We start from the raw sequence: 144179 nt of genomic DNA, 5'->3' as shown, positions 1-144179 counted from the left end.
ATCAAAACAAAACAAAACAAAAGACAGGAAGTGTTGGCAAGGACGCAGAGCAATTTGAGTTATGCACATTGCCGGTAGGAACACAAGCTGGTGCAGCTGCCCTGAGAAACAACATGGAGGTTCCTCAAAAGATTAAAGTACAACTACCAAATAATCCAGCAATCCTACTTCTGGGTATTTATCCAAAAGAACTGGAATCAGGATCTTGAAAAGACATTAGAATTCCCATGTTTGTTGCAGCACTATGTACCACAGGCAAAATGTAGAAACAATCTAGGTGACCACTGACCGATGAATGGACAAAGAAAATGTGGCACATACATACAATGGAATACTATTCAGCCTTCAAAATAAAGGGGGAAAGTCTGAAACATGTGACAACATGGGTGACATTTGAAGGCATTATGATAAATGAAATAAGCCTGTCACAGAAAAAGACATACTGTATAATTCTACTTATATGAGGTATCTAACAGTCAATTCACAGAATCAAAGAGGTGATGCTGGTTGCCAGGGGCTGAGAGGAGTGGAAATTGGGAGTGACTGATCAACAGGCATAAAGTTTCAGTTAAGCAACAGGAGTACGCTCTCAGAGATCTGCTATGCAACACTGTACCGACAGTCAACAAAAATTATTGTACACGTAATATTTATTAAGAGGTTAGATCTCATGGAGCGCCTGAGTGACTCAGTCAGTTGAGCATCCGACTTCATTTCAGGCCATGATCTCGTGGTTCGTGAGTTTGAGCGCCGCACTGGGCTCTGTGCTGACAGTTCAAAGCCTGGAGCCTGCTTCGGATTCTGTGGCTCCCTCTCTCTGCCCTTCCCCTGCTAGTGCTCTCTCTCACTCTTTCTCTCAAAAATAAGTAAACATTAAAAAAAAAAAAGAGGTTAGATCTAATGTTAAGTGTTCTTACTCCCATAAAATAATTTTTTTTTTTAATGCAATTCATAGGGTCACCTGGGTGGCTCAGTCAGTTAAGCATCTGACTTCAGCTCAGGTCATGATCTTGCGGTTCATGAGTTTGAGCCCCGCATTGGGCTCTGTGCTGACAGCTTGGAGCCTGGAGCCTGCTTCAGATTCTGTGTCTCCCCCTCTCTCTGTCCCTCCTCTGCTCATGCTCTGTCTCTCAATAATAAATAAACATTAAAAAATTTCTTCTTTAAAAACGCAATTCATAAGTTCCGGACAACACTATCTGCTACCAACATAGCAAATCTATTAGCCTAGTGCAGGGCACGCTCTCAGAAGTCAGACAGCAGGCTGGGACCCTCTCTTACTCAATGTTTTGCTCTTAAGCAATGGAAAGCACTAAAGGGAAATTTTCCTGAAAACTTTTCTTTAATTATTATTAAACATTTAAGTCATTTGAAAAGATCTAAAGAATACCACAACTAATTCCCATGCATCTATTATCCTACAGCTTAAGAAATAAGACCTTCCCAATAGAGTCAATGCCCCTATATACCTTCCCTATTTCTAGTACCTCACCCTCAAAATGCATAATTTATCATTCTATTTCTTTATACTTTTACTGCATATGCATGTACCCCTAAGGCAAAGTATAGGAGTTTTCTGCTTGGTCTGTTTTTTTTTTTTTTTTTTCATCTTTGACCTTCAATGTTACCACATGAATTCTGCAACTTGCCTCTTTCTCTCAACACCGTGGTCACCCATGCTGACCCATGTAGTTCTAATCCCTTCACTTTCCACTACCACCTTATATCCATTCTCCTGTTAATGGACATTTAGGCCCTTTCCAACATGGGGTATTCACAATACAGTTATAAATATGCTATTCTATTTTCACTTAGATAAAACCAAATATGGAACGTGTATGGAGGGACAAATTCTAAAGAAGTGTAAGCCTGCATGACCTGGAATGCAGGTCATCTATCTCAGCCTACAAGTCAAACTATAACACGGGGCACTAATATCCAGGAATATTTGAGTGTACTTGTGACCCTTCTAGAATCTTCTCACCAAAGGACATCTTTGGTAGCATGGTTTTGAAACATTCCTCATAACACTTGAGTATGTACGGGTCTTTCTCCTCTTGCTTTTGTCTCTGTGGTGAGATCGTTGAATGCATGTTCTGTTTGTTGCATTTCTATAGCCTTACCTAGAGGCTGAATGGCACATATTGAATAAAAAGCAAGTGGATGGATATCTTTCAACAGGAGGAAGGAATCACCACCTGCCCCCTCGTTGTTCCCACAAGGCTAAGTCTCAGTGGGAAGAAGTCAACACCACCACCTTCCTCAAAGGAGTTTTGGTACTTACCCCAAGGCATGCAGAAGAGAATCTCTCCCCCAGCTACAAGAACCATGAAGGGAACACCCGGAAAGTCAGTGTTTACACCTAACTCTGCATGCAAAATGAGAGTGCAAGGGCATGGCTCCGTCCCAGCAAACCCTCAAGAACAGAGTCAAGTGTTCAAACCCCACATAGTGCTGAAAACATCTTTCAAACCCCACATAGTACTGAAAGCATCACAAAGTTCTGCAAATGATATAATGGAAGAAACCGACCCCTAACCAAGGGGTCTGAGTAAGTGAGGCAGGGAAACCTGAGCCTGATATGCAGACAACTGGGCAGGAAGGAGAAGCAGGACACTGGCTTTAGGAAGACACTGTGGGCAGTGGTGGGCAGGGGTTTGGGGAAGAGGTGATTGCACTCATGAACAATCCAGGTGGGAGGTGCTGAGGGCCTTAGCAAGGACCTGGGGCTCCCATGTGGACTCCATGCTTCAGAAGGACTTGAGCAGAGCGGACGTAGGAGGATGTCATGCTTGCTCCACACGGCTATATATGACAGGACGAGACCCATGGCCGGACGTCATGGGGAGGCAGAGACAAGCTCAATACAGGGAGGAGCTTTTCAACAATTCAGAGGGATAGGTAGCTTCATCAGAGAGTGAGCTTTCCGTCACTGGACGTATTCAACTGGAGGCTGCAGGAGCAGGGTCAGACGTGGTAGGGAAGGGACCCCTGAACCTCCAAAGTTCCTCTCTGAACTGGGATTTGGAGTCTGGGTGGCTCAGTCAGTGGGTGGGCTGACATGGCCCGGCGGGCTTGTCGAGGGAGCATGATTGCTCAGAGAGCACCACAGTCACTGAGTGTGGCCTCGGGCTCATGAGCACCCCCCAGAACATCAACCCAACACGGGAGAGGAGGAGTGAGCCGGGATAGGAAGGAAGAAGGGGGAGGTTGCCAGCCTGTGCCTTTGCTCAACACATAAATATCCTGGTCAAATCTCCCTGAAAGAACGTGACCACAACTCATCAGCCCGCCTCCTCTATGTCCACGAGAGGAAAGGGGAACATTCTCATTCCCTCAAGATCACGGGACACAAGCTCCCACCCTCATTATAGAGGGATTGACAAGCACTAGACATTCTTTCTAAAGACAAAGTAACCATGTGGGAAAATGGCAAAATGGAGGTTCAGCATTCCCAGGGAGCGTCGTTAAAGACCTCACCTAATTACTTCCAGTTATGGAAAGAAAGAAGTCACTGGGATAAAAGGTACAGCATAGGGAATATAGTTGATGGTACTGTAATAGCTTTTTACAGTGACGGGTGTTAGCTACACTTGTAGTGAGCATAGTAGAACATGTAGACGTAGTGAGTCCCTATGCTGTACACCTGAAACTAACACTGTGTGTCAACTACACTTAAATTTAAAAAGATAGTGATGGGACACCTGGGTGGCTCAGTCAGCTGAGCTTCCGACTTCAGCCCAGGTCATGATCTCGTGGTTCATGAGTTCGAGCCCCGTGTCAGGCTCTGTGCTAACAGCTCAGAGCCTGGAGCCCGCTTCAGATTCTGTCTTCCTGTCTCTGTCCCTCCCCTGCTCATGCTCTGTCTCTCTCTCTCAATAATAAATAAATGTTAAAAAAAAAATTTTTTTAATAGTGATAGAATAAAGAGAGAATTACAACTGGAAAAAAAAACCTCACCTAATTAAAATTATCATACTTCAAAAAAGAAATAGTAAAATAAAATAAAATAAAATAAAATAAAATAAAATAAAATAAAATAATCCTACTTCAAACGCATATGGGAACCTTGCTGGGTGCAGCACAGCTGTGGAAAGCACAGAGGGCCCAAAACTGCCCTCGTGAGCTTGGCCAGTGCACACGTGGAGAGCGGAAGTTAGAGGTGGCCAACGAGAGTTCCCCTACTCCCCCAAAGAGAACTCTCCTTGTTCTATTGAGCCATGTGCCAGCGTGAATTACAGCAGACATAGGTGTAAAAGAGAAATTTTAATTTACACTGAAACTACTTCTTAGGAGATAACATCCTGATGTTCCGTGGAAGCAGGTAGCTCATGGTGTTCTGTGTTTTCTTTCAACACAGGGAGCACCTGAGATCCTACAGACAGGAAAGCTGGGGAAGAAAAATCCAAAGATGTATGCGTCAGGTACACTCCAAAGTTCACCTGTGAACAAGACAGCGGCAACAACAAGCCAGATTATTTTAGCAGTTGAAATAATTTTATAAATAATAATGATCAACTAAAATCAAGTCAGATCTTTAAAGACAGGTACTAGGATGTAGTGGGAAACAAGAATCCCAATTTCAGACAAAGATTGTCATGTATACTGTTCTTTCCCGACAGTCCCCCCCCACACACACCTGTTTTTCTCCTTCCTATATACCCTGAGCTTCTGGTAGGAGGGCTTGTGTCCTGCTCTCTGCTTCTGACCACGACCAGGCCAATTTCTGCTCTGTTCCCTGATGTAAAAACTATTTTGTGAAAGTAATAGCAAAATTCTGCATTTTCTTTGAGGTGATTTTGTTGTTGTTGTTGTGATGTAGGTTAAGTTCTCCAAACTCTCTAGAACAGAAATGGAAGGCCCAAAATAAAGAGCTGTGTGAGTCTACTCAGAGTTTGCCATCAATGCGAGTGAGTCAATAAGAACTCCCTGGAGCATGTGATGCACTCCCAGATCTGTTCATTCCTGTGATAACATCAGCTGGGTGCCCCCATGTTCCACGACCCAGGCTAGGGGCTGAGGCCAAATTAATTCCTTAAGATGTGTGCACATGTGGGAGAAGGGTACACAGGAACTTTCTGTACTCTCTTTGCAATTTATCCGTGAATCTAAAATTATTCCAAAATATTTTTTAAAAAATGAAAGCTGTGTGCACAAGAGAGTTACAGTGGTTCTCAGAAGTACAGTGATTTCCTTCCGTGCATCATAGTATTTGTGCACACCCATCCACTGTCCTCTGGCAACCTGCATGGCACAGATTCAAGGTCCTCACACCCTCAGGTGACACAGCCTGCCTCAGCTGAGCGAACAGACATGTTGACAAAACACTCAAGTGAAGACGATATCTACCCTGCGTCTGTAGGGAGACTGTGGCAATTAAATACTGTGAAACGAAACCCTGGTTTGGAGAAACATGGGAAACGATGTGCAACATTTTACCATGAGTTTACCTTCTAATTTATTGTTGGAGAGATATTGAATATTTATGTTAATTCAGTTAATTTTCAAGAAATGTTCCATGCAACCTTGATTGCTTACCTGACTTCCTAGAACTCCTTGCAAACAAAACCAGAAAGCCCTAGCCTGGACATAAATCTTCCTAAAGAATCAGGCTGTTAGAAATTCAGTTTCTATAACCTGGAATCCACAAAAACCACACCTAGTCATTCTAATCTTCAAGAAGATGATTTACAGCCTTCTCAGAGTGAAATTTACTGAATCTGCCTATGCAATTACTCTATTCACCACAGGGCATTTTACTCTCATGAGACACCCGTGGTGAAGAAAATAATGATCGAGACAATAAAATTACTTGGTTTATTTACTTATTTCTTATTTAAACCCTGTGTCTCTTCAACAAAATTTGAGAGCATCAAAAATACACATAAGACCCCCAAAAAGGAAGAAAATGGATGGAAAAGAAACCTAAGATGGTGCCATGGATGAGATCAGAACCTTAATGGTAGCCGATCAGCCTCAGAATGTCTCCGCGCTTCTCACACTTACACACCGTTATTACTCAGAACTACAGTTTGGGTGTAAATAACAAGCCAGGATCTTAAGATAGGATCTTAGGGGCACCTGGGTGGTTCAGTCAGTTATGCGTCAAGTGATGATCTCACTGTTTCATGAATTTGAGCCCCGCCGAAGGCTCTGCTTGGGATTCTCTTCCTCCCTCCCTCTCTCTCTCTCTCTCTCTCTCTCTCTGCCCCCCCCCAAATAAATAAATAAACTTAAAAAACAAAACGGGATCTTAAAACAGATGTCACAGTTTGCAATCATGCTTACTTTTCTCGCACGACTCTCAGAAAGCTTTTGGAAAACATTTTGGTTTCGCTGCCCAGTTTGCTGGTTGATGCAAATCATCTGGCATCTGTGACAAGGACCTAAAACCTAGAGGGGGCGAGAAGGGAAAAGACAGCGTTGCCGTGAAAGTGGCCAGACGCTCCTTGTAGTGCGGGGAGGAATCTGGGTCCAGGAGGACTGGTTGTCAGAGGTGTTCTCTGGGCCCACTCACACAGCAATGCTCACTACTCTGCTCTGACTGCTAGAAGCCAGAAAGCAGCCGCTCCTCACACAGTCCTGGGGGATCATCCATGTTTGTTCATCAACTGAAAGACTGCTGCTTGCGGGCTTTGTAGACAAAGAAAAGAGTTGTTGTGAATCTCGGAGGGTTATCAGAGAATCTTGGAGATTCTCCCAGGAAGAAAAGAACTAACTGGTTGGAGGGTAAACTAGGAGAAGATAAACACCCACGGGCCCAGCACTGACTCATCAGAAAGAACCTTACTGTGTCCGTGTCCTTTGACCCAGAAACTTCGCTACTAGGAATTTCACTCAAGAAAAGAACCCCAAGTACAAACACAGGTTCGTGTACAATCTTTCTCATGTTGTTTGTGATCAGGGAAACCTGAGAGCATCTTAAACATCAAATAGTAGAGAACAATGGCTTCACTACAGGTATATGAATATATCGTGCAGGTATTAAAATTAATCTATAAAGGGTTTTAAATGGTAAATACTTATTTTTATAAGTAAAATAAGCAGGAAAGAAAATTACATGTGTATTCACACATACACACACACACACACACACACAGCTTCTTAACAAGGGTCATCCTGTTGGTCTGCCACGAGCAAGACTTGCTCTATAGCGAGAAAAATCTCCCACAAATGTTAACACAAAACAAGAAAGCCTGCAGCTTAGCAGTGACGAGACGCTGCTTTTGTTGCACCTACAAAAAGGGCGAAGGGACTTGATTTTCACATTTGCTCCTCTGCTCACTTGGGGGCAAACACCAAGTACGCACTGAAACTAGAAACGGCTAAATCTGGATGTGTCTTGGCCTGTTCCTAGCACTCGCCTTCTGGCTGGTGGACCTTAAACCAGTGGAAATACAACCTCAAGGTAGCACCAAAGTCAAGGCTCCCAGGCCTCCGCAAGCAGCTGGAGTGTGCTGTACAGGGCTCCGCCCAGCACTCGCCTTGACACTGAGCAGACCTATGACCTCTCCAGGCCTCATTGCCTCACTCAGCCCCTTCGCTTGATTTGGTGAGGATTCCAGACACTATTTCTAGGATGCCACGCCCAGGATTCTTGTGCATGAGAATGTCTGAGATGGAAAAAGACTGCCTCGAGATAGAACACTAAGCCCTCCAAGAGCAAGTACAGAACACGCTACCTCCTCTGCCTAGAAAACTATGGTTCCCAGGCCAGGCTCCCTCTGGCCCTGCAGAGCTATGTCCCACAGAATGGACGTCCCACCAGCCCTGGGCCTGGGCCCCAGCTGCCACCTGACAGATAGCATTTCATGTAAAACTCCTGTCGCTTTGGCCAAAAGGCTCTCTTAAAAGTTTCTCAAGCTGGCAGAGGGAAAAATATTTTCCAGATACTTTTTTCAAACACCAAGGCGAAGAAATCAATTTTCTTAAAACATCATCACTTTTTAAGCATTTTTCTCTAGCCCTCTCATCCATTGGCATTTAAAAAAAATTGCTTACTAGTATACATGTTCTTTGAAAAATAACTCAAACTATACAGAGCAGCTTTAAGAGTTAAAAAAAGAAAGCACTCAGGGTGCCTGGGTGACTCAGTCAGTTAAGCGTCTGACCTAGGCTCAGGTCACAGTCTCGCGGTTCGTGAATTCAAACCCTGAGTTAGTCTCTGTGCTGACAGCTCAGAGCCTGGAGCCTGCTTTGGATTCTGTGTCTCCCTTTCTCTGCCCCTCCCCACTTGTGCTCTGCCCCCCCCCTCTCCCCCCAAAATAAATAAACATTTAAAAAAGGTATAAAGAGAAAGCACTCAGCAGCGGCCTCCCTCGCTGTCCTGAGAGGCAAGTGCTGCTGATGTGGCTATAGATCCCTCCAGACTGCAGCTCGGAGCTGGACACAACCACACATGCACCCGTGCAACACACTCCCAGAGCTCTCAGAGGCCGCGGGGTGTCTTCCCTGATTCCATTACTCCACAATACACACTGGGCGCCCTCCATGTCTATACACAGAGACCACCTACCTCATCCTTGGGCTTGAGATTTTCATGATGGCCTGGCATTCCTGTGGGGTGATGTTCTATGAAGCCAAGTTCTACTAGCCAGTTTCTAATTCTTAGCTGTTAATAATTTTGCAGTGAAGGTCTTAATCCACATAACCCTATTTGCTGTTTAAAACTTGGGGGGAGGGGGTTTGATCTCTCTAAATGAGATTATAAAGCCAACGGGTATAAAAGTTTTTATGATTTGATGATACCCAGTGAAAAATGACTTTCTAAAAGAGATGTGCTAAGCCTTTTTGCATTGCAACAGCCTCAGCCTGAGTATTATCATCGGCAAACATCTTTTAAGCATTTAGTTTTTGCAAGGCATAGTACTAACTACAGTTCACGCTTTTTAGTGCCTGCACAGGACTACACTGTCTGAATATAGCATAATCTATTTAAACAATCTCCCTTTTATGGATATTTCTGATGGCCTCCAATTTTTCATATTTCATGTTTTCGTTTGGGGGCTCCTGGTTTGCAAACTTTTTTTTTTAACATTTATTTTTGAGAGACAGAGCAAGACAGAGCACAAGTGGGGGAGGGGCAGAGAGAGAGGGGGGACACAATCTGAATCAGCCCAGGCTCTAAGCTGTCAGCACAGAGCCTGACGCGGGGCTCAAACTCATGGGCTGTGAGATCATGACCTGAGCCAAAGTCGGAAGCCTAACCAACTGAGCCACCCAGGTGCCCCTCAATTTTTCATATTTCTAAAAGCATTACAATAAATAAACTTGTAATAGAACTCTGCATACTTGTACAGGTGTATTTTATGGACTAGATTTCTATAAGTGAGATGATTAGGCCAAAGGGCAGGCATATTTTAACTTTTACTAATGAATGTTTATTAAGAACACTGATCTAAAGAAAACAAAGCATTGGGACGCCTGGGTGGCTCAGTTGGTTAAGCAGCCAACTTCGGCTCAGGTCATGATCTCGCGGTCCATGAGTTCGAGCCCCACATTGGGCTCTGTGCTGTCAGCTCAGAGACTGGAGCCTGTTTCGGATTCTGTGTCTCCCTCTCTCTTTGCCCCTCTCCTCCTCATGCTCTGTCTCTCTCTCTCTCAAAAATAAATATTTTTAAATTTTTTAATAAAAATTAAGGAAAGCAGAACATCTCAGAAAAATTCCTTAAAGAATCTTCCTTGTATTTATGGCCCCAGGTAGCTGACAAACTGCAGATGCTATTGTTGCCAAGTGACAACAGTGTCAGAATTGTCTGACAGTGACAATAAGCTCATTCTAGTTCCTTCTCTCTCCTCCCCCTTTCTTCCTTTTCTTCTTCCTCCTTCTCTCCATTTATCAAACAACAGGTATTAATACCTACTCTGCATCAGGCAGGATACATAAGAGCAAGTGTTTTAAAGACACAGCAGGGACAGAGAAACAGGAAATGAGGAAGAGAAGAGTAAGTCAGATGCAGGGGTGAGGAGGAACAGCAGGAGGGCTGGTGCCAGAGAGAGGCCTGTGGGCGTCACTGTCTGGGAGAGAAGAGATTGTTTTTTCAAGGAAGAAAAGCTGCCAGGATAAGAGGAGGTTTGGGGAGGTAAGTGGATACAAAAAATTCTTTGGGACTTCTTCATGCCGTGAAATTTGAGTGCCGTCCACAACCCTAGACCTCCACCATTCTTCCAGGAAGATTCAAGTGACTGCCTGCTGCTTTTCTGGGTACCACAGTGGTGTTCCTTCCAAGTGCAGAGCCGGGACACAAGATAGCCCCAAGGTAGACGGTGAATACCAAGATTAATAATATTACTATTAAGATAATATCATCCCCCACTAAAGTACCAAGGACATTCTGTGCAGATGACCCATCCTTCTGTCCCTAGCTATTCCTTGTCTTTCCTGTCCATTCATTCTCTCGATGGTTATTGAGCACTGACTCTGGGCCAAGACTGTTCTGGGCCCTAGAGGTACAGCTGAACAAAACATACTAGTCCCCACCCTCGTGTGCTCTGAAGGAATAAGCAGGTGCTATGCCTAAGAGCCTGACCTTCCCAAGGAGGTGCCATCTGAGTGGAGACCCTGAAGTGGCTGCAGGAAGAACACGCCAAGCAGAAGGGACCCGCTGAGACAGGAAGCTTGGCGTGTTTAGGAAATGTAGAGAAGGATGGTGTGGCAGGCAACGGGAGGGCTAGAGAGGTCAGAGGGATCAGGTCTCAGGAGCCCTGTTGTCCCCAAGGAAGAATGTAGGTTTTAGCCTAAGGCTCTCTCACATTTTTTCAAGCCCACAGCACTGTTTGGGGAGCCCGGAGCCTGGGGAGAGAGGGCAGGGGGCAGCTTCACCTCTCTGACTGTAAGCTCCTCCACAAAGGCCAACAAGGCAGGAAGCCATGGCGTGGGAAGAAGGTAGAGTGGTGGCCACGGGCACTGAGGGACCACTAGACATCTGGGTCCTCCTCCACCAGCACCAGACATCAGGAAAGTGCAACAGGTTCCAGGAGGAGAATGTTCCCATAGACACAAGCATTCTAAGAAAACATAGTTTAAGCCCAAACATAATTATGAGATGGAGGCGGCACTGAGCCCTGACCACCTGTAGGAGCACCTTCTCTCTGTCCCACAGGCAACTGACTGCTGCCACCCTCGTAGGGAATAAGAGATGGATCCTTCCAAGGGGAGTCCCAGAATGCAGATGTCACAAACCCCCCAGCTGAGGCTTTGCGGGTCAGAGTCAAAGACAGGGGATTCCCACCTGCCACCGGCCAGGCCACCATCCTGGCCACAGACGGAGGTCAGTCTCCATCGGCAACCCTTGAGGGAGGATAACTGAACATCCCCGACTCACCTGGAAACGCAAGGAACCGACTGAAATCTCATCCCACGTCTCTTCTTCAAAAGCGCTTGTTCCACTGGTAATAATATTGGCACGGAAACGCGAGATGAGTTCTTTCATCGGGAATAATTCCTCCTTTCCATTCGCATCACTGTTTAAGACATGCCAAAAGGGGGGTAGTGGGAAGAGCAGACAATGGAGGCGCAATTATCCAACCTTTCTAGCCCTTGATGCCTGACTTCATCAACTATTCTCAGGCCTGAGCCTAGATGATCAGAACCAGCTTCTACCACAAGTGTTAAGACCAGCAGACACGCATCCGTTAGGCAGACCTTGATGGTGTTCCATGGGAGATGATCCCATCTCCATGGACAGGCCCACAAGAGGCAGTGCAAAGAGTAAGTAGATCTTAGCTGAAGACACAAAGGACTCTGGAAACCAAGGGAACAGGAGTCAAATGAACAAACTTCTACGAAAAGACCAGTTCTACGTCGCGCGTCTGGACAAGGCGCTTAAGGAGTGTCAACAGGCTTAACTACCAAGGACCTAAGATGTTCCAAGAGCGCCTACTTTGTTTTTGGATATGAGCACTCCATAAAGCAACAATGCATACATATGGGAGGTTTTAGTATTGATTTTCTACAGAGAACTGACTGGTGGTTACCAGAGGCAGGGGTGGGAGCGGGCAAAATGGGTGAAGGGGGCCAAAAGGCACAAACTTCCAGTTATAAAATAAATACATCATGGGGATGTAATGTGCAGTGCGATGACCATAGTCGTTAATACCGTACTGCATATTTGAAAGTTGCTAAGAGAGTACATCTTACAAGTTCTCATGACACGAAAAAAAATTTGTAACCATATAGGGTGACAGATGTTAACCAGACTTATTGTAGTGATTGTTTCTCACTATGTACAAATAACGAATCATGCTATTGTACACCTGAAACTAATATAATGTTGTATGTCAACTTTATCTCCATAAAAACAAATTTACTTCCTAACTTCTGTACTATTTGCAGTTTTAATGAGCATTCACTATTTTTGTAATTCTTGTTTAAGATTTTGGTTTATGGCCATGAGGTCCCATAAAAAGGCTCTCTGCACCTCCATGCACCAAAGGGAAAAAGAACGAAAAATAAAGCATCTGAGGGGCACCTGGGTGGCTCAGTCAGCTGAGCGTCTGACTTCGGCTCAGGTCATGATCTCTCAGTTTGTGAGTTCAAGCCCCACGTCAGGCTCTATGCTGACCGCTCGGAGCCTGGAGCCTGCTTTGGATTCTGTGTCTCCTTCTCTCTCTGCCCCTCCCCCACTTGTGCTCTGTCTCTCTCTGTCTCTCAAAAATAAATAAATGTAAAAAAAAAATTTTTTTAATAAAGCATCTGAAAACGTCAACAAAAGAACACATTATGTGATCCCGTTATATTGGGTTCAAGAACAAGCGAAACGATCGATGATAAAAGAAGTCAGAATAGTGGTGATCTTCTGTTGGACTGACTGACAGGGCATACGAAGAAGGTTTCTGGCGTACTAGAAATGTTCTCTAATTGGTCTGGGCAGTGGTACATGGATATATATATATATATATATATATATATATATATATATATATATATGTAAAAATTGAGATATGTACTTATAATTTTTGTGCTTTGTTGTGCTTCAACAAAGAAAAAATTTTTTTAAGTTGGGGGATGGGGTAGTCCCAAAGTACACCTGGAATTTTCCCTGGAAACAGAGCTGAAAAGCCCTGGTGGAGGACAAGGGTGTAATATCCCAATCCCCTTCCAGCAGGGGCTGGTGAGTGCAAAGCCGGGACCAGGATAACCAAGTCTAGTTTCAGCACTACGTGCAACTCCCATAAGCAATGAGAACTACAGTTTCTTCATCTGAAATGAGAGGGCTAGCACTTTCCAGTCCTAAAATCCTTGGATTCTGGATTTAGCCTCCAAGTTACAAACATTCCCTTTGTGTTTTGTAAAAGGGAAAGTTTTATGTTCAAAAGATATTATGGTCATCATCAGGGAAATACACACCAAAACCACAATGAGATACCACCTCACACCTGTCAGAAGGGCTAACATTAACAACTCAGGCAACAACAGATGTTGGTGAGGATGCAGAGAAAGAGGATCTATTTTTCACCGCTGGTGGGAATGTCAGCTAGTGGAGCCACTGGGGAAAACAGTATGGAGATTCCTCAAAAAGTTAAAAATAGAACTACCCTACGACCCAGCAATTGCACTACTAGGTATTTATCCAAGGGACACAGGTGTGTTGTTTCGAAGGGACACATGCACCCCAACGTTTCTAGCAGCTCTTTTGACAAGAATCAAAGTGTGGAAAGAGCCCAAATGTCCATCAACAGATGAATGGACAAAGAAGATGTAATATATATATATATATATATATATATATATATATATATATACATACACACACACACACACACACACACACACACACACACACAATGGAGTATTACTCAGCAATCAAAAAGAATAAAATCTTGCCATTTGCAACAATGTGGATGGACTAGAGGGTATTATGCTAAGCGAAATTAGTCAGAGAAAGACAAATATCATATGATTCCACTCCTGTGGAATTTAAGATACAAAACAGATGAACATAAGGGAAGGGAAGCAAAAATAATATAAAAACAGGGAGGGGGACAAAACGTAAGAGACTCTTAAATATAGAGAACACACTGAGGGTTGCTGGAGGGGTTGTGGGTGGGGGTTGGGCTAAATGGCTGAAGGGGCATTAAGAAGGACACTTGTTGGGATAGCACTGGGTGTTCTATGTAGGGGATGAATCGGGATTCTACTCCCGAAACCATTATTGCACTACATGCTAACTAACTTGGATATAAATTTTTTAAAAAAGATATGATCAGCATATGCATTATAGAGTCCATCAAATTTGAAAGTAGAACAGAGATACAGCAACCACAGCCCCCAGCGGCCCTCCCAGGCACAAGGCACAGGCTGGTCCACTTAACCTGTCACACCCACTGCCTGCTTGTCAGCCCTGCGCTCAGACACCAGTAGGAAACACGGTCCCCTCCTGGTAGGAATCAGGATTGCAGCAAGCCGGTCTCCACCTCCTATTTTTTCCACACAAAGAACCCTAGAAAACCACTGACCTGCTCTCTCCAGGGCTCTGGGTCCCTGAGGAGGAGTGTCACTTGATGCCGGGATAGCTCAGTGAACACCCAGGGACCATGAAGCTGCACCATACTTCTAGACCCAAGGAGAGCGAGCGAGGCCATGGCCAGGGAACTCTGTTGCACGTTTTTGCCAACGACTACAAACAGGAATCACTACAAACAGCCCATCTTTGTTATTTTTATTAAGCTACCTTTGTACGTGTTTCTGAGTGTGCACACATGTGCCCAAGACCACAAGGCACGTAAGAGTCACAGGATCCCTGGCTCACAGTGACGGGCGTGTGCACACCTCTCCTGGCCTGTGGACTAGGAATAAGCAGCCGGACACAGCTGTCACATAATAGTGGGGCCATTTTTTGCCCTAATAGTCTGATTCCCTTGGGACTTCAATTTCCTCTAAATACAATGAAGGGGGTTGAACTAACTCTTTCTGGAGCTGACCCGCTAATACGTCAGGGCCCTTAGCAGCACCTCGGGTGGAAGTGAGCAGCCAGCGCTCTCGGTTCTGTCTGCTGATACAAACATATAATATCTACAGTTACAACTTTAAAAGCTTTCATAACCACCCTTTTCACTCAAAATGATTATGGAAATAGGGCAAGGCTCCTAGGGAACAGGGGGCGGTGGGAGGAGGGGCAATGAAACTGGGTCAAGTTCAATTCCATTAAAGCAAATGCTAAGAAATGGAATGATTAAAAATGAGAGTTGGGGTTCGCTAAACATCATGAAGTCATCAAGAGAGACGTGGGAGCTGGACCCAAAGGGCTTTGTAACTTCTCGGGGCCTCAGTCTCTCGTCTGCACTCCACGACTCTCCAGGCAGGTGCAAGGCTCATCCTCAGAGTCAAGTGGTTACACCTGCCTGCTATTCCCAAGGCAAAGGATCTTACCTGGCATTTAATTGCTGCTGAAGCTCCAAAACGCTGGGTCTATTTATCAGCAAATACTGTGCTTCATTCACCAGAGAAAGGGTGGCTGTTGAACCAGCAGATTGATCTAAAAGTGAGGGGGTATTTTTAAAAGAAGTTGCTAAATACACACACACACAGACACGCACACACACACATAATGTCCATATATATGTATATATATCTATATCTATCTATCTATCTATATAAATTACTCAGCCATAAAAATGAATGAAATCTTGCCATTTGTGACAACATGGATAGACCCTGAGGGCAGTATACTAAATGAAATAAGTCAGACAGAAATGCCATATGATCTCACTTATATGTGGAATCCAAAACAAACAAACAAAACAAGCTCATAGACACAGAGAACAGACTGGTGGTGAACAGAGGCAGGGGGTGGGGGAGGGCAGGATGGATACAGGATAGAGTCAAAAGATACAAGCTTCAGTTATGAAATAAATACATCACGAGGAGGTAATGTACACAGTGGTGACTATACTTAATAACATTGTACTGCATATTTGAAAGTTGCTAAGAGAATAAATCTTAAAAGTTCTCATCACAAGAAAAAAAATTTAACTGTATATGGTGACAGATGTTAACCAGATTTATTGTGGTGGCCATTTCTCAATACATACAAATACCAAATCATTATGCTGTACATCTGAAACTAATATAGTATTATATGTCACGTATACCTCAATAAAAAAAGTTTAAATAAATTAAAAAGAAGAATTGCTTTCTCGGCATGCAAACGAATCCTGCTTCCATTGGCTTGCATTTTTAAAAAGGAGAGACGATTTCTATAAGGGAAAAAAAAATGGTGGCCTGGAAATAATAAAAATGTTCTAAGCATTGCTTAAACCTCTCAGAAATAGAAAATGAGCTGTTAATCTGGAAAAATAATAATAATAAAATGCCCAAGCGAAATTGTCCCCAGCAAAGAAGACCGGGAGGCAACATTTAGAGAAGCAGAAGTGAGAGGGAGGCAGGGATAGGGAGCTTCCCCAAGATGGTGGAAAGCGGGACCTTGATGAGAGCCACAGGCCCAGGAAGGTCTGAGTCCGGTCAGGGAAAGCTGTCTTTTGTCCTTAGGCAAGTGTGTGATATTGACTTCAGAAATAACTAATACGAGTTTTAAAACTACTAGAAGGGGAAAAAGCCAGCGAAAGAAAATATCAAGCGTGCCCAGAACTGCTAGCACTTTCTGTCAGACCATTCGTTGGGAGGCCGTCGCTGTCTTCACGGGAGATGTTGAGAAAAAGTGTCAGCTGGGCCAAAGCCTAGCGAGCTGTCTCCGAACCAAATGTGTGGAACCCAGCACACACAAGAATGGATACTTTTAAGACAATTGCTTTTCAGATCCTCTACTTCCAAATGTTCTTTTTGCTAAAATGGTTCTGTCAGAGGAGGGAGGTGGAATCCCAGCCCCCTCCGCAAAGGCCCTTTTGGCACTTCCCAGAAGAAAGGCTCGCCTCTCCTAAAGCACATTGCCATGGAGGCTAAAACTCCAGGGTGGAAAACAAAAGCCCCATTCAAAGCCCTGGGGTCTGTGCTGAGAAAATACAAGCCTCTAAAGCTTGGGTGAATGAGCCTCCCCTAGGTCAGATGGGTTCCCATTCCTCACTATACACAAAACTGCCCAACCTAATTAAGTGGCCACATGACAGATGATTAAGTCATCATAATGTTAGATCCCTGTGCTTTGGTCATGTGCCTCAGAAGAAAGGTTTGAGTGACAGTGCATTAACCAAATTCCTTCAGTCCCCAGCTCTGTAGTGACTTAAATAGGGTTCTCCAGAAAAGAATCAGTGCTGAGCATGGGCTATTCTGGGCACAGGTGACATTCATTCATGGATACGGGAATGAATGGCAGGGGTGGGGCGGTGGGGGAGGGCTCAGGCATCTCAGTAAGAGATTCCTTCTCAACAATGTTTTCTCTTTCTGTTCATTAACTATTTTTCAAAATGTACAATATCCTTCTGTTGCTTTGATAAACTGCGTACCATTAAAGAGGGACTCAACCCAAAAGATCTCCTAACACTTAGACTCGTGATCACCGTAAACTTGGAAAATGTGTATACATTTCCATTTATATATAATTGTGGCTTCACATAAATATGGTAGAGTGAACAAGAAAAGATTTTCAAGCATACAATATATAACACTAAGATAAAATTCCGTCAAGGGAGTGGAATGGAAGTATAAGTCGAAGAAGGGAAAGGAAAGAAAGAAAATTCCTGACCATCAAAAGACAGTTTGTCCATATATATACTTTAATGAATATTCTTGAAAATCAAACCACTAAATGTTGAAATTCCACTGGCCAATTTAGATGACAGCGTAAATAACGTAGCTTTAGAAAGGTTCCTCTCGGGTGTACCAACCTAAAATTATTCAAAGACCAGTGGCCTAGACCGTCAGGGACCTCTCCACCATAAAAGGCATCCTCAAAATATAATGTTCTCAAGCTGACGCTCCCTGACACTGCATCATGCAGGGGACAGACCTCTCCGCACCTACCTTTGCCTCACCCAGGTCCCCACCTCCCACGAAGACAGTCACTGTCACTTCCTGCCTGGCCCCTGTGCTTCTCTCACCTCCCTCTCTGAAGCAGCCTCCACATCGCGCCAAGAGTATCTTTCTAACACGTGTGGCATCACGGAACTCCTCAGCTTAGAGTTTGCAATGAATGCCCCCAACCACAAGGTAGCACTTACTGACTCCTCAGGCCAAGCATCCATCCTTTCTCCCCAGCTCTCCCCCATGGCTCCCCTCCCACCTTCAACCCTCCTAAACACCTCTCTGGGCCCATGAAATGCCAAGGCCTGCCATATTGACTAGCCTTCCCACCTCTCTCTGCCTAGAAAACTCCTGCTCTCATGTTAAGACGCAGTGCCAAAGTCATCTCCTCCCTGAAGCCCTCCGTGACTCACTCTCTGTGGAGAAGATACCACCCCCCACCAACCCGTGCCCTTTGCATAGACCTTTATTGTCACCTTTATGTTAGTGTCACTGTGTACTGGTAGGTCATTGCCTCTAAGCTTAGATCTTGGAGGACCACAGCCGTTGCTTCATAATCTCAGCCAGCATCCTAAAGACCCAGCTGAGCCCCAAGTAGACAGCAGGCACCAGGAACCACTGGACCTTATTCTACCAACTCATTTAGATGGTGACCCTGGTCCCGTCGAGCCCCACTCCTTGCATGTCCCTCCTCGGAGTGCCCATCTCTCTCTCCCCTTTCATCATGTCTCTAAGCTTACCCACTCCCAAACACCATCAGCTCACCCCCTCAGTAAGAGCAGCATACATTTATTCCCATTCTCCATCACATGGCAACTCAACTTCTTGCACAACTTATGACATGACAAACTGTCAACACTTCTAAAATGTGCAAGTATTTTACATCCGTTGAATTCTCTATCATACGTATTCAGGGACTCATGGGTTTATCTGTGCAGGTCACTAGATCCAGTCACTGGTCCCCATACTGTCACAATGGTACTCAGATTTACAAGCCAGTCTCTCTGGGAGCTAATCACTAAGCCAGGTCATCCTTACACAAATCAGTAATGTGGCAGTGACCCCTTCATTCCTTCATCTAGTATTTACTGAGCAACTACTATGTGCCAGATGCTGTTCTGAGCACAGCGGATGCAGCACTGAACAAGTGCACAAAAATCCCCGTCCTCCCAGGGCTTAAAATGTATCACAGTCTAATAAACAGAATAACTGAGTGAAATGCATGGTCTATCAGATGCGAAAAGCACCCCACAGAAAATAAAACAGGGAACGAGCCACAGAGGTTCAGGTGGGGGCTCTGGTCCTGAGGAGAGCAGTCAAGCAGGCTTCCCTGAGAAGCTGGCACTTGAGCAGACACCTGAAAGCGATCTCTTCTTCCCATGTGGTACTGTTAACTTCCAAGTACAGTAAAACCTTGGATTGCGAGAAATTTGTCTCTGAGTGTTCCGTAAGATGAGCAAACCTCTCTCTCTCTCTCTCACTGTGGGATTGTGGGTGATCATGTCCCATGCTTGGATGGTCAGTCTCAAGCTGCAGTGTTTGGCAGAAATCAGTGATTTTTCAGAATGTGGGAAGGTGCCCACAGCTGGCACTAGTGTATTTTTTTGTCACTTCAAAGCCCCTATGGACAGTCCCTTGCTTTTCCATACAAGAGGAAGCTTAGGAATGTTTTGCCTCATTCTAGGTCAGGCTGCCTGCAGATATAGACCTTTTCCTCTGCTGCCTTATTGCCAGTAACATTAAACATAGTATCTGACAAGAGTTCATTAATACTGTACTGTAGGGGCACCTGGGTGGCTGGGTCGGTTAAGCGTCCAACTTCAGCTCAGGTCAAGATCTCACAGCTCGTGAGTTCAAGCCCCATGTCGGGCTCTGTGCTGACAGCTCAGAGCCTGGAGGCTGCTTTGGATTCTGTGTGTGTCTCTCTCTGCTCCTCCCCCACTCAGGCTCTCTCTCTCTCTCCTTCAAAAATAAATAAACGTTTAAAAAAAATTTTAAATACTGTATGTAGTCAACATCTGTTAGTGATAATGAAAGTTGTCCTATACAATAACCCTCCTCTCTCTTGTCTCCCTCACACCAGTCACAAAGGTTTTTAAAGGTAAGTACAGATTAATTTATTTTTCTTTATATTTTGTATTTACTTTATTATTTTGTATCATATCACTGTACTGTAATCATTTTTATATGAATATTTTTGGGTCGTGGAACAAATCATCTGAGTTTCCATTATTTCATGGGGAAATTCACTTTGCTATAAAAGTGCTTTGGATTACAAGCCTGTTTCCAGAACGAATTATGCTTGCAAACCAAGGTTTTACTGTACTTTCTTCTCTGCTGTCTCCCTTTAGCTCACAACAGCTACGGCAGGAAAAACCACCAGCATTTTTATAAATCGAAGGCATTGAGGTCTACACCTGTCTGGGCACCAAGAGGCTCCGCATTGGCCAAGTTCCCAGGCATGTGGTGACAGAGCCAAGACCAGCAACCAGGTTTTCTCGTTCCCACATACAAACTGAGGACATAGCAAGCTGCCAATGTTTTTTTGTTTGTTTGTTTGTTTGTTTGTTTGTTTGTTTGTTTTCAGGGAGAGACAGAGCATGAGCAGAGGAGGGGCAGAGAGAGAGGGAGACACAGAATCTGAAGCAGGCTCCAGGTTCTGAGCTGTCAGCACAGAGCCCGATGCGGGGCTCGAACTCCCAAACTGTGAGATCATGACCTGAGCCCAAGTCTGATGCTTAACTAACTGAGCCACCCAGGCGCCCCCAAGCTACCAGTGTTTTTATATAACCCAATGAAATTGTGCTTCTAAACACGACAGACCGAGACAGAGCACTTGTCAGAGGCAAAACAGCTGAGTGGAACCCCACCTCTACCTCCTCGGGGTCATCCTAGAGACCACACGTGGGTCCTCTGGACCACCCTGCTTTCTGCACAAGAGCAAGTCACCCTGGGAATTCACTTCAGGGGCTGATTTTTTCTTCAATGTTTATTTTTATTTTTGAGAGAGAGGAAGAGAGAGAGAGAAGGAAGGGAGGGGCAGAGAGAGGGGGACAGAGGATCTGAAGCAGGCTCTGTGCTGACAGCAGCGAGCCCGATGTGGGGCTTGAACTCATAAATCATGGGCTGATTTTGATGTATGCAAGAGCAAACCCAAGTTCCTGTCCCCTAAGAACCAACCAGAAATGTGATACCTTTGACCCGCTTCTTTGCACTTCTTTGAAAGTTCGAACTTTGTTTGAGCAATTGACATGGATGGCCAAAAAATCTTGACAACCAGCTTGAAATTTTTTCTCCACAATTATAAGTATTTACCCTGGGGGAAAAAAGGGGAGGGGTGGTGAATGTTCTATAGTATTCCTTTAAGTAATAATATAAATAGCAAAATTATTTTCAATTGTAAGATACAATACAATATAATACTAAATGTAACGTAAATACAATATCGGGCCCCAGGGAGAAGGGAGCACTCAGGAAGCTGCAGGCGAATACCCAAAGCACAGGAAGACCCAAGGTCCAGCGCTCATGCGAAGCCTTCAGATCAGATAAGAAGCTTTGGAAGTTCCTCTTAAAAGACCTTGTTTATGTCCATTATAGCCACTGAATACCACCAAGCTTAGAATTTGAGAGCTTCCAGAGCAACATTTTGCTTTAAGAAGCCCTTGAACCCAGACATATGTTCTGGGTTTTTACCACACACCAGCGAATCTTTTCCCTCATGGCCAGACCACATGGAATAATAGGTCTGGTCTGTGGAAAGAGCACTATGCCTCTCAGTTACCAGTATAAGTGCATCCATTGATCCAGTTTTTTAAAAACTCTGTAATATTAGAGACTTTTTAAGTATAATTTCAAGAATTTAACTTTTTTATTCAAAAAAATTTTTTGAATTTTTTAAATTTTTAAGTAGGCTCCATGTTGGGCATGGAGAACAACACAGGGCTTGACCCTGAGATCAAGACCTGAGCTGAGATCAAGAGCCAGATGCTCAACCGACTGAGCCACCCAGGAGCCCCAAGAATTTAAATTTTTAAAAATTATTCTAGGGGCGCCTGGGTGGCGCAGTCGGTTAAGCGTCTGACTTCGGCCAAGTCACGATCTCGCGGTCCGTGAGTTTGAGCCCCGCGTCAGGCTCTGGGCTGATGGCTCAGAGCCTGGAGCCTGTTTCCGATTCTGTGTCTCCCTCTCTCTCTGCCCCTCCCCGTTCATGCTCTGTCTCTCTCTGTCCCAAAAATAAATAAAAAACGTTGAAAAAAAATTTTTTTTTAAATTATTCTAAAATCTACCCATCACCAGAATTCACAATGCAAAATTGCTAATAACCTACATTGGGATTACAAGATAGACATGTCCTTAATTTTTCCTGGATCAAATAGCTGCCTGTCTGTATGTAGAAAGGGAAGAGTAGAATGAAACCTCATTTAGTTTCACATTCTCTTCGATGCTTTGAGAGATTGCACTGAAGTCTGTTTTCATTCATCTGAGCACTGATGGATCTGAGAAGAGACCTAACTACCTCTTTATTAGCCAGAAAACAGCATTGCTCTCAAATGTACAACCAGGAATGCACCTTGTAAATAACAGCAGGTATCCCTAAATGGCTAGGGAACATGCTTGGTAGGTTTGAACAACAGCAGGGGGCAGTGTGGTCAGCATGGAGTTCATGAGGGGAAAGAGGCAGCAGATTGGATGGGAGGGGGCGGTGCGCCTGAGGGCAGATCTACAGGGCATTGCTCTCTTCCCCCTCTGTACTACCCTGCAGATGGACCTGAGATTTTTACCTGTGGCAGAGTCTCACCTGTCCGCACAGACCTTGCTTTGGCAAATCTGAGTCCGTTCACCATTTTCCTCAAGAGGCACCGCTATAGGCTCCATCCCTAATGAACATAGGTTAGAGACAGATTTACCATCACACAAAAAGAACAACAATATAAGTGTAAGTCCATTATCACAAAGTATACAAGAATTGTCATGACCCTGGAAATTGATTGCATCAAATAATTGGCCAGGTCTTAGAAATCTCTTTGTAACACAGAGATTCTCTTTAGCATGGTCATCACCAACAATAGCTTGTACACCAAACAGCCTTCTTACGGAAGACCCTGCACTCAGGCAGTCACATCCACTGCAGTCACATCCACCACAGTCACATCCACATATATATATATTTATATAACACTATAAATCCCTTAGAAGATTTCTCTACCTCTGGGTGACTCCACATACTAAAGCCATTGTTTTCCCTTACATCCTTTAGAAATAGGCGGGCATGAAGATTCATTCTGTAAAGATATCAGCATGGAGCGGTATTTCTCAACAGCTCCTGGGAGTCAGCATCCAATTGGATTCCTGCGCCAATCATTGTTATCATGATGGATAGATAGATAGGTAGACAAGACAGACAGACAGACAGAAATAAAACTGTTACTATGTTAGTGGGGTTGGGAAGCTTTTTTAAAAATTAGTTACATGTATCATATGTATGAAGGAGTATAGAGCATATGTATGTAACAGTTTAAAGAATAATAGTTAACACTCATGTACCCATTAGTCAGCTAAAGTGGTATCCATTCTTTAATAAAATCAGAGTGAGATACGTGGATGAAATGAGAGGAAACTAGCCCAATGCCATTAAGGTGTGAAAGACCTTTGGTAAAGGCTGGAACTGCCAGGCCCTCTGTCACTCTGCACTCCTTGTCCTCCATGAGCCATTAAGAGTATAGGGAAAGGCAGGAAGCCAAGGCACCTGAGCAGAATGTGTGGTGCCCTCTATTCTGCAGACACTCAAAGAAGGAGCTCCTCCTGTGTGACTCACCTGTGCCCTCTAGCCCTCTCAGCATGGCTGCCAGTCACACCGCTCACACTGTCCCTCAGGCAAGTTCATGTCATGCGTGCCTGCGTCCCTGCCCCTCTTGGTCCTTCCTCATCACACAGAGCACAACACAGCACAGCAAACTGGTGCATCACAAGCTTCAGATCATGCCTGCTGCTCAGGCCCTGTCCATCACAACAGGGCTTTCACCACGACAAAGAAAGAGATGCAACTATTTGAGTATCTAGAATTCCATAGGGAACTACGTCCCCTGCTTGTCTGCACCTTACACATGCACAGCCAGTTCCACACTCCTGGCCCTGAGTGGGGAAAGCCAGAAGAACTAATCCAGAATGCTCAAAAAGTTCAGAGAAGGAATGTGTTGTGCTGAGTAATTATAGATGCTGTCATGTCAAAGGAGTATGGATGGGAGAAGGATATAGTGGAGGTATGCACACACAGGGGAGAGCAGTACAGCAAGCTTGGAGCATTGGTTATGAGGAAGTAACCACAGCAGTGGAGACAATGTGGACAGTTGCACACCCTGGACAGCCAATGGCAGGCCTGTGCTCAGCCTCTTTGTATCCTTACCCAAGGCTCTAAATAAATCACACAGGGTCTTTGGCCTTCAGCTGCCTTCTAAAGGTCATTGCAGACCTCTGGTTAAGACCACAAAGTCTGGAAGCCATCCATGAATTGAACTCAAGGGCCCCCAACAAAGTTCATGGCAAATGAGTTCATTATGTACTAAGCCCTATGCTCAGATCAGAGATACTGAGAAATAAAAAAGCCTGACCTCTGGATGCCTAAAATCTTTGGGAGTGACAAATCACACACAGGAAACCATTAAAATGTCTTGTTTTACTATTTATTATTTAGTTTGTCCTGTCATGCATTGCCAGAGGATGTCCTTACTCCACCCACAATGCAGGAGTCCCCTGAAAGTGAGCAGAGTATCTGATACATGGTGGGAGGAGGCACAACACCACCTCACAAAGTGCTGCTGATTTGGAGTGGAAGATATTGGGTATTTGTTTTCTTTCTTTCTCCCATTCTTTACATTCTGGGACAAACCCTACTTAGTCATGATATATATTTTTATGCTTCAGAGAATAGAAAGGAAGAGAAGCAATCTACTCAATTATTTTTGTAAGTTAATATCCTGGGTACCTAAACTTAAATAAGAAAAGCACAGTAAGAGAAGATGATGTATCAATCTCACTAATAAATAGGCAGAAAAAAAATACTAAATAAAATATTAGCAAACCAAATCCATCAATGTATCAAAAGACCATTGTCAAGTAGTGTTTTTCCCCCCAAGAGTCCAAGGATAATTTACTACTAGACAATCTACTAGTGTAAGACATCACACTGATAGACTGTAGGGAAAAAAATATGATGACCAACAGATGCAGAAAAAGCATTCAATAAGAATTGACTACTAGTCATCATTTGGCTAAATAAGAAAGGAACTACTTTAGCCTGGTAAAGCAAATCTACCAAAAACCTACAGTAAGCATCATTCTTATTTTTGAAACTTTGAAGGCATTCTATTCAAATCAGTAATAAAGAAGGATATCTTCCATCACTGCTCCACCATTATATAAGAAGGCCTAGCCAAAGCAATAAGGTAAGAAAAAGAAAGAAGATAAATAAAAATTAGAAAGATATGCTACTACCATTATTAGAAGACAATATACCTATTTACACAGAATATGCAAGAAAATCTTCAGACCAACTAATAAAACTAATAAGAATTCAGAAAAAGTACTGGGTAAAACATTAACATACAAAAATCAATAGTGTTTCTATATGCATTGATAGCCATTAAAATATTTAATAGAAAAAAGATAGTATTAAAAATATTCCAATAAACTATTACATAGCAAAAAAAGTGTAAAAGTTTCTGGAAAATATTATTAAATTTTGGAGTAATTAAAAAAGTCTTAAATGGAGAGAAACACTGTAAATAAAAGACTGGATATTATATGATGTAAGTTCTTTTGAAATTAATATATTATACTACAATCAAAATATGATTACAAATATATGACTGCAAAATATGTGATTTTGCAATAAAAATCCAAACAGGACACACCAATAAGTATACAGAGATTGTCAAAGTGGATAAAAAAGCACGAGCCAATTGTATGCTGGATACAGGAAACTCACTTTAAATATAGTGATATAGGCAGATTAAGAGTAAAAGAGCTAAAAGGCATCCAAATCGGCCAGGAGGAGGTCAAACTTCCACTCTTCGCAGATGACATGATACTCTATATGGAAAACCCAAAAGATTCCACCAAAAAAACTGCTAGAATTGATTCATGAATTCAGCAAAGTTGCAGGATATAAAATCAATGCACAGAAATCGGTTGCATTCCTATACACCAACAATGAAGCGACAGAAAGAAATCAAGGAATCAATCCCATTTACAGTTGCACCAAAAAACATAAAATACCTAGGAATAAATCTAACCAAAGAGGTGAAAAATCTATACACTGAACACTATAGAAAGCTTATGAAAGAAATTGAAGAAGACACAAAAAAAGGGAAAAAGATTCCATGCTCCTAGATAGGAAGAACATATATTGTTAAAATGTTGATACTACCCAAAGCAAACTACACATTCAATGCAATCCCTATCAAAATAACACCAGCATTCTTCACAGAGCTAGAACAAATAAGCCTAACATTTGTATGGAACCAGGAAAGACTTCGAATAGCCAAAGCAATCTTGAAAAAGAAAACCAAAGCAGGAGGCATCACAATCCCAGACTTCAAGCTATACTACAAAGCTGTAATCATCAAGACAGTATGGTACTGGCACAAGAACAGACACTCAGATCAATGGAACAGAATAGAGAACCCAGAAATGGACCCACAAACATATGGCCAACTAATCTTTGACAAAGCAGGAAAGAATATCCAGTGGAATAAAGACAGTCTCTTCAGCAAGTGGTGCTGGGAAAACCGGACGGCAACATGCAGAAGAATGAACCTGGACCACTTTCTTACACCATACACAAAAATAAACTCAAAATGGATGAAAGACCTCAATGTAAGACAGGAAGCCATCAAAATCCTCGAGGAGAAAGCAGCCAAAAACCTCTGTGATCTTGGCTGCAGCAACTTCTTACCCAACACGTCTCCAGAGGCAAGGGAAACAAAGCAAAAATGAACTACTGGGACCTCATCAAAATAAAAAGCTTCTGCACAGCAAAGGAAACAATCAGCAAAACTAAAAGGCAACCCACAGAATGGGAAAAGATATTTGCAAACGACATATCAGATAAAGGGTTAGTATCCAAAATCTATAAAGAAATTACCAAACTCAACACCCAAAAAACAAATAATCCAGTGAAGAAATGGGCAAAAGACATGAATAGACACTTCTCCAAAGAAGACATCCAGATGGCCAACCGACACATGAAAAAATGCTCAACATCACTCATCATCAGGGAAATACAAATCAAAACCACACTGAGATATCACCTCACACCTGTCAGAATGGCTAACATTAACAACTCAGGCAACAACAGATGTTGGTGAGGATGCAGAGAAAGAGGATCTGTTTTGCATTGTTGGTGGCAATGCAAGCTGGTGCAGCCACTCTGGAAAACAGTATGGAGGGTCCTCAAAAAACTAAAAATAGAACTACCCTACGACCCAGCAATTGCACCACTAGGCATTTATCCACAGGATACAGGTGTGCTGTTTCGAAGGGACACATGCACCCCCATGTTTATAGCAGCACTATCAACAATAACCAAAGTATGGAAAGAGCCCAAATGGCCATCAATGGATGAATGGATAAAGAAAAACATACAATGGAGGATTACTCAGCAATCAAAAACAATGAATCTTGCCATTTGCAACTACGTGGATGGAACTAGAGGGCATTATGCTAAGTGAAATTAGTCAGTCAGAGAAAGACAAAAATCACATGACTTCACTCATATGAGGACTTTAAGACACAGAACAGATGAACACAAGGGAAGGGAAGCAAAAATAATATAAAAACAGGGAGGGGAACAAAACAGAAGAGACTCATAAATATGGAGAACAGAGGGTTACAGGAGGGGTTGTGGGAGGGGGGATGGGCTAAATGGGTAAGGAATCTACTCCTGAAATCATTGTTTCACTATATGCTAACCAATTTGGATGTAAATTTTAAAAGATTAAAAATAAAATTAAAAAAAAGTAAAAGAGCCATCCAGAAGGTATAAAGACAACCTACAGAATGGGAAAAAATATTTGAAAATCATAGATCTGAAAAGGGACTTCTACACAGAATATATAAAGGACTCTTACAACTCAATAATTCAAAAATAAACAAGCAAAGAATCTTAATAGATATTTTTCTGAAGAAGATATACAAATGACCTATAAACACATGAAAAGATAATCATTAAGGAAATGCAAATCAAAGCCACATACGTACCACTACATACCATTCTGATGGCTATTAAAAAACAAAAACAACAGAAAATAATAAGTGTTGAGGATGTGGAGAAATTAAAACCACCATACATTGCTGGTGGGTATATAAAATCGTGATGCAGCCACTTTGGAAATGCTGAACACAGAGTTCCCACATGACCCAGCAATTCTACCCTTCGGTACAGACCCAGCAAAATTGAAAACATGTCCACACAAAAACTTGTACACAAATGTTCACAGCAGCATGATTTCGAATAGCCAAAAAGTGGAAACAATCTAAATATCCTTCAACTAATAAATGGATTTTTTAATGGTATATCCATGCAATGGAATATTATTCGACAATATAGATGACCCTCAAAAACATGATGCTAAGTGAAAGAAGCCAGTCATGGGGCGCCTGGGTGGCGCAGTCGGTTAAGCGTCCGACTTCAGCCAGGTCACGATCTCGCGGTCCGTGAGTTCGAGCCCCGCGTCGGGCTCTGGGCTGATGGCTCGGAGCCTGGAGCCTGTTTCCGATTCTGTGTCTCCCTCTCTCTCTCTGCCCCTCCCCCGTTCATGCTCTGTCTCTCTCTGTCCCAAAAATAAATAAACGTTGAAAAAAAAAAGTTGGTGGTGATAAAACCACACACAAAAAAAAAAAAAAGAAGCCAGTCACATACAACACAATCCCATTGATATGAGACATTCAGAAGAGGCAATTGTGAATACACCAAAAAACTCCTGAACCATACATTTCCCACTAGCCACATTTCATGTGCTCAATAGCCACAGGTAACTAATGGCTACCAATCTGGACTAAATAGATCCTGAACATTTCCATCATCAAATAAAGTTCCATTGCACAGAGCTGATCTATACTTTTATATATATTAGATAGTTCATAACAAAAAATCAACAAGGAAGAATTAAAGTTTGAGTACATATCATGACAGGTGATGGAAATAAAGAGAATATAAGTAAAAAGACAAATCAAATTTTATATTTCTTTATTTTTCGAGTGATTTCATTAGATCTTTACCTCTCTCCAGAAATTTCTCTAAACACAAGGAGCAGAAACATTTTGTTGTCTTTCAGACATCATTTCACTTCCTTCAGGATTATTTTAATATTTGGCAGAGGAAAACCTATTATTTTTCTCTCATGGGAGAAGAAAAGCTACTCTTGACAGTTAATTCGTAAAGACGAACCCAGTTTTCGCACCTTTGGCTTTGATGACCATGATCTTTTGCGGCAGGTCAATGAAGGGCTGGATCAGGCAGAGCCGGGGTTCCTGCTTCTGACTCAGGCAAACGCCATTGTGATTCACAACCATCCAGCTCCGGTCATACAACAGCCCTTGGCTTCCTATAGGCCACTTGGTCACCTAAAGAAAAAGATAAGTATTTTAGGGCAGGGCTCCTCAAAAATGGTCTTCACATTATTGCACAGTGGCTGCACAAGTACAGACAATCTTCACGAATTCAGGACATACTCTTGGAGGAGGAAATGAAGGAAAAAGAGAAAGTAAAGCAAAGCAGACAATGCAAGAGACCGTGAGAGAGTTAGATACCTTTCATTCATCCTCCAGATCCACTTCTTACCTTTCTCCTCTTCGAGCTGTCTTTTTTTTTTTTTAACTTGTTTTATTTTTTATTTTTTAAAATTTACATTCAAATTAGCATATAGTGAAACAAAGATTTCAGGAGTAGATTCCTTAGTGCCCCTTATCCATTTAGCTCATCCCCCCTCCCACAACCCCTCCAGTAACCCTCAGTTTGTTCTCCGTATTTATGAGTCTCTTCTGTTTTGTCCCCCTCCCTGTTTTTATATTATTTTTGCTTCCCTTCCCTTGTGTTCATCTGTTCTGTGTCTTAAAGTCCTCATATGAGTGAAGTCATATGATTTTTGTCTTTCTCTGACTAATTTCACTTAGCATAATACCCTCTAGTTCCATCCACATAGTTGCAAATGGCAAGATTCATTCCTTTTGATTGCCGAGTAATCCTCCATTGTATATATATACCACATTTTCTTTTTTCATTCATCCATTGATGGCCATCTGGGCTCTTTCCATACTTTGGTTATTGTTGATAGTGCTGCTATAAACATGGGGGTGCATGTGTCCCTTCAAAACAGTACACCTGTATCCTGTGGATAAATGCCTAGTAGTGCAATTGCTGGGTCGTAGGGTAGTTCTATTTTTAGTTTTTTGAGGAACCTCCATACTGTTTTCCAGAGTGGCTGCACCAGCTTGCATTCCCATCAAGCTGTCTTTTACATGGATAATGTGTGTGCATGGAGCAACATTCAGAGAGAACAAAAGTGTGCATGGAAAATACGTCTCCACCCCACCCAGTCCCCAAGCTCCCCTTCCCATAAGCCTCCATCACTCCTGCTTTCTGTATATCCTTCCACCGTGGTGAATTCCTGTACAGGCATACCCTGATACTGCAGACATATTTCTTGCACAAATTATGGCTACACTGGAGTGGTCACTGAGTTGATCCACTTTAAGTGTATAAGTTTTCCCGAATTCTTCATATTTCTACAAAATTAAAATGTAAATTACACCCACTGCCTATATAGATCTTGCAATCTAATACCACTCTCCAATATAAAAGAACTGGGATTCCTTGGAGAAATGGTTGATTCTAGGACTGGATCAGGAGAATCTGGTGGTGGTAGAAAGGTAAGGAAGTATTCAAAAAACAGAATGATGGGAGTATGGCAAAGGGATGCAGGAGTCAACTGAAAGCATGCCTCTGGCCAAGACTGCTCAAAACAATTTGAGCAAAAATAAGAATAATGATGTAGTATTGGATTATAATCCAACATATAAAATAAATATTCATGAGTCAATACCAAAATAAATAAATGCTTGAATAAATAATAAATACACAAATACGTAAATAAGAAAAGTTAAATCTCCTATACAGAAGAACCTCAAAGAATCGATGTAGATGCTCCCTGCTCAAGAAGGTGGAGCCTAACTCCCCACTCCTTACATGTGGGCTATACTTACTGACTTGCTTCCAAAGAGTTCAGTATGGAAAGGGGGTAGAGGAGAAACTTTACAGTGAACAAACTTGGCAAACATCATCTCAACCTGGATGATGAGGGTTCACATCAATAGTGATGTCATGTTGATAGTATGTACTAATGATATGTTTTGTTATGATATGATATGATATGATATATGATAGATATGATATGATGAGAATAACACTTTACTTCTGTGGTCTTCCTCCCCAAAAAAAGCCCATAACCCCTGTCTAATCATGAGAAAGACATCAGACAAACCCAAACTGAGGGACATGCTAAAAAAATACCTGACCAGTACTTCTCAAAACTGTCAAGGTCATCAAGAATAAGGAAAGTCTGAGAAACTGGTACAGCCCATACAAGCCTAAGGAGACATGACCGCTAAATATACTATGACATGCTGGATGAGATCCTGGAACAGAAAAAGGGCATTAGGGGAAAAATCACGACATTTAATTGAAGTATGACCAGGTCTTCATAGTAGCTTTATCCACAGCTTAGTTGCCAACAGCACTCATGTGACAGCACATGCACAGTAGCCCCATAAGTGAGGGCTCTTCTGGAGCCAGCTCTCCACTGAAGAGAAGCACAGGCGAAGGTGGAAAAAACGCTTGTGAAATAGTTAAGAGACAATCATTCTTGAACCAGTTGTGAATCAATTTCATGCCATTGTTTTCCTCTGAGCACTAGATTCAGCTACCCGAAAGAACCCGAAGACGCCATTTGCGGGTAATGAAGAAAGGGAAGCAATTTTTAATGAAGGAGCATTTTGGGGAGTCGGTCTTCCAGTAGAGGACATCAGGGAAGACCAAGGCACCACAGAAAGTAAAGGAGAAGAGCTGCCTGGCACAGGGGGAGGGTGCAGAACTCAAGGAGGAAGAATACAGGAAATAAAAATGTCATGTAATGGGGGGTGGGGGTACTCTGGAGACTGAGACCTGGGTTTAAATCCCACCTCAACCATTATTAACTTTGAACAACTTCCAAACCTTCCTGAGTCTTGGCTTTGTCATAGGCAAGATGGACATTATTCTCATTTCTCATAGTATTGGCTAAAAACTAAAATGAAATATAAAATGTAAAGCAACTAAAATATATCAGATAATCGATAGATGTTAATCCCTTTACCTCTGCCATCAATTTTTCTTGTGTATCAAATACTCTGTCCATAAACTGTAGCTGCTTCTGTTAGTACAACACCTGAGCTCAGCAATATTATGGTCTATTTAAGCCTTTATGGGTGAGCCCAGAAACCATCATTAAATCATTATTTCTATAGGAAAACATGTTTTGAATTACAAATCGCTTTTTAGAAGACAATGTATTACTGGAGACAGTTCTCCATGGTCTCTCGTTTCTGCTGTGTGTCTGCTGTAACAAGCAGAAACACTCATTTCCCTTTTGTTCCAGACTACCTTTTTGAAGATGTTTGTATCACCTCTGGGGAGGAGAACAGGTTTGCTCATAGTCCAGTATTATAATGTCTTCCTCCAGAGCAACAGCCAGGCAGGTTTACTCCCATCCCATTATGAAAACAAGTCAGGTTCCCTGAGCGAGGGGTTCCTCAGCCATGTGCACAGCATCCACCTGGGCCCCTCTGTACCCCCTGTTGGGACTTGGGGGGCACAGAGAAGGAACCCAAACACGAAGCACATGCTACCTGCTGTTCTGTGAGTAATAAAGCCCTTTATCTCTGAACCAGGAGTCTCATGCCTTTTGCCAGCATTGAGGACACTGTGGTAGGCTATCTTGTTAGTTTACAAGGAGGGTAAACTTCAGACTCTTCACAGTTCTTCACAACTATTTGTTCAAATAAGTCTATAATTTTCTATCCTTTAATTTGTCACCTTAAAATTTAATGTGTTGGCTTCCCCCTCCTTCCTTTCTTCTTCCTCTTCATCTGAGCCAAGCTTTCAGCCAGTGTGCACGTGCTAAAGGCGAGGGGAACCCCAGTAAGATGGGGTTTGGTTACATAAGGTGGAGTTGAGCAAATAAACATCTCTTGAAGATATGGAAGCCAGGTTTCTCACAGGGGTTGCAAGTATGGAAAGGGGGATAGATAGAATAAACTCTGTGGTGTTGGAGTGAAAGTGGAGGTGTTAGTGGGAAATCAGGAGCATGGCTAGCTGACATAGGTGATACATAGATAGATAGATAGATAGATAGATAGATAGATAGATAGATAGATAAATAGATAGATAGATAGATAGATAGATAGATAGATAGATAGATACAGATGTGTGTGTACACACAAGTATGCAGAGTATTCCAAAAGTCTTAACACATACATATATGTGGTAGACAGAATAATGGTACCCCCAAACATGTTCACATCCTAATCCCTGGAATTAGGCAAAAGGGACTTGCAGGCATGATTAAAGCTGAGGACCCTGAGATGGGGAGAGCTTCCTGGATTATCCAGGTGGGCCTAATCTCATCAGATAAGTCCTGTTAAAAGTTTACGATAATTTGTCACAGCAGCAAATATTTCTAAGCTCTGTACACTGAGAGGGCTTGGGAGTACTAACATCCCAGAAGCAAGAATCAGACCTAGCAACCAAATATATGTTTCTCAGCATCATTTATTGTCTAATGTAAGAAGTGAAGTGCCTTGATGAAATTGTCAACTCCATTTCTCAGGCAGGGGAAACACAGAGTGAGTCTAGAAGCTATTGTTGCACCAGAAAGTAAGGGAATGCTCGAAGAATGATGGGGACATATCAAAAGGACACAGGAGCTGACTTAAAGGAGCTCCTAGTGGCCAAGTCTGTGGCAATTTAAGCATCACAATAAATATTTATGAGCACCTGGGTGGCTCAGGCATCCAACACTTGATTTCAGCTCAGGTCATGATCTCACGGGACATGATTGAGTCCTGTGTCTGGCTCTGTGCTGAATGTGGTGCCTGATGGGGATTCTCTCTCTCTCTGCCTCTCCCCTGCTCATGTGCACATGCTCTCTCTCTCTCAAAATAAATAAATAAACATTTTTAAAAATAAATTAAAAAATAAGTACTGATAATGATGAGTTGTAACTTTTTGAGCAAAATAAGAATACATGAGTTAATGCAGATACAAAAAGAGAGACAGAAGAATTAATGATGAAATAAGTATGGAAGAAAGAAAGGTCTATCCTATAATAGAATACCTACTGATAAATCTAGAAGGAATGATAGAATTTCTTAAATTACCATTTTGCAGTCATCATACCAATGACTGATTTAGGCACTGATGTAGGTTGCCCACCAATAGATGCTAAATCTAGTGAATAAAAGTTTGACAAGGAACAGGGTATTTACATGCTCTCAAACTATCCCTCCACAAACATTGGTTAATTATTTATTAATGAACTTAATAGTAGAGAAACCTGGCAGACCCCATGTTAAGCAAGTGATAAAAGTTAAGTCACCAGTATTGGAACAAATCAACAGTATGTCTCCTTCTGGGATGCACTGAGAAAGCATAGTATGACTCTTACAGAATTTCTGCCCAAAATACAGAAATCATAAGGAAACCTCAGATAATACCATCACATGGGTGGTTAGGAGGACTTGGGAGGTGACGAGGTCATGAGGGTGGAGCTGTCATGTGATTAAAGGTCTTATAAAAGAGGCCCCAGAGAGCTCTGCCACATGAAGACACAGTGAGAAAACTCTATGAGGGGCGCCTGGATGGCTCAGGCGGTTAAGTGTCTGAATTCAGTGCAGGTCATGATCTCACGGTTTGTGAGTTCGAGCCCTGCATCAGGCTCTGTGCTGACAGCTCAAAGCCTGGAGCCTCCTTCAGATACTGTGTCCCTCTCTCTCTCTCTGCCTCTCCCCGACTTGTACTCTGTCTCTCTCTCTCTCTCTCAAAGGTAAATAAACATTAAAAAAAAGAAAAAGAAAAAGAAAAGAAAACTCTATGAATGAAAGGTGAGCCCCCATTGGACATCAAAACTGCCAGCACCTAGATCTTAGATTTTCAGCCTCCAGAACCATGAGAAATGAATATTTGTTGTTTACAAGCCACACAGTTGATGATACTTTGCTAGAGCAGCCTGAATGGACTAAGATATCCATCCACCAGAACTCTCTCGTACACCCCACTTCTTGCCTTGTTGGCCCTTATCACCAGTGTGATTCTATTCATAGGTGGTGTTTGGTCTTGTGTCTGTTTCCCTTCTGAGATGTTGCACTCTCTGAGGGAAGAACAATTTCCACTTGCTCATCAAAATGGTGCTGGCCCAAGGCCTGGCAGGTAGCAGGTGCTGATATGCAGTTGTTGAATGAGCAGATGGATAGAAGACCTTTAGCAAACCTTGTTGAGTATCAGTGTCCCCATCTGTAAAATGGGACACTAATTCCCGCCCAGAGTATCTCCGCTATGTGGCCGTCCTATGGAACATGACCTGTCCGTGAAAATAAGAGTGCTGACACACAGGGGAAACATGGACTCCACATCCTGCTCCATTAGAGAGTGAAGGTGAACTTGCCTGTTTATGGTCTCCTTAGAGGACAGGCTCCCATGGGGCCACCCTGAAAGGCAGGCCACAAACAGCCATGACCATGATATCTCTGACTAGGAACCAGCAAGCCTGTTATCCCAGAGCCTCAGGAGTCTGAGACCTTTGCCTGGGACTTGGGACACACACAGATTATAGGAAGATAGCCTCAGTTTGGCCATAGAGGGGTATCAGGACTGACTGGTCAGTCTCAAGACATAATGTAGTTCATATCCACAGGGAGGGTTGAACAGAACAAGTCACAAAAAAGCACTGACCCAAGGAATCAGCAGACCTGGGCTAAAATCTTTACTCTATCATTGGTTACTAGGCAAAGTACCTAACCTCAATAGCCCTCAGGCTCCATATCTATGAAATGGAGATGACATTACCACGCACTGCAAATTGTTGTTTTATTTTTTTAACTTTTTAAAAAATATTTTATTTGTTTTCAGAGAGAGACAGAACATGAACAGAGGAGGGACAGACAGACAGACACACACACACACACACACACACAGAATCCGAGGCAGGCTCCAGGCTCTGAGCCATCAGCACAGAGCCTGACGCGGGGCTCGAACCCACGAACCATGAGATCATGACCTGAGCCGAAGTCAGACGCTCCAGCGACTGAGCCACTCAGGCGCCCCACATATTATTGTTTCAAAGATGGAACCAAACAAAGCAGGTAAAATGCTTCCGCAGGGAACCAGCACATACACTCGGTGAAACTTACGTCCATAATTATGCAGAGTAACTAGGTATCCACCATTCAGAAACAGGGCCTCTCAGGAGTCCTAAGCAGAGCTATGTTCAAAAGTCAGCCCAAACCAAGAGAGGCAGGAGAACTACTCTTCATATGTCACAATATGCTGAATATTATTTTGATTTTCTGCATGCTTTGCTTTCTGTACTTTTTTCTTCACTTTATCAAAACAATGTCATAAAGTAAACAAACAAACAAAAAAGCAGTCTCTGTGCTGCCATTAAAACCCTTACCTCAAATGCAGCACAGGATTTAATCGGGTAGAGGTAAAGGTTGGTGATGACACGTGGCCCAAGGCCCCCATCCAGGACTCCTGCTGCTTTCTCTGAAGGGATCTGCTGGGTTCTGGTGGCCATCGGCAGAGGTGGGTGCAAACCCACTGCAGCCACAGTGGTAGGCAAGTCGTTGGAAACCCCAGAGTCTGTGGGAGCATCTTCCCAAGGTGAGGAACTACATCTGTCCACAGTGGCAGGCACGGCATCCTGAGCCTCGCTCTCTGATGGGGCTCCCACCTCCCCAGGGGTGGTCGGAGGAAGAGGCTGGCCATCACACTGGTGCAGTTGCATTGCTATGATGAACCTGAGAAAGGCCTGAGCATCCTCAAGTGTAGACATATATCCAAAAGAAATCCTCACAGATCCTGTAGGATGCCCATCTATGAGGTCCACATCGTCTCCACAGACGTGACCAGCCTAGAATAAAAGGGAAATAAGTCATTCAGAGTGACTCATTCCTCAGGGATAAATCAGAAATGGTTTTGTAGAAGAAAAGTAACCCAGGAAAACAAAATGGGCAACACTAATACATGCTGTGTGCCTGAGGCAGGATTTCCTGAGAACAAGGACTCCCTTTCTAGAGTCTCACTTTGCTCAAGTATAAATTGGGGTCAATACCAATCTCAAGGGATCATTATAAAGTTTAAAAGAAATACATCATGGAAGGCATTTACCCAGAGCCACACAGAATGCCAACTCACAGATCCCTCAAAAGATGGACCGAAGTTTCAGAAGCACTATGGGTCAGCTTCTTGGTCTACCCAGGGCTGTGGCAAGAGAAACACCTTCTGGCTGCTCCCTGGAGCCTCCCTCAGAACCAAAGGGAGGGCCGTGTCCCTGATAGCTGCCCTTGACAACAAGGCCAGACAGACATGTTCCCTCTGGGAGTGACCAGACGAGGCCTATCCAAAGCCAAAGGCAGGCTGGGTGCTCCTACTGGGAGGTGGAGAGAGAAAGGCAGAAAGTCCCCAAGCCTCTCCAAGCTGGGCTGCCCAAGGTCGGTCATTGCTCTGGCCACCCACCTCCCTCAGTACTGAACCCAGGTCAGCCACCCAAGAGCTGGGGCCACAGTACTCTGCAGGATCAAATATTATATCTGGAACTGCATTTGTTTGTATTCCGGGACTTCCTCTCTCTTTTGAAATAAAATCCAGTTCGTGGTTGGTTGGGATCTAGTATATACAATATTTAATGACAACGAAAGAAACTCAAGTTAGAAACTACTCCATACTAAATAAGAGTTATTTGTCACTTGAACAATTCTTATCTTTGCCACTTGAACTATTCTTATGAAATAGTTCAAAATATTAGCTGTACCCTGAAGTGAAAAACCTCAGGCAGGAGGAGAGGCAGGGATGAGAGGATTCTGGGAGATGCAGACTGGCCCCTGGAAGAGTTTGTCCCCTCGCCCAGCGATGAGCTAACTCTAGTGTGGAGATGTTCTGGTAGGACTGAACTAGGTAAGGGCCCTCTGCACATAGAAGCACATTCTTGCGTATGCTTGCCCCCTGTTAAGACCCATATTCTGCCTTTAAATTTTTGCCCTCAAAGCAAAATATGAATGCTACAGTGGTGCTATGTTTTGTTTTTTTGTTGACCCCTTTTCCTTCGCTGATCCACAGTGTGGGCTCGGAGAAATGAGCCCAGCCCACAGAACCAGCCCTCACCTCAGCCATGAGACCAGCCTCCAGGGTGGTCTTGCTGGGTCTTGCTGACCACCATTACCAACCTCAAGATGCTTCCTGACCATCTCGTCGCTTATCCCCAGGTGCTTCTGGCAGGCCCCAGTGTTACAGAAGCAGCCAGTTCGCACATGGATGTTGTAAAGACTGGCCATCTTGTCCACCTGTGGGGTCAATATGACACGAAACCAGTGTTAAGGATGTCGTTTTATTCTGATCACCTGCATCAGTATCTGGACCTCTTCCCTAACAATAAAATGAAAATATGAGCTTGGAATTTTGCTCCCAAGTGCCATGATCTGTCATGGGTTTACTAAAATGTGACTGATAATTACAGTTTATCCAGATGGATTATAATATATGCTTGAGCAAACTGAAAATACAAAATTCAGGCCAAACTCCCAAGTTAGGAGCTTGTGTTTCAACAAATAGTACCATAAAAATGAACAGAAGATTCGAATAAACATTTTTCCAAAGAGGACATACGAATGGCCAAGAGGTATATGAAAAGATGTTTAATATCACTAGTCATCCAGCAAATGCAAGTCAAAGGAACAATGAGATATCACTGCACACCTATTACAAAGAAAACAGAAATAACAAGTGTTAGAAACAATGTAGAGAAAGGGAACCCTCATGCTCTGTTGGTGAGAATGTAAATTGCCACAGTCTCTGTGGAAAACAGTATAAAGGCTCCTCAAAAAATTGAAAGTAGAACTACCCTGTGATCTAGCAATCCCTTGTGAGTATTTATCTGAAGAAAATGAAAATATTATCTTGAAAATATATGTGCACCCCATGTTCTTTGCAGCATTACTTGCAACATCTAAGACATGAAAACAACTTAAGTATCTATCAAAGGATGAATGAAGAAAATTGGTATACAGTTACAATGGAATATTTTTCAGTCATAAAAAAAGAAAACAAGGAAATTTATCATTTGTGACAACATGGATGGACCTTGAGGACATGATGCTAAGAGAAATAAGTCAGACATAGACAGGGACATGAGTGGGGGATGGGCTAAATGGGTGCTAGGCATTAAGGAGGGCACTTGTGATGAGCACCAGGCATTATAGGTAAGTGATGAATCACTAAATTGTACTTCTGAAACCATTATTATAATATATGTTAACTAACTTGGATTTAAATTTTTTAAAAATCAGGTACAACTTTTAAAAAAGGCAAGGACAAATACTGTATGATATCACTTATAGGTGGAACCAAAAAAAAAAAAAATCAAACTCATCGATATGGAGAACAGACTGGTGGCTGTCAGAGGTTTGGGTGGGCAAAATGAGTAAAGGTGGTCAAAAGATACAAACTTCTAAACTTCTAGTTACAAGATAAATAAGTCCTAGGGATGTAATGTACAGCATAGTGACTATAATTGACGATACTGTTATAATGTGTGTTTGAAAGTTGCTAAGAGAGTAAATCTTAAAAGTTGTCATCACAACAAAAACAATGTGTAACTATGTATGGTGATGGATGTTAACTGCTCGTACTGTAGTCATCATTTTACATTGTATACATATATCAAATAATTATGTTGTGCACCTAAAAGCAATACAATATTATACATCAATTTTATCTCAATTTTGTTTCAATTTGACAGAGACAGTGCCAGTGTGCATGCAAGCAGAGGAGGGGCAGAGAGAGAAAGAGAGAGAATCCCAAGCATGCTCCCTGCCCAGCATGGGAGCCTCCGTTGTGAGGCTCGATCCCACGACCCTGGGATCGTGACCTGAGTCAAAATCAAGAGTCAGACATTCAACCGACTGAGCCACGCAGGTGCCCCAATTTTTATCTCAATTTTTTAAAATAATAACTTAATTTTCTTAAACAGGGCCCACATGCTCCTGTGAGATTTGCAGCCTGGACGTGGAGTGGCTCCTTGGCATCCTCTGCACAGGGTTGATCACAGAGCAGTCCCCAGCTGAGCTACCCCTTGGAGCAGCCTTTTCGGGGTGCACAGCCTGGCCTATACATATTACTGTGTTGACACTGTGCATTATCAATTTGCTCTCCATCATGTCCCTCACTCGGGGTTGAATCGCAGAATTGCTGTTCAATCTAGAAGTTCCAAGGCTCTTTCCTGTCTCCTGAAGACTCTGGGAGGTGATCTGCTTTCACTCAAGGCTCAAAGGCAGGGCTAGCATGAGGGATAGTTGCCGGGTTCCTCTGGCTATGAGTCGAGGGATCCATTCTCCCAAGGGTCTAGGAGCCCGATGAGAGTCCTCAGCCTGGGTGACTTAGGCTAAACTCAGGGGAGTCACCTAACTGCATTTGGGAAAACAAACACGTCATGCCCAGCTGGGCAAACCTTTGAAACTTTTCTCCCTGGGAATTCACAGTGTAGGGTGGCCAGAGGCAGCCAGGAGCAGTACGGTGCTCTCCACAGACCACAGGCCACCACATGACCAGCACATGCTCCCAGCCAGGCTGTGCACAGCAATGGTGCCTCCCACCCTGTTGAGACCATGGCTGTCTTCATTTTAGCTGTCTTCCCTGGACTGTCAGAGAAGAAGCCATTGTCTGGGTTGAACTGAGGGGGACTCAGGAAAACAACTCTGCTCCTTTACTCTGGGCAAGTAGCTCAGTGACGTGGAGGCCTGCTAATGAAATCCAGGTGTCCCCTGGCTCTCTGAGCTGAGACCTAGCAGCACCACTGGGTCTGGCCCACTCCATCTCCAGAGTCAGGTGGTCTCCATTCAACGGGCAGCTGCTAGGGAAGTCCCCTCATTGCCCCACCCCAACTCCTGCCAAACAGAATTAGAAGGCTCCAGTGGCCACGCCACCCCCACCCCACATTCACTGTTCCAGTTACCACTGCCGTGACACAAGCCACCAAACGTGGGGGGATAAAGTAGCAGCCATTTTATCGTGCTCACAGCTACAGTAGGTCAAGAATTCAGAAAGAGCACAGAGGAGTCACTTGACTCTGCTCCATGATTTCTCAAGTCCCAGCTGGGAAGTCTCTGAGGCTGGGAGTGACATTGTGTCTGGGGGTTGGGATCATCCTGGAGACTTACTTATGCATGTGTGTGTCTGGTCCCCCAGCCAGGAAGGCTCAAAGCAGGACTGCCACCATCATGTCTGTGCTTGGCCTCTCCACATGGCATGGCTTCCTCACAACATGGCAGCCTCAGGGTAGAACTTCTTACATGGTAACTTGGGGCCCAAAAGTGGATGTCCGGAGGAATAATGCTGATGTGGCATTGCTTTTTCCACCACACAGCGTCACCTTCTGTGGCACTTTACTGGTTATGAGAGAGTCACAAACCCATTGAGATTCAAGAAGAGAGAAGGCCCCCATCAAGAAGAGGATGTGGGTGCAAGAGGCTCTCTGGGCCACACCTACGCTTCCTCCTAATTCCCCATCATGAGGCAGTACCCTCTCACCTTGAGCCCTATGGGATCCCGGCCTGTGCCCAGCCAGGTGAAAGAGTTGGTTTCTGCGGCAGGATGAGCACTGCATCCTGGAAGGCAAGGAACCAGCCTGACCACAGTGCACACTGGAGCCTCCCCACCCAGGAGCCTCTATGCTCACTGTTTATTGAGCACTTGCTTCATACCAGGGCCCCTTGCTCAGGCAGTATATACTATATCTCATTTAATCCTCATCAGCAACACTATCAGCAGGGTACTTAGTTATCCCCATTTCATGGAGACTTGGAGAGCTTACATTAACTTGCCCAAGCTCAGAGAGCCAAGCAAAAGGCAGTCAGAATCGGGACCCACATTCTTAACCACCGTGTAGAGTGACTTCCACAGTGGGGAGAATGAAATTAGGAGCCCTGGCTATCAAAAACAAGACCCTTGGAACACCTGGGTGGCTCAGTCAGTTAAGCGTCTGACTTCGGCTCAGGTCATGATCTCACAGCTTGTGAGTTCGAGCCCTGCATCGGGCTCTGTGCTGACAGCTCGGAGCCTGGAGCCTGCTTCAGATTTTGTGTCTCATTCTCTCTCTGCCCCTCCCCTGCTTGTGCTCTGTCTGTCTGTCTCTCTCTCTCTCTCTCTCAAAAATAAACATTAAAAAATTTAAAAAAAAAAAAGAAAGAAAGCTCAATTATTTTACACATCCCGTGAAAAGAGAGCCAAACCCCACCATGACACGTTTGATCTTTCTAAAGGCCACCAAAGTCCCTGTGGAATTTCCACATGGTGAAGTGGCCCAGGAAAACCATGTTGGACTTTCCTGAGCCGGCACAGTTGGTCACACCTCAGCCACGGAATCCATTCATGATACGAGCCTCCTCTACAAACGCACAGAGGGAGAAACACATCCCGTGTGTGACCTCGGGGAACCAGAATCCTGGTAAAGTCAGCGGCGCACCCAGACAGGAAGCTCTCCCCGCCTAGGCTCTTCCTTCTCTTCAAGAAGTCTCTGGGACAATGAGGAATTCTTTCCCTGCTCTGCCTGCCACCGCACATGTCATGGTCACCCGCCTGCCCTCCTCCACACCTCGAGGGAAGTACAACTTATTTGGGTCCAAGAATGAAACTTACTTTACCCATCACCCAGAATAACACATTTAAGAAGGCAAAACTTTTACTCTTGATGCATTTTCCATTTTCCACCCGCCCCCCGCCCACCACCACCAAAAGCATTCAAAATTGCCTGTTTCTTAGTGGCGTCAGGCTGCCAGCGTATAACTAAGGGGTGTCTGCACGGTAAACCCACCCAAGAGACAACCTGTGGTTGTAGAGGGTCCACTCCCAGATACGAGTAAGAGTTAACACGTCCCCAGAAGAATATTTCTCAACTGTGTTCCTCAGATAGTTTATGGCTATTGAGAAGGGGTGGAGGAATGATTCCTTGAGAAATTCTGCATTTAACAAAGGTGATAGGGAGTATGGCTTTCAGGGGAAGATGAACACCTTCTTCCAAACTTATCTGACCATCGAACCTGCTCCTCACAGAGCTGCTCTAGGAACCCAGGCTCTGGGAAGGGCCTTGGGCTCCCCATCCCCGCCAGTCTGTGACAACAGATCTGGTGACCATCTATCGCCATGGCAGAGTGCTTGGTATGCCTCTGGACATTTTGATGGACCGAGCAGTGATCAGCTTACTCAGTTATGGCAAGGACCCAAGCAGTTCCCAAAACACAAACCACTATTTGCACTGTTTTCATGGGAAAAATAGATACAAAGGGTATTCTGCACAAACTATGTTATAACCGAACTACTAAGTCTTTCCAACTCATAATATGCACGAACTATGGCAGAAACAAGGGCTTTTGTGGTACTAAGGACAGCACTTCTGCTTACCATAAAGAAAGAGTTCTGAATTCCAGGTTTGAATTCAGAGTTCTGAATTCAAAGACCTGGTGGTAGCAGGCCCATATTGTGTAATGCCATGATACCATCTGATGTATCCCTGGGACTACCATGCTGAATATACACGAAATGACCTCGGACGTGGTATTCTGTCTACACTGCTTTTCTGTCTACATTGTTTTAGGGTGTCTTCCCTTGCTGGCAAGCTGTCAGCTGTCACCTTCCACTGCTATCAAGGACTCGGACCTTCTCTCTCCACGCCTGAAAATGACCATTTCTGGCTGAAAACAGGAGAGCTGGTAAACTAAATAGCCACACCTGTTAGAACGGAGTGCCTATGAGAGTATAGAGCCTCTAAGGAAGGGCTGGGCCTCTCCAATCATGCACGGGCTGCCTTTCTCACAACTACTGCAAGGACTCACGGACCTGGACTGCAAATGTCAGGGCTCCAAAAGGTTGCAGAGTTCCAGGGGAGAGAAATTCTGTTGTGAACAGGTGCTCAAGGTGACAAGAAAACCCACCTGGATATACATACAATGGAACACTACTCAGAGATGAAAAGGAACAAAATCTTGCCATTTGCAACAACATGGACAGAACTGGAGGGTATTATGCCAAGTGAAATAAATCAATCAGAAAAAGACAGATATCATGTGTTTTCACTCATAGGTAGAATTTGAGAAACTTAACAGAAGACCATAGGAGAAGGGAAGGAAAAATAAGTTACAGAGAAGGAGGCAAACCATAAGAGACTCTTAAATACAGAGAACTGAGGGTTGATGGGCGTGGGGGGTTGAGGGGTCAGGGGAAATGGGAGATGGACATTGAGGAGGGCACTTGTTGGGATGAGCACTGGGTGTTGTATGTAAGTGATGAAACACAGGAATCTACTCCCGAAGCCAAGATTACACTATATACACTGTAGGTTAGCTAACTTGTCAATAAATTATGAAGGGAGGGGAAGGGAAGGGAAGGGAAGGGAAGGGAAGGGAAGGGAAGGGAAGGGAAGGGAAGGGAAGGGAAGGGAAGGGAAGGGAAGGGAAGGGAAGGGAAGGGAAGGGAAGGGAAGGGAAGGGAAGGGAAGGGAAGGGAAGGGAAGGGAAGGGAAGGGAAGGGAAGGGAAGGGAAGGGAAGGGAAGGGAAGGGAAGGGAAGGGAAGGGAAGGGAAGGGAAGGGAAGGGAAGGGAAGGGAAGGGAAGGGAAGGGAAGGGAAGGGAAGGGAAGGGAAGGGAAGGGAAGGGAAGGGGAAAACCCACCTGGGAATAACCAATAATGTTCCCACTGTGGTCGAGAACATTAAAATTGATGACAGGACCCTGCACCTCTGGACTGCTGAATTCAGAGTCGCTGTAAATCCGCACCACAGGGGCTCCATTGGGGTACCGGAGAGCACACAGGGCAGTGTAGGTGTACTGAGCCAAGGTAAAGGTGTGCTGCTTTATATTCTCCATTCCACCTCAAAAGCGATTGTGAAATGTCAGACAGAATCATGAACTTTCCACATAATTCACTCAGTCATTTTTAAGAACACAACATCATTCTAACCGGCAAAGCTGGACCTCAGATTAACAATTGTAAGTATGGGGAAATATGGTGTGGTAGTGTCCATATGATTAATGTGTAGGTCTGGGGGACTGAACAACACCTTACTGTTGCTGTTTCCATGGAATCTTCCATAGGAATTCCTGTCATCCTCTTTGTTTTCTTTCTTTAATAATGCCACTTAAGCATTCGGAGAATTTAGACCCTTGGGTTACAAATGGCAAAAAAAGCACCACCTTATCTTTAAAAGTATCTCTTTTTTTGCTGTATCTTTAACATTTGAATCATTTTTTGAGAGAGAGAGAGAGAGAGAGAGAGAGAGAGAGAGAGAGCTCAAACGGGAGAGGGGTAGAGGGAGAGAGAGAGAGAATCTCAAGCAGGCTCCACCCTCAGCGCAGAGCCCAGCACGTGTTTCAAACCCACGACCCTGAGATCATGACCTGGGCCAAAATCAAGAGTCAGATGCTCAACCAACTGAACCACCCAGGCACCCTCAATGTGTAAGTCATTTCAATAGGATCCAGATCAATTAAGGATACATGTTACAGCATGGGTGAACCTTGAAAACATTATGTAAAAGAAGCCAGACACAATAGGACAAATATTGTATTATGCCTCTTATCTAACTGCCTAGAAGAGGCAAATTCATAGAGACAGAAAGAATGGAGATCGCTTGGGTCTGGGAGGGAGGGGAAATGGGGAGTTACTGTGTAGTGGGTTTCAGTTTGGGACGATGTAAAAGTCCCAGGGATGGTCCGTGGTAGATGGCTGCATAACAATGTAAACGTGCTTAATGCCACGGACATGCACACTAAATTGGCTACAGTGATGCATTTTATGTTATGTGTACTTCACTGCACATTTTTTCAAAGGAGCAATGAGGTAGGAACAATCAGGGGTTTGCCTTATTACGGACCAGGTATTGTCAGTCCGCTTTCCGAGGCGCCCCTGGAGCTATCAGACCTGTATCTTGCTGTTCGGCCATCTATTAATATCCTTCTGGGGATAGTGCTCATTTCTCAGTGCTTGTCTTTATTATCTCCTCTTTGTCCTGGATGCTGTCTGTTCACTTCCCTGTATTACCATCAGTGCCACCCTCCTCTCCCGTGAAGCCTGTCCGTTCCCTCCTCGCCCGCCCCGTATTGGGCTCAGGCTGAGAACCTGCAAGGTCCCTTTACTGTGACAAAGGAGAGAAAGGAAGGACTGCCTAATCTTTAAGCCACACCCCTGGCTCACCACCACCCCGCCTCCATATGGAGGGTGCAAGCAGCACCACCCAGCTCTAGAAGCTCAGCCTCTGGAGGAGTGCCCAGGAGCATGACGGAGGGCGGGTGCCTGGCTCGTGAGGCAGAGGTTCTTCTAGTCCTATGTGTTTGTGTCAGGCCCCACACGATGGGGAGTGGCATCTGTGTGTGTGTCAGCCCACAGTGAGTGTCCCCCACCTGCCCAACACCCCAAATACTTGCCGGGACAGACAACGTGCATCACTGCAAAGCCCAGCAGCAGAGACAGGGGCTCGGGGTTAGGCATTATTACGGCCTAGGCCAACCCTCCCAGTTACGAGGTCCCTGGCCCTGGAGAAGGCACTTAACTTCTCTGAGCGTTAGCTCTTCATCACACAGTCCCCCCCACCCCCCGAGACAGGAGGGAGGACCCAGCAAGGTAACAGCAGAATAAGGTCTCAGGATCTGTAACCATTCCCAGACCAGGGACCAAGGGTGGGTCTTCTGCTTCTGTGAAGCGACTAATCTCCTGATTTGGAACGTCTCTTACTGGTTAAAATGTTCTTTTAACTGACAAAAATTAAAAAAAAAAAAAATGTGGTGCAGTCTCTTGCTCTTGCCTCGGAAGTCATTCTGAAATTCTTTAGAATTAGCTTCAACTGCATTCGCTGTACAGCTGCCCTGTGCCAGCCCCTCGCACAGCCCCTGGGTCCTTATCTAAATCACACCCGTGCCGGGACACCCTCAAGGACACAGGCACCCTCAAGGACACAGGCAACGGGAGCAACTGGATAAAAGGATCCACTGACCTGTGAGGCGCTCTAGGGCATCAAACCCGTGTTTTAGTGCTATCACGTCAAGGAACGAGATGGTGCCATCTTCAAACCTGTAACAGTGAACAAAGCAAGCCGAAGCTTTCAATGGAAGGAAATATTGTGCTTTGTAGTTTAATATTCTAGGGAGAGGATTTGCTCAGAACCCTGTTACTGCAATCTTAATTTCCTTATAAAACTAATGTATTATGAATTAGCTATATGACTCAACAATTAATGAATTAACTATGAATTAATAATGATAATAAGAGGTGCCTGGGTGACTCAGTCAGTTCAGCGACTAACTCTTGATTTCAGCTCAGATCATGATCTCACAGTCGTGAGTTCAAGCCCCACATCAGGCTCTGTGTTGACAGTGCAGAGGCTGCTTGGGATTCTCTCTCTCTCTCTCTCTCTCTCTCTCTCTCTCTCTCTGTTCTCTCTCTCCCTCCACCCCTCCCCTGCTTGCACTCTTTGTCTCTCAAAATAAATATTAAAAACTTTAAAAAATAATAATGATAATGAATTAGTCAATAATGAATCAATTACTAACTGATTAATCACCAGTGAATTAATAAATAATCTCTAACAAATTAAACATTGTTAGCTAATAATGAATTAAGTTATCGATATATAGTAAATATTTATTCATTAACCAATAATCAATAGACTCTTGGAAAAAAGGAAGGGTTTGTTTGTTTGTTTGTTTCCATCAAAGGTTGTACATCCTTGGGTTATCAAACAAGAACATGGTCGGGGTACATGTTCAAAACATATTTGGTTTGGGTATTAAATCTCTCAAGTTCTAGTCCTAAGTCCACTAGAAAAAAATGAGAATTCCAGTGGTGAATAACCATTCCACTTTCTGGGAATCTTGGTGCAGCACCTGCTGTGAGGCAACCCGCCCAGTCGAAGACCAGAGGTCTGGTCCAGCTCAGGCCGCCCCCAACCTGCCCGGTAGTCATTGCCCCACTTCTGGCCTCCACACATTCCTATTGGCTCCATAAAGTTGGAGTTGTCATTGTGATCTGCCTTTAATTTATGTGATGGTGTGCCTGTCATTCTCTTCCCGCTTGGTTATACTACTCACTACGTTATCACACCCGGATACAAAATGTCTTACAGCAGAGTTCCTATTCCAGAATCCCCCAGCTATGGAGAAGTCCGAAATAAAAGAGACACCAAATAACCCCACTGACGCCAACTCTATCTGGGCACTTCACCTATACGAGCTCTCAATAATCGCAGGCTTTCAGAGACCCACTTTATAGGGAAAACTATGTGCAGAGATCAAGTCATACACCCCTGTCCCCACTGCTGCTGGTGCGTGGTGAAGCCGGGATTCACTCGCCAGCAATCCAGCTCTGGGGCCCACAGATCTGACCCGTGACTCTACCGGCAGGGACACGCCCCCATCCGCAGAACCCTGAGTCTCCACCTGGGTCTATGGGGGATCTGACCCCCTTCCCATCCAGGCTCCGGGTCTTCTCAGGCACCAGCAGGGTCACTAGCCCCCTGGCCCAATCCCATGGTATTCCCCGCTGTTGGACCCAGCAGAACCCTGGGTCAGCTGTCACTTTCATCCTCTCACGCATTCGACCTCATGGGTCCCAGCCATCACCCTGTGGGAGAGCTCCTCGGCCTGCCCCGCACCCCGTGCCCCGCAGCCTGAGGAAGATGCATACACCAGCAAACCCGGGCAGAGGCCTCTGCCACTTGCAGGCAAGTAGCTCCCTGCCCCCAAACTTCCCTTTGTCACTCACAGGGCTCACAGAGCCTGCTCACAGCACCCCACATGTCTGGTGGCTTCTGAATTAACTAATTCTTCTTGCCAACCAGCCACCAAGCTGAGCAGATTCCGGCTGCTGAAAAACAGCTGTGCCGTCAACATGCATGCACACTTGTTCCAGAAGATGCCATCTTTTTAAAAGACCGCTTTGATAAACTGCGGCACCTCTTGCCTGTGCTCTGGGGAAAGGCCCGGTGGCCGACCCTCCTTACCCTCCTGAGAGCCCTTCACGGCCTCCGCTTGCAGCCCTTGTCCTCTCACGGCTCTGGACAAGCCCGTACACGGGGGCCCAGTTCACTGAGCTGCCTGGGGCACCCTCCAGCCGACCTCTGCCTCCGTCCCTGCCTCCAAACCCCCTAATCCTGGTGGCCGAGCCCAGTCCCTTGCATGATCCTATAGGGGACACATGCCGGACCCCTGCCTGGCTGAACTCCAGCCAGCCATCCCCGTGGCGAGTTACCTTTCAGCCACCGACTGTCTTGGGATATAGAAGTCTTCTCCTGCAAGGTACGCAGCGGCCGTGCCTCCTCCAAAGTAGGTTTTCCTCAGCAGAGGAGCCACACGATTATTCACCAGCAGAGCACCCAGGCCAGTGGGGAATCCAAAGATCTTATAGAAGGAGAGGGGGACAAAGTCGGCCTGGTGAACCGACAGGTCCAAAGGCGAGGTGCTCACGTAGGAGGCCGCGTCAAGCAACACGAACCACTTCCCAGGCACGCTCATGGGGCACATCCGCCCGGCCTTGACCTCCCCTATCCAGGACAGGGGGTATCTGGTTCCGGAAAAGTTACTCTGAGCAGGGTAACAAAAGAGGTGCGGGAGCTGGCAGTCAGGGTCACTGGCAGCAGTGCCCCGTGTCTCCGCCGCGCGCACGTCCTCCGGCCTGACTGGGATGGAAGTGACGTTCATGGCCGTGGTGACCTTCCTCATGCCCACCACAGATGTGTGGCTGTCGATGAGGTAACAGAACCGACTCCCGTTGCTCTCCGGGCCCGGGGACACCCACGGGAAGGCCTCTGCCACCAGTTTAAGAGCAGCCGTGCTCCCTGCCGTGAAAATCACGCTGTAGTCCTCTGTGGAGGTGTGGAAGTGCTCCAAAATCCTGGAAGAAGCACAGTATCATGCCAACTCCTTGGTCTCACTAGTGTTAAACGTCCAGTGGTAGCTGCGTTTCTACTGAATGTGACATCTCTCTACCTTCACATCTAGAAGACCCACACCGGCTTGGCCACACTCGCGGAGTTAGGGCAGGGGCCAAGCGGGCCGCAGGAAGAGCTGACGAGCAGGTTCAAACTGGCAAAAGCACCTCCCGCCTCCCAAGTCCGCACCCTCCTAGGACAAGGCAAAAACCCACGATGATCGATGATCGTAATCCCAGGACACACTCTCTCCCGGGTCAGCTCTCTGTCTCCGCCACGGCAAGCGGTAGGTCACCAACTTGTTTCACAGCACTTTTCATACGTGGCAGCCCAGCACCACTTTCCAGTTGGAAATGACTTGAAATTATAGGAATTGAAGGAACGTTAGGCACCCCCGGAAATTACTTACGAAAACTATTCACCTGTGGAAAAACATAAAGAGCTGTCCGAGGCGTGCATACTCGTAAAAAGGTTGGGTGGGCTGGGGATGAGTAAAACAAGGCGCCTAATGAAATGCGAAAGGAAAGCCCAGACTGAATGTTTTTCTTCTCTCTGAAGGTGACTTGGGAAGTGGTCGCTCCTTGTCGCTCTGGCCCCCGGGCACCCTGGCACCGGCCCGAAGCCACCTGAGACGGCCGTGAGCACCTCAGGGCCACCCACCTGCGCTTCGGCTCCGCCTTGCTCCGCACCCACTGTCTCTCACCTTCCCGTCCTCTGCCCCTGATGTTCATCATTGTGCACTTGACCATTTAGCTGACCGTGATCTTCCCGAAACCAGCTCAGAACCTTTGTGGGAGGCGGTAAGTGATAGGAAAGCAGCCCAGCCACCTGGGGGCGCCCGCTCGGGCTGGCACCTTTGCCACTCACCTGTAGCGCACGTGCTCCACGGTGTCATGGGTGAGCTTGCTGCTGATGTTCTGGCTGTGAGGATTACCTGGCAGGTTACAGAGAAAGGCCATCAGGCCACTACTTGTGTCTCTCTTCTTGTGTTCCTCCCAATCCTCTCCCTCAGTTTCTCAAAGAGTTAAGCATACAACCACTGTCTGACCCAGCGATGCCCCTCCCATACACTCAAGGGAGGTGAAAACATACATCCACACGAAGAGTCATGCGCAGAAATGCTCACAGGCAGGTTTGTTGGTAAAGCCAAATCCTGGGGACAACATGAATGTCCATCGTGAGCAGACAGCAGATAGCTGATGAGCAGATAGGCAAAATGTGATCTATCCACACAATGGGAAAGTAGTCACAATAAAAAGGAACCCGCTGGCTAGGTCATGAATGAACCACAAAAACATGTTCACTGAAAGATACCAGACACAAGGCGTCACACAGTATACGATTCCATTTATATGAAATGTCCAGCAAAGGCAACTGTACAGAGAGAGATTCAGAAAGTAATGGATTTAGTGGTTGCCTGGGACTGAGGGGGCAACAGGGATTAACTATAAATAGGCATCAGAGATCTTAGTGGGGGAATGAAAATGTTCTAAGTGATTTATAATGATAGTTGCACCACTCGGTAAAGTTACTAAAAATCGCTAAATTGTACATTTGAAATAGATGAATTTTATGATATGTAAAATATAATTCAATTTTTTTAAACCAACCAACCAACCTCCGCCCCCAACTAGTAAAGCAAGATGGGGTCGGGGAAGAACATTCTGGAGCTGGAAGTCAGCTCTCAGGCAGCCAGACCAATGCAAGAACCTTTTCTACAAGTTCCCTGACAGGTGGTTCTGATAATTAACTCCAGGGAACCAAGTACACAACCTCAGGAGGCTGCCCTTTCTCCCCACCCCCTGCCGCCTGCCCTGCCCCCAACCATGAGACAGGGCCATGAATGCCACTTAATCTAAGTCCCCATCTGTTGCCCTGCATTCACACCCCTGCTACCGGCATCATTCCCACAGAAACACATCTATCTCCTCCAAATATGTGAAAGGGACCATCACATCTCCCCTTAGCCCATTCTCAAGGCTAGAGTCTCTCCTAATTTCTTTTGTTTAAGATTTGCTTAAATGTTTATTTTTTTATTTTGAGAGACAGAGAGAGACAGAGAGAGAGCAAGCAGGAGAGGGAGAGAGAGGGAGGGAGGGAGGGAGGGAGGGAGAGAGAGAGAGGGAGAGAGAGAGAGAGAGAGAGAGAGAGAGAGAGAGAGAGAGAGAGAGAGAAAGAATCCCAAGCAGGTGTCATGCTGACAGTGCAGAGTCCCACACGGGACTTGATCTCATGAACCATGAGATCATGACCTGAGCTGAAATCAAGAGTTGGATGCTTAAACAACTGAGCCACACAGGCGCCCAAAGTCTCCTAATTTCACTTGTCAATTTCTAGTTCTCCTCCCCTCCTTGGATGCCCCATGAGTGTGACCCATAGTATCATTACCTACTCAAAACATGGCCCCCAGATGAGGACACAGACCTCTCAAGTGGCCGGATGTGCAGGGGTGAGGCACAAGCATTTCTCAGGAGCAGGACCACAAGACCACATTAACAGTCTTGACCTTTTTTGTTTTAGGGTTCGTTTGTTTGTTTTCTCATATATACTATCGGGTCACACTGGATTTCTGGTCATTGAAGCCACCAATGCTCCTTTTCCATAGGCACTAGTAACCCAGGGACTTGGTACTTACCCTTGCTTCTTCTCGCCACCCTGGTTTTTAGCTCAGCACCATCAGCACTACCTACAGTCTACAGATCGTCACCTCTCGGCACCTTTCCCACAGCTAGGACAATTGCAAAATTTAAGGAAGACTTGTGGGTCTCTTTGCAAATCATGGGGTAAAATCAAGATAAGGTCCCTCAGTGACATCTCCCCTACAAACGACTCCCCAGATTTAAATATCTGCTGACTGCCCAGGACCTTAGTGTGGCATGATAGGATTGTCATGAACTGAGGCAGTCTGCTAAGGGATAAGGGCTTGTGCTCTGGAGCCCATTGGCCTGAGAGCCACTCCCCCAGCTCCAGCGCTTTCTGACTGCATGGCCTCTGGTTAGCTGCCTCCCTTCCCTGGGGCCCACTTTCCTCACCTGTAAAACAGGAGTGATGACAGAACCTGTACCTTAGCTTGTTTGATAACAGAACCTGTACCCTCGTTTGGCTGGAGAATGGAGGGAGAGAGAAGAGATCAAGCATTTGGAACAGTGCCTGAAGTGTATAGTGAGTGTTCAGGAGAGGGTGCTTGCTGCTATTACCATGAACAGCTAGAGCTGTTTTTAGTTCAAGCTCCCTTTCCACGTTTATCTCATCACACGGTGCTGCTGATTAATGTCTTCCAGGACTGCCAATTGTTTTCAGAATAAACATCAAACTCTGCAGAGCACCTACAATGCCCCTACCTACCTCTCCATTCAGGTCTCCCCCACCCTCCTCCCCTCCTCTGTGCTCCGGGGCTAATTCCTTAAACCACTAAAGGATCGTGGTTCATGCTACTACCTCTGTCTGGAATACCCTTCTCCTCATGCCCAAGTGAATCCCTGCTCATCCTCCAGTCACCCCTCTCCTAAGGCAGCTTTCTCTGACACTCACACTGCCAGCCCTGTCACTCTGCAACCACAGACCCCGTGGTATCATGGGCCTTTTGTTCACAGCCCTTCAGATAGTTGGTCATTTACATTTATTTGGAGCTCACTTGATTAAGGTCCTGTCTTGACCAGATCACAGTCCACGAAGGCAGAGCCTGTGCTTCCTCTGTTTTCATTGTACCACCGTGCCCCCCACAGCAAAGTGGCTCAACACACATTTCTGGAGTGAAAGAATAAATGAATGTCCTTCCCACCACCCTACCCTCTGCACAGGGTCATCCTGTCAAACACAGCAGCTTTGTATTTCTGTGCCCTTCTGACACTGACCCCTTCTTCTGGAAGTAAACCTTGTGTCCCTGAGCTGATCCTTCCTATCCTGGCTGCACATGTATCATAGGGACTGACCTGAGTGCTTGCTTGACACCCTTCTCCCATGGGGTCTATTCAGCACTGTTCTAAATAAATCTGATATTTATTAAGCAGAGATAGATCAGCTGAATGTTGTTGGCTACTATTCATATAAAAGTCGGTTTGGGTGTGTTTTTCTTTACCATAAACATTTTCCATGAGATCATTAGTGAAGCTTGTGAGCTGACTCTGGGGGAACAATGTGGCTCCTGCATGGTCAAGGTAGACGGTTCCTGAAAGAAAACACAGAATCAAGCTGGGGTTATTTTCCAGAGGTATTCAACTCATTTTACCTAGATGTGATTTGTGTGAGCTTGAGCAGTGGGCACCACCAGGCCACTGATTTCTCCAAGCCTCTTGATATGAGCTTCTTAATCCAAGGCATGGGCAATGCAAGATTGCACTTTCAATACTGAATGACCTTTAGAGCCCCAAGCAAGCCTTCCTGATTAACCAGCTCTTTTATGAACCTGGAACAGCATCCCACACAGAGGAGGAGCCCAACAGACATTTGTGATTAATGACAGTAAAGCAATTTCACATTATGACTCACTTCCTATCTGGGATTTCCTTGCCTCTTCCCTGGTGGGCAAGCCCTGATTATGCTTTCCCACAGTGAATTCTATATCCCTCAACCCTAGAACAGCTTGGAGAGCTTTGGAGATGACCAGGAATGTAAATGTGCTTTCTAGCTTCTCTCATAAACAGAGACAGGCAAATTTAGATGAGAGTGAGCTACGAAGGTTTTCCCACCAGATGAGGGAGACCAGATGGCTGGATAACTCACCATGTGTGCAAGGGTACTGGAACATGGGCCAGCTGGTACATGGCTATGGATAGGAGGCTCCAGTGATACAACATCTTAAGGCACAGCAATTTGGCAATATCGTCCACACTTTAAAATGCAAACCCTCTTTGACCTAGCAACTCCTCTTTTAGGAAAATACCTATGATTTGTGAACTGGCCTGCACACGAGGACATTTAGTGCAGCATTGTCTGCAATAGCAAGAGATTGGAAATGACTTAAGTGTCCATGAACATGTGATTAAAATAAAGAATTCTTACACCTCCAACTAGTACTTTATAAGTAGACATGGAGCAAACTCTGAGATGCATTTTTCAAGAATATACAATGTGACTAGATTCATTCCTTCTTTCATTCACTTAAATGGGTTTTGTTGTTGTTTTATGCAAAATAGATTTTTTGGTTTCTTCTTTTTTTAATGTTTATTTACTTTTGAGAGAGAAAGAGAGAGTGCAGGGGGTGGGGGAAGGGCAGGGAGAGAGGAAGACAGAGGATCTGAAGAAGGCTCCACACTGTCAACAAAGAGCCCACAGAGTGGGGCTCAAACTCATGAACTGTGAGATCATGACCTGAGCAGAAGTCAGATACTTAACAGAGTAAGCCAGCCAGGTGCCCCTTTTTGGTTTCTTTTATAACATCTTTTTTGAGATATAATTCTCATACCATAAAATTCACCCTTTTAATGGTACAGTTAGCAGATTCATAAACCGTCACCACTATCTAATTTTAGAACATTTTCATTCATCCCAAAAAGAGAGCACATACTCATTACCAATCACTCCCCAATCCACTCAGCCCTAACCCCTGGCAACCACTAATCGAACTTCTGTCTCTACAGATTTGCCTATTCTAGGCATTTGATATAAATGGAAGCATGCAAAAGTGGCCTTTTGTGTCTGGCTTCTTTCATTTAGCATAATACTTTTAAGATGCATCTGCATTTTCAAGGTGCATAATATGTTCATTTCATTCCCCTTTTTAGGACTGAATAGTATTCCATTGTATGGATGTACCACATTTTGTTTATCCACTCATCCAATGATAAACATGTGGGCTGCTTCCATTTTTTGACTATTATAAACAATGCTACCATGACTATGTGCAAGATGTGTGGGGACATCTGTTTTCTCCCATTTGGTGGGTTGTTCTTTCTTATTGGTATCCATGGAAGCATAAAAGTATTTAATTTTGATGAAGTCCAATTTGTCTATTTTTGTTGTTATTGTTGCTTGTGATTTTAGTGTCGTAAGAAACCATTGCCTAATCCAAGGTCCTGATGAGTTTTGCTTATGCTTTCTTCGAAGAGTTTTATATTTTTAGCTCTTTCATCCATTTTTAGTTCACTTTTTAATACAGTAGGGGTCCGCCTTCATTCTTTTGCATGCCAGCTACCCCAACACTATTTGTTGAAGAGACTACTCTTTCCTCTACTGCATAGTCCTGGCCTTCTGTTAAAAAGCAACTGACCATAGACATATGGGTTTATTTCTGGACTCACAATTCTACTTCATCAGTCCACACATCTATTTTTGTACCAGTTGTACGAAATTGTACCACCAGAGTTGTGCCACATTGTTTTGATTATTGTAACTTTATATACATTTTACTTATTTTACTTTTATGGGAAATGTGAGTCCTTCAACTTTGTTCTCTTTCAAGGTCGGTTTGGCTATTCTGGGTCCCTTGCATTTCTGTAAGAATTTTAGAACCAATTTATCAATTGCTGCAAAAAAGTACCTGGGACTTTGATCAGAGTGTCAATCAGTCTATAGGTCAGTTTGGGGAATATTGTCATCTTAACAATATTTAGTCTTCAAATTCATGAATACAGGATGCCTTTCCATTTATTTAGGTCTTCCTTTATTTCCTTGGATGGCATTTTGTAGTTTTCAGTATATAAATCTTCTACTTCCTTTCATAAGTTATTCCTTATGTATTTTGTTCTTTTTGACGCTTTCCTTTATTTCATTTTCACAGCTTTTCTTGCTAGCATCTGGATATCAAGTTGATGTTTGTGTATTGAACTTGTATCCTATAACCTTGCTGAACTTGTTTTTTAGTTCTAACAGTTTTATATATGGATTCTTTAGGTTTTTCCATATACAAGATTGTGTCATCAGCCAATGGAGATGTTTCACTTCTTCCCTTGCAATCTGGATGCCTTTTATTTCATTTTCTTGCCTAACTGTCATGGTTAGAACCTTGATGACAATGTTGAGTAGAAATGGTGAGTCCAGACATCCTTGTCTTATTCCTGCTCTTAGGGGTAAAGCTGTCAGTGTTTTACTATTAAGTATGATATTAGTTGTGGGTTTTTTGTAGACAGCCTTTATGAGGTCATTTGATTTCCTAGTTTATTGTATTTTGATGTTCAAGATATGTTTATTGAGTACTGACCATGTGCCAGGCACTGTTCTAAGTGGAAGAGACACAAAAGTAGACAAAAGAGAGAAGCTGGTATGATAGTGACAGAGAAAGACAAACAAATGTAAACTATGTCAGATAATGAATGTTACGGCTCAACTGTGCAATTAAAAAAAAAAGTACACACTTACAAAAATAGAGACCACAAGTCAAAAGGCACACCAGACACGAGTAGCAGGAGCTGACCCTGGGGCCGTCACCATGGCCGCAGCTGGAGTGAGCGGGACTCCCTGGGCATTCTTTACCCTCCTTTGGCACCTTCTGAGTGCTGTGTAAATGTACTACCTAGTCCAAAAATTTAGTGTTAGAATAATGGTCTCTTTAACCAAAAATTCAGAAATACAAATGCACCACACCAAAAGAAAGGCCTTGGTCCGCCCAGCCATCAGGGACATGCTCATGTGAAGCCACAGTACACATGTGAAACCTGAGGGGCTCCCAGAGAGCACCACATGCCTTACCCACAGCCTTCTGCAGGGCCAGGAAGCCATTTGGGAGAAGGCTGCTTTGGCCTTTGGTCCAGTAGTTAATTTTGCAAAACAAGGCGGCCATGTTAGATCAGCTAGAGATCAGATCTTAGATGCAATCGGCCAGCACAGTGGTTAACAGTGCAGAATTCAAGTCAACCAACCTGACTGAATCCTCCTCCACCACTAGCCATTCTGGGTCCCTGTTCCTTCATCTGCAAATGGGATGAGGGTTAAATGAGTGGGTATAACAGAGCCCAGTTAAGTGCCTGGCACACAGTGACTCTCTAAGACTTGGCTATTATTAGTAGAAGGAGGCAAATGACCCCAAAACCCATTGGTATTGGGTCTTCAAGAAAGGAAATTCCAGGGTCTCTTCTAGATCATGATCTTTAAGTTCTCAGTTCCACACAGGGCGAGTGGCCATGCAGCAGCACCCTAAGGCTCCAAGAACCACTCGAACCACATCTGAAAACCCAATACTCTCCCTTCACCAAGACAAGGGAATCCCCCTCCAACTGGTTAGGCAAAATATTTCAGCACTTAAAGATTAAGCATGTAATTATCTAGAGCTACCACTTAACCAGATAAACTCTCAAGCCTGCCCAAAAACTCTGAGGGGAAGGAGGAAGGGGAAAAGAACAGGAGGTGAAGGTTACATTATTTTGCTTTGTTTTGTTTGTTTTTCCCTGCCCTAGGAGAGAAAGCAAGTGGATATGTTCTAAGACTTCCAACGGTGGGAGGGATGGGTTTAATCCACAAAAGTCTACTTCAACCCTATAGTGTAGAGGAAATGCTAGGAACTTGCACTAGATAGCCGGTAGAGAAAGAAAGAATACGATAAGATAGATGTTATAGGGGCTCTGAGGCGCAGCCTGGGATCTGGCTACCACATTTAAATTTTACATTTAAGTAAACGTTCTCTGAAGGACACAAGGAAAACAAGTAGGAGCCCAGAACATACCTCTGCTTTCCCAAGGTAGCGTTGAGGGGAGAGGTCAGCCAGTGATGGGTGTGAGGGATCAGAACTGGAGGGATTAGGGGATTAAGCAGGTGTGGTGCTGAAATAATTATGGACTGCGAGAAAACAGCCTCTGAGATTTACTTCAAAAGAATGGGGAGCCTCCTTCTCTCCCTCCACACCTGTGGGTGTTTGTTGTATCAGTCTATTTCTACGGGTAGAAATTTCCACAGTAAAACGTTTCAGAGACAGCAAGTGGAAGCGGAAGGGTGAGATGCTGTCTCCTCCAGGTGAATGTGTCACTGGCAAGAATGGCGAGGTAGTAGAGAGGCCACCAGAAGGTCCCCCGTCTCCCTCCCGGGCTTCCCTACTGAAGTACAGACAGGGGACACACAAGGAGGAGGCCACAGCCCTCAAAGCTCCCAAACAGAAAACAGTGTCACTATCCCAAACATGAGGAAATAACTCAAAAGAGCTGCAATCAGCTATCCTATTACTGAAACGTTAAGTCACAGCGGCCGCTGTTGTGCCGCAAGCAAGGGAGCAGTCACCAGTTGCTAATTGCAACAGAATAAATGCACCTCAAATCCTGGCGCCACGACCATGCCCACTTAACCTGCGGTCCCTCCCTGCTCAACCGGCACGCGGTCCTAAGGCTCGAGGAAGACCTTCACGCAAGGTTCCCGACCCGGTGCGGGAGCCCTCCCGCCCGGCTGTGACGTCTTGGCAAGGCCACAGGGCCACATCGAGCTCGTTTAAAAGTTAACCAGCCTGTTCCGCCTTGCGGGTATCAAAAGGATGATGTGATCGCGATCGATACTCGTGCTCTGGCTCGTGTTACAGGCACGATACTCGTGTTACAGGCTCGCCCTGTATGTACTTAAAGCTCAAACTTCACGGTTTGCTAATTCCAGACGCCCAGCGAGCTAGAGTTCGAAGGCATTGTTCTGATGGCACGAATGAGAAAAATGGGCTTCGAAAATAAAGCTGCTTATGAGCTTAGTGTCCGTAGCCTCTCGGCCCCAAGCGCACACGCCCCCAGACTCGCGGTCCCCACCCGGAGCACTGGCCGCCCGCCGCCCACGCACTGCACCTGTCCGCAGGCGAGCACCTGAACAGTCATGGCCGCTGCGCATTCCTGCATTTTGCAGCGCTGGCTCCAGCTGGACCTTTAGAGCCGGGAGTGTCGCGGCGGGCGAGGGCAAAAGAACTCCTAAGCGTGGTCCGCGGAGAGGGAGCACAGGTGAGAAAGGAGAAGGCTAGTCCTGCACCACGGGGAAGTCTAAGGAGCTAGGGTAGCAAGAAGCCTTGGGCTGCAGGTGGGGACCTCAGGGACGCGCGGACGTGTCCCTCCGGGTCTTTCGATCCAAAATACATCCCAAATGAGGTGACGCTGCTCCCACCTAAAGCGAAAGCTCCTTCCACGCCAGTGCCAGAAAACGCGTGCCCGCCACGGCCTCCCTGCCCAACCCGCACAGGTGCCCCGGCTGGCCTCACCTGCCAGGCGGCCGAATTCGCGCTCGCGCATGTCCCGCAGGCTGCGCGGCCCATAGCCGTAGGCGAGCGGCTGCGGGCTGGAGTCCCGGAACCGCGCGAAGGCCAGCAGCTCGGCCCCCCGCGGCGCCGCCCCGCCGGCCATGACCCAGGCCCGCCAGCCCGTGCCGTAGCGGCCGCCGGGCCGGGGAAAATGCCGAGGCCGGCCCGCCCGACTCCGCCCCCGCCGCGCCCCGGCCGCGCCTCCCCGCCCTCCAGAGGCACCTGGTCCGCTGCCCAGGGTGGCGCCTCTCCCGGCGGCCCGGCCTCCCAGGGGAGCTGACTCACAGGGTTGCAGTTCTTTCCGGCCCTTTTCCCACCTGGGGCGGGGTAAGGAAGTGCCCGCTTTCATTGTCTCTTTAAACAGCTTCCCAGTGGAGCCCAGGGAGATGCCCCCAAAGACCCTTGGAACACGAAACTCTCGTTTATCTACGGTCCCACGAAAAGGCTAGTGGCAGAAGTAACGCATTGCTTTCTCCTGCTCGGCATCCTGAAACCTGGGCATCCTCCCGCCTGACTCTACCTGGTCCTGACCCCGGCATAGCACCCGGGACCCTCACTCCCCGTGGCGGGGGGCGGGGGGGACTCTTGTGGGGTGTTTGCAAGAAGAATTCTCCTTGCTGCTCCCCACTGGGTTGTGTGCTCGGCGTGTCTGAGAATGCGGCTGAGCAAAGGGTGGAAGACGAAAAAGATTGGGGATCCAGGAGGTTGGTTGGCTAATTTGGTCTCCGTGGCTGCGCAAGGTCGACAACAGTAGCTCGGATGCGACTCGGGCCTTAGCGCAGGAGGCGCTCCGCCCTTGGGCCTGCATCCGGGGTGCTGGCGTCAGAGCTGCTCTGTCTCGGGCCTCCATTGTCTCAGTACTGAGCGTCAGGCCAAACCCATGCGTCGGAAGGAAGTGTAGAGCCGGTGTCAGGGCGAGTGGACAGGTGCACAACACGGGGCCCAGGTGCGTGACAGGGAGAACTCAGGTGCGATCTGGGCCGCTCTCCCTCGACAGAGAGAACTCAGGGTCTGGGCCTGCTTTGGAGCATGGAGTGAAAGGCGACCAAGTAACGGGGGCCTGGGCGAGGTGCCTGGTGTGGTACCAAGTTGGGGCGCTTAGTGCAGAACCCGTTGTGGAAGGGGGGACAACGTGCTGGCAGCCCAGGTGAAGGGACTCAGGTGCGGGCCCAGTGGGGCCACCGGCCCAAGGTGGGGTGGACCACTGGCTTTCGAAGCATACCATGGTGGGAGGAGGTGGAAAGGGTGCCCATGACACAAGTTCACCACAGCCAGGCCCACTGTCACCCAGTGCGTGGGTCTCCGGGGCCTTAGGATGCCTGATGATGTGCACTGCAGACTCCTGGGCCCAGCCTCTGCCTGTATGAAAAGCATCCCAAGGGCTGTGGATGGGCCCAGCTTGAGAGAGCCGCCAGAAGGCCATGCACAGTCCTGCCCCTCCTAGCCCAGCCCCCCAATACCAGGTTGCACCGGGGGGTGGAGGGTCTATATGGCCCTGGCCAGAGGTTCCCCGTCCATAAGAGCCAGTCCCGGGGATCCCCCTGCTTAGGTAGCCTCATCCTCCTCTCTGCCAGATCTCCAGGTTCTTACTGGACAAGCATTCATACTTGTTCTGGAAGGACTGAACATATTCATGAACAAATGCCCGAATTTGCTCATTGGCTTCACTGACTCCACCCCCATCCTCTTCTGCATACCTTCTGACCACACTTGTACCTGGAACTTTGGGCTCCGGTGCCATCTTGACCCCTCTCCACAGCACTCCTTCCTGCAATGTGACTTCCGGCAACAATGATACGAGCAGGTACTGCCCTGGGCACCTGTACACTTTGACCTGTACTAATTGGTCCACAATTAAATCAGCAGGTCGATGAGGTGACTCTTACAGGTGAAGACGCTAAGTCACAAAGACATAGAGTAACTTGCTCAAGAGCACACAGCTGGAAGAGAATGGACAAGCCAGCACCTGTGAAGTCAGTCTCCAGGGCCCAACCAGTGAAATGTGTTCAGCAGCCTCTCTGGTCCTCAGGGTCTCAGTCTCCCCACATCTAAGTTGGGAGGGTGGTGGGAGCTGGTCGTCCCAGACACCGTATGGTGTGTGTGCCACTCACCCCTCCTTTACTGCCCTACTTCCCAGGGAGGATCTCCTCCAGGCCACGTTTGTCAGGCATTAACTTACGTGAGTGGCCTGGAAGCCTTTTATCAAAATGCAGATTCCGATTCTTCAAGTTTAAGTTGGGGCCTGAACTTCTTTGTTTGTAAGGAACCTGGGTGATGTTAGTCGGTCCATGAACTGCACTCTGAGGAGCGAAGGCCTTCCTTATTTCCTTGGGAATGTAAGGAGTACCTACCTCTCTCCTCGCGGTGTTCTGTGGCCAAGTAACAAATCGCAAATCCACTAGGGTGCTGCTTTCGGGCAAGCCTGCCTAGTGAATAATCTGAATGGGCCAACTCAATGCAGAACTCTTTTTTTCTTTTAATTTTTAATTGTAGTAAAATATACATAACAAAAATTTACCGACTTAGCCATTTTGCAGTGTACTTGTTCAGTAGTGTTGAGTATATTCACATTATGTGCAACCAATCTCCAGAACTTTTTCCATCTTGCAAAAACTGAAAGTCTGTCTCCATTAAAAAAACCTCCCCATTTCCCCCCTCCCCTGGCCCCCGGCAATCACCATTCTTTTCGGTCTCTTTGAATTTGGCGATTCTAAGTACCTCATATTAGTGGAATCATACAATATTTGTCTTTTTGTGACTGGCTTATTTGAATTACATAATGTCCTCAAGATTCATCCAGGTTGTGGTGTGTTTCAGGATTGCTTTCCTTTTTAAGACGGAATAATGTTCCATTGTGTGTATATATCACGTTTTCTTTATCTGTGCATCCATGGATGGACACTTGGATTACTCCCACTTCTTGGCTATGGTGAATAATGCTGCTCTTAACATGGATATACACATACTTCTTTCGAGACTCTACTGTTGGGTCTATAACCAGAAGTAGGATTGCTGGATCATATGGCAGTTGTAGTTTTAATTTTCAAGGAACCGCCATACTGTTTTCCATTAGCTGCCCCATTTTACATTCCTACAGGGCACGACGGTTCCCATTGCTCCTCATTCTCACCAACGTTCGTTTCCTGTTGTTGTTCTTGTTGTTGTTGCTGTTGTTATAGTAGGCATTCTACTGGGTGTGAAGTGGTATCTCATTGCAGTTTTAATGTCCACTTCCCTAATGATTAATGATGTTGAGCATCTTTTCCTGTGCTTTTTGGCCGTTTGTATGTATTCTTTGGAGAAATGCTTATTCAAGCCTTTTGCCCATTTTTTCAATTGGGTTTTTTTTTTTAATTAATTGTTAAGTTGTAGGAGTTCTTTATATTTTCTGAATACGAACCCCTTGTCAGGTGTATAATTGGCAATATTTTCTCCCATTCTATAGATGGCTTTTCACCTTGTTAATCGTATCCTTTTATGTACAGTGCAGAACTCTTGAAGATCATTAAAAGTCACTGAACTACCATTCAGTCAAGAAATATCTTTAAAGGGGTTGAGTGCCTGACTCAATTTTGGCTCAGGTCATGACCTCATGGTCATGAGATTGAGCCCTGAGTCGGGTTCTGCACTGAGTGTGGAGTCTGCTTGGTATTCTCTCTTTCCCTCTCTCTCTGCCTCCCCTGCTCACTTTCTCTCTCTGTCTCTGTCTCTGTCTCTGTCTCTGTCTCTCTCTCTCTCTCTCTCAAAAAGAAAGAAACATCTTTAAGCTCCTGGCTCTTCCCAGAGCACTGCTTGCTCAGGAGGATGGGAAGGACTTTCACCTACAGACACGCAGGGAAATGAACTACTGAATGCCAGCCACAAGGCCATGAGGCCTGAGTTCCCTACCACTGCTCCAGGATGCAGGTGTAGAATTGCAGGGAAGAGAAAACGGGCTACTTGCAACCAGGGAGTTCAGGGAAAGCACCCCAAAGGAGGAAGCCTTTGACCTGGGCCATAGCAATGAGCCTGTGAAAAAGGGAGGGAGAGTAGTGGGGTCTGAGGACGCTGACAGGCTCAGCCTCTAATTGGCACTCTCAGATTTATTTCACCAAGATTCCCCAGGCCTCTCCTGCCAGAAAGAGGCTGTCAGAAATCAGATTGCTCATTCTTACCCTGCCCCCACCGGTGAATGTCTTACGCGTGTCCATCACTCAACGAGCTCCTGGGTCCTGTGCTGTGGGGCTGCCACTGCCTCGTCTGACCTGGTCCAGCTACTGGCCCTGGGGCCTTGGAGGAGCCTGAGCCAGTCCACGTTGAGGTCGCAAGAAGCTAGCTTCTGCGCCCAAAGTTTAGAGCTTCATAGGTAAACAGCTCTTCGGCTCCTACTTACAGCCCTGTCTCGCCTGGGAGCCGTGAAAAATATGTGCCTAAAGGCCAGATTGGGCAGACATGAGAGCCTTGATTTTCTACTTAAAATCTCTCCCCCTGGGCAAGGCTTTGTCCCTGGTCCAGTTCACTGAGCTTGGTTTTCAACTCAGGATGATATCTGCCAAAAACACTTGCTCCCACGTTAACAGACTTCTATAGGACCCCACCCCCAGCGTCCCCTGGCAATAGATTCCATTTCTAGAAATCACTACTATGCCCAAGGCATGCATTCATATATTCTTCATTCATTCACTCAGCAAAAGATCAACGAGTACTTCTCAGAGTTAAAGTTTTATAGTGGTTGGAGTAAAAGGCAACGTAGGCTTGAGGGCAGATTTTGGAAGGCGGTAAGTCACCCAAAGGGACTAGAATTTCATTCTGAAAATATTTGAGCAAGAAAGTGCTCCCAAGAGTGATTTAGGCAGGTCATCTAATGGCCATGACCAGGCTGGATGTGGTGGTAAGAACTGGGGGCAGAGGACCAGCTACAACCTCCTGCAACCTCCAGGCTTGAGGCACCAGAGGTGAAAGTGGGCTTTGGCAGGGGCATCATCCAGTGTTCACTGGGGAGCCGGGGAGACATTAGTCAACAAAGCAGCCTGCATGCCTGGGAGGCCCCAGGACAGGGAAGGAGATGGGGCCACAGCTGGATCACCCCTCCACAGTGCACAGTGCCAGAGAAGGGGGCTTCCCAAAGAGGTCAAGGCTGCGAGGGAGAGAGTCTCCCCAATCTGGGACTCCAGAAGTCCTGGAAGAGAAAGCAAGAGGAGGGCAGTATTCCAGGTTCAAGTGCTGGAGACAGGAAAAGGCCCCGAAAATTACAGAAGTAGGACCTTCAGTGAGGCTGGAGCACAGGCTATGATTGTGCAGGGATAAGGGGTGGGATGGGGAGTGAGGAAAGGGAGCGAGCCAAACTCTGCAGACGGAAGGGACAGGAAGATGCCACGGAGTGCCCACAGGACAGTGGCTGTGTCAAAGGCGTTTCTGGCACCCCAGCAGCACTGAGGATCATGTAGGGAGTCTGGGCAGGAGTCCTGGTGAGGGGCAATGAGGGTCTAGATGACCCTTGTGGAGGTGATGAAACTCAGGGAAAATGGGGACTGAGGGAGGACAGGCTCTGGGTGACTCAACTGTGTTGGAGTGGATGCCTTGGTGGATGCAGGGGGTGGGGGTCAGGCACAGGGACACAAGAGGTTCAGGACATCTAAGTAGAGATTGGGGCCCAGACTCAGGAAGGACAGTGTCGGGGGTTGAAGACACAACTCACAGAAGAGGCCTGTGCAGAGGTCACCCCAGGGGCTCTGGAGTGTTCTGGAGCCGTGGGGATAGCAACATTTATGTGGTGTCTGCCTCTATGCTGCTAACTGGTCACAGAGATGGGGAGACAGCCAGCACCTTGGGGTACTTAGGCCGACAGGCCAGTTAGGACAAGGGCCAATCAGATTATTGAATGTGCTGGCTAGGGGGTGTGCAGTGACCGAAGTGAGACACTTTTATCTTGGTGGGGATGGGAGCTCCATTTTACAAGCTCCATTCAAGCCTTAAATGCTGATGAGGGGTAGAGGTTTTCCTACTGGCTAATCCCCAAAGGCTCTTGATCCTGAAGGTGTCTGGGGGCTGCAATTATGATGGCTCCAATTTCCTGCCAGGTAGTCAGGATGGAGGGTGGGTGTTGCAGAGGCAAAATCTGGTTGGGAGAGTGACCTTGTTATTTCCTGCTAGAGTGAAATGCATCCCCCCTTAACAACTAGAACCTGCTGACGGAGATCCTCGGACATCTACACAACAGGACTAAGAGAGACAATAATGGAGCAGCTTTTTCTCCAAAGCCTGGCACTGTAGAAGTTCTGGGAGAAACAACTTGGAAGCAGTGGAAAGAATGATCAGAAACCTCAGGAAGCTCCCTCCCCTACAGGGAAAGGAGACCTTTTCTGTGAATAGAAGCTAAAAGGGCAGTTTGGAATCATGAACAAAGCTCCATTATATCTAAATCCATAATATTCAAAACAACAAAACCCCACCAGTACTAGGGAGACCACAGTAGCGACAGGGTGGGTGGACCCGGAGGGGGAATTTTCTTGAGGGCTGCTTTCCAGGGGGCTCAGCTTCTCTCTGTGTTCATTCAGGGGCGGGTTTGGAGCAGCCTGCCTCCTTCTTGGTCCCTTCTGGATGACACCTTTCTCCTGCTCTTTGTCTCCTACTCCTTTATGCCACCTTTATGCCAGGGAAAGGATCTGATACCAGTCATGCTATTTACTGACTGGTGGATTACACTGGAGAATCCGTCCTCCACCAGCCAGCCATCTGTGTTGTCAAATTTACTCACCCCTTAAGTGTAGCAAATATTTAACAACACACTGCTAGACGCACTGTGCTAGATGCTGTGGAGAACAAGGAAACAAATCTAATGCCCAGGTATTTAGGCTCTGGTAGGCTTGTATAGCGGGATTTCACTGGTTGCCTACCCACCACCCACTGCCCTTGATTTTGATTTGGAAAAACCACCCCAGCCAGATCAGGATGAGGTCCCGATGGGACCAACCCTGCCTTCAGTCCCAGAGTGATCTCATGGCTCTTGCCGCGTCAGATGGGCAGGCCCACGCCACTCCACGTGCGCTTTTCCCCTGCCCACTGCTTAGTTCAGGATGTTCCGCTGAGCAAAGCTAGGGACTTAATGTTTAAAAATGTATTCCCTTTGATAACGAGCAAGGAAATCTGTAACTTTAACGGCTGCTTTCATCCATGGGGGAGGGCAGCTTTGGAAGAACGCTGACCCATGGAGAGGTCCTCTGAAAGAAGTAGACAAAGGGGCAAGAGTGTCCTGATGAAACTACACCTGAACTTTGTCCTACTACTAAATTTGTTTTCAATTATGTGATCTAATGATTCCCCAAATCATTTTGAGACCAACTTTCTTACCGCAGAATCTAATTGATACAGTGTAAGACATATGTAAATAAAAGATAGGACATGAGAAATGCCATAAAAGACAATGAGAATAAAATACGGTGGCATTCAGAGAAAGAAATACTTGAAAGAAGGGAATTAAAGTTCTGCAGAGGTGACATGATCTGAGATGTACTTAATCCTAATAGTTGGTGTCTTATTATATATACCCCAGTGCTAAACCAGCATTTTTCGTGCACTGGCTCATTTAATCCTCAAAACAACCCTACAAAGTAGTTGCTTTTTGCAAAATGAGACTAACATCTGTTCTCTTCCAAAATAAAACACCTCAATTCCTAGCTGAACGCAAGGACTCTGGAATTAAAATTTCATTTCCTAGTTTCTCTTGAGGTGTGGCCACAAGACTAGATTCTGGCCAAGGAGATGAAGTAGAACTGTGTGGACTTCCAAGAAGTTTTCTTCAAGCTCTGGATGAGCCTTTCCTTTCTGTTGGCCGGAATGCGAAAGATCACGGCAGGAGGCCAAGCAGCCACCCTGGCTGGTGAGGAAGCCTCACACTGAGGATGGAGGACCCCAAAGAAAAAGAGCCCGCGTCCCCGATCATGTTGAGAAGTCCCCCTGTCTGTCACGGTCTGCCTATCTTGATTCCTTTTGAGAGAAAACTTCTACCTTGCAAAAGCCAGAAAGAACATTTGGCGTTTTCTTTCACACATAGGCGAATTGAAGTCAGACTGATCCACTGGTAGTATCTGCATTTAGAGGTGAGGGGAAACAGACGCAATCGCTGCCAGTGTGAGCCAGGATCAAAGGTGCTTCAGATTCCTTCCATCCGGGCTCCAACCCCCACCTAGAGTGCCTTGAGAAACACACGGGCTTTGTACATAGCGGTTCGCAGGCCTGGCATTCCCTGGACAGCCCAGGATTTTCTGGGGTGGCCACAATTTCTAACTTAAAAGAGATCGATTCTGTTCTTTCATTTTATTCCTGAATTTGCACTCTCCCTCCATTTCCCACATTCCCCCTTTGAAATCAATAACTGACTCTGCTTCCCGAGGCTACTGGGGAGGGATTTGGCTCCGTGCTGTTGAAGGTAACAGTGTCCTCAGAACCACCCAACTACCTCTCCCATCTAGGGAAGTTGTACAGGTCAGAAGGCAGCGACTGCTTAGGCTGGCGCTGGGCATCAGTCTGAGCTGCGATGCCGTGAATGAGGCAGAGAAGGGAGATGGGGGGAATGGGGAAGGGCAGGTCAGGGACTCTGAAACACCCCATCAACTCCCCTGGAGCAAAGTTCCAAGGGTACCTTTTTGCTTCAGATGTGTTGAACTCTATGGTTTGTAATCATATGCTTCAAAGGGTGCTCCTTTAGCAGATTAAGATGCATGACAAATTACGATGTATGTGTATGAATTACAATGCAGACTGCCCACGTGAATAGCACGACCTCTGAACGCTTACTGAACTGAATTACCCAGGTTGTTCCTGAGGAAGGTGCTTCAGGACAACTTGGGCAAAGTGTCTAACACAAACCCAACTGACGAATTAAAATAATACCTACGAATTCAGTCTTCCCAGGACTAGGCCTGTTTTCAGGGAACCTTAGGGGGTTGAGTTCTGTGCTTGAAAATGTTCTACAACACCAGGTTAGTTCACGGATTCTGCCCTGGAGTCCCAACAAATCCCGGCATGCCGGTGGGGGTAAAGACTCAGATCCCTCAGCTGATAAATAAGGAACTACTGCAGGCCGTCCTGGTTTCTGAGGTTGGAACTCAGGGTCTCCCTGCCTTGGTGCATACATGCACACACAAGCCTGAGGGAGTAAGACAAGTTTACACAGACTCAATCGTCTAGAACTGAACTGTCCAAATACAGATGGCCGCTAACAGCATGTGGCTAGCAAAGACTTGAAATGCGGCTAATCCAAACTGAGATGCACTCAGTATAAAACACTCTAAGTATACACTAAAGTATGAAACGTTCTTTATATCATACAAGGACTTTATACCAAAAAAGTGTAAAATACCTCCACGATCCTTTATGTTGAAACGTATAGCTTGTTTATGTTGGACATACTAGGTTAAATAAAACATGTCACTAAAATAAATTTTACCTGTTTCTTTTTATTTTTATTACATAGCTACCAGAAAACCTTTAGTTACTTATACAGCTCACATTATGCTTCTGTTGGGCTTGAGATAGTGGATAATGCTATTCTAGATATCTCCATTTAAACAAAACATCGCCACTCCTTTGGAAGTGAAATATCATGTTAGATAATGGCAAACTCCAACCAAGAAAATCCCCACCTCCCTCTTTTCAGCATACTTATTACGTACGGCACTCACTTCACTGCCAATTTGCCAGATGACTCTAGGATCTCCTCCACTTTCGTGCCAGCCTTCGCAGTAGCGCTCTCCCGGGCTCAACCTCCCTCCACCCAACTCCCAAGCTCCCGACTGTCACGGCCTGCCTCCCAAACCTCAGCTGGCACACTCAACACTCTGTTTCTAGCATCTTCTTCCTCCCTCTGCTCCCACTACTCCTTCACCCTCCAGGACACCCTCTTTTTCTCATGACTCATGTATGTGACTACACATCAATTCACAGGATCGCCATGGAACTCCACTTTTCAGCCCCTCCGTCTATCAGTGTGTCAGGATATTCTGCGTTAAGTCAAACTGTAAAACGATCTATGTACTTTTAAAGAATAAAAGAACTCACTGCAGTTCAAACTCACAACCACCTGCCAAATTCCTAGAATGGCTGGTGTGTACTGGAAGGAAGGGTCAAGGCCACACAAAGTGTGATCCGTTTATGCACAAAAACTGTTAAAACTGAATAATCTGAGTTTTATCTCTTTTTATTTTCTATGTCCTCCCTTTGAAGAGGGTAATAAACAAGGCAATGTCCCAAAGACAGGCATATGAAAAGAAAAGGCCCCACACATTAACACAAAATTAGGCAAATTCAGTCACGAAGAATGTGGTTCTTAATCTGGGACACAGAAATGCAGGTCTGGACCCCTGAAAGTGTGGGCAAGGTTCCAAGGGTGTGTGCATATACACATCTGTGACAAGAGTCTGCAGCTGTCATCACATTTCAAAGGGTCTGTGACCCAGTGAATAGTACTACTGCTGTAGGACTTAAAAATGAAAATCAATGAAATTATGAGGTAAAGAAAGTCATCTATTTACATAACAAATAGCTTAAGACACCAGTGCCCGTACGCCTGTAGTTACTAAGTCCGTTACAGTGCACGTCTGTTAACTCTGTGTATCTTCACAGTATGATCTTCACCACAACTTGCGAAGTGTAACCACTCAGCACCTTCTGTTCCGTTCTGTTCGGTTTTCCCATTACAATTCTTCCAGCATAATTTTTTGACAGCAAGTGTATGACTTTGGCTAAAACAAAGACAGAGAAATCATGAAATGAATGTATGCTGTGACTACAAAATATTTTACCTACATATTCACTTAATTACTATGCCCTTGCTATCGATGTTAATATAAATGGAAGTCAAAACCTGAACATCAAAATGTACAGGTTTTACAAAAAGCAGAGTCAGACCTACAAATACAGAGAACAAACTGATGGTTGTCAGAGGGCTGTGGGGTGGAGGGTTGGCCAGAACAGATGAAGGGGAGAGGGAGATATGGGATTCCAGGTATAGAATGAGTCACAGGAATAAAAGGCACAGTGTAAGGAATACAGTCAACAGTACAGTAATAGTGATATAAAAGGGCAGATGGCAGCTATACTTGTGGGGAACATAGAATAATGTATGAACTAAGTTGTACACCTGAAACTAAGGTAACGCTGTATGTCAACTATACTCAAATGAAAAAAATGGCAAAAATGTTTTTAAAAATTAGAGGTTTTAAAATACCATCACTAATAATTTTGCAATTTTATCCTAACCTTGAAAACATCTTACTCTATTTACTTAAAACTGTCAGACTAAATATCTTACTTAATGAAAAAGGACACCACCAGCGAGATACAGACAATGAATTTCTGTTGAATTTTCTTTCGATGATCAGTGGAATTCACGAAATGGCTATTAAAATCAGTCTTTCAGGTAACATTACTAAATGGGTTTCTTTTTTAAAGAATTCTAACTTGGGGCGCCTGGGTGGCTCAGTCGGTTCAGCGGCCGACTTCGGCTCAGGTCATGATCTCGCGGTCCGTGAGTTTGAGCCCCGCGTCGGGCTCTGTGCTGACAGCTCAGAGCCTGGAGCCTGTTTCAGATTCTGTGTCTCCCTCTCTCTGACCCTCCCCTGTTCATACTCTGTCTTTCCCTATCTCAAAAATAAATAAAACGTTAAAAAAAAAAAAAAAAAGAAAAGAAAGAATTCTAACTTTGCAACATATTCCAGATTATTTTATTCCCTTGACATCCCTCTGACATAGAAAGTACTCTTACTCACATGTTCACTGCTGGGTAAGGAAAGATAATGCAAGATTTAGTAAACTGCCTAATGAAACAACCTTGGACTCCAACGTGACCTCTAACTGCATGACCTTGGGCAACACACTCCTGTTAATGCCCCCTCAACCCCATGGCCTAGAATGCCACCATAGGTTATTAATAAATCCCTAGGAGAATAGAACACCCCCTACAAATTCAACCTGCAAATCAGACCTCTGAACCAAGGAAGAATAAAGTAAAAAACCTAAGTAGGTTTTAAGGCAGTCAACTCTGAAAACAATACCAGAGCACACAATTATACTTTCAGCTGTTGAGAGCCCACGCGTCACCAGATGTGCTCTCGGTAGGAATGAAACACAACCTTGAGGTAAAGAAACGCGTTTTAAAAATCAGCATACCACAGCCTACACAACCACACGACTGTGAGGACCTGCAAGTGGCCACCCTGGAGGTTACACACGGCTCGACAGGGCTGTCGTCCAGTAGCCCTTCCTGAACGTCTTCTCAAGGCAATGCTCCCATTCTCTGCAGGCTAGGACTTGAGCACTACCCTCAATGCTACTGACCCTTCTGCGAGTTTGAATCTCATTACTGGAGGCAGTCAAGAGTCCTCTGGAGATGAGCTTCACGAATAAAATCAATGCCAAACTTAAAAAAAAAAGGGACCAAACGAGTACAACTATAAAAAGGTATTAGAATTGGTTTTCTTGCATCGTAGTGAGCTGCTTCCGAACACAATTCCTAAAGAGAAGTTCCAGAAATATTTTAAGTGACACAAACATCACCGGAAGCTCATTATTGATACTATTAAAGATTTCTCATTTCATCAGAGGAATGGTGGAAGTACTGACACATTACTGAAACAAGTATATATAATACAGTTGACCCTTACACAACACAGGTTTGAACTGCACAGGTCCACTTATACACGGATTTGTTTCAATTCACATAGCACAGTCTCATAAATGTATTTTCTCCTATGATTTCTTAATATTTTCTTTTCCCTAGGTTACTTTATTGTAAGAATACACTACCTAATACATATATCATACAAAATATGGGTCAATCCGTTGTTCATCACTAAGGCTTCCAATCAACAGTAGGCCATTAGTAATTAGCTTCTGTGGAGTTGAAAGGTACACACTTCTAACTCTCATGTTGTTCAAGGACCGACTGTATACTGCTTCCCAGGGGAGCTACTTTGAGGAACAGTACTTATTTAGCTATACAAGCTTTAAGATGGTGAATTTCTTTTTTTTTTGGGTAATATTCTTTAAATCTAGCACGTTAATAGGAGCAAGCACCATAGGCAGGGCAGGGTGAAAGGAAGGAAAACAGAAGGGAGGGGAGTCCAGGAAGAGAGAAAATTTCAAATGACTGGAAAATGAAATTTCAAATGAATACTTCACTGACGTATTCCCTTCTTCGGTAAGCAACAGCATGAACCATTTCAACTGCTAAACCCAGCATCAGAGAGGTGGGAAAGAAGCCAAAAGGGCAGCAGGAATAAAGAGAAACCACATTTTAACAAATGCAATTATTATGAGCACTAACATACTTTGCTAACAAGGAGACAAACTCCCCTGGATGAAATATCACATAAAAGACGTGTGGCTCACAGGTCTTTCTCCATCAAGCCCATCACTTTCATCATGACACTGTCATTTGGAATTGTATTTGAAATTCTATTTTGAACAGTTCACACAATGAAGGTTGAAGGATCCTTAAAAAAATCTGACAGAATGGGGTTACTGACTTTTGGATAATTTAGACATTGTTAAAGCATAAAATGGATTAAAATTAGGTTAAAAAATGATCCTGCTGTCTAGGTGGGTGAGGGTGGGGAGAAGGGTGTAAATGACAGGTGTTCTAAGCCAGCAGGAGGCAACGGCCTGTGCCCAGGGAGCACTTACCAGGCTTAAAATCAGTCATGTGGCTTTGAGGGGCACTTGAGTTTGCTCCCCATCATGGGATCTGAGCTGACATGTTCAAACAAGATGAGGCTACCAAAACACAATCTACAACATTTCAAAACATCACCAACATTTTTAATCCAGTTTTATTAAAAATCTACTGTAGTCACATTCTAGACCACTTCATTATGAAAATCACTTTCATCTCAAACGTGTTGTGTATAAAGACAATAGTATGCAGCAAGCAACCGGCTGAAGCAAACTTTTAAAAACCAAGTGCAACACAGCAGCAAGCATCAATCTCAAGAGGCTACCACAGAACACAGAAGTATCACTTAGTGGTAAGCACCTTAATTGAGATCTGTGTTCCTCTCCATGTGAATGTGGCATCAATTCACCACGGAAGACAAATACTACATGATCTCACTTACACATGCAATCTTTAAAAAAACAAACAAAAACAAACTCATGGAAGAAGAGATCAGATTTATGGTTACCAGATGCAGACGGTGGGGAGAGGGGGAATCAGAGGAAGGTGGTCGAAAGGTACAAACCGCCAACAGTAAGACAAATAAGTACTAGGGACAGAATGTACACATGATGACTACAAAGAATGCTGCTGGATGATGCAGAGGGAAGTTGTTTGGAGAGTGAATCCTAAGGGTTCTCATCACAAGGAGAGATTTTTTTTCTCTTTATTCTTCTTTCTCTTCTTTTTACTGTAGCTACACAAGCAGATGGATGTAAGTTGAAGCTATAATCATTTCACGGTGTATGTAAATCTTGCTGTACCCCTTAAACATGCACAGTGACGTATGTCGATTACTTCTCAATAAAACGAAAAAAACTGCCACTAAATGCTTTATAACAAATATAATTTCAATTTGTATAATTATAACAAAATCTAATCTTATGGAAGCAAAAATAGTAAAATACCTTTGACTTGTTTCTACACAGTGAGTCCAGTCATTTATTTCTGGAACTTGATCAGTTTTTTTCCAAGTGTATAAACAAATCTTTCCACACTCTAATCCTACAGCAACAACGTATCTATTTTTAAGGGAGGAGAAGACAGTGATTAATTAGCATGAATTTCCGTTATCTCCATTATCACTCTAAAGTATTTCTTTACAGTGTTCCCAACTGTCCATGGGGGCACCTGGGTGGCTCAGTCGCTTGAGTGTCTGACTCTTGGTTTCAGCTCAGGTCATGATCTCGTGGTTCGGGAGTTCGAGCCCCACATCAGACTCTATGCTGACAGTGCAGAACCTGCTTAGAATTCTCTCTCTCTGCACTTACCTGTCTGCTTTCTCTCTCTCTCTCTCTCAAATAAACTTTAAAAATCAAATGGCTGTTTTTTTAATGTTTACTTATTTTGAGAGAGACAGAAAGCACGTGTGTGCACATGCATGCATGAGGGAGGGGGAGAGAGAGAGGGAGAGAAAACCCCAAGTAGTCTCCACGCTGTCAGCACCAAGTCCGACACGGGGCTCCATGCGAGGCTCGATCCCAAGAACTATGAGATCATGACCTGAGCTGAAATCAGGCGTCAGAAGCTGGACTAAGCCACCCAGGCACCCTCAAAAGGCTCTACTGAAAAGCACCAGCCCACGAGACCAGGCACTGTTCTGTTACGTCCTCATGGAGCCTCCTCTCTACCGAGGGTGCACCAAGTCCTCCCCTGTCCTCTGCTAGCAAAGCCCACAAGCCAGTGTTGCCCTGGCTGGCTGCAGGGACCCTTGTTCTACTGCGGATGCCGTTACTGAGAAAGCACCAGGTTCTAAATTTGGTGAAATACGATCCTCTGAGCCACACTCCCAATCCCCGTTTTCCCCACTCCGAGTATGATCAAGTTCTATCAATTTAACAATTCTTAGGAGAAACATAAGCATTATGAAAAAAAAATAGCAACTTGGAAGCTAAGAGAAATAACAAATTAAAGTATAGAGGGCTACATCTTAAGAAACCAAGTGGTTGTAGCAAAAACTTAAAACAAAGCCCCGCTCAGAGACTGACCGTTGGGCACAGTTAAGCACGGGGCAGACACTGACGGCTGTCACTGCTCCCCCCACATCCAGGACAGAGGAGCAGGGGCCAATGTTGTGCTCGACGGAGTCATCACTGGAGTCGCACTCACCCCAGACAACCACCTAACACAGAGAGATCAAATTCTGTGAAGACTTCTCTTTGCAAGACTTCTAGCAATGCATTAGAGTATCAATGGCACGGATAAATGCAAAATATTCACTCTAGCATTTAAAAAAATGCCTCGTTTACATTTGTGGATTATGTTCTAGATTTCAAAGTATTTCAAGCATCAGAGAGAAGCCAGACGACTTGTGTAGTAGACACAAGTCTCTGAGTCCTCAACTACCTAACTGTGCCGGTCCAAAGATGGACTCTCCCTGCCCAGAGACCAGAGATTGTCTAGCACGCTCTTTTATGCTCAGGAAACCAGTTCTGATCCAGGGAGAGTCAGATCCTTGGAGAGGTCAGATCCTCTCCAAGAAGCTACCACACAGCGTATGGGGACCGATCAAGTCCTGGATTTTCCTCTACACCACCACTGGCACTAAGGGAACAACTCAGCAGTCACGAGGACCTAACCTTCACGATACCCTGCATAAGAAAGGAAGCTTCCCTGGAAGCTCACACTTCTGGGGGGTGGGACTGGTCACGAAGAATAGAGAGGGAAGTGAAGTGGACAAGAGCTATAAAACGCAAGACCAAAGCAAGATTCCAAGCAGAAGGCTCTGTCCAAGTACACTTCTGAGAATGTGTGGTGGTGATGCTCTCTGTCCATTTCAGCTTAGAGGCACAGGTGGACCATCTGCTACTGAGGCGTGGGGGTGGGGGGGGCTGTGGAGGGCAGAAGTAGTCCTGCTTCCTCAGTGGTGAGCACAGCACAGGCACATAAATGCCAGGGAAGAAATGAACAGGCAAATGAATGCAAGTGAAAGTCTAACAGAAACAGGTTTAGAGGCTGACATTTCCGTGTTTGCAGGTCCATGCTAGCCCCCTGCTTCAGTGATCTGTACCATCACAACAACTGGAGGGGGCAAGGGGAGGAAAGGAAATGCTCAATTGCCTCGCCGTCTCTGGTCTGCAGGCACTACAGAAAAAGGAGAGGACATTTTATTTTATTATTTTTTTTAACGTTTATTTATTTTTGAGAGAAAAAGAGTACGTGAGTGAGGGAAGAGCAGAGAGAGAAGGAGACACAGTATCCAAAGCAGGCTCCAGGCTCTGAGCTGTCAAGCACAGAGCCCGACACGGGACTCAAAGTCACAAACCCACCTGCCAAAATTGGATGCTTAACCAACTGAGCCCCCCAGGCACCCCAAGGAAAGGACCTTTTATTTTTATTTTTATATATTTTTTAAACGTTTATTTATTTTTGAGATAGAGAGACAGAGCATGAATGGGGGAGGGTCAGAGAGAGAGGGAGACACAGAATCTGAAACAGGCTCCAGGCTCTGAGCTGTCAGCACAGAGCCTGACGCGGGGCTCGAACTCACGGACCATGAGATCATGACCTGAGCTGAAGACGGATGCTCAACCGACTGAGCCACCCAGGCGCCCCGGAAAGGACCTTTTAAATAAAGAGTGCGATGGAGCACCTGGGTGGCTCAGTCGGTTGGGTGTTCAACTCTTAGTTTCAGCTCAGGTCATAGTCTCATGGTTTCTGAGTTCGAGCCTCACATCGGGCTCTGCACTGACAGTGTGGAGTCTGCTTGGGATTCTCTCTTTCTCTCTGCTCCTCCCACACACACACTCTCTCAGAATAAATAAATAAACTTAAAAAAAAAAAAAAAAGAAAAAGAAAAAGAAAAGAATGTGAGAACAGCCAAGACCAGAAGACAGGGTGAGGGCCATGGTCAAGAGTCTACTACTAGCTAACTTGTTTTATTTTTTTGAAGCTTGAGAAACACATACACACACACACTGCTTCCTCCCATGAATGAAAAGGCAATAATCATCTACTATAGAAACAAATCTTTAATTCATAACAGTATGAAAAAGAAAAGAAGCAACTATTTTCCTCCTTATGCCCATTCACCGCCTCCTGCTCTCCTTGTTAGTTTTGGACCATTTCATTTACTACTTCTCTCCCATTGGGGCCATTTGATGACCATCATGTGTCTGAAAGGCTTTCTTTTCATATTGGATATTTTGGAGATGGGTATTTGCAAAATTTAACAAGAAAGCCTTTTTATTCATGCATACAAAAAAAACACAGTATACATAGATTTTTTAAAAATTGTATCAGGGTCAGGATTATGTGTTTTCTATCCGAACATACCTGTAATATTATTTCACATTTTAAAAAATATGACGTTAAAAAGAATTACCTTTTTGTCCCGACTCCCAGTGAAGAAATACACGCTATCAGGACTCCAATCACAAGACCAAATAATTCTACTGTGCACAGCAGTTATCTTGTTGGTGAAGGCGAAGAGGCTGAAAATTGGGTCTGAAAGAATCACCACACACACCACTCACAAGGCAGACAGAAATCTAGGTTTTTCTCTGTCAGAAATCTATGTTTATGTGCCATATACATCACATCCTGTAGTAACCAATTACACATGCTGACTTTTGCAACAGACCATGGCTCAGCGGCTGACCCTCATCAGAAGGCAATGGGCATATAGTTTCCTGGTAGGGAACACTTTTGTATTACTGGTCACTCTCTAGTGACAGATGGCAACCATCTTCCAGGCACTTAACTGAAGGTTCAACTTATGCCCATGAAAGAAGCCTGAACAATTTAACTTTACTCAGGAAGTAGCCCGATTTACATATATGGAAAAAAGATTAATGTACTCTTAAAAATAAAACAAAACAAAAAACAAATGAAAACCTTAAAAAATCTTCACCCTTGTAAGATTTAAATGTAAGGTAACTTCTAGTCCTTATATGGACTAAACCTAAAACACATTAATTACTTACAAAGAGGGAAGAGAAATGCATCTATTAATTCGTAATCCATAAAGACACAACAGTTTATGGGTATATTTTTGGTATCACGTTAACTTTTTATAAAATTTTTTTTTTTTCCAACGTTTATTTATTTTTGGGACAGAGAGAGACAGAGCATGAATGGGGGAGGGGCAGAGAAAGAGGGAGACACAGAATCAGAAACAGGCTCCAGGCTCTGAGCCATCAGCCCAGAGCCTGATGCGGGGCTCGAACTCCCGGACCGCGAGATCGTGACCTGGCTGAAGTCAGACGCTTAACCGACTGCGCCACCCAGGCGCCCCTCACGTTAACTTTTTAAAATCACTAGTTGCAAAAGGAGTCAGTCTGTTCTAACATATAATGTTCAATATGTCAGTCTCTAAAATACAAGAAACTAAAAGACTATGAATATCACAAGATAGATCTGCATGCAAGTTCTATCAATAGAAAAATTAAAACAGAATTAAATAACACAAAGATATTTTAAATACTCTCTAAAGTTTACCCAAAGAAACCAGGGGAATACAAATACACCTTGCTCCAACAACACAATTTTTTTTCCCTTTTGTTTTTAACTTATGCCAGGCTCAGGGCAGAACGCAGGTAGGTGTTAATATGTTGCCCACGGGCCACGGTATTCACAGACGGATACCGAAAACGCCCTTCCTAATTATCAAAGTGACAGGGGGAAGTAGGAAAGGGTAAAAATAATGTCCTTTTAGGTTTAATAATTTAATTGTGTCTTCATTAATCCTGTACCATAAAATCCTAGCTCAAAATATACTATCCATTTGGTTTTACACTGGCATTCTGTAACCATCCACAAAATCTGTTTTTATAGCTTATATTTTTATATGTATATATTTTTTGTATTTTATATTTTTATATTTTGTATTTTTATGTTTAACTGAGATGTCTGAACACATGCCATCCCAAGTAGATAATCACAAGGAAGTCAACTCAAAGATCGTCTGCATTTAAATCTTACAAGGAAGGTCAAGTCTTCCTCACTTATAACACAACTTTGAAAGGTTTCATAACAGAGACTCTGTCCTTCACCCTGTTATTATTTCTATTCCTCTTCACCTAGTAGCCACTCAAGGGAGATAAAATGCTCACAAATGTTTCACTAATAATCTTCCAATCAGAAGCTACTTTACCTAATTCAGGTGAGACTGTGTCCTGCCTTTTCCACAGTGACCAAGTTCGATCTCTGGAAACAGCTAGTAAGAACCTGTCGTTAGGTGAGAAGGCCATCTGTGTGACAGTCAAACTGTGGAAAACTAAATTCTGCACCTGTTTCCAAGAGGTAGTGTTCCAAAGAATGATAGCTGCATGCTCTTTCTTAGCTGCCTGTAGATAGAGATGAAACAATCAAGCAATTTAAGTTAAAATGAACTGAAAAAAAACACATTTAAAAAACAGTATACTGTTTCTATGGGTACATTGTATGTATATGTATAAATGGAAAAAAAATTCTGAGGAGATACATACTACAAGCCAGTGTAACCTTGGGAAAAGGAAGACTGGGACTAAGATAGGTGACTCATCAGAGACTGGCATTGTCATCACAGAGTTTCAACATTTTACAAGAAGCATATATTTGCGTATTAATTGTATAGTTAATAGTTTAGAGACTTTCACTTCTGGTCAACATGATGGAGTAACAGGGACGAACGAGACTGCACTGGTGTGACAGAACTAAAAAACTAGACTTAACAACCCGAAAATAACAACACTCCAAAATATGAGATATCTGGCAACAAAGAACACTGATCTCTGAGAGACAAAATGAAACTCAGAGTAGAAAAGCTAAAAAAAAAGAAAAGACCATCACTAAACTCTAGGACAATTTTAAGCAGCAACATATAGGTATAACTAGAGTCTCCAAAAAGGATGAAAAGAAAAAATACTGAAAAAGATAATGGCTGACAAATTTTGAAATTTGATAGAAACAATGAACCTACAGATCCAAGAGGTTCCAGAAAAACCCAAGCACAGAAAACATGAAGAAAATTATACCAACAATAAGCAAATTGTTTAAAATCAGCCATAAAAAAAAATGCAGTTGGAGGGGAAAAAAAACATCGCTAAGACACAAAAAAATTATAGCAGTCTCCAATCACAGCAATACAAGTCAAAAAAAAAAAAAAAAGAAAAAGAAAAAGAAAAACAGAGCTACATCTTTAATGTACTGAAAGGAAAACCAACATTTTTTTTTACCCACTATAAAAATCATTCCAAAATGAAGGAGAAATAGGTTTTTGCAGACAGGCAGAAGCTCAAAAAAATTCACGACCAGCAGAAGAGCATTATAAGGAATGTTAAAGGATATCCTCTAGGCAGAAGGACAATGGTATCTGCTGGAAATTTTTGTATTATTTAAATCTCTTCAAAAGAGAACAGACTACTCAAAGAAAAAATGACAATATATGGTGTTAACTCTATAAAGAAGTGAAACCACAAAGGAAACAAAAGTATACTTCTGTAAAGTTCTTAAATCATACCTAAAATAGTGCAACATCACTTAAGACCGATGTTGGCAAATTAAAAATGTATAGTATATCGGGGCGCCTGGGTGGCTTGGTCGGTTAAGCGTCCGACTTCAGCTCAGGTCATGATCTCACGGCCCGTGAGTTCGAGCCCCGCGTCGGGCTCTGTGCTGACTGCTCAGAGCCTGCAGCCTGTTTCAGATTCTGTGTCTCCCTCTCTCTGACCCTCCCCCGTTCATGCTCTCTGTCTCAAAAATAAATAAACATTGAAAAAAAAATTTCTTTTTTAAAAAGTATAGTATAAAATGAAAGACAATCAATAAAATAACATAACAGTTATATGTACTAACCAAACTAATGAAATAAAACGGACTCATAAAAAGTAATCAATTAATCCAAAATAAGTAAAACAGAACAGAGAAAGGATGGATCAAATAGAAAATAAATAGCAAGATGCCAGATTTAAATCCAAGCATGTTATTATGTAACATGTAAATGGTCTAACAAATGCCCCTATTAAAACAGAAGATTATCGGGGCCTGGATGGCTCAGTTGGTTAAGCAGCAGACTCTTCGTTTTAGCTCAGGTCATGATCTTGTGGTTGGTGAGTTCAAGCCCCACATTGGGCTCTGTCCTGAGGGCATGAAGCCTGCTTGGGATTCTCTCTCCCTCTCTCTCTCTGCCCCTGATCCTATTGTGCTCTCTCTCAAAAATAATAAACATTAAAAAAAAAAAAAAAAGGAAAATTATCAAGATGAGTGAAAAAGCAAGACCTAACTGTAGGCTGCCCTTAAGAAGCCCACTTGAAAATAAAAGGAAACAAGTAGCTTAAGAGTACAATGATGGAAAAAGATATTTAACTCAAGCACTTCTCAAAAGAAAGTTGGAGTGGCTATTTTAACATTGGACAACATAGATTTGAGAGCACAAAATATTACCAAAAAGAAAGAGAATAATTCCATAATGATAAACTAGTCAACTAATCAAGAGAATATAACAATCATTAATGTTTTAACAGGACAGCCTCAAAATATATAAAAACTGAAATACAAAGATTAAAAGATAAGCCCACAATTATAGTCAGAGATTTCAAAATGCTACTCTCAATAAAACTGAAAGGATAAAGACTTGCACAATACTATCAACCAATCTGACATAATTCATATTTTTAGAACACCCCACCCAACAGAAACAGAATCCACATTCTTTTCATGTGAACATGGAAATTTACCAAGATTAAATTTCAAAGGATTCAAATCATACTATGTTCTCTGACCACAATGAAATTAAGTTAGAAATCAATAGTAAAAAGATATCTAGAAAATAGTATATGGACACTAAATAATAAATTTCAAAATAACCTATAGGTAAAAGACAAAAAAATCAAAGGGAATTTTAAAAATATTTTCAGTTAAGTGTAAATGAAAACAACATATCAAAATTTATGGAATATCTCAAAAATAATACTTAGAAATTTATAGCACTCAACATCCATATTAAAAAGAGAGATTTATAATCAATAGCCTCAGCTTTAACCTTATTAAACTAGTGACAGAAGAGGAAATGAAATCTAAGTAAAAGAAAAAAAAACAGCAAAAATCAATGAAATAGAAACAAGAAAAACAGCAGAGGAAAATCAACAAAACCAAAAGTAGAATTATTTGAAAATATCAAAATATCATTAGTTTCCTTATCAATTCTCAGAATGCTCCCCCCACAAAAAGAAAAAAGAGGGTGTGAGAGAGAAAATACAAATTGCTAATAGCAGAATAAGAAAGGTAGTATCACCAGAGATTCTTTAGATATTAAAAGTATCATAGGAGAATATTATGAGTAACTTTATGACAACAAATTTGACAATTCAGGTAAAAAGGACAAATTTTCTGAAAGATACAAACTACCAAAATACACTCAAGAAAAACTAGATAACTTAAATAGTCCTATATCTACTGAAGATATTATATTTGTAGTTAAAACCTTCCCACAAAGAAAACTCCAGCATCAGTTGGCTTACTGAGGAATTCTCTCAAACATCTGAAAAAGAAATAATCAGGGTGCCTGGGTGGCTCAGTCATTAAGCATCCAAATTTGGCTTTGGTTCTCATGGTTTGTGGGTTCAAGCCCCTCGTTGGGCTCTGTGCTGACAGCTCAGAGCCTGGAGCCTGCTTCAGATTCTGTCTCCCTGTCTCTCTACCCTTCCCCTGTTCACGCTCTGTCTCTCAAAAAATAAACGTTACAAATTCTACACAAACTGTTCCAGAAAACTGCAGGAGAAATATTTCTAAGAGGCTAGCATTACCTTGAAACCAAAACCAGATGAAGCCATTGTAAAGAAAGAAAACTATACACAATATCCTTCATGTACTATACATAAAAGTTTTTAAACAAAAATTTAGTAAAATAAGCCCAACACTATATAAGAAGATAATGTATCACAAACAGATGGGGTTTGGTTCCAGGAATGCAATTTTGGTTTATTATTTGAAAAACCAATCAATGTAATTCACCATGTTAATTAACTAAAGAGGGAAAACCATATGATCATGTCAACAGATGAAGAAAAAATATTCAACAAAATCTATCATCCATTCCTGATAAAAACACTCTCTCAACTAGAAATTGTAGGCAACCTGATAAAGAAGAATCACAAAATCCATAATGGACATAGGGATAATCCATCATGGGCAAAGAAGCAATGTTTTGTTCCTTAGGTAAGGAATAAGGCCAAGGATTTCTGCTATATCACCACTGGTATCCAATATTAAGACATCCTTATAGGAAAGGAAGAAATAAAACTTTTTATTCATAGGCAACATAAGCATTCATATGGAAAATGCTACAGTATCTACAATAAAGCTACAAGAACTAATAAGTTTAGGAAACTCACAGAATATAAGATTGATAAACAAAAAGCAACTGTATTTCCATGTGTAAATAATGAATAGACATAAAATATACAAATTAAGGGTAAATCTGATAAAATATGTGTAAGATCAGACACTGAAAATTACAAAACAGTCCTAATAATATTAAGATGTTAACACTGGAGAAAACTGGGTGAGAGGTTTTCTATTATCTTTGCAACATTTTGTTAAATCTAGAATTACTCTAAAATAAAAGGTTTACTAAAATAAAATAAAAAACTTAAAAAATAAAATAAAATGAATTAAAATAAGATAAAATCTTTATTAAAAAGAAAAGTTCATTCCTGGGGCACCTGGGTGGCTTAGTTAAGCATCCAACTTTGGCTCAGGTCATGATCTCATGGTTTGGGAGTTCAAGTACCACATCGGGATCTGTGCTGACAGCTCAGAGCCTGAACCTGCTTCAGATTGTGTCTCCCTCTCTCTCACCCCTCCTCTGCTTGCTCTGTCTCAAAAATAATTATTAAAAAAAAAAAAAATCATTCCTAAAAAATTAAACACCTAAATAAATGAAAGACATACTGTATTTGTGTGTCCAAAAACCCCCAATATTGTTAAAACGCTCCTCAAATTGAGCTATAGATTCAATGTAATCCCCAAACAATTCCAGTAAGTGTTTTTGTAGAAACTGTCAAGCTGATTCTAAAATTTATATAAAAAAGTGAAGAACCTAGAATAGCCAAAATAACTTTGAAGAGAATTGGAAGATGATTACTTCCTGGTTTTAAGACATATTACAAAAAGCTATACCTATTTAGAGAATGTAGTATTGGCATCAAGAATAAAAGATGAATGGAAAAAAACACAAGTCCAGAAACAGACCTACGCATATATGGACAAGTGATTTTTGACAAAGGTGCAAAAGGCAGTAAGTAAAGGGATAGTCTTTTCAACAAATATGGGACAATTGGATATCCACATGCAAGAAAACCAACTTTAACCTATATTCTAGGCCAAATGCAAAAATTAATTAGGTCTAAACATAAAACTTAAAATCTATAAAACTCAGAGAACCAGATGTGCCCTAGAGTTAGACAAAGATTTCTTACTATACAAAAAGCACAACCCAATACAGAAAAAAATCGGTAAATTAAGCTTCACCAAAACATACAACGTCTGCTCTTTGAAAAACGGGAAATGAAGATAAGTCACTGGGAATAATTATCTAAATTGCATATATCTGATACTTGTATCCAGTGTATACAAAGAACATTTCCAAACTGAGTAATAAGCAAACAATCCAAGAAAGAAATGGGCAAAAGATCTGAACAGGTACTTCATCAATAAAAGATATAGAAAGAAAATTAGCACATGAAAAGATGCCCAATATCATTAGTCATTAGGAAAATGCCAATGACCACCACAATGAGATGTTACACACCAAACAGAATGGTTAAAAAGACTGACCATACTAAGGGTCAGTGAGGGTGTGGAGCAACTGGAACTCGCACTGCTGGTAGGGCAGTAAAAAGGTTTAACTGTTTTGGAAAATAGTTTGGCAGTTTCTTAAAACTTTAAATATACACCTACCATATAATCTAGCAATTCTACTTGGAGGTACTTATTCAACTGAAACGAAAGCATATACCCAAATGAAGACATTATACAAATATTCACAACTGCTTTTATGGGTAAAAGCCAAAAAGTGGAAACAACTCAAATGTCCATTAATAAGTGAAGAGATCAACAAATTGTAATACATCTGTAGAAGGGAAAACTACTTAGCACTAAAAGAGAATGAACTGCATATTCCATTTATATAAATTTTAGAAAACACAAAGTACTCTACCATGACAAAAAGCAGATTAGTGGTTTCCTACGGATGGAGCAGGAGAAGGTAAGAAGGGACAGGAAAGAGGACCTACCATGGGGCAGAGGAAATTTCTGGGGTTGATGGCTATGTTCATTATCTTAATTGTGGTTATGATTTCACAGGTATAAACCATATGTCAAAATTTATCAAATTAGCCAGTTTCAACACACAACTTATAAGAAGCTAACAACATCTAAATAAAATTGTTTAAAATGTTAAGTTTCAAAGAAAGATGGATCTAATCATTTGCTTTACCAGTCAAAAACAAAATTGTGGCTGGCATCCTCCGTTCAAGAAACCAAGCCACCTTCAGGTTGGTGCCCAGAAGAACTAGAAGTTTCCATGGATTATTTACCCTTCTACTGGGCAGGTGAGTTTAGACAAACCTTCAGATTTAAACTTTCCAAGCCACACTATCAACCACACTTCTTTTCTACTGTTTATTAAAATATAAAATACTTAGAAAAAGTATACAAATAACAAAAACCAAGTACACATTTGCTACAAGCAAGCCAAGTTGAAAAGGAAATAATCAATTACACATCACTGACAGCGCTGAAAGCTAAAAACGAATTGGCTGCTCAGCAGAAGCATAGCTATTCCTGCCACCAAGCTCTATTCTCCCCCCCAGGTCCCTGTAACAGAAGAAGTACTCTCAGTAGCACTCTCACAGACGGGACAACAGGCAAAGGAGGTGGGGCAGGAAGGGCACAGCGATATTTCTTATGATGCCTCTCAATACAGGCCAGCAGCAAGAAGCTGCAGCAAAAGCAGGGACAGAGGGACCTGCCAGATAGGCAACTCACATCATCACGCTTGAAACAAGTAAATATACTTTAGACAATGTAGATAAAACGGGGGGGGGTCTCAAGACCTTTCAGACGATCCTCCATACATACTAGTTCACTGCACAGAACAGGGATAAATATGGACTAGGGAGTACGAGATTAGTCTCACAAGCAAACACTGAAAAGTACTACTCTGCAGTGCCCCATGCTAGTGAGCTGGCCACCACCCTGTCCCATCCGGGCACAGGCTGAGCGACCCCATGCACTTTGCTCAGTCCCAAGTCTGTTCCTAGAGAAACGGTCAAACAGAGCGCACCCTGGATTTCATCTTCTCATTCCCCTGTGCCTCCAGGACTCCAATTATTCAAATTATTTATCACATTTTTAGGTCATTTAAAAATACCTGATTAAATAAATCAGGTGTAGATCAGGTCAAACCAAGTATTTAAGAACAAAAGTGTGTGGCGGAAACAGATTTAAAATGCAACTGCAAGCTTTTTATTTTGAGTAAGGTCTACCCCCTACTTGGGGCTTGAACTCATGACCCCGAGGATCAAGAGTCACACGCTTTATTTACCGAGGACGGAGCCAGCCAGGCGCTCCTCAACTGCAAGCTTTTGAAGGGACAGAAGGAAAAAGAGGTTGAGAAAGCAAAACTCCAAAAAAGCAGGCCCCAGTGGCCTTTCACGTAGGGTTCTGCCTCCACCGCCACAACCTGCAGGTGCCTGAGGACTCATGTGATTCATGTGACCAAGTGGAATAAAAAAGTATAATCCCCTACCTTACATGCTGAGGCAAGCAGAGTCTTTGAATTGCTACAAGCAACACAAAATATTTCATAACCGTGTCCATATCTAAAATTTAAGAGACAATTTAAGAGAAAATTAAAAATTTTTAAATTAAAAATTTTAATTTTAATTAAAAAATTAAATTTTTAAATTAAAAAGAAAATTTAAGAGAAAATCTAAAATTTAAGAGAAAATTTAAGAGAAAATACATGACCCCTGTATTAGTAAAAGTACCTACTCTCATGCTGCAAACGTGAGAAGAACAACATCAATCTATCTAGCTAACAGGCAATTCTTTCAGGGGACAGTACATTTCTGTCGAGGCAAATATTTGGGGAAAAAACAGAGATACTGGGGAAAATGCCAGCTTCCTACAAGTGATACAAGTTACTCAAACAATTAGATTAAAATACAAGTTTTCACCCCTAGCTAGTGTATACAATACACAATATATCTGGGAAAGGTTTTGACGGAGAGCCACCAAAGGGGAAAAAACAAAAACAAAAAACAGAATAATAAATCTTAGAAGTCCTTTTAAGAAAGGAAAAGAAATACAATGTTAAAAATTAAGACCAATAAACAAATCTAGGAAATAGAATGCATAGTAATATAAAAATCTATGTGAAGTTTGATTCTTGCCTCTTGGGAAGGCCACTGAAGATTTTTAGATCGGCGGGGGGGGGGGGGGGGGGGGGCGGGGGGGGGAATGTAGGTATGAAGAAAGCAAAGGAAAAAAGCAAGTTGTGTGGGAAAAAAAAAAAATCACAAGTTATGACAGAATCAGATCAGAGAGCTTAGCACAGTTTAACTCACAGTTTTTGAACCTCAGGCCATAAAGTATTCTGCAGAAGATGACCCTCAGTGGGAGGTTCTACGATAAATGTATAGCACTGCAATTACTTTTTCTATTTTCAGGCAAATAAGTGAATTCTATAGCACTTTTTTAGGTCAATAGTGACAGGTACCATACTATGTGTACTAATGACTATCAAACCACCTTTTTACCATTTCTTACCAGTAAGTATGGAAGGCTGAAAGGCCACTGGTTGATACTCAAAACCATTACTCGTTAATAGCTCCTCTTCATCAGAAGGCTGAGAAACTAGATCTCCTAGGTTAAAAGAAACATGTCAAGTCAACATCATGTATATAGTCACGGTCTTTATATGTCCTATATACGTCCTAATATTAAGAGCATCAATTACAAAGTAGTGGAACTTCAAAGTACTGATTGTACTTCAAGATGTATCAATGCAATTCCAAATCCAAGGGTACTTCCAGTACTCCAGTATTTGCCAAATGTGTTCTTTGAAGCGCTAGTCAATTCCTTAACGATTTCTTCCTCTCTCTTTGACCTAACACTTCCCAAACTTTTAGAACAATCGGACACATTCTTCAGGCTACCCGTATTAGCATGTGTGGTGGTAGAGCTCCATGAAACACACTTTGTGAAAACTGTACCTATTTCAGGGTCTGTGTATGCACGGAGTATTTATCGTGAGATATCTGGTGGAGAAAGCAAATGCATGTGTTGTGATTTAAAAAAAAAAAAAAAAAGATCAGTAATGAACACGAGGAACATGTTATACAAGTGTGTAACTAGGTTTTAAAATACAATGGATTCAAAAATGTTGGACACTAAAGTCTTACCCTGAAAGACAGCTTTATTTGATAACCCCAATGCAGGGACAGTAGCTCCTTCTGGAAGATCACCATCTTGCTGGAATAAAAAGTATGATACATGTTTTAAACACTAAAAGTTACTGTCACCTCAGGCAACCAAAAATGTCATGCCCATAAATGCAGAGGAACAATTTAAAGACCACACGTGTGGATATCTGCCCACACTTCCATTTCCTAAACCAAAGATGCAATGCTAAGCACTCTCCACAAACAGGCTGCAGTTAACCCCCCAAGTCTCTACCCAATCCATAAAGTCAGGCATCCTGTCATCCATGAGCTCATCAAACCCTAACAGCTCAGTGAGTTTTGGAGTCTGACAGGGCATGCACTGGGCTCGTTTCTAATAGCAGAGTGGGTTGAAATGGCACACCCAGGGCTCTACTTCCAAGAGTCTCCCAAGCACATCCTTAATGATGCGCATGCAGACACCGCTGTTTCCCAAAAAGGCATATAGTATTTTCATTAAACATATTTAAATAACTCAGTATTTTTAAAAACTTTTAGAGTGCCATTTGAAGCGCCAATGATCTGTTTATACTCTGCAATGTATACCAACCAAATCATCTCATAAAAAACAATATGCTAACCATCAAAACTGGCATATGTCCATATGCTAAGAACATTTCTCACAATTTAGACTTTAATACAGGAGGTGGAACTCAACATAAACATGAGCATGGGAATTTAAACCATTGAGAACAGCCACCTGGGACATAAGCCACAGCATGCTTTATCTCAGAAACCAAGAAAAAACTGCATGGAAAAGAGCAGTAAGAAGCACTCCTACAAACCTAACCCAACATTCAGCAGGGGAACAAAACCCAAAATACAGCAAGAGGCTTTCTAGTCCATGAAACCTCTGTTAGCTTAGGACACAGAACTGATTGTCTACCTGGGACTAAGACTCTCATCGAGCCCTAAAACCACATTTCAATCCCTAGAACTAAGAGATCCTGAAACTAACTGCCCTCCCACACTGTGGCACTGCAATATAATCCCAATCAAGACTTCCCTTTTGATCTCATTCCCATTGTTTATTATGGTTAGAAAGAAGCAGAACAGAACCTTAACCCCTCTTCACGTAATCAAGAATGTCTGTGTCATGGGGTGCTCAGTATACACTCTACAGAACTTAGTTGGAAATTTTATTTCAAATGACACTTTCTTCTCCAGTCTTATCTGGACTGGTGCTAGTTGCCCTGTCCTCAGAGTCTCCAGGCTCAAATGTATCCTGCTCTCTCTTCACCCCAAAGTACTTTTCATCACTGTCTTTGTTTAGGGACCTACAACAGCATCCTGTAGTCTAAATTGTGCCTGCCTCCCAAGGTCCTCCAGCATTTGACTTTCTCCCATTCTCTCCATTTCTCTGGATATACTACTCTTCATTCGAACAGCCAGAGCCACCCTACTGCGTGTGTGTGCGTGTTCTCTCTCTCCTCCCTTTTCCCTATCAAGTGTACCTACCTACCCTTTTCAATCTCAGAACCAAATTTGTGACCAAACTTTAAGAACCATAGGATGGTACACGTCTATGTAACACAACTATTTTCCTAATTTCCCTTCCTTCAAAAGTAGTTACTTTATAATTTTTATAACTATGTATGTATTAATTTTAAGAGAAACAAATAGAGAGAGAAATAGTATGCACACATGACAGAGGGGGAGAAGGGCTGAAGGAGAGAGAGAATCCCAAGCAAGCTCCATGCTCAACATGGAGCCTGATGCAGGGCTCGATCTCACGACCTTGGGATCATGACCTGAACCACAGCAGGAGGTGGACTCCCAACCGAATGCCCAAGTGCCCCATAACTTATGTATTTTTATCAGTAGCTCAAATCTTCTGTAAAAAGAGTATAAGCATAAAAAAAATTTACCCTTTCAAAACCCAAATAAGGTCCCATTAAACATTTTCTCATTAGTACAGTAACCTCTTCCTTCTATGAATATTTTACTTTAGCCACCAAAAAATCCTTGGTCTTACGTAGTAAGTGCAAGCACTTCAGTTCTACTGTTCCCTACCTCTAACCACAGTTACATGGCAATCTCCCTGAAAATATGACCTACCTATCACATATTAAGTACCAATCACAGTGATGATACGTGGTATTCCTACCTTGATTTAACACTTTAATTCTTCAGTGTCTTAGACGACTTTTTAAAGAAATTTCTGGTTTAAACATTTAAATTATTGCATGCCACAGTGTGCAAGTTTGTCAAGACAATAATAAATCCGATCTGACTTCCTTTCTACCCATAATCTCCATTTACAGGTTTAAGCAAATATTTTTTAAATGAAGTCAATGGATTTAGTTCCACAAAACTAAATTCAGAGGGATACTCACATTACACAGCACAAGATTCAGTGACTGGCCTGTAATGGCACAAAAATTTTCCACAAAATTCTGAGGTGCAGAAAATACTCGAAGAACTTTCTCATCTGCTCCAGACACAAACTGAAACCGACTAATCATCGCCAAACATTTCAGGTCATACCCATGTATCTGAGGCCTGGCAATTTCATGCCAAGTAACCTGCATATTAAAATAGGATAAATAAAAATGACCATTTCAAAAATCAAATTCTTTTCAACAAGCAAAATGTCAGATGCAAAATCATTTATCATGCATGGAAATAGGACAACAAAGCAGATTCATCGGTGTTGTATTTACCAATAATTCAATCCTTTTTGTTACTGAGTAGGATTCTCTTGTATGGAGACATATACATACGTGTGTGTGTGTGTGTATATACATATACATACACATACATATAAGCTTACTGATCCATTTACATACTGATAGATATTCAGGTTGTTTCCAGCTTGTCTTTCATTGAGAAAGCAGTTGTGAACATTTCTATACAGGTCTTTGCATGGACATGGGCTGCTACTTTTCTTGGGTTAATACTACCTATAAGTAGAATGGCTGGATGATATAATAGATGCATATTTACATTTTTAAGAAACTGCCAAACTATTTTCCCAAGAGGATATGCACTTTACAATCCCAGCAGCAGTGTACGAGAGCGCCAGCTGCCTGCTCCCTCACCAACACTCAGTATTTTTACTTTAATCATTCTGATAGGTGAATGTGTGACGGTATCTCACTGCAGCTATACCTTGCGTTTCCCTAATGACTAATGGTGTTGAGACTCTTTTCCTGTCCTTATTTCCTTATATCTTTTTTGGAGAAATATCTGTTCAAATCTTTTGCCCTTTTGGTTTTTTTAAACTGGACTATTATCCTAGTACTGACTTCTGAGATATTCTTCATACATACACCCTCTAGATATAAATCCTTCATCAGAGATGTGCTTGGCAAATACTTTCTCCCAGTTGTGACTGGACTTCTCATTTTCCTGGCAGTATCTTTCAAGGAGCAGAAATTTTCCATTTTAGTCAAGTCTGATTTATCCACTTCTTAATTTTTAATTTTTTTTTAAATTTATTTTGAGGCAGGGGGGTGGCGGTGGGCAGAGACGGAGAGAGAATCCCAAGTAGGCTCTGTGCTGTTAGTGCAGAGACCAATGTGGGGCTTGTACTCAGAAACCATGGGATCATGACCTGACTCAGATGCTTAACTGACTGAGCCACACAGGTGCCCCTATCTATTTTTTAAGTAGATGATTAATAAACAACAGCTGAGCTATATGGGTAACAAGTCACAAAGAGCCACAGAAAACCAGTGAAAATCATTTGCCTTGTTTTTTAACTAACTCAACTCTATTAATTTGAACCTCCCACCGCTACCGAAGTAGTATTGTCAGTGGCAGTTTTCACTCGTTTCTATGGACTAACCAACCCACAGGCAGTTCCATGAATTTTTGTCAGGAACTGAAGCTGAGTACACAGACTTCCTCTACCACATAGCACAGGTCAATGGCTTGTCAGTGGTAAAGTTCTGTTGCGACTTTTTGAGCTCAAGGCCAAGACTGAAAAGTTACTCAACAAAAACTGCCCGTAAGCACTAGTATCTAATACTATATGACTTTAGAAATTAGCTTTTGTTACAGACTTGGCAGTGTTTTATGAATTAAACCTAAAATTACAAGGGATAACTGAACTTTTATGTAGAACTGAAGTAGGGGCACCTGGGTGGCTCAGTCGGTTAACCGGCCGACTTCGGCTCAGGTCACGATCTCAAGGTCCGTGAGTTCGAGCCCCACGTCGGGCTCTGTGCTGACAGCTCAGAGCCTGGAGCCTGCTTCTGATTCTGTGTCTCCCTTTCTCTGGCCCTCCCCTGTTCATGCTCTGTCTCTCTCTGTTTCAAAGATAAATAAACGTTAAAAAAAAAAAAAATTAAAAAAAAGAACTGAAGTAAACACATTTTGAAAACAACATTTAAATTGTCTAAACTGGCAAGAGTATACATATGTTTAAGTTTCTAAGAAAATACCAAACTGCCCTCCTGCCTGGCTGTTAGCATTCTGGGCCCCTACCCGCAACACAGGAAGTCTGCAGGCGCTCTGCACCCTTCCCACCGCTCCTCACCGTCAGTACCGTCTACTTCAGCTGAGGGTATACAGTGCATCGCAGCATGGTTTTAACTTGCACTTCTGCGGGAGCTAACAATGTTGCCCCACTTTTCATGTGCTCATGGAGGTTTTTTAATGTAGATCAGTCAAGTAGGAAGTCACTTACCTGTGATTGGTCTTTTCTCTTCCATGGAGCAAAAAGTCGAGTTGTTTGGTCAGTACCAACAGTGATGATAAACTCTCCTTCCGGATCCCACATCAGGTCTTGGACACCATCAAAGTGCCCTGAGATAACAATCTCTGGAGTCCACTCTCTCTGCAATGAAAGTACTGTGACACATCCAAATAATCAAAGATCAGCATTACTCAGAATCCATTTCATAATGCCCTCAGGGCTAATGATGAAAAAGACTGATGCCCCCAGGCATGTGAAAAGCTTTAAAAAAAAAAAAAAAAAAAAAAAAAAAGATGGGATCTTAAAATAGTAGGATCCTAAAATAAAAGGAAGGGTTTTCCAATCAAGCATGAGAACTTAAACATTCAAATCTGTGCTATATTCCTTTAAAGCAGTAACCCACGGAAATTTCCCTCCATTCATCATTTACTGAATGTCTCCTAGAAGTCAGACACTACTTAACTTTTCTCTGCCTCAAAGAACTCTTCCGTAGGAAAGTTACCAAGCTTGTATGGCTGTTATGAGAATAAAATGAATTTATATTTGTAAAGCACTCATAACAATGCTGGCACATACTAGGTATTATGCGAGTATTTTTCTATGAAACTACGTAATAAAGGGTATTACGTAAAACTGGTAGATTCTGACGGCTTTATTAAACAAAAGGAGCTGCAGGTGTAGAGAACACAGTCCAAATCAAACCTAGCTGGCCACCTCCAGAGGGACCTGTACCAGCAACCATGTGAACAGTGACAATGAAATACTCAAAATGTCTTATCTCTGGTCCACACAGAATCACAAGTAGTGGTAAAATGTGATCTTTAGAGGAAAAATTAAATTTGTATCAATAAAACGTCATTCAAAGACAAGTATGCTGAATACAGTGATTAAGCTAAGCTATATTATTTTCTGGTCAAAAAAATAAAAAGGTTGTGACTAAGAAATGCTATTAATTTCTTTTGTGACGAAAAAATTGATTCTATGGTAAGCACTAACGGCAGTTTCCAAAAAATTTTGAAAGAAAGGCAGCACTTTTGGACTATCAATACAGTTTTCCACTAGAACAGTCCTAAAGGACAGTGTTTCTTCTTAAAATCAGCCCTGATTGTCACAAATGTGCCACTCTGGAGGCTGTGGATGTGTGGGGGCAGAGGGTATATGGGAACTCTCTGTAATTTCTGTTCAGTTTTTCTGTGAACCTAAAACTTCTTAAAAAAAAAAATAAAGTCTCTTAAAAAAAAAGTCACCTTAGTAAGGGGCTAATATAAATTGGAAGTCAAATTATAAGCACAAGTAAATTTCCTTGAATTCTGTCTCGTGGTTTGAGTTTCTTTTTACTCATCTGATGCTTTTTTTTCTATGAAGGCCCTCAAAAACTAAAGCTGAATATGACTCAGAGGAGCTCCAAGAACAAATTTTATCCTAAAAAATATCCTCTTTAACAGTGCCTTAGCTCATTTCATAGTAGAAACAATCTTTTTGTTGTGTGTGTGTGTGTTTATGTGTGTGTGTGTGTGTGTGTGTGTGTGTGTACAGTCGACACACAATGTTAACATTAGTTTCAGGTGTACCACACAGTGATTCAACATGTCTATACATTATGCTATGCTCACCACAAGTGTAGCCACCATCTGTCACCATACAACACTACTGCAATACCCACTGACCATATTCCCTACTCTGTATCTTTCATTCCCGTGACTTACCCATTCCACAGCTGGAAGCCTGTACCTCCCACTCCCCTTCACCTACTTGGCCAACCCCCGTCCCCTTTCCCCTTCAGCAAAACATCAGTGTGTTCTCTGTATTTACAGGTCTGATTCCATACTTGTAGAAACAGTCTTCGAAGGTCAACTCCAAATGGAAGATATAAGGGAAAGAGGAAATCACTCCATGCATTGAGAAAGCCTCACAGATGACAGAACTATTACAAAGCCCACCAACTAAAGTTTATGCAAATCCATGAATTTTTACTTTTTAAAGGAAGCCATCAGATGGACATTCAGAATCTGCTGACTCACATTTCACTCAATGCTCTTATTTCTTTCATTTATTTACTTAACGTATTCATACAGTAACCTCTAGGTGCCAGACCCGTTTTACATAGTATACAAATATTAACTCATTGAAGCATCATAGAAACCCCAGAGTAGGTGATATTTCTATTCACGTTTTACATTTTCTATTTACCCTCCTCAGGAGGAACCTGAGACAGAGGTTAGGCAAAGACCTCGAGGGCACACAGCCAGTAAGTGCTGGGGTCTGGGCCTGAAGCCAGACTGTCCAGCTCCAAAGTCTGTGCTCTTAGCCACTTTTCCTGCAATTTCCCCAAACCCAAAGAAGTGGATCAGAAGCAAATTAGAAAGTTAAGAGATGGGGCATCTGGGTGGCTCAGTCGGTTAAGCATCCAACTTCGGCTCAGGTCATGACCTCACGGTTCGTGGGTTTGAGCCCCACATCAGGCTCTATGCTGACAGCTCAGAGCCTGGAGCCTGTTTCAGGTTCTGTGTCTCCCTCTCTCTCTGCCCCTCCCCCACTCGCGCTCTATCTCCCTCTGTCTCAAAAATAAATAAACATTAAAAAAAAATTAAAAAAAAAAAGAAAGTAAGAGAAGGAATAATACTGAAAGGCAGCTAGATGACTAAAGGAAAATTCCCTCTTTGAGAAGAAACTAACAATTATAAAAAAGATGTAAAATAGCCCAGTATTTACAGGACCATTTAAAATTACACCCATCAACAACTTGAGAGCATTAATACATTCCTTCACAAAATAACAGGTGGTCCTATTGCCCTTTTGTCAGTCATTCATCCAGTAATTGTCTATGGAGTACTTCACTGCCCAAGAAAAGACCAAATTATGTTATCTTGTTTAAGAAGACAGGGATGTTACATGGGGCACCTGGGTGGCTCAGTCGGTTAAGCATCCAACTTCAGCTCAGGTTATGGTCTCATGGTCTGTGAGTTCGAGCCCCATGTCAGGCTCTGTGCTGACAGCTCAGAGCCTGGAGGCTGCTTTGGATTCTGTGTCTCCCTCTCTCTCTCTGCCCCTCTCCCACTCACACTCTGTCTCTCAAAAATGAATAAGTGTTAAAAAAAAGTTTTTTTTTAAAGAAGACAGGATGTTACACATTATAGGAAATATTCTCATCAAAAAATTTATAGAGCTTAAAGGCAGAGCCTAAAATTTATACAGCTTGGGCACCTGGGTGGCTCAGTTAGTTAAGCCTCCGACTTCAGCTCAGGTCATGATCTCAGTTTGTGGGTTCAGATGCTGCGTCAGGCTCTCTGTTAGTAGCTCAGAGACTGGAGCCTGCCTCAGGTTCTGTGTCTCCCTCTCTCTCTGCCCCTTCCTTGCTAGCTCGCTCTCTCTCTCAAAAATAAACGCTAAAAAAAAAAAAAAAAAATTTTATACAGCTTAAAGTTCACTTACATAGAAAACTGACCTATGTGCAAATTTCAAAACCCCAACGATACTGAACAAATGAATACTTTTCCTCTTAGGAAAGCGTAAGTTTCTCACTTAGTGTAACTACAGTATAATGTCTACAAGAAAAAGTGAATAAGAAAGACGTCATTTGAACTTAAACACCCCAACCATGTTTCTGGCAGAGTATAGGAAGTACGTAACACTGTTTACCTAAGTTTCATTTCACTCTATGTGAGAACAAATGCTTTATTTAAAAATGCTTTTCTTACTGGGTTAGCCGTATTCTGTTTCCAAAGGTGCAATGCTCCATGGAAAGCATGAGCAATGATCATGGAGCCATCTTCATTGAACTGGCAATCATAAAATCCCAGAGTATTTCCACCTATTTCACCTACTCGAACCTATGCAATAGAAAATAAGTGGTAATCAAGAGTCCACAATTCTCACAGTAGAAATCAGATTCCAGAGATTTTTATGTTCTCACTTAACACATACAAAGAGTGAACACTTTTGCAGCTCTAGGAACAAAGACTTGGGGGCTAAATATCATTTATCAAACCCAATTTTCTGTTCTGTAAATATTCACATTTTTACCTGTTCCAGCCAAACTCCAGACTCTTCATCTGGAGCCCAGAGAATCATGGTTTTATCCATTGAGGCGGACAACAATCTCATTGGCTGCTGCAGAAGACCATCTAAAGAATAAAAACTAATGCCTTTAGGTGATCAACAAGCGTTGTTTGTAGATTACCAGAAAAACACAACACGGTTACTGCAAGAACATTCACTTGCAGCAATAGCAACATTTTAGAAACACAACAGAGGTTTACGCTAGACCAGATAAACGAGGTGTGGTACTTTTAGACAATGGATTATACTTCAATAAAAATAAATAAATTAGAGCTACATGAATCAACACAACTCTAAAACACGTTAAGCTAAAAAGCCAAGATGTAAGAGAATACATATTGTTATCAAGTTTTAACAACTGTAAAGCAATACTGTTTGTGGCTACAGAAATGTATAGTAGAAGTATAAAAACACTCATGGGAATGATATGCAGTGAATTCAGCCTTGTAGTTGTCCTAAGGGAAGAATGGAGGGGAAAGAGTTCGGGAAAGAATACACAGGGGTCCCTCAATACCAATAATATCTACTTTTTTTAAATTGCAGCAAAAATATGACAATATTAATAACAGTTGGACGGCAGTTACTTGAGTATTCATTAATGATAGTCTCTATTCTTGCCTCGGTGAGGGGGTCAGGGGAAGATTATGAGGCCTGTGCCTCGTTCAGCTATACGATACAGCACCAACTTCAGCAAGCAACCATCACTCCACGAAGAGAGGTTAAGGGCCAAAGAAAGAGGGAGAAAGAGTCTCATTTGTTCATAAATGATGTAGCTCAGTATTACCAACTTCCTATTTCCAGGGGGAAAAGTTCCAGAGAAGTTGGCTTAAAAGTCAGTTTCTCTTGGGGCACCTGGGTGGCTCAGTCGGTTAAGCGTCCGACTTCAGCTCAGGGCTTGATCTCACGGGCTGTGAGTTCGAGCCCCGCGTCGGGCTCTGTGCTGACAGCTCAGAGCCTGGAGCCTGCTTCGGATTCTGTGTCTCCCTCTCTGCCCCTCCCCTGCTCATGCTCTGTCTCTGTCTGTCTCAAAAATAAATAAAAACATTAAAAAAAAAAGTCAGTTTCTCTTAAATGCCACGAAGACTAGATGAAAGCATTTAAAGAGCAAGTGAAAAGGGACATGGTGGCTTCAGCATCACAGCAGGAATCACACTTTTCCCACTTAAGAGTGTAAGTTTCAATGGGACTGAATGTCCAGGAGAACCTAACTGTAGTATTATACTGTGCCAACTTAAAAATGTCTTATATGTGAGATTTTTAGGTTTTGTTTTTTTTTTTTCCAAGATTTTAAGTAAACTCTACACTCAATGCGGGGCCCAAACTTACAACCCCGAGATGAAGAGTTGCACACTCTACTGACTGAGCCAGCCAGTTAGCGAGCACTTGGTCACACTAAAAACACTTCCTCCACTGCATTTGGTCAGCTTAAAATTCTACATGTGTGATTCAACTGAAATGACAAGTATGTAGTATGTTTTCTTCCTACCTCTGTAGAATGAAGGCTGCCAGTGAACTGCATTTACCCAGTTTTCATGACCAGCCAGCACAGTCTCTAGAGTAACCGCAAATGCTATTTTAATACCTGCAACAAAAAGAATGACATATTCTTCCTGAAAGCTCTTCTAAAAAGAATTTCCATTACCAACAAAGTTGTACAACTATGTACTCCCTTTCCAAAAGTCAGAAGAGAAACATGATTTAGAGTCAATAATTCAACAAAAAAAATTTCATTGACTTCATTGTTCAAAATTACAAGAGAAAAAGTTCTAAAATTGCATAAATTTTTCTCTAGTCATAAGTACATATTAAGGAGTATGTCCAATTCTAAAACTTTTCTGGGATAGCTGCTGTTATACTGCAATGAAAAAGGAAAAACAGACATGTCAGCCTCCTGGCTATCTTTAGTCATTATCAGCATATAATAACCTAAAATACCATTTTAAAAAAACTTAAGAAAAATGCAGAAATAAAGGAGGTCAAATCAGTACTGTGACCTTTCAAAATCATTAATAAAAATGTAACAAAATTTCATATTTGGGAACAGCCAGCTACTCATGACATGCTGTTTAAGGATTTCTAGGTTTTCCCCAGAAAACCACGTACCAAAATCTCAACTCTAAAGGGCTTCAAAACCAAGAAGAGTAATAACAAAGGAGAGTACTCCTACGTGAACAACACTATAATTTAGTTGAACACTTAAAAATATTTCCTTCAAATACAACATCCCAACAGGATCTGCCATGCAGGGGTACTGCTCTGATTACCACCCAATAAGAAAATCAGAATTACACATCCCACTCAAATGTAGGGCTCTGGCTCATCTTCTCTCATCCAGTAAAGGTACGGATAACTTACTTTATTCTTTTAGACCTTCCAATGCTAAACTAAAAATTTGGCATCTTATAATTTATAATTTGAGAAAACAGTAAACATTTTCAGCAATTTCTAAAAATCTTACAAATGTGGTTTAGAAGAAAAGTAAGTTTCATATACAAAAAATAACTTATCCTTAAAAAAAATTGTTTTTAAAAATGCACAGTATCCGTTTCACATAGGTATCTGATACTTTTGAAAAACTAACCTTCACCTAGGTGTGTTGTGTTAATAATATTATGAATGAGTCAGGAAACTGCTAACATCAAATATTTTCATTATTACTCACCTTCATTTTCTATCGTAAAAGTATTTTCCTTCAGCTTTATATTATCATCATCCTGAGTTTCTAAAGATGTTGATTTTACATACAGCCTCCATATTCGTATCAGGCAATCTTGTGAGCAGCTCGCCAGGAAAAGATCTCTACCTAATAAAACAACAATTTTTATTATTTTTTTAAACATTATATCTTAAATTTATGTGTAAGACTTTCTCCTCCACAATATGCAGATCTTTAAACTTCCTGAAAAAATTAGACTTTGCCTCCCAGCCCTTTATTCACTTGACCTATATTCTTTTTCAGTAACATTGGCAAATATACATACAATACTAATAAATGGTTACGACATGTGTTCTTATACAGTCTACAAAATTATACAAAGATGGGGCGCCTGGGTGGCGCAGTCGGTTAAGCATCCGACTTCAGCCAGGTCACGATCTCGCGGTCCATGAGTTCGAGCCCCACGTCGGGCTCTGGGCTGATGGCTCGGAGCCTGGAGCCTGTTTCCGATTCTGTATCCCCCTCTCTCTCTGCCCCTCCCCCGTTCATGCTCTGTCTCTCTCTGTCCTAAAAATAAATAATAAAACGTTGAAAAAAAAAAATTCAAAATTCTACAAAGAACTCCTCAAGAATGTCTACGTGTGTAATAGTCGGCTAGTGTCCGCTTTAAAACATCAACTGCTTTCATCCTCTGCCACCCCAATTGATAGTTAACAAAAGGGGTAAGTATCCTCTTTTCTAACAGGGACAACAGAAAAATGTTACATACAAAGAAAATTTTAAATGAAAACACAACAGGCTGCTTTCCAGGAAGTTCCACACACTTGCCCCATCATATGAACTTCAGCAAGATTTCATACTGACCAAAGGTTGCCCATTCCACGCCTCTTATCCAATCCTCATGTCCACAGAGAAAAAGCACTTTCTGAAACTAGTAAGATAACAAAAATCATCAGACTTGATGTAAGAATTTAAATTTTCAGGTATATCAGTGATTTCATTTGGGGTCACAGCCAGTCCTGATGCACTTTTTTTTTGTTTTTTAAATTGGCAACACTATCTGATCAGACATAAGGTAGAGCTCTCATTTGGGAATGAAAAAATCTCATAGTCATCTAACTTATCTAACGGAGCAATGCTGAGTACATAATAGCTATAAATAGATAAATACTCTAAATTTTTACAGGATAAAATGACACGTATTATTCTGTAGAAAAAAGTCGGGTGGTCGGACATTCACAACCATTTTAAACTTTACTATAGAAGGTAAAGAAAGAAATATCTCTACTATTGAAGTTTTAAGTGACCCAACCCCTTTTCCGGAACTTCTCTCCTCTTATGTCTCAATATCTAGGTAAGCTCGGAAAGACAAACACTACCAGCTGTATTTCACCATAGATATAATTTATTTAGAATTTACCAAAAAACAAATTTATAAACCACCACCACAGCATCTTCCTCCTGTCCTTCCACCATCTAATGATCCGTTTCCACCTAACAACTCTGGACCAGGTGGCCAAGGCAGCACTTACTTGTGTTCAAAGAGAGTGGAAAACCATCTAAAAGAGGACTTTCAAAAAAGATTCTCGTACTGGATTATTTTAGAGTAGTAGAACATCCCTAAAATTTATCATCTGGAACTAGGCTGCATTAAAATGTGTAATTAAGCAGAACGTAAATCATTAATTACCTGGTCATTTTGTTGAACGAATAAGTGAATTTTGCAGTCATCATCACCACATGCTAATATTGGTACTGGGAGGATAAAAAGAGGCTTTACTGTAAATATTCCATCACACGTTATGATTATCACCTATGATGGATTCTAAGAACTTGGTAAAGAATCCAGACTTCTGGGGCGCCTGGGTGGCGCAGTCGGTTAAGCGTCCGACTTCAACCAGGTCACGATCTCGCGGTCTGTGAGTTCGAGCCCCGCGTCAGGCTCTGGGCTGATGGCTCAGAGCCTGGAGCCTGCTTCCGATTCTGTGTCTCCCTCTCTCTCTGCCCTTCCCCTGTTCATGCTCTGTCTCTCTCTGTCCCAAAAATAAATAAACGTTGAAAAAAAAAAAAAAAAAAAAAAAGAATCCAGACTTCTATGTCCCACACCCTGCACAAACAAACTGAAAGTGCTCAATAAATGTCTGTAGGAATAAAATGAATAATCTCAAATGTTCTATTAGTTACTTGGTGCCTGGGTGGCTCAGTTGGTTGAGCATCAGACTCTTGATTTCAACTCAGGTGATGATCTCACAGTTTGTGAGATCAAGCCCTGTGTTGGACTCTGCACTGACAGCACAGAGCTTGCTTGGAATTCGCTCTCCCCCTCTCTCTCTGCCCCTCCCCTGCGCTGTCTCTCAAAACAAATAAAAAAAAAAAAAAAAACCAAACAGCTACTCGGCAAAGAATCACTGCTAATTAGCTCCGAGTCCTTTCCTCCATTCTGTGTCATTTACGATAGAAGCAGCAGTGAAAAGAGAAACACAAAAAGCAAGTTGGGAGCATTTCACCATGTCAACCAGAAGATTAATATGAAAAGTTGCTGGTCCGACACAGCCAGAAAATGTACGAGCTATGTAGGAGTCCAGCATCATGGCTACTGCACAAAGATTTAAGGGTTTGTTACTTCAAGGACCTTACACTTTGAGAGTTCAACAGTAAAACAAAATTCATGAAGCAAGTAGAGAACAAAATAAAAGCGCATATAATTACTTCATAATTGAAAGTTGCTAAGAGAATAGATCTTAAAAGTTCTCATCACAAGGAAAAAAATTCTGTACCTATGGATGGTGAGGAATGTTCACCAGACTTATTGTGGTGATTTCACAATATATATAAATATCAAATCCTTACATTGTATACTTAAAACTAATACGTGTCAATTATACCTCAATTTTTTAAAAAAAAGAGCAGGTAATTAAATACATGGTTAAAATGTTATGAAAGGTAGGACTATAAAAAAATTCACATTACCAAAGGACAGCAGATAAAATTAGGAGTCTTTTTCTAAATTTGTTTTTCAAAGATTTTCTCACTCTAAATCAGGTAAAAACAAAAAAAACAAAAAAAACCCCAGGGGCACCTGGGTGGCTCAGTCGATTGAGCATCCGACTTCGGCTCAGGTCATGATCTCAAGGTTTCTGAGTTTGAGGGTATGGGGCTTGCTGCTGTCAGCACTTCGGATTCTCTGTCCCCCTCACTCATCACCCCTCCCACGCTGGCTGGCAGCTCTCTCAAACAAACAAACATCAAAAAACAAAACAAAACACAAAAACAAAAACTCCAGTCACTTGGCCTCACTGTGGATGGGAAGAAACTAAATTCTCTGCTATGAAGCCAGAATGTGGGAGTTCCTCCTCCCGGGGAGCCCTTGCACAAAGTTCATCACATCGTAACACGGAGTTGCAGTTGCTGCTGCAAAGGGCAAGGGAGACTGGTGGCCTCTCTCCACCAAGTATGTCCTCCAGACAACTGAGGCGGCAGAGACAGACTGAACCACATTGGCCAACAACTCTGTGGAGGACAATCAAAGGTACGTACAGATGGGTTTCATAGCAAAAGGGAAGTTTTTCTGTTGGGAGATTCTAAGTGATCTTGGGCCAATGGTCATTATGCAGGATGTGAAGAGGCTCTCATCTTCAGAGGAATGTTCACAGGGTTCATCTTTAGTATTTTTTTCAACTTATGCCAGATCTCAGCCTTCAAAGAGTTCATTTTCCCAAATTATATCTATAGATGTTGATAACGTACGCGATAAATAGCATCAATCCCAAGTACATATTAGGTCTCTTAAATTTTCAACAGCTATCAAAATTTTTACAACTTCTCTTAATTTTATGTTCTATACACCAATCATTTGAATACTGAAAACAAAGGTACGCTTCTGGGTAACGTAGCATAAGGAACACAGTAGTGCAATCACTATGTTGTACACCTGAAACTAATGTAACATTGTGTCAACTATACTTCCATTCTTTTAAAAGGTCTATTTTCCATGTTTCAACTTATCTAGATACAATATTAAAACCGAACGTGTCTGGTTGTAGGGAGATATAAAAATATATTGCTGTTTTTTGTGGTGTTTTGGGATTTTTAGGTAGGGTCTACACATGGGGCTCGAACTCACAACTCAGAGATCAAGAGTAGCATGCTCTACTGAGCCAGCCAGGCACCTATACTGCTGTTTTAACATATACTCAGCAGGATACTCACCATCAGTATTAGGCAAATAAGACAAGCAGAGAGCCAGAGTGAATCCATTTCCAAAGTTCAAGGTCTGAAGGCATGTTACTAAGAAATAAAAAACACCATGAACAACTAACACTGAGCTTATCCACCTAGAAAGGTTGGGCAGCATCGTCAACAGCCCTGGGTGCAACAGGGATGAGAGAAGTCAATCCTGAGACCCAATGACCATGTGGACGTAAATGGTCAATTTTTAACGTTACAGGGAATAAAAGGACTTCAAAGACTGAAAGAAACTGACATGTATGTTCTTTCGTCACTTGACAATTACTATTTCATTTGTATTATAATTTCTCTAAACCTACCTTCTGAACCGTTTTTAGACCAGACTCGAACAGTAGAATCAGAAGCTGCAGACACCATCAGTGTACGGAATGCAACGCCTGACGCCCTCTTCTGGTAAAGAGCATGCACTGCATTAACAGGTCCTTCGTGGCCTTGGAGATGGACTGCTTTTAAAAGCTACATCAGAAAGAATTGACAAAAACACGGTGATAAAAAAGGACTTAACAGCTTTACCTTTACTGAATTAAAATCACAGAATTAAAAGTACTGTTAAACTACCTGACCCAGAAATACATCCTCTAGAGTTGAAGAGCAAGTAAACTTCAGAGAAGTTGGTCTGACTGCAGTAAGGACACTTAAAGTGTGCATACCCTTTGACACAGCAATTTCGCATCTAAGAATCTACTCTGAGATGCTAACCACACTAGTGTAACAAATAGTAACAAACGAATGCAGAAAAAGATTCATCACACAATCTTTATACTAGTGAAAAATTGCAATCAACCTAAAATTTTTAAGAGGAACTGATTAAATTATTGTAGATACACACTGTAGTCAACAAAAAAGGATAACATGGAAAGACAACCACAACACTGATATTTTTTGAAGACTAGAGCCAGCTTTGTGGAATGTTTCTCTTTTGGATCAGTCTGATATTTCCTCATGAATAGATTCAGGATATACATTTTGACATTACTATCCATGTGCATCCCATCAGGAAGCACATGATATCACTCTGTGCCAATATTAGTGAAGTTAAGCTTGGTATCCTAGTAAAGGTAGTGTCTGCCATGTTTTTTCACTGCGAAGGTAAAAATTTTTTTCGTAATGTTATGTAAGATTATACTTTGGAACTTGGTACTTCTCCATCAAACTTTAACCAAATATTTTTAGCATACACTCATGATACTTGCCTGAATCAAGTACAGCTGGAAAATGAAAAAAAAAAAAAAATGGCAAACAGAACTAAGAAATTCCATTTATCATCTAAATGCTTGCCATGCAAGATTATGCCCTGTGGTATCATTTCTGTTATTTTAGGTGTATTTTTTAGAGTTCAAAATGTGTGAGATTCCATCATATCCTTTGATAAGTATCTTCTATAATTTGCTATCTCCCAAAATAGTGGGGTCCCTTAAATGTTTCAATTGTTTTCCCAATTAAGCTGAACTCTGCCATTCAAGAAAATAATTATGTATAAGGTTCTGTACACTAACTTCCTGCAACCATTAACTTTTGGCTTCTTGGAAAACTCATTTTAAAAAACTCAAGTACAATATAATCTCTTGCATGTATAATTATACACACGAAATAGAGAACTACAACAATGTTCATTAGAATGTTAACTCTGTTGAGGTTCTGTACTTAGTTTGTTTTCCTTCTTCAAGCTTTTCTGTAAACTTCCTTCACATGTGTCTATATCATTACTCCCCCCAAATTTAAATCTCTTGAAAATACTCATTTTACATTTTTAAGCAGGGGTGTATGTCAACCATCAGAGAATTTTAGAAACTCAAAAGAAACCTCTCAAGTTTGTCACCTTGTTAAAAAAACAATGCTCACTCTTCAAAGACAAACCTCTCATTCTAACAGCTTAGAATTATTTCCTTTTATCAGAAGTCAAGGTGTGTTGAACACCTGCATACATGGAAATGCATACGGAAAGGAGCCTGTAAGGCTCTAAGGTTTCCATGTGTGGCCCCTTCCTCTAAATCCTCTTATTCCCTTTAACCCCCTTTTATGCCTTTCACCCTCCTGCCATCCTCCCTGTCTGGCCTCACATTTTCTCCTCTGGCTCCTCCTGAAGTTTGCTGCCACAAGATACTTGCTCAGTCTGTGATCCCCTATTGACAGAAGCGTGGGGCAGCAATGAGGAAAGAGTTTTTCAAGTCTCACCTCAAGATCTCAAAATCAAGTGTTCAAATCACTCACTCCCTCTGGATTCCTCTACCAAGATCAGTCCAAACAGGAGTTAAGTTTGCTACACCTCCCTTTGCTCTCATTCACGTCTAGGTACTTCCAAAATCCCCACCTCCACACCTGCCCTCTCCTTCTGAGGACAAGTATGGATGCCAGGCCAGCAATTCAAGTGAAATGTCTACAAGTAAATTCCACATCTTTCCTCCAGTTTCCCTATCTTACTTTGTAGAAGCACCCTTCTCCCAAGACCTGAAAACAGAATCCCACTATTTTTATTACTTACTCCCTAACACCAGCTCCCACTCCTTTAATAACTAGTCAATGTCAAAATCATTTTGCCTTCAAAAACACCCCACATCGCTTTCTTCCTATTTTTTCCTACTCTGATATGGCACATTGCTGTCAGATCAATCTTCTTCTGTTATTCATACTCTTCTGCTTAGAAATCATCAAGGACTTCCTAGTGCCTGCTAATAAAGAACAAACTCTTAAAGCTGGTATCTACATTTCCACATGATCTTCCCCTACCGTACTTCTCTAGTAGTACTGCCTACAATGAATTATCAAGAAACATGTCCAGAACTATGTCATTCAGTTACAAGGAATGCTAAGAAACTTAAAAGGGGAAAAAAAAAGTTAAGACTTGAACGAAGCTTGGGAAATGGTACTTAAAGATACTCATGTTGGTCCATGTCAGAACTTTAGAGCCCTCACTATACTCACGGTGCACTGGGACTCTCTAAAGGAGGTATAGAATATAGTGTTTCCCAACCTTGATTGGCCATAGATTCCTTTTTTTACTTAACTTCTTGAGAGATGAATGCCTCCCTGAACAAGCTTTTTTAGAAAGCCCTGTCCTAAAGCTTAGGCTTGGGTTAAGACTAGATACTGCTGAACAGGTGGTCTTCTTTATCAACTGAGCTTTTTCATTCATGCCAGGAATTTCCTACCAGGAATTCTAGACCCTTAAATTCCTCCCAAGGAGGGGCACCTGGGTGGCCCAGTCGGTTGGGTGTCTGACTTCGGCTCAGGTCATGACCTCATGGCTCATGAGTTCAAGCCCCATGTTGGGCTCTGTGCCGACAGCTCAGAGCCTGGAGCCTGCTTCTGATTCTGTGTCTCCCTCTCTCTGTCTCTTTCTCCTTCAAAAATAAACAAACACTAGGGGCACCTGGGTGGCTCAGTAGGTTAAGCACCCAACCTCACTCAGGTCATGATCTCAGTTTGTGGACTAGAAACCCACATCAGGCTCTGTGCTGACAGCTCAGAGCCTGGAGTCTGCTTCGGATTCTGTGTCTCCCTCTCTCTGACCCTCACCCACTCACGTTCTGTCTCTCTCTCTCAAAAATAAATAAACATTAAATTTTTTTAAGAAATAAAATAAAAATAAACATTAAAAAAAATTTTTTTTAATTCCTCCCAAGGAAACCACCTGATACTTTAAGACCCAATTCAAAGACCACCTCTTAAAACTCTACTAAACTCACAGCACCACGGTTGTGGTACAGCAAGCTAGAGCACATTATCTACGGAGCTACCCTTGCTCTTTAACTCTTCAAGTAGATTTTGCCTTCAAAACCATGTACGTGAATCATGAATAGGATTCTGCCTCATCTACATCTACTGCATGACAGATGTTCAAATGTCTAACACGCTAACTTTTAATCTTTGCTTACAACTAGAAACAACCTAGTGTCCATCAATAAAAATCCGTCCATACTCAGCACTGCATATTATAACATCACTCAGAATTATGTAAATCTATATCCACATGGTAATAGCTGTCCTGTGAACAAGGCAGTACTAATTTATGCTATCAGTGAAGACAGAACAAATAGCCCCTGTATAGGCAGTGTGAAAACTATTACAAAATGATGGGAAATTCACAGAAATGAATGGCAGCATGTGAATATGAGAGCAAATATCAGAAGGAAGGGTACAGGGCATGTGAAGTATAGAAGATACAGGACCTGGATTACTGGTAAGAATAAAGCAACTTCATAAAAGAATACAGTAGAAAGGACAAAAAGACCTGAAAATAAAAGCAGATAAAGGTCTTTTCTTATAACTATAAACATGTCCACCCACCTGATTATTCTTTATTTCCCAGTGAATCACTTGATTATCAGATCCTCCAGAAAGTAATTCAGTAGAAGGAGCTGAAAAAAGTTGTATCTCCATAAATATTTTTATTTTTTCCCCAGCTGTCTTGAAAACTCTCAAGGCTATAGAAAAGATACAAGCAAACTCATATACCCTTATCTAGACTCACCAACTATTAACATTTTGCCACATTTGCCTAACATCTCACTTTCTCTATCCACGCATACATAGATCCCTTTATTTTAACAAACCATTTAAAAATAAGTTGCAGACATCATGACCTCTGACTTTCTAACACTTTATTATATGTAACCTAAGAATTAGAACATTTCCGTACGTACCACAGGACAATTAACATATTCAAAAGTTTTAATTGTTGATTGATACAGTATCACCATGTAACATACAGTCCATATTTAAATTACCCTGAATTGTCCCAGTAACGTCTTTTGTAACTTTTATAAATTCTGAACCTAAGGACCACAAATTGCATATTTAGTTGCCATATCTTTTTAATATCCTTTAACCTAGAATAGTTTCCCAGTCCCCTTTTTTTGGGACAATGACAGTCCCAGCCAGTTGTTTTGCAAATGTCCCTCAATCTGGATATACCTGGTTGTTTCAACATGTAAGATGCACGCTAAATACTTTCGGCAGGAATGACCTATATGAGACATTTACAGTCAACTGCTATCAAGTATATGACATATTTTTGAAATAAGACAAATATTTCAGAGTAGCTCTTTTAAACACAACTTCTTGTGGATAACAGAAGAATAAGGAGTAACAACCAAAAAGGGAGAAATAATCAAATATAATTTTCCACTTATGGTTCTTCTGGTCTGTGTGCTAGATATTTAGGGGAGTAACAGGGGGATTGCCTGAAGAACATTAGATCCATAGTCAGAAGTCCGAGGTTCATGTCCAAACCCTACTGCCAGCCAGCTGTGATCTTGGGGCTTTAATTTCTTCATGGATCACAGACACTAAGCCAATTATTTAACTACATGATTTTGAGAATTACTATAAGGTCCCTAAAAGTAATGTGTTAAAAATCAGACATTTTAAAAATATGAAATGGGGCAGCTGGGTGGCTTAGTCGGTTAAGCATCCAACTCCAGCTCAGATCATGATCTCATGGTTCGTGAGTTTGAGCCTTGTATGGGGCTCTCTGCTGTCAGCACAGAGCCCTCTTCAGATCCTCTGTCCCCCTCTCTCTGCCCCTCCGTGTTCTCTCTCTCACAAAATAAACATTAAAAAAATGAAAATAAAAATATGAAAGGTTTTTTTGTTGTTGTTTAAGTAGGCTCACACCCAACATGGGTCTTAAACTCATGACCCTGAGATCCAGTCACATGCTCTACAAACCAAGCCAGATGGGTTCTCCTAAAATTATGAAATAATATTATTAACATTTTATATATCACTAATACTTGGGTTAGAAAAAATATCTTAATTATCTACTGGTAGAGCCCTAATCTTAGGAAATCAAACATAACAGTTACAGATTACATTGAAACACAAGCAATTCATTTTATATAACCTCACTTTTAAAGATAAAATATACAAGCCCAAATTAACATTTTATAATAAATCCCTATGCTGAAATTCAAGTAGTCTTTGATGTCACTTGGCAGCAATTAATATAATTACAATTGTGCTTTAATATCTGCACCAACAGCCACTCTTTCTACTATTTAATGGTTTTTATTGACCTAACATGACGAATACTGCATTACCAATTGAAATAAGTGGCTTATTAACCTTTTTATCTTTTTATGTTTATTTTTGAGAGAGGCAGACAGAGCATGAGCAGGGCAGGGACAGAGAGAGGGAGATACAGAATCAGAAGCAGGCTCCAGGCTCTGAGCTGTCAGCAAAGACGCAGGGCTCAAACCCTCAGACCGCAAGATCATGAGCTGAGCCAAAGTTGGACCCTCAACTGACTGAGCCACCCAAGTGCCCCTAAACTTTTTTTTTAATGTCACAGATAAAATCATAGCAAAGTCATACTTATTCAGCAAATTCTGTATTTGTGCATGGCTCAGAATGCTCTCAATAAGTGTTTATGGAATAGAAAATAAAATTATTTCAGAGTCCATAAGAATACCACAGTAGGTATATAGAAGACATTTCAGCAAATTCCAAAGGATTTTGGAAGCACCATCTAAAAGCAATTCTTTTTAGAAACATGACTAACCATACTTATCAGAAAACAACTGAAAGTACCTTTAACAAACAGATGAATACTTACAACCATCTTGTTTACAAATCCACTGTACGCAATTGACCCGAGCAGTGTGACCATTCAGGTTGGTGGTGACAACCCTTTCCTTTACAAAAGAAAACACCGGTTAGTAAATTACAAATTATCCTACAGAGGAATTAATAAATTAATAAAAGTCAGATGTCAATGGTTTTGATGCTAATAAAAAGTTCAGGATTATTTCAAACAGAATCACTTCCCTTAATTCATAAACTCTAAACCATAGCTTAAACTATCCGTTCACTCTAATGTGTGCCTACCTTTGTCACCACTCCATATTCTGGATGTTCCTTGTTCTCAGCACACTGAGCTCTCAGGTCTTTATCTGCTAGCTCCTCCTGACCACCTTGGTCCTTCTCTACTGGGGAGCCTGTCTGGATACCCCAGGCTAACTCTTTCTTGTGCTCCCACAGGTCTCAGGGCCTACTGCTACCATGCTTGTACCAATCTCGGGGTTTTACTGACCAAAAAAAACCCCTCAATAGAGAAATTCACGATTATTGGAGTCAAATTCATGGCTCTCTTTATACGCCATGGCTGATCAGATGTTGGGTCATCAGCCTTAAAGAAACAAAGTTACCAGGCCACAACTAAGGTCTTCAGACATGGGATCCCTTCAAGGGGTGCAGTCAAGTTCCCAGCAGCCGCTCAGACTGTGCTTTCAGTAACATCCCTCCACACTTGGGCTTTATTTTACTTCACGCACTGAAGATATTAACTCTGTGACTACAGTGCCTTCCTCTTTAGGGCCACTTTCCCTATTTACTATGAACAGCACAAGCTTCCTATCTGCTTAAATGCCAACTGAAATTCAGATGTGAATGTGCAAAAACTGGTATATTTCACACATAAGTTATTTGAGGCTGTGAAACAATTTATAGTATTTCACTGTCTCTCTCACTAGATTAAGAATTCCTTGATGGGCAGGAATTATTACCCATTATCTTTGTGTCATCACCACCCAGTCCAGGACTAGCACAGAGGGTCCTCAAAAATCTGCTATCACACCAAAACTTTACTTTAGCATTTGACATGCTCTTATTCCTATATTTAATTTAGAGCCCAAACAACAGATATGTAACAAAGTACTTTTTAGGTCCAACATACTTCTTTTTTGGTAAGTTAAAATCCCCTAACATGGCCACGAGGCTATCATTAAAAGTAAAAATGTGATGGAAGACACGGGCACAAATACATTACGTGGCTGCAGAAAAATTGCCCTCTACAGCTGAGTCAGTCCTTGGTTGACTCTCTCAGTAAAGTTTTCCTTGGTTTTCCATGCTTTCTCCTGCCAGTTACGAACGCATGGCAGGGCATGGCGGAGCACCTGGGTGGTTCAGCTGGTTAAACTCTTGGTTTCAGCTGAGGTCATGATCTCATGGTGAGTTTGAGCCCTAAGTTGGGGCTCTGCACTGACAACTCTGAGCCTGCTTAGGATTCTCTCTCTTGCTCTCTGCCCCTCCCCTGCCCACGTGCATGCTCTCTCAAAAATAAACATTAAAAAAAAAAAAAAAGAATGCATGGCAACAATAGGAAACAAAGAGGCAGGAAGCCAGCTCAAGATACAGAAAATACATCTATTTCATATATAAATTTGAATGTGAAAAGATTATGAGAATGAGATTTTTAATCAAATAAAGCAGTACAGTAAGAAATACATAGAGCTATCTCCTGCATTGCATTTCCATTTCTAGCACTCTACTTTTTACACTGAGGCTCCTTTTGAGAAGCGATACTAATTGTATCCTCCAAAATCAGACAGTGGGAATGGAGTCATAATAACTCTGGTAAGACTGCAAAAACTAGTCACTTGGAAAGTTTGGTTATGGGCGCCTGCGTGGCTTAGTCAATTGAGCTCTGGACTCCCGAGATTGAGCGCTGGACTCTTGATTTCCGGTCAGCTCAAGATCTCACAGTTGGTGAGACAGAGCTTGTGGTTGGGCTCCGCCGGCCGACAGCACCGAACCTGCTAGGATTCTCTCTCTCCTTCTCCCTCTGACACTCCCCCTGCATGCGTTCTCTCTCTCAAAATAAACAAACATTTTAAAGGGGGAGAAAAAAAAGCCTGGTTAAAGCACCAAGAAAACAATCAATAGACTTGGTAAAGTTCCAAGAATATGTACTCCCTGCCCTATAACCACTGCTTAGGATTCTTAATCCCTTTGACATTTACCCCACCGGCGCCTTCTTTAAAATATCTACTCCCTAAGTCAAAATACAAGTAATATTTCTTTGAAACCCAATACAAGCTTGTTAAGTAAATCTGAAGGAAATACAGAAGTGAGGTACCACCTGTGATAATGGCTTTCATCCATACCTAAATTGCGAATCTTTTAAAACCCGAACTCATTAACAGTACGGCCGTTCCCACGGAAGGTTTCAGAAACGGCTGTCATTCATGTGGGGAGTTACGTAGGACAGGTGGGGGGCTACGTGAGACTAACAGGCTACTGGCAGTACACGGTGACCCCAGGCTGCCGCGACGTGCGAGACGAGTCCCGCACGCCCCAAGGCGACCCCTCGCCCACACACCCTATCTGCCGCTCTGCAGGAGTGTCTACAGTCTGGCCGCAGCGCACCCAGAGGATTCCGACCCCGAAGAACATGGAAACAGGCGTCCAGCCACTTCTCTTACCTGAGGATCATAGAGCACCACGGAACAGGATGTGCCGAAGGCCAAAAGTCCTCCGGGCCCGGAGTTCCAGCTCAGGGCTCCCCGCACCCGGTTTGGGCAGCAAAACACGTGAGTTACCTCCAGCACGGGCGCTACCATGTTGCTGGCTGGGCCGCGGCGGAGGCCTGGACGCGCACTTCCGCCCTCGGAGCGGAACTACCCGCGTGGTGGCCTTTCCTGCTGGCGTTATCCACACCGCTTTTCAGAGGCGTCCGAGGGCGGGGCGGAGGCGGCCACGCCCACGCCGGGCCCGCCCACTCTCCTGGCGCGAGTGGTCTTTAGAGTCTGGGCGCAGCTAGCTACCGGCACTCTGTGCTGGACCGTGGCCTAGCGCCCAAGCACAGGCTGCGTCGCAGGAACGAAGACCCGCGTGGAGTAGCTCAGGGTCCTCCACAAAGACCCGGGGCTCGTGTGCCGCGGGAGCGTCAGGAACGTCCCGCTGCCCCTCACGGCCAGGCTCCCAGCAGCGGACGGAAGCTGGCCGGGGAAACTCAAGAGCGAATCTCGGGCCTCAGAGCGGCGCAGGGCCGGGGAGAGGCTGGACGAAAGGGCCCCTAACTGGTGCCGGCTCTCACAGCCTGCTCGGACCGCGCCTTCGTCTCACCCGCCCCTGCGAGCCCCGCGGCGCGGACGAACAGGCGGACTCGTGGATCCGCCTGACAGGGACGGGGTTCCGGGCCGCACTGCGCATGCCCTGCAGTCATGGCTGGCGGAGGCGGTGGTTCGCGGCGGCGCGCTGCGCGCGGCGGTAATTAGTAATTGTCCTCCTGCTCCTGGGAGGCGAGGCGCGTGGGGCGCGGCTTCCCGGTGGCTGCGCGGCGGTACCCCAGCCCGGCCCGAGGGGCAGCCGGGCAGATGAGACCGCCGCTTCTCCGTGCCCTGTAGAGGCTTCTGAGACAGAAGCACGGACCGGTTCCGAGCCCTCCGGACCGCCCGCGGGGAACTGAACCGGCGCGCGGGGCCGGGCCGTGGGACGGCGAGGCCGCGGAGAGGTGAGTCCCGCAGGTCCGGGAGGGGACAGCGGAGAGGGGGAACCTCGCGGTCCGTGGAGGCCGGACTTCCCAGTTTCGGGTGCATAGATGGGTTTCGGAGTCCAGCGGAGGACTTTCGGAGGAAACGGTCTGTCCTGTTCATCTCATATTCGAGGAAGGTACTGTCGTGTTTAAAAATACGAAAGCCTTTGGAAGCAGTTTTGTGCCCTTTTTTCCCGTTTTCTGCACTCTCCCCTTTTTCCAGGCCCTTGTCTTTAGGTTTTCTTTTTTCTTCAACACACGCTGACTTGTAGGGAAGAACCGGCGGCGGGTCCTTAACCGCCCTAAGTAAGCATCCTCCCGGGAGAAAGGCATGGAGCTGCCCTCTGAGCCACCCGTTTGTGTTTGTCCCCACCCACTCTGGTCCTTGACTTTCTCTTCTGCGAATGATTTCTTAATCTTTATCCTTTGCATATTAACTGAATTCCCAAAACTTCAGGCCCGGAAAATTGTTCTTTGAGGAGTCTAGCCCTGTAAGGTGCTAGCCCTCCTAGCACTAGCTTTTCCTGGTGCAGGAGACGGCTGAAAGTGGTAGAACTAAGTTACCCCGTCCTTGCTCTCTAGCTCTAGAACCGACCTCCACCTCTTTGGCTGAAGGCAGGTGAATTTGGTCACAGTCAGCATCCATCATTGGTGCTGGACATCTGGGTCCTGAGATATCAGTCCTTCTGCTTATCTGGACTGTACCTTCCCTTGTTTAACTGAGTTCTGCTTTTCAAGGCTCGATTTTTTTTTTTTTTAATAAAATGGGATTTCTTGTTAAGATTTTTTTTTTTAAGATTTAAATCTCTACACCCAACGTGGGGCTCAAACCTACAACCCTGAAATCAAGAGCCACTGAGCCACCAAGGCGCCCCAAGGCTCAACTTGATTCTTTTCCTGGAGGTTAGGCCTTTGGTTCCAAATACTATTGTGTGAATGAGTGATGATAGTCCATGATAAAATTTTTACTGTTTTATAGGAACATAACGATTTTTTTAATGAAGTTTAATTAGAGGTGACACACCTGTTGGGATGAGCACTGGGTGTTGTATGGAAACCAATTTGACAATAAATTTCATATTAAAAAAAAATAGAGGTGACATTTTGCAGTCATTCAAGAGAATGAGATCAATCTGTATGTACCAACACTGAAAGGTGTCATTTGTTGAGTGGGAAAAAGGATCCGATTTGTGTCATTAAAGGACACATCTACTTGACTATGGATAGAAAATATCCTAAGAGATATACAAGACACTGGCAAAATGGGTTGCCTTTGAGGAGTGGGATTGGGAGAGAGAAGACTTAAATTGATTTGTATACAGTTAAGAAAAGTTATAAATGTGAATTCTGAGATTACCGTTTCTACTTTTTTTTTCCGATGTTAAAAGATTGTTTTATGAAAAAGAAAAAAAAAGATTGTTTTATGAAATAATAATGATGGTGGAGATAATTGGGTTTTGTTTCCTTTTGAATCATTGTTCTTACCATAACAAATTACCAGTATGGCTGCAACCACATGAATCTCTCCAGTTTCTGCATTATTTGTTGCTTTCTCAGTGCTAATTATGGTCCCTTAGCACTCAGTTGTTCTCCAGTTGTTTCATGTATATTCAAGGGTAGGGCCTAGAATTCTTTGTATTTTTGTATATTTCTTTATATTTGTATATTTGTATATTTCTTTATATTTTCACTGTATGTAGCATTACACTAACCATACTAAATGATACTCTGTAAACCTTGATTGTTCAGTATCAATTTTCAGCATGAAATTTCTTAATTCATAAAAAGTGAAAGCAAGAATTTTTTTTCTGTTTTCTCTAGGAAGGTGCAATGGCGAGGAATTTATCTGTAATCTTGATTCTGACCCTCACCCTGTCAGTCACAAATCCCCTCCACGAACTAGAACCAGCAACTGCTTTCCCTCAGACCACTGAGAAAATTATTACAAATTGGGAATCTGGCATTAACGTTGACTTGGCAGTCACCACACGGCGACATCATCTACAGCAGCTTTTCCATCGCTATGGAGAAAATAATTCCTTGTCAGTTGAAGGATTCAGGAAATTGCTTCAGAATATAGGCATAGATAAGATTAAAAAAATCCATATACACCATGACCACGACCATCACTCTGACCATGATCACCATTCTCACCGTAATCATGCTCCTTCCAATAAAAATAATCGGAAAGCTCTTTGCCCAGACCATGAGCCTGATAGTTCGGGTAAAGATCCCAGAAACAGCCAGGGAAAAGGATCTCACCGATCAGAACATGCTAACAGTAGAAGGAATGTTTTAATCAAGGATGGTGTTACGGCTAGTGAAGTGACCTCCACTATGTATAACACTGTCTCTGAAGGAACTCACTTTCTAGAGACAATAGACACTCCAAAACCTGGAAAACTTTTCCCCAAAGATGTGAGCAGTTCTACTCCACCCAGTATCACAGAAAAAGGCCGGATGAGCCAGCTGGCCAGTAGGAAAACAAATGAATCTGTGAGTGAGCCCAGAAAAGGCTTTATGTATTCCAGAAACACAAATGAAAATACTCAGGAGGTAAGATGACTGCTTTTCGTTACGCCTGCTTGTTTGTCCCATCATTGCCGTTCTATCTTTAGTTGTAAGGAGTATAAAGTAAAAATAAAATGATGAATTACTGAAAAGGGAATGTCTGCTTTCTCATCCAGGCATTTGGTCCAAAAGTCCTGATCTCTACTGTGTTATAAACATTCCTGATACAAAACTTGGGGGATAGTTTTTTGGTAACGATGGTGCTGGCAGCTAAAACTATTTTCTAATAGAATTGAAAATGAGTGTGGAAATCAGTTATCAGAGTTATTTTTGGAGTAAATACCTTTAAAAGGTAGATTTTGTTCATGAGAAGTAGAAAATGGGAGTTCACAAAAGCAGCAGTTAGAATCCATCTTTTAGGGAAAGGTGTGGCTGAAGACACAAAAGAAGGCAAGAAGAATAGTGTTACCTTTTTGGAAGAGGTATCTCTGTGGCTTGTGGAGTCCTAGCTGCCAAGAACCATGTGGTGGACAGATTAAAAGTCTGGGCAGTGAGGTTCTGAATTCATGTATTTTTCTTAGACTAGACTTCCAGACTGTGCACAGTTTTCCTTGGCTGAGAGAGGTCAAGAACAAGGAATTAGTTGGTACACATTAATGAGCAAAACTTAAAGAACACTTCATTCAAATCATCATATGACTGTACCAATTCCAGAATAATCTTAATGGTCATTCCCATAGCAACACCGGTAATAAAGTTTGTTCTGAGTAGTATTTGCCAAGAACTGTGGGAAGTTAAAGTAACTTTACAGAAGATGAGAAACAGGTGCCACTGCCAATTTTGTGTATGTGTGAGAAGGGGCGTTCAGATTACCTAGAGGGGATTCTCTTCAAACTGAGCTTGTCGTCTAATTACGTTGTTGAAACAGCTGCCTGCTGGTACAGGTTTGTTTTATTAACCAGCCTTGCCCTCCACAAGAGTAATTGGCATAATTTAATCTCTCGTTCTTGTAGAGCTTTTGCCAGGGAGATAGAACTGAGCTAAGTTTTGCAAGTACAGTCATTGCTGGAAGAGTGACATGTTTTGGACTTGTTTAGGCCAGGTAGGGTAGCGTTAGTACTAAATCAACATATTTCTCAATCTCTAATGAGCTCCCATCTCAAAATTAAAGCTCATTTCCTTAATAGGTTTATACAATGAGTTAACAGGCTTGTGAATGTCCATTTATCCTGAAGGTTATTCCGCTCAGGGCTTTCTCTCTAGATGATTTAAACTGCTTCTCCCAAGAAGTAGGCAGAAGAAGTGGGACACCACCATTGTCACACAGTATCACCAAGAAGCTTGAGGCAAGTTCCAAAGTACTCAAAACAACAGTTGATGCTAATGGGTTGACTTGAAAAAATAAGGAAGTAGCTTCAGTGTGGAAAGGGTGTTGTATCATCAGACAATTTTTTTGGATTGTCTAATGGGAATGCTTTCTGGTGATTTTCACTGCTTTGTTTCCCACAGTGTTTCAATGCGTCCAAGTTACTCACGTCTCATGGCATGGGCATCCAGGTTCTGCTGAACGCAACAGAGTTCAACTATCTCTGCCCAGCCATCATCAATCAAATTGACGCTAGATCGTGTCTAATTCATACAACGAGTGAAAAGAAAGCTGAAATCCCTCCAAAGACCTATTCTTTACAAATAGGTAGGGTAGCCTTTCTTATGTAAAGATCATTTCAAGTAGGTATATTTATGTTGTCCTTTTCCCTATATTGACATGAATCCATTCATTTTCAGCCTAATCTTAATTGTTCTCTGCCCTGAGTGTGAACAAAGCAAGTTGGTTAGCCTTGCCTTAAAAACAAAAATATACTGTAAGTGAGGACATCCCACAGGGCCATCCAAAATTTGGGCTTTTTCTATGTTGTCACACTGTTTCAGAAGGTCAGAGTTAATATCTGCTGTTTAGGAGCCTAATGGTATGTTCTTATTAATAAATTAATAAACTAGGATAAGTTCTGCTCTACCGTAGACCTGTGTTGCTCAAAAAGTATGGTGAATAGTTGCTTTGTTCACTGAAGAAATTATTGAATTCCTGGTTTCCTTCTCTTTCATCCTTTCTTTTTTTTTTTTTTTTTTTTTTTTTAACTCTTCTCCCTTTCATAATTTAGCTGTATGGGAGTCGAAAAGCTCAGTTCCCAAATGATGTAGAAATCATCGTTGGTAGCAGTATTCTGCCCTCTTTTCACCCCCATCTGAAAGAGCTTTCCACTAGACTTACATTCTTTACCAGGAGGGTTCAGTCAGGTTGTTGATTTGAGCCAGCAGCAGGTTTCTTGGTCATTGCTCTATTACCACAGTCCTCTACCACTGAGTTTGTATTTCTTTAGCTTAAGAAATGCAACTTGGGGCGGGGTGGGGCGTGGGGGGCGGTGAGGTGGCGCCCGGGTGGCTCAGTTGAGTGTCTGCCTTCAGCTTGGATCATGATCTCACAGTTCATGAGTTCAAGCCCCACATCAGGCTCTCTGCTGTCAGTACAGAGCCTGCTTCAGATCCTCTGTCCTCCTCTCTCTCTGCCCCTGCCTCCCTCTTTCTCTCTCTTCGAAAATAAATGGATAAACTTAAAAAAAAAAAAAAAGAAAGAAAGAAAGAAGATTAAGAAATGCAACTTGGGGGTGCCTGGTGGCTTAGTTGGTTAAGTATCCAAATCAAATCAATTTCGGCTTATGTCATGATCTCAAGGTTTGTGATATCAAGCCCCACGTCTCATTGGGCTCTTCACTGACAGCATGGAGCCTGCTTGAAAATTCATTCATTGTCTCTCTCTCTCTCCCCCCCCCACGCCTGCCATCTCCCCCCCGCCCCCCCATCTCACCCTCTCCCCCACCCCTGCTTGTGTGCATGCGTGCTCTCTCTCTCTCAAAATAAATAACTTTTAAAAAAACTCTTAAAGTTTAACAATTATGTAATTTTCCTTTTGCTGTGTTTTATTTGACAGCCTGGGTTGGTGGCTTTATAGCCATTTCCATCATCAGTTTCCTGTCCTTGCTGGGCGTTATCTTAGTGCCTCTCATGAATCGGGTGTTTTTCAAGTTTCTCCTAAGTTTCCTTGTGGCACTGGCTGTCGGGACATTGAGTGGTGATGCTTTTTTACACCTCCTCCCACATGTGAGTACAGTCACTTGTCTTATTAGTATATTTTATTATTCAACATTGAAAAAATTCAAGAACTTTTGGTTTGTACTAGAATTCTTTGTGTTGGTATATATAAAAGGTTAGAGATTTGGTTTAGAAAAGTTGATTTTTTTTTTTTTAATTTTTTCAACGTTTATTTATTTTTGGGACAGAGAGAGACAGAGCATGAACGGGGGAGGGGCAGAGAGAGAGGGAGACACAGAATCGGAAACAGGCTCTAGGCTCTGAGCCATCAGCCCAGAGCCCGACGCGGGGCTCGAACTCACGGACCGCGAGATCGTGACCTGGCTGAAGTCGGACGCTTAACAGACTGCACCACCCAGGCGCCCCGAAAAGTTGATTTTAAAGTACATTTGCTGGAGGGGTGCCTGGGTGGCTCAGTCGGTAGAGCATCTGACTTGGGCTCAGGTCATGATCTTGCAGTTCACGAGTTCAATCCCCACATCGGGCTCTGTGCTGACAGCTCAGAGCCTAGAGCCTGCTTTCGATTCTGTGTCTCCCTCTCTCTCTGCCCCTCCCCTGCTCATGCTCCGTCCCTGTCTTTTAAAGTAAGATAAAACATTGAATAAATAAATAAAATATATTTGTGGCAGTGCCTGGCTGGCTCAGTCAGAAGAACATGCAACTCTTGATATCAGGGTTGTGAGTTCAAGACCCATTTTGGTTGTAGAAATTACTTAAATAAAACTTAAAAAAAATTTTTTTTAGGGGTGCCTGGGTGATTCAGTCAGTTAAGCATCCGACTTTGGCTCAGGTCATGATCTCATGGTTTGTGAGTTTGAGCCCCACATCAGCTCTGTGCTGACAGCTCAGAGTCTGAAGCCTGCTTCAGATTCTGTGTCTCCTTCTCTGCCCCTCCACAACTCACGCTCTATCTCTTTCAAAAATGAATAAACATTTTTTAAAAAGTTAAAAAAATTTTTTTAATAAAATTAAACAAAAAACTGGTAACTGAAAGCTGCATTTTTGTTCTAGATCTGCATATATGTTCATGGTTTGTTTTTTGCTTTTTTTCTTTAAGGGACTTTATTAAATAAAGAATTTAACTTTTTGAACCCAGTTAATAGAAGGAGACAGATTCTGCTCAGATATTACTGTGATAGATTGTAACGTGAATTATCTGCTTACATTAGTGTATTTGCCACAGAAATATAAACTGATTCTCTGTGTACTCAAGAAACGAATTTTCCTTGAGAGTTGAATTTATGAGATTCACACTCATTGACACAAGTAAATTCTTAAATTATGTAAAGTTTATTTGATAGCTCCATTAAATACTTAAAATAATAGGATCTCATCCTTTAAATTTTCCTCAGAGGTTCATAGGTAAGCAGGGAAAAAAATCATTCCTAGAGTACTACATATATTTTGCTGTGATGAGTTCCCTGGGCCCCAGAAGGCACTTGTTCAGGAATACCTGCTGCACCAAGCAGCTGATGGGTAGGGTGCCCCGTGCCCCGCCCCCCATCTTGTCTCGGCTGGTGTGCTCCACACTCAGTTGCCTGACACGCAGTGGTGGCAGTTCCTACCGCACCCAGCTGCGGACTGCTGGGGCCACACACCTGGATCTCAGGTACCTGCCAGGGCCCGTGATACACACGGGGCTTCTTGTAACCACAGTGACAGGACTAGTGTGGGCTTTTTCAGTTTGGAGTGTAGACAGTAAACACTGTATGTCTGTTAAATCTGGCAGTTCCCTGCTATCTGTGGCCCTGGTCACTTGTCAAACATTGAAAATACCCGTTACCTATGTGAGAGTTACTAAGGAAGGTATCTGTCTTCACACTAAACAAATGCAGTCTGTTAAGTGCCTTAGCACATGGTACATTAAGATCTAAATTGCTAGCTGACTGCGGGTCATTTTTTTTTCATGTATTGAACTTCCCTCTGAGCTCTGAAGTATCCCATTACTTGACTAATTCTGAATGTTTTCGTATTTGACCTTATTATCTTGGCCAGTTTTTCTGACACACACATTGTTTTCCCTTTAGTCTCACGCAAGTCACCAGCACAGTCACAGCCATGAAGAACCAGCAATGGAAGCGAAGAGAGGGCCACTTTTCAGTCATCTGTCTTCTGAAAACATAGAAGAAAGTACCTATTTTGATTCCACGTGGAAGGGTCTGACAGCTCTGGGTGGCTTGTATTTCATGTTTCTCGTCGAACATGTGCTCACATTGATCAAGCAGTTTAAAGATAAGAAGAAAAAGGTAAGAAAAAGTACTGTGTACTTACTATACATCAGACATTTATTTGAGTAGTACTCTAACTAGACTGTTAGCTGAGCTTGTCCAGGGGGTGTGATCTTCATTTGAGAGGAATTCAGTACCCTGAGATAATTTTTGTTCCCAGAGGCATTCATATTATTGATAGCCCGGGAGTTCTCTATTTTCAGTGTTCCTTTCAAACTCAGGCGAGGGAAAGAACTGCAAAGGATGACAATCTGTATAAACGACCAAACAAGACACAAACAGAGCCTTAAAGCCTTAAAGGTCAGAAGCATCGCGATTATGGCCTTTATAGTGGCAATGGTTTCACGGGGATATATACCCAAGTTCATTGATTTATATACTTTAAATGTGCACAGTTTTCAGTGTCAATCATACCTGTCAGTAAAGGTTTGCTTGTGTTTTTTTAAAGAAGCATTATGGATACACTGTTGGTATTTATTGGTAGTTAGCATTAACTGCTTGATTAACTTTATTCACCCAGTAGCTGAATATTCTGTTGCATTTAAGAGGGTTTGTGACTTTCACAGTCTTGTCCTTTGCAAATTGACACCAGAAAGTAGTATGAAGGCAAACAGTAGGCTCCTTATCTCTGGTAAAAACACTCAATGTGTCGCCTGTGGTTATTTGCCACCTCTCGTCTGATGTGACCAGGCAAGTCAGTCAAAAGACTGTCTTTATGGAAACTTGTAAAAAGGGCACGTGCACATCTTAGATGTCTTAATTAATATAAAACATTCATACATTCATATTCTGGTCATTTGATGTTGACCAGGATTTTGAGTTGGAGTTCCGTATGACCATTGTTTTCCTATAGCCATGCGACTTCATCCACAATCTCCAATTTCAGTTTCTCTCAAGTTGAGCAAGAGGTTATACGTTAGCAAAGCTATTCGAAGGTAGAGTTTAGGTTTTGTAAATTTTTAAAGTTTTATGCAGTGGTTGCTTTACATAACTTGATAGTCTTTTTTTTTTTTTTTTTTTAGCACCTTGCCTTTGAATCTTTCAAAAGCATTCAACTTAAGGTTTCACAGATGTACCTATTCTCACCATCATTTCACAATTTGAGCTGTACGTAATTTAATTGTGCAATTACAATAACAAGTATAACTGGCATGCAGAGGTTTGAAAACGAACATAGTTGTTCTTGCTGAACACAGAGCTCCCTGTGGGAAACAAGTGCGTGTATGACCAGGAGAGTGCCTCGTTCATCCTGTGACTATTTGCCCCGATAGATTTGACATCCACTAAAATCTCAAGCTACAAATTTTGAGCCGCCTTCTTGCTGGACCTAAATTTAGTGGAAAGAAAGGAAGTAAGAATAGCTTGTTCATTCTTAATCCAGGAGTCCTCTTCCACGTTCCCATCGTCCCACGCACTTCCCTGGGACTAATTTGAGGATATATCCTACTTGTTTACATTCTCTGGAATTCTTTCCTTAGAAAAACAAATGATCCTTTTTAGTTTTCTTTTGGAAGAGGTGGGGGTTTAGAGGTCTGTTTGTATTGTTGTCTCCCTGGTTCAAATGCCATCATTTCTTTAACATTCTAATTTCAATTTAGTTTTCAAATTTACCTAAAGATAGCTTTTCTTTAATCTGGTACTCTTTAATATGAGACTCTTAAGAAGCAGGTTCTCTCTTATTTAATAGAGAACAATTATTTTTAAACTCCAGGTTATAATCCAATGAGTTGTGAAATCAGTCTTCTGTCATCACCAATGTTTTTAAATTATTTTTATGTTTATTCATCTTAGAAAAAGCACAAGTGGGGGAGGATCAGAGAGAAGGAGAGACAGAATCCCAAGCAGGCTTGGCACCATCAGAGCAGAGCCCGATGTGGGGTTCACACCCATAAACCATGAGATCATGACCTGAGCCAAGGTCAGGAGTTGGACACTTAACTGACTGAGCCACCCAGGCGCCCCATGACCAATGTTTTTAAATGCATCAGTGATATTACGATGTATTATGTCTTTTACTATGTACACATTACTTTGTCTTGTAGTCGAAGAAGCTTGATGATATCTTTTCTAAAATAGTTTCTACTGGAATATAAACTGTTAAGACCCAGGACCTCTGCCACATCTCCAATGCCTAGAATGCCATCTGGCACATAATAGATACTTAACAAATATCTGTTGAATGTATAAGAAACATTAAATAAAAACTCTCCATTATATGGTGAGTGTTGAGAGCTTCTTCAGCCTCATAACAGGACATTTTACCTAGCATTTTCCTTAAGACATCCATTCTGTACTCTGGACGATTCCATATATCATACTATGTATGTCAATCTGAAATCTCTATATGCAGACTAGGTTACATCTCATACTTTATAGATAGTTGGGCCTTTATAATAAGTTCAACCTCAAAACCTTTTTTCTACCAGTGAAAGTTATTGCTCACTCTAGGAACCTGAAAGTCATCTATAACATCTCCCTTATCCTCATATCCAAGCTAGTTTTATTAAATACATCCACAGTCTTTCAGTTTCTCTCCCTCTTCTTTGCTATCATGCTGGTCTAAACCATGCTTATCTCCTACCTAGGTGTTAGCAGTCACTTCCTAACTGGACTGTCTACATTATTTTATTGTTTTCTTCTCCCAGTCCAGAACAGAGCAGGCAAAGTCATTTGTTTAAATGGAAAATCTGGTGAAGTTGTAACCACCACTGAAAATCCTTCCAGTGACTTGTTGATACTTTCAGGACAGAGTCCACACTTTTAACTTGATTTGCATTGTCTAGGTCTCTTTCTGCCACCCAGCCTCCTCTCTAGCCCCATCTCTGACCTACTAAGCCCCAACCACCTTACGTTGCTTTCATTGGTGGGGTGGGGTGGGGCTGGCCCCTTCCTGTTGTAGGGCCCTCCCACCTGCTTTTTTCCCTGCTTGGAATACATCCACCTCTGCTCCTCCACAGCCACCCTACCCCCCACAAACTCCTGCTTTCTTTAGGTCTTGGTATAAGTATCATATTCTCAAGGAAACCTGTCCTGGAACTTAGTTGCGTCTTGTTATACACTCTCATAGCACTATGTGTTTTTCCTTTATAAAACATATCAAAAATAGCCATTGAAGAATTGTTTAATCATTGTATCTGTGCAGTCTCCCTTCCCGTGGGTGATAAGCTCCATGAAAACGGAGACCAGGCGTATCTTGTTTTATGCTATATTGCCAGCACTTAGCATAGGGAACATTATGGGTCCCCAATACTTATAGAATGAAAGAATTGGTTAAACTGTAGGTTCTAGGGTGAGTCATTGCCCAATAAGAAAGCGTTAACTGAAGTGATATAAAATATCCTGAATTCATTTCTTGTCTCAAATATTGAAGTACTTTCTCTGTTTAAGGCATTAAGCTAGGGGTAGGTATAAAGATATGTCTGTGGAGACTCCTGGGTAGCTCAGTGTAAGCATCTGACTCTTGATTTCAGCTCAGGTCATGATCTCAGCATTCTTGAGATCAAGCCCCGTGTCCAGCTCTGTGCTGACAGGGCAGAACCTGCTTGGATTTTCTCTCTCTCTCTCTCTCTCTCTCTTTCTCTCTCTCTCTCTCTCTCTGTGTGTCAAAATAAATAAACATTAAAAAAAAAAAAAAGATGTGGGGGCCTGGGTGGCTCAGTCGGTTAAGCGTCCAACTTCAGCTTATGATGCTGACGGCTCAGAGCCTGGAGTCTTGGATTCTGTGTCTCCCCCTGTCGCCAACCCCCATCTCAAAATTAAATAAGACATTAAAAAAAAAAAAAAAAAAAAAAGGGAGTACCTGGGTGGCTCAGTTGGTTGAGCGTCCGACTTTGGCTCAGGTCATGATCTCACAGTTCGTGGGTTCAGGCCCCGTGTCGGGCTCTGTGCTGACAGCTCAGGGCCTGGAGCCTGCTTCAGATTCTGTGTCTCCCTCTCTCTCTGCTCCTCCCCTGCTCACACTCTGTCTCTCTCTCAAAAATAAATAAAGATTTTTAAAAAAATTTTTTTAAAAGATGTGTCTGTGTGCTTGCCTTTAAAAATGTATAAGAATGTACAGATATTTTATATGCTGTCACCAGAATGAAATCTCAGGTCCAGTAGTAATTAAATCATATTCAAAAGTACTGCAAATAAGAAATATATTATTTGTGTGACAGTTTTGAATACTGAATATTGACAGATGTTGAATGTCATTTTGAATATTACCTTCTACATGAGTAAATCATGCATAGGCACCAATGTTCAAATGGTGACCATTATGCTTGGGCTCAGAGGTAAGGATAATATCTCAAGCATGGTATTGAGGTGGTTAAAAAACCTAATGATAAGTTTAAGGCTAACCAGTAGAGATTTGTTGAAAAAAAGAAAGCTGGGGGCGCCTGGGTGGCTCAGTTGGTTGAGTGTCCAACTACGGCTCGGGTCATGATCTCACAGTTTGTTAGTTCGAGCCCCGCGTCGGGCTCTGTGCTGACAGCTCGGAGCCTGGAGCCTGCTACTTGTTCTGTGTCTCCCTCTCTCTCTGCTCCTCCCCTGCTCACATGCTGTCTCTCTCTCTCTCTCAAAAATAAGTAAAGATTTAAAAAAAATTTTTTTTTAATAAAAAAAGAAAGCTTGTTAATGGTGTTTTATTACAGGAAAAGTATTTTAGTTTTAATAGGAAATACTTAATCAGTGTTACAGTATAGTTTCAGGTTATAAAAAGTATGGGAAATATGTGGTTTCAGTGTCCAAAAGAGGAATGGAGAGAGAACCAAGTAGTTGGTTAGCAGCTCACTAAATGCTGGAGAAAATGTCTCTAGTTGATTCCAAATTGATAGCCTGGGGCAGAGTTCAATTTTAATGTGTGTATGAATCATCTGGGCATCTAATCTAGTTAAAATCCCTATGTTGATTCATTAGGTCTGGAGTGTGGCCCAAGATTGTTCATTTCTAACAGGCTCCCAGAGCACACTTAAAAGTAGATGACATGGGGGACATTGAGAAAGATGACTATGTGATTTTGCAACATTTCCTATTATTGGAGCTTTGACAATTCACCTTTCTGAGCAGTTATTACGTCTAGAACACACTACTAGGTGCTGTATAAGTTAACTATAGGCCCTGCCTGCCTTTGGATGACTTTTATTCCAGTAAAGTTCGTTTACTGTGTTGTCTTTTTCTGAATCTTTTGCTTAACTGTTTGTTTACAGTTGTACACCTAAGCAAGTCAACTGTTTTAAAGTATGGCTTTCCCTTGCCATTTTAGAATCAGAAAAAACCTGAAAATGATGATGATGTGGAGATTAAGAAGCAGCTGTCCAAGTATGAATCTCAACTTTCAACAAATGAGGAGAAAGTAGATGCAGACGATCGTAAGTCTTAACACATCTGAGGGCTGGAGGTAGTCGATTGCTCTGTGATTTACAGGCAGCTTAGACTATCTGGAAGAGAGGGGACTATGTCCCTTTTTAAATGTTTTCTTTTTTACTTTTGAAATATCTTATACCTTTTCTTCTTAATTGTAAGTTGTTTATATTATATTTATTTTTCCAGAGGTAAATTCAGACATACAGAGAAGTTTCAAGAATAATAAAGAATTTCTGTATCTCTTTCGTATATTCCCCAGTTATTTTACCTACGTTTATCATTCTGTTTCTCTGTGAGTACACATACACAATTTTTTGCTAAACCATTTGAAAGTAAGTTACAGATGAGATGTCTGTGTATCCCCAAATGCTCAGTATGTTTTTTTTTTTTTTTTTTTTTAAGAAAAAGGACACTGTGCTCTATAACTACAGTTCAGTTACTGAAATCAGGAAATTAATGCTGATACTATGCCATTATCTAGTCTCTGTAGATATCATTCATGTTTTTCCAGTTGTCTTAATGACTCCTTTATATTCTCCCTCCACCCAAAGAAAAAATTGGTCCAGAGTATAATCCAGAATCAAATGTTGCGTCTAGTTGTCCCCCACTTGGGGTTTCTCTCTCTCTCTTTTTTTTTTTATGATTAATTGATCATTTTGGGCAGGAATACCACAATGTGATATTGTATCCTTTTCAGTGACATGATGTGCCACCTAACATGATGCTCCACTGTAAAGTTCCTATTTTTCCTGTAACCTGACTATTAGCTTGGCATTTCTTGTTAGACGGATTGAGTTAATAAATTTTTAAACCAGACTCCTCGCCATCAACTCTTTCATTGTTCATTGTGTCCAGTTTCACTGGCCTTCTTGTCATTCTGTGAGCACACCAGGTTTATCTCGGAGCCTTGCATTCGCTGTTGTTTCTTCTTGAAAGCCTCTTATCAGATCTTCACACAAATTCCTTCTCCCATCATTTGGGGGTCAGAGGCCTTCCTTGATCACCAAAAGACAAAGGTTTCCCGGTCACTGTCCTTCACATTAACCTTTTCTGTTTTTTTCCATGCTTTCTGGTGCCTTAAATGACCTTATTTATACATGTGTTTCCTTATCAAATATGGCTGTCACCCCACAAGAACGTAACTTCCTTGAAGGTAGAGACCTTGTCATGCTCCATTCCATCCCCAGTGCCCAGCAGGGTACTGGCCAGTGTAGGTGCTCACTACATAGTTGCCAGCTGACAAAGGAGAAAAAACTACTTTTTTGCTACTGCCTACTTGTAAGGTTTCCTGTCCACCCTTTGTTTTTTCACGTTTTTTTCTCTAAAGAGTAAGTGAAATGTTCTTGCTCTTTTTCTTGTGTCTCTTCTCTCTTCAGCCTTTTTAATGGAGTCCAGTGAAATATGTAACATTGAGCAGAAATAGCTGCCCTAGGATTGGACCACAGGGTCAGAATGTTCCCAAGAAAAGTGTCATCAGTGGACAAGACAAAGAGAAAAAAACAAAACTTTATTGTTGCAGTTTAATTTACTTCTCTTTGCACAATAAATGGTCCTTGGTGATAATTGTATTTCAAATACAGTACTTGTTTTTCCTTGAACTTTGCCCTCAAAACAGAAGAAGTTGGATGATAGGATTAAGCATGTTTTTTATTTCCAAATTTCAGTATTTTTCTTAAATGTTTTTCTAAAGTATGTGGTGCTTTTATAATCAAGAAAACAGTCATCTTTCAAAAATGTAAGGAGGCAGATATTAACACTGTATGTTAACTAACTGGAATTTAAATAAAAACTTGAAAAAGAAAAAACGTAAGAAGGCAAAAGAAATCAAGGAAGAATCTGAGCGGTTGTTATTGAAGGCTAAAGTTTAAAATCCATTCTTAATCTGTGAGACCATTTCTTAAAATTCAATAAAAACCTGTTGATGTTTGTATTTTCTTCTTTCTTTCTTTCTTTCTTTCTTTCTTTCTTTCTTTCTTTCTTTCTTTCTTTCTTAATTTACATCCAAGTTAGTTAGCATATATTGCAATTATGATTTCAGGAGTAGAATCCCATGGTTTATCCCCTACATAGAACACCCAGTGCTCATTCCAACAAGTGTCTCCCTTAATGCCCCTTACCCATTAGCCCATCTCCCCTCCCACGACCCCTCCAGCAAACCTCAGTTTGTTCTCTATATTTAAGAGTCTCTTCTGTTTGTCCCCTCCCTGTTTTTATGTTATTTTTGCTTCCCTTCCCTTATGTTCATCTGTTTTGTATCTTAAATTCCACATATGAGTGAAGTCCTATGATATTTGTCTTTTTCTGACTGGCTCATTTCACTTAGCATAATATCCTCTAGTTGCAAATGGAAAGATTTCATTCTTTTTTGCCAAGTGATATTCTATTTGTGTGTGTGTGTGTGTGTGTGTGTGTGTGTGTGTATACACACACCGCACTTTCTTTATGCATTCATCTGTCAATGGATGTTTGGGCTCTTTCCATACTTTGGCTATTGTCGATAGTGCTGCTATAAACATTGGGGTGCATGTGCCCCTTGAAAACAGCACACCTGTATTGTTTGGATAAATACCTAGCAGTGCAATTGCTGGGTTGTAGGGTAGTTCTATTTTTAATTTTTTGAGGAACCTCCATACTGTTTTCCAGAGTGGCTGCACCAGTTTGCATTCCCACCTACAGTGCAAAAGAGATCCTCTTTCTCTGCATCCTCACCAACATCTGTTGTTGCCTGAGTTGTTAATGTTAGCTATTCTGACAGGTGTAAGGTGGTATCTCAGTGTGGTTTTGATTTGTATTTCCCTGATGATGAGTGATGTTGAGGCTCTTTTCATGTGTCAGGCATCTGGATGTCTTCTTTGGAAAAGTGTCTGTTCATGTCTTTTGCCAATTTCTTCACTGGATTATTTGCTTTTTGGGTGTTGAGTTTGATACATTGTTTATAGATTTTAGATACTAACCTTTCATCTGATATGTTATTTGCAAATATTTTCTCCCATTCCTTAGGTTGCCTTTTAGTTTTGTTGTTTGTTTCCTTCACTGGCTGTGCAGAAGTTTTTATCTTGATAAGGTCCCAATAGTTCCTTTTTGCTTTTGCTTCCCTTGCCTCTGGAGATGTGTTGAGTAAGAAGTTGCTGCAGCCAAGGTCAAAGAGGTTTCTGCCTGCTTCCTCCTCGAGGATTTTGATGGCTTCCTGTCTTACGTTTAGGTCCTTCATCCATTTTGAGTTTATTTTTGTGTATGGGGTAAGAAAGTGGTCCAGGCTCATGTCTGCATGTCGCTGTGAAGCCTGATCATGTTTTTCATAAGCTTCACTCTGTTTAGTACTTGCCATGCTCTAAGATCTTTTTGTCAGTGATCTTTGTCAGTGGGACTGTTTGAAATGTGTCCAGGCACATTAACAAAGTTTTCTGACTCTTTCCCAATGTCCTTTGTGTTTATACCTAGGACCTGAAGGCTATTTACGAGCAGACTCACAGGAGCCTTCCCACTTTGATTCTCAACAGCCAGCAATCTTGGAAGAAGAAGAGGTCATGATAGCTCATGCTCATCCGCAAGAAGTCTATAATGAATATGTACCCCGAGGGTGCAAGAATAAGTGCCATTCGCATTTCCATGATACCCTCGGCCAATCAGACGATCTCATTCACCATCATCATGACTATCATCATATCCTCCACCACCACCACCACCAAAACCACCACCCCCACAGCCACAGTCAGCGCTACTCTCGGGAGGAGCTGAAAGACGCCGGCATCGCCACATTGGCCTGGATGGTGATAATGGGCGACGGCCTGCACAATTTCAGCGATGGCCTGGCAATTGGTATACATCTACATAGTTGCTTGTTGTTTGACTCTGAAAATGTCACATTAAGCTACCAGTCCAATTTTAACAAAGAATAGGTTGATTTTGATAAGGCTGTTAACTTCTAAGATTATCAAAATGTTATTTCTTCTGTAGCTACTTCGACAACGAAGTTCTCAATAAATATTAGGTAAGGTTAAGTGCTACAACTGCCTAGCCCATTACCTAACTTGTAACTATCAACAGTTATTTTAATTTGCAGTCTTAAGATCAAGATCTAATGTGTACAGAGCATGTGTTTTGGTTTTGTTTCTGTTTACATTTAAGTTCCCTTATCTATAAAATAGTATTAAGGGAAGAGAATTTTCATCATCTTTTATACCAAAATCATCTTGGCATGTCTGATAAGTTCAGTTACGAATCTCTATCCAAAACACTAGTTTTTGCTATTAAATTGTTGTATCACAATCGAGAGATAATAGAATACTTATGAGTTTTAGTAACTTGATGCTGGAAGGAGCAATGGAAATGATTACTGGTTCGGCAGCTGAGGCCTGGCAAAGCGAACCACCTGCCCCAGGAGGTAGTGCTGTTGTGCAGCCGGGCAGATGCGCCCAGGCCTTGGCCCCCTGGAAGCCTGGTGCTCTCCCTCCTGTATGTACTGTGCACAGCATGAGCAGCAAAGGAGGACGTGCAGGTGCTCAGTCACCCTGTATAAGCAGTCAGTTATATATGGTGTTAGCTTTTAAAATGGGGGGAGCCATTTGTCCTAGACTGTCCTTGGTAGACAATGAAAGAATGAATGAATGTAAACAAGTCTAATTACATAGTGAATTCTTCTGAGGCCAGCGAAACTCCTGACTGCTGTGTTTTCTTTTAAACCTTTTAAATCAGTTTATTTTTTACATAAATGTTTTACGTGGTTGCAGTTACTTCCCAGGTCTGTGGGAAGATCCTCTAATCACTCTGAGGCATAGGGGAACTTTCCCTTCTCTCTCGTACCTGCTTATGCTCCACTGGGAAATGTAAACCTAATGGAATGTAATCTAACATTACTTATAAAGGAGATACGGAGTACAGCTGGGAAAGTTCTGTTTATTTACGACCAGAATATGGTTCACATCTTTTACCTTGTTTCGTAAGCTGGTAAGTTGTTTTTAAAAACACCCACGATATAATGTAGCCAAACTTTCTCTGATTTTTACCCAGGGGCTGCTTTTACTGAAGGTTTATCAAGTGGTTTAAGTACTTCTGTTGCTGTGTTTTGTCACGAGTTGCCACATGAATTAGGTAAGAGAACCACATAAATGGCATTTTCCAGGGGGATGAAGTATCCTAGTATTGCTGGCTTTTGCTATTCAGAGTTCCAGCAAACTTCTTTGTAATTTTCATGCCTTCTTAGAAGTCTGCTAACCTGTCTAGCTTTCTTTTCTTACTGAGTACAAGTTGTACAAGTTTGTTTCCAGCCAGAACTCTGACCCTATAAGTATAATTACACAATTGTCCATGTGGGGTTGCCAGAGAGAAACCTGGGTCTCCTCCCATGTCCTCTTTCCCTACCACATATCTTCTTACACCAGCATGCTGGTGACATCAGTGATCATTATCTTCATACCTACAATATGAATAAGACCACAGGAATAAGAGTCATCTTTTGTTAACAGAGATAAGTTGGCAAAGAGACTTGTTACAGCTGAAGAAAAGGGAAGTTGATGAATTATGTTTTGAATATTTTTCTCTTCTGTCACCAGGACTTAAAACCTTCCCAGAGTTGTTCTGGATCCCAGTTCATGTCTTTGTTTTTCTTTTTACAGACACATATTTGCACACACCTGTGATGCCATTTTCACTTTTGCTCCTTGGCATGTGTTCTGCCATTCACAAGGCCTCCCATCTGCCTACTCAATGTTTATGATCCTCAACATCTGGTTTATGTTCCACATTCTAGATCCTTCATGCTTCATTAAGCCTCTCTCAGCTATTCCTATCTTAATTTGTCTCTTTCTCCTTTTATAACTGGAACATTAGACTCTTTAGCTCTTAATTATAAATTGCCTTTATCATATGCTAATCATTTCATCTGTTCTCCACTCTCTTCTTGATGGCCAGTTACAAGCTTGTTGAAGACAGTGCAAGACCACAATAGTAGGTTTGTGGTATTTATCATTCATCGACAAAGTGAAAGCCATAACAAAAACTGGAAAAAAATAATTTAGGGGTCCTGGGTAGCCTAGTTGGTTAAGCATCTGACTCTTGATTTCAGCTCAGGTCATGATCTCGGTTTGTGAATTTGAGCCCCACATCAGGCTCTGTGCTGATAGTGTGGAGCCTGCTTGGGCTTCTCTCTCTTTCCCTCTCTGCCCTCTCTCTCTCTCTCAAAATAAATAAATAAACAAGCAAACAAACAATCACAAACTTAAAAACCAAAATCTTAATTTATAGAGCTGTTAGGTGATTTACACTAACACTGTTAACCCCTGGGTAATTCTTAAGTTTGCTGCTTTTTCTTTTCCCCTCAAAAAAATTAGAGAATTTTGTAAATTGGGAAATCTGTTGGGTTTGTGTCTTAAAAGTGAGCTTTTATTACTTTGTCCCTCTTTGTTTTCTATGAAAGGTGACTTTGCTGTTTTACTAAAGGCTGGCATGACTGTTAAGCAGGCTGTTCTTTATAATGCTCTGTCAGCCATGCTGGCATATCTTGGAATGGCAACGGGAATCTTCATTGGTCATTATGCCGAAAATGTTTCTATGTGGATATTTGCACTTACTGCTGGCTTATTCATGTATGTTGCTCTGGTTGATATGGTAAGTTTTTAAGAAGTTTAATTATAGTGTTGATGAATGATAAAATAGAGAAAATGCTCAGTGAAATCTTATTTTTATAAAGGCTTTAGATTAAGGGGCATCTGGTTGGCTCAGTAGAGCATGTGACTCTTGATCTCAGGGTTGTGAGTTCAAGCCCCACACTGGGGATAGAGCTAACTTTTTAAGTAAATAAATAATAAAAAGGCTTTATATTAAATGCTGTAGTGATAAGGGAATCTATACTTTAGTAAAATAACATAGAAAATACAGGCTCTTTAGAGTTTATCTTTTTGGATTATTGATCACAAGCACATTTATCCTAATGTGTATCAGGATACACAGAAATATCTACCCCTTTCTGATGTGTCTTCTTGAAGGTAGAATCTCAGTAATCAGGTATTGAATTGTGTATAGATTTGTAGGAAACCCAGCGCATGTCACATTTTGTTGGCATGCTGTGTATACTTGAGAATGTTCATAAGTTTCTTACTAATGGACAAAGGAGTTACTTTTTTTTTTTTGTCACCAAAATCCACACAATAATCCCAGCTAATCTGCCGAACTTCTATATAATGTAAGAGTTCCAGATCTCTGAACTTAGGTGAGCTATATGTCATGTTCAGTTCAGCTATACACAGTAACTGAAGCAGCATAATCAGTATAGCTCTTCATCTTATAGTGGAGCAAACTGGACCAATAAAGACTGTGGCTTGTTGAGCATACTGTGAATAATCATTATTAATTAAACTGCTGGGAGGGGTGCGTGTGTGGCTCAGTTGATTATCAAGTGTCTGACTCTTGATTTCGGCTCAGACCATGATCTCGTGGTTCGTGGGATCAAGCCCTGCATTGGGGTCTGCGCTGATGGTGCACGTGCTCCGTATGCACGCGCTCTCTCTCAAATAAGCATAAAAAAAGATAAACTGCTGGGAAATGCTGTGTGGCAGTATTAGCTAGAGTCAACATGTCCTGTTTTAAGGTCCTGTTTTAAGGAGTTGACTCAGTATATCCAGCTACGTATACAACTAATATTACCGTATACTATATACTATATACTGTTCTGTAATAAAAACAAATTTGTGGTTCTGAAAACTTAAATGTTGCCCTTTTTTTTTTTTTTCTTTAAGGTACCTGAGATGCTGCACAATGATGCTAGTGACCATGGATGTAGCCGCTGGGGATATTTCTTTTTACAGAATGCTGGAATACTTTTGGGTTTTGGAATTATGTTGCTTATTTCCATATTTGAACATAAAATTGTGTTTCGTATAAATTTCTAATTAGGGTGTAACTTCTAGAGTAGCTTAAAAAATATAGCTGTCTGTAGTTTGAATAGGTCATAGGGAAATGAGAGTTCTTACGCTGTGATATGCAGACTTTACAGTTAGTGGATTTTGTGTGTTTTTTTTAATTGAATATTTCCATTTGTTGTGCTTTATAAGGTCAGTTTTGGTGGTAACATAAAGGTACGTTTTAATATTTAAGTTATTCTGTTTTGGGAATATGAGCTGTATGTGCAATTTACCAGTTTTACCAGTTTATTGTATAAACAAGAGATTTGGCATGACATATTCTGTATATTTCAGGGAAAATGTCTTGAATCCTTTTTGTAGAACTAATCTAACACAGCAAGCTCCATGCTGGATGTCAGGCCTCTGAAGAACTGCTGGTGTTGAGGAGCAAGGACACACACAAAGCCTAAGATACCAATAAAGCTCGTACTGAATTTAAGCTAAGAAATAAAAAGAAGAATCTGTAAGAATAAAGAAGACACAGATACCTTACCCAAAAAAGTCACAAAACTAGTTATAAAAGAGAAGGAAATTTTTGAATTAAAAAAAAGCAGTATTAGTATAGAGTACACATGCATAAACATTTTTGTCAGAGTAAAATAAACCACAGTGAGCACTTTTTACTAATTTAGTTGTACATTTAACTTTGTATAATAGAGAAGTCTTAAGTATATTTAATGAGCTCAAGCATATATAGCTTAACCAAGAAATTGGAATCTTAAAATATTTGTATGGAGATATACCGGATGAGTACGAGTAAGTTTATGTATGGTCAGAAAACTTGGCTGTTGAGTGTTCTGGTTATCTGGTTTGCCAGATGTCAGCGTATTAGAACTTTGAGATAGGTAAAGACCTGAAAACCATTCTGAGTGTAATTTGACTTCTTGGATTCAGAAAGTACTTTGGTATCTTTCAGTGCTTCAGTGTTGTCACTTTCAGCAATTATCATGTTTATATGTAGTACTTTAGACATACTAGGGCTGTCTGTGGCATTCTCTAGATGTTGCTTTTCTACAAAATAAATCCCCCATGTCAGCTTGGTATCAGATACCTGATTTTCTTTTCTGTCTTTTACCGTCGTAACCATTTGTAAGTGTACAGTTCATTAAAGTATATTCACCCTGCTGTGCAGTGGGTCTCCAGAGCTTTTTCATCTTGCAGAACTGGATCTCTACACCCACTAAATAACAACTCATTTCCTCCTTCCGCAGCCCCTGGTAACCACCATTTTACTTTCATCTCTATGAATTTGAGATGTCTAATTTTAAGTACAATCCAGATTATAGTATACTTATCAACTCATTTATATTATTAGGTGGCCTTAACTCCGTTTGAAAATCTTTTCCACCAAGACAATGATCCACAATCTGTTCCAAGCTGCCCCTAGTTTTTCTTTTATAACAACCAGGGCCTTAAGCCCGAGAAGCATTGATACCCTACGTTCTAGAGAATCAGAAGAAAATTGGACAAAACCCGATGGCCTACTGAGAGTCAATTGGACTATCATTTCTATTCCCCAAACCAAGTGACAGGGATGGATATGGGTAACCAGAGAATGACTTGGATTTAGGGTGCCTCAAAGCATGACATGAGGCGTCTCCTCTAGTTCAATGATTACTGTGCTTCAGACTTCTGCCCACAGACCTACCTTACTGCTACTACTAAATCACTGCAAGATGAGGAAGTTCTGGAAGAGCTGGAAATGTTCCTTGAGTTTGGGGAACACAGACTTCATAGACTCTGAAGGTGGAAGGTGTGCAGGACCAGCCCACAAAACAATGAACTGGAAATAATTCCTACTCCAGGTTAAACTCCTTTGTAGATCTGTGGAAGATTTAAGTAGTTTCCATGGCTCCATATGGGGGAGAATGGAGATGAGAAGAAAATGTAGGGGGGCGCCTGGGTGGCTCAGTCGGTTGAGTGTCCAACTTGAGCTCAGGCAATGATCTCACGGTTTGTGAGTTTGAGCCCCACGCCGGGCTGTGTGCTGACAGCTCATAGAGCCTGCTTTGGATTCTGTCTCCCCTCTCTCTGCCTCTCCCATGCTCACGCTCTGTCTCCCTCTGTCTCTCAATAATGAATAAATGTTTAAAAAAAAAATGTAGGAGCTGTAGAATATGAAACAAGCTGATCAGGCAGGGAGTGGGGGAAGGGTAGGGAAAACTTAAAAGACTGATAGAAAAAGGCACAAGTAATACCTTGAATGAAAAATGCATAGAGTAGATTATGTATACTTGAAAACTTTGTGGATTAATTTTCTGGAAAGTGGCCACTCAAGAAAAAAATAGAAAGTCAATTACTGTTAAAATAATCCTGTCGAAACTCCCGCCTTCCTCCTCCCAGACAAGGCATTGTTTGCTGTGAATTTTACCAAAACTTCAAGCAGCACATAAATCCCTAGGTTATTTATTTAAATAGCTTCTGGGATTAGAAAAAAAGAATGTTCACCATGTTAATTGAGGGTAGTGTAAGCTTGAAATAAAACCGTGCTGGGAAAGGCAGTCTACCTGGTGCCCTAAGACTCCCTACATTCTTGCTAGCTAGGTCAAGAATGGAGGACCCTGACCACTCTTTGCTTGGGTCATTTCTCAGTCAACAACATTGAAGGATGAGGTCAGAGACAAAGATCAGGCTTGTATATGAGGTGAATTCCCCAGGTTCAGCTGCTACACAGATTTATACCATGTACAACATCCACTGGAGACCTTTCACTTTGCTACTGTAGGATTTGGGGTCAAGAAGTACCGATGCAAATGCTTGCTATGCTGTGAGCAGTCAAATCCTTTGTGTCCCGGAAGTCTCATGTCTTCAGCCATTATCCCTGAAATATCTCAGGCTTGCTTGCAGCTTCTAAATTGGATAAAATCTCAGGCCCTCACAAAACTATAGGATTGTGTAGAAAAAGAAAAAAATGGATATAGGTACAAGAATCCTTTTTTTTAAATATGAAATTTATCGTCAAATTGGCTTCCATACAGCACCCAGCGCTCATCCCAACAGGTGCCCTCCTCAATACCCATCGCCCACTCTCCTCTCCCTCCCACACCCCATCAACCCTCAGTTCTCAGTTTTTAAGAGTCTCTTATGTTTTGGCTCCCTCCCTCTCTAACCTTTTCTTTTTTTCCTTCCCCTCCCCCATGGTCTTCTGTTAAGTTTCTCAGGACCCACATAGGAGTGAAAATATATGGTATCTTTCTCTGTATGACTTATTTCACTTAGCATAACACTCTCCAGTTCCATCCACGTTGCTACAAAAGGCCATATTTCATTCTTTCTCATTGCCACATAGTACTCCATTGTGTATATAAACCACAATTTCTTTATCCATTCATCCGTTGATGGACATTTAGGCTCTTTCCATAATTTGGCTGTTGTTGAAAGTGCTGCTATAAACATTGGGGTACACGTGCCCCTATGCATCAGCACTCCTGTATCCCTTGGGTAAATTTCTAGCAGTGCTATTGCTGGGTCATAGGGTAGATCTATTTTTAATTTTTTGAGGAACCTCCACACTGTTTTCCAGAGCAGCTGCACCAATTTGCATTCCCACCAACAGTGCAAGAGGGTTGCCGTTTCTCCACATCCTCTCCAGCATCTATAGTCTCCTGATTTGTTCATTTTAGCCACTCTGACTGGTGTGAGGTGGTATCTGAATGTGGTTTTGATTTGTATTTCCCTGATAAGAAGAGACATTGAGCATCTTTTCTGTGCCTGTTGGCCATCTGGATGTCTTCTTTAGAGAAGTGTCTGGGGCGCCTGGGTGGCGCAGTCGGTTAAGCGTCCGACTTCAGCCAGGTCACGATCTCGCGGTCCGTGAGTTCGAGCCCTGCGTCAGGCTCTGGGCTGATGGCTCAGAGCCTGGAGCCTGTTTCTGATTCTGTGTCTCCCTCTCTCTCTGCCCCTCCCCCGTTCATGCTCTGTCTCTCTCTGTCCCAAAAATAAATAAACGTTGGAAAAAAAAAATTTTTAGAGAAGTGTCTATTCATGTTTTCTGTCCATTTCTTTACTGGATTATTTGTTTTTCGGGTGTGAAAAAAAATTTTTAGAGAAGTGTCTATTCATGTTTTCTGTCCATTTCTTTACTGGATTATTTGTTTTTCGGGTGTGGAGTTTGGAGAGTTCTTTATAGATTTTGGATACTAGCCCTTTGTCCGATATGTCATTTGCAAATATCTTTTCCCATTCCGTTGGTTGCCTTTTAGTTTTGTTGGTTGTTTCCTTTGCAGTACAGAAGATTTTTATCTTAATGAGGTTCCAATAGTTCATTTTTGCTTTTAATTCCCTTGCCTTTGGGGATGTGTCAAGTAAGAAATTGCTGCAGCTGAGGTCAGGGAGGTTTTTTCCTGCTTTCTCCTCTAGGGTTTTGATGGTTTCCTGTCTCACATTCAGGTCCTTTATCCATTTTGAGTTTATTTTTGTGAATGGTGTGAGAAAGTGGTCTAGTTTCAACCTTCTGCATGTTGCTGCCCAGTTCTCCCAGCACCATTTGTTAAAGAGACTGTCTTTTTTCCATTGGATATTCTTTCCTGCTTTGTCAAAGATTACGTTGGCCATACTTTTGTGGGTCCAATTCTGGAGTCTCTATTCCATTGGTCTATGTGTCTGTTTTTGTGCCAATACCATGCTGTCTTGATGATTACAGTTTTGTAGTAGAGGCTAAAGTCTAGGATTGTGATGCCTCCCGCTTTGGTCTTCTTCTTCAAAATTACTTTGGCTCTTCAGGTTTTTTTTTGTGGTTCCATACAAATTTTAGGATTGCTTGTTCTAGCTTTGAGAAGAATGCTGGTGCAATTTTGATTGGGATTGCATTGAAGGTATAAACAGTTTTGGGTAGTATTGACATTTTAACAATATTTATTCTTCCAATCCGTGAGCACAGAATGTTTTTGCATTTCTTTATATCTTCTTCAATTTCCTTCATAAGTTTTCTATAGTTTTCAGCATACAGATCTTTTACATCTTTGGTTAGGTTTATTCCTAGGTATTTTATGATTCTTGGTGCAGTTGTGAATGGGATCAGTTTCTTTATTTGTCTTTCTGTTGCCTCATTATTAGTGTACAAGAATGCAGCTGATTTCTGTACATTGATTTTGTATCCTGCAACTTTGCTGAATTCATGTACCAGTTCTAGCAGATTTTTGGTGGAGTCTGTCGGGTTTTCCATGTCTAATATCATGTCATCTGCAAAAAGTGAAAGCTTGACTTCATCTTTGCCAATTTTGATGCCTTTGATTTCCTTTTGTTGTCTGATTGCTGATGCTAGCACTTCCAACACTATGTTCAACAACAGCGGTGAGAGTGGACATCCCTGTCATGTTCCTGATCTCAGGGGGAAAGCTCTCAGTTTTTCCCTATTGAGAATGATATTAGCTGTGGGCTTTTCATAGATGGCTTTTATGATGTTTAAGTACGTTCCTTCTATCCCGACTTTCTCAAGGGTTTTTATTATGTAAGCATGCTCAATTTTGTCAAATGCTTTTTCTGCATCAATTGACAGGATCATATGGTTCTTACCTTTTCTTTTATTAATGTGATGTATCACATTGATTGATTTGTGAATGTTGGACCAGCCCTGCAGCCCAGGAATGAATCCCACTTGATCATGGTGAATAATTCTTTTTATATGCTGTTGAATTTGTTTTGCTAGTATCTTATTGAGAGTTTTTGCATCCATATTCATCAGGGATATTGGCCTGTAGTTCTCTTTTTTGCTGGATCTCTGTCTGGTTTAGGAATCAAAGTAATGCTGGCTTCATAGAATGAGTCTGGAAGTTTTCCTTCCCTTTATATTTTTTGGAACAGCTTGAGAAGGATAGGTATTAACTCTGCTTTAAATGTCTCATAGAATTCCCCCAGGAAAGCCATCTGGTCCTGGACTCTTATTTGTTGGGAGATTTTTGATAAGTGATTCAATTTCTTTGCTGGTTATGGGTCTGTTCAAGTTTTCTATTTCTTCCTGTTTGAGTTTTGGAAGTGTGTGGGTGTTTAGGAATTTGTCCATTTCTTCCAGGTTGTCCAGTTTGTTGGCATATAATCTTTCATAGTACTCCCTGATAATTGCTTGTATTTCTGAGGGATTGGTTGTAATAATTCCATTTTCATTCATGATTTTATCTATTTGGGTCATCTCCCTTTTCTTTTTGAGAAGCCTGGCTAGAGGTTTATCAATTTTGTTTATTTTTTAAAAAAACCAACTCTTGGTTTCATTGATCTGCTCTACGGCTTTTTTAGATTCTATATTGTTTATTTCTGCTCTGATCTTTATTATTTCTTGTCTTCTGCTGGGTTTGGGGTGTCTTTGCTGTTCTGCTTCTATTTCCTTTAGGTGTGCTGTTAGACTTTGTATTTGGGATTTTTCTTGTGTCTTGAGATAGGCCTGGATTGTAATGTATTTTCCTCTCAGGACTGCCTTCGCTGCATCCCAAAGCGTTTATTTTTTTTTTCAACTTTTTTTTATTTTTTTATTTTTGGGACAGAGAGAGACAGAGCATGAACGGGGGTGGGGCAGAGAGAGAGGGAGACACAGAATCGGAAACAGGCTCCAGGCTCTGAGCCATCAGCCCAGAGCCTGACGCGGGGCTCAAACTCACGGACCGTGAGATCGTGACCTGACTGAAGTCGGACGCTTAACCTCCCAAAGCGTTTAGATTGTTGTATTTTCATCTTCATTTGTTTCCATATATTTTTTAATTTCTTCTCTAATTGCCTGGTTGACCCATTCATTCTTTAGTAGGGTGTTCTTTAACCTCCATGCTTTCGAAGGTTTTGCAGACTTTTTCCTGTGGTTGATTTCAAGTTTCATAGCATTGTGGTCTGAAAGTGTGCATGGTATGATGTCAATTCTTTTGTACTTATGAAGGGCTGTTTTGTGACCCAGTATGTGATCTATCTTGGAGAATGTTCCATGTGCACTGCAGATGCAGAGTTCTAAATATATCTGTCAAGTCCATCTGATCCAATGTATCATTCAGGGCCCATGTTTCTTTATTGATCCTGTGTCTAGATGATCTGTCCATTGTTGTAAGTGGAATATTAAAGTCCCCTGCAATTACCACATTCTTATCGATAAGGTTGCTTATGTTTGTGATTGTTTTATATATTTGGGAGCTCCCGTATTCAGCACATAGACATTTATAATTGTTAGCTCTTCCTGATGAATAGACTCTGTAATTATTATATAATGCCTTCTTCATCTCTTGTTAAAGCCTTTACTTTAAAGTCTAGTTTGTCTGATATAAGTATCGCTACTCCAGCTTGTTCTTTTGACTTCCAGTAGCATGATAGATAGTTCTCCATCCCCTCACTTTCAATCTGAAGGTGTCCTCAGGTCTAAAAGGAGTCTCTTGTAGACAGCAAATAGATGGGTCTTGTTTTTTTATCCATTCTGATACCCTATGTCTTTTGGTTAGAGCATTTAGTCCATTTACATTCAGTGTTATTATAGGAAGATATGGGTTTAGAGTCATTAGGTATAAGAATCCTAAATAGCTAACTCTGTTTATAATATCATCAGGTAAGGTGATCCTAGGAATGTAGTCATTGTTCATCAGAAACCCTGTTGCTGTAATCTATGTTAAAGAGAGAAAAACACAATCGTAACTGGATCAGAAATAAAATAATTCAGGGGGCACCTGGGTGGCTCAGTCAGTTAAGCATCCAACTTGAGCTCAGGTCATGATCTCACGGTTCGTGAAGTCGAGCCCGACATCAGGCTCTGTGTTGACAGCCCAGAGCCTAGAACCTACTTCAGAT

The 144179-nt window shown here is 42.5% G+C and overlaps 3 protein-coding genes across 13 annotated transcripts; 1 reads left to right on the top strand and 2 right to left on the bottom strand.

Moving 5' to 3' along the window:
* Positions 1–4247: 4247 nt before the first annotated feature.
* On the bottom strand, positions 4248–60477 carry MOCOS (molybdenum cofactor sulfurase). 5 transcript variants are annotated; one of them, XM_023241878.2, is made up of 16 exons: positions 60281–60416; positions 57487–57640; positions 54269–54358; positions 51058–51124; positions 49512–50153; positions 47260–47336; positions 44942–45141; positions 38450–38566; positions 36679–37137; positions 29377–29539; positions 22716–22794; positions 21112–21233; positions 15371–15476; positions 11325–11463; positions 6289–6393; positions 4248–4442 (listed from the first exon to the last, which is right to left on the bottom strand). In XM_023241878.2, the coding sequence occupies exons 3-16, from the start codon at positions 54282–54284 to the stop codon at positions 4290–4292; spliced, it is 2445 nt and encodes an 814-aa protein (XP_023097646.2). In that variant the 5' UTR covers positions 54285–54358; positions 57487–57640; positions 60281–60416; the 3' UTR covers positions 4248–4289. The 5 variants fall into 5 exon arrangements, with proteins under 5 accessions (XP_023097646.2, XP_044898037.1, XP_023097644.2 ...); XM_045042102.1 differs by lacking the exon at positions 57487–57640 and adding an exon at positions 57987–58037 and having other exon boundaries at positions 60281–60398; XM_023241876.2 differs by lacking the exon at positions 57487–57640 and having other exon boundaries at positions 60281–60477.
* A 10003-nt stretch (positions 60478–70480) lies between these two features.
* ELP2 (elongator acetyltransferase complex subunit 2) lies at positions 70481–114400 on the bottom strand. 6 transcript variants are annotated; one of them, XM_045042092.1, is made up of 22 exons: positions 114246–114400; positions 111599–111677; positions 109330–109466; positions 105342–105498; positions 105004–105081; positions 102485–102549; positions 101659–101725; positions 100801–100941; positions 99625–99720; positions 98103–98203; positions 97778–97909; positions 94071–94220; positions 91774–91962; positions 89399–89468; positions 88764–88859; positions 88562–88619; positions 87742–87814; positions 80104–80296; positions 78334–78455; positions 75998–76131; positions 74918–75031; positions 70481–71040 (listed from the first exon to the last, which is right to left on the bottom strand). In XM_045042092.1, exons 1-22 carry the CDS (start codon positions 114381–114383, stop codon positions 70884–70886), a joined length of 2547 nt encoding a protein of 848 aa, XP_044898027.1. In that variant the 5' UTR covers positions 114384–114400; the 3' UTR covers positions 70481–70883. The 6 variants fall into 6 exon arrangements, with proteins under 6 accessions (XP_044898027.1, XP_003995190.2, XP_044898028.1 ...); XM_003995141.6 differs by having other exon boundaries at positions 109330–109400; XM_045042093.1 differs by lacking the exon at positions 105004–105081.
* A 737-nt stretch (positions 114401–115137) lies between these two features.
* SLC39A6 (solute carrier family 39 member 6) lies at positions 115138–137475 on the top strand. 2 transcript variants are annotated; one of them, XM_045042098.1, is made up of 10 exons: positions 115138–115276; positions 117119–117853; positions 119318–119501; positions 120795–120964; positions 122983–123201; positions 128429–128534; positions 131971–132348; positions 133540–133620; positions 134945–135135; positions 136263–137475. In XM_045042098.1, exons 2-10 carry the CDS (start codon positions 117128–117130, stop codon positions 136413–136415), a joined length of 2208 nt encoding a protein of 735 aa, XP_044898033.1. In that variant the 5' UTR covers positions 115138–115276; positions 117119–117127; the 3' UTR covers positions 136416–137475. The 2 variants fall into 2 exon arrangements, with proteins under 2 accessions (XP_044898033.1, XP_044898034.1); XM_045042099.1 differs by lacking the exon at positions 115138–115276 and adding an exon at positions 115303–115434.
* Positions 137476–144179: the final 6704 nt, after the last annotated feature.

This window comes from Felis catus, chromosome D3, assembly GCF_018350175.1.
Source record: "Felis catus isolate Fca126 chromosome D3, F.catus_Fca126_mat1.0, whole genome shotgun sequence".
NCBI classification, from domain to species: domain Eukaryota; kingdom Metazoa; phylum Chordata; class Mammalia; order Carnivora; family Felidae; genus Felis; species Felis catus.
The sequence above is the reverse complement of the archived record's forward strand: the minus strand, read 5'-3'. Positions and strand labels throughout refer to the sequence as shown.

Coding starts and splice junctions, on each gene's coding strand:
- MOCOS (XM_023241876.2), bottom strand. CDS start 60,422: ATGGCCGGCGGGGCGGCGCCGCGGGGGGCCGAGCTGCTGGCCTTCGCG. Junction 45,142..47,259: donor TGCCCTAGAGCGCCTCACAG/GTCAGTGGATCC, acceptor ATCGCTTTTGAG/GTGGAATGGAGAATATAAAG. Junction 21,234..22,715: donor AGCAAGGTCTGTGCGGACAG/GTGAGACTCTGC, acceptor TTTTTCCCCCAG/GGTAAATACTTATAATTGTG.
- ELP2 (XM_045042092.1), bottom strand. CDS start 114,383: ATGGTAGCGCCCGTGCTGGAGGTAACTCACGTGTTTTGCTGCCCAAAC. Junction 88,620..88,763: donor TCAGCCTTCCATACTTACTG/GTAAGAAATGGT, acceptor CATTTATCGTAG/AACCTCCCACTGAGGGTCAT. Junction 87,815..88,561: donor TGGCCTGAGGTTCAAAAACT/GTGAGTTAAACT, acceptor CTTAAATTTTAG/ATATGGACACGGTTATGAAA.
- SLC39A6 (XM_045042098.1), top strand. CDS start 117,128: ATGGCGAGGAATTTATCTGTAATCTTGATTCTGACCCTCACCCTGTCA. Junction 123,202..128,428: donor TTAAAGATAAGAAGAAAAAG/GTAAGAAAAAGT, acceptor TTGCCATTTTAG/AATCAGAAAAAACCTGAAAA. Junction 133,621..134,944: donor CGAGTTGCCACATGAATTAG/GTAAGAGAACCA, acceptor TTTCTATGAAAG/GTGACTTTGCTGTTTTACTA.